Source organism: Sapajus apella, unplaced genomic scaffold (assembly GCF_009761245.1).
Source record: "Sapajus apella isolate SASKATOON/1434 unplaced genomic scaffold, GSC_monkey_1.0 scaffold2, whole genome shotgun sequence".
Lineage (NCBI taxonomy): Eukaryota > Metazoa > Chordata > Mammalia > Primates > Cebidae > Sapajus > Sapajus apella.
The window spans coordinates 49,532,051-49,676,229 of record NW_022436942.1 but is presented as its reverse complement, the minus strand read 5'-3'; the positions used below and the strand labels follow the sequence as shown (position 1 = coordinate 49,676,229).

At 35.4% G+C, this 144,179-nt stretch overlaps 3 protein-coding genes, 1 long non-coding RNA gene and 1 pseudogene across 5 annotated transcripts; 4 read left to right on the top strand and 1 right to left on the bottom strand.

The window, feature by feature from the left end:
- The first annotated feature begins 6,603 nt into the window (after window positions 1-6,603).
- On the top strand, window positions 6,604-14,179 carry KERA (keratocan). 2 transcript variants are annotated; one of them, XM_032297479.1, is made up of 4 exons: window positions 6,604-6,676; window positions 6,843-6,893; window positions 8,299-9,192; window positions 13,132-14,179. In XM_032297479.1, exons 3-4 carry the CDS (start codon window positions 8,307-8,309, stop codon window positions 13,302-13,304), a joined length of 1,059 nt encoding a protein of 352 aa, XP_032153370.1. In that variant the 5' UTR covers window positions 6,604-6,676; window positions 6,843-6,893; window positions 8,299-8,306; the 3' UTR covers window positions 13,305-14,179. The 2 variants fall into 2 exon arrangements, with proteins under 2 accessions (XP_032153370.1, XP_032153376.1); XM_032297485.1 differs by lacking the exon at window positions 6,843-6,893.
- Window positions 14,180-59,650: 45,471 nt separating this feature from the next.
- EPYC (epiphycan) lies at window positions 59,651-98,403 on the top strand. Its single transcript, XM_032297467.1, has 7 exons — window positions 59,651-59,727; window positions 62,075-62,252; window positions 83,773-83,938; window positions 89,325-89,483; window positions 90,296-90,498; window positions 92,077-92,172; window positions 97,762-98,403. Exons 2-7 carry the CDS (start codon window positions 62,088-62,090, stop codon window positions 97,930-97,932), a joined length of 960 nt encoding a protein of 319 aa, XP_032153358.1. The 5' UTR covers window positions 59,651-59,727; window positions 62,075-62,087; the 3' UTR covers window positions 97,933-98,403.
- Window positions 98,404-104,805: 6,402 nt separating this feature from the next.
- LOC116554861 lies at window positions 104,806-111,854 on the top strand (annotated as a pseudogene).
- CCER1 (coiled-coil glutamate rich protein 1) lies at window positions 111,423-113,226 on the top strand. The gene has a single exon (XM_032286534.1). It carries the CDS (start codon window positions 111,877-111,879, stop codon window positions 113,059-113,061), a length of 1,185 nt encoding a protein of 394 aa, XP_032142425.1. The 5' UTR covers window positions 111,423-111,876; the 3' UTR covers window positions 113,062-113,226.
- A 15,247-nt stretch (window positions 113,227-128,473) lies between these two features.
- LOC116564382 lies at window positions 128,474-143,023 on the bottom strand. Its single transcript, XR_004274870.1, has 3 exons — window positions 142,940-143,023; window positions 130,279-130,287; window positions 128,474-128,484 (listed from the first exon to the last, which is right to left on the bottom strand). It is a non-coding gene; the product is annotated as an uncharacterized LOC116564382 (long non-coding RNA).
- Between the last annotated feature and the right edge of the window lie 1,156 nt (window positions 143,024-144,179).

Here is a 144,179-nt window from a genome sequence, read left to right as displayed (position 1 = left end):
TGTGGAGCTCCTCCGCCCGGGAATTTCCTAGTCTGTGGGCAATAAAAATGCGGCATCCACTCACCCTCTGCGCTTTCACTGGGAGCTGCAGTCCTGAACTGTTCCTAAATGGCCATCTTGGATCCTCCTCTGTATTGACATTTGTTTGTCAATTTATACTCAGTATATGCAGACCCCCACATGCATATATGTGTGTACAATTACACAATATATGTGTGTATGTATGTATATATATAAGCATGTATATACTTTGTGTGTATGTGTGGAGAGAGAGACAGAGAATAAATGTTTTTTTCTGGAAAAATTAAATAGTCACAAATAAAAAACACATAGTTATTGAGTTGGGGAGTGGTTCACTCCAATAAAATAGCGAAGTTCATACCTAGTCATTCTAGAGTAAAGCTGATAGGTGCTATCAGTTCTCACAGATATTTTAATAAGGATTTTCTTTTTAAATATGAATCTGTGTTCAACAAAGCACTAACAGACATATGAAGAAAGACTCTAATATAAAAGCTCTCTAGAGATTAAGTAAAACCAAGAAAAATGTCAAAGAAAACAAAATTATTGTAAGAAGCAGAAAAACTACATACTGGCACCAAAACTCTTTATTTAAAATCCTAAATGAGATAATAGAGATAGTAATTACATGAAACAAAAGAATGCTTTAGTAAAAAAAAAATCCGAGAACAAGTTGATGTATACTAAGAGAAAATATATAACATATGATATAGAAAATTTAAAAATCAGAAGATAAAATCTGTCAGATATCATAAACAGTTTTAAGAAGAAAATTAGAAAAGATGAGATAGAATTGGGCAATCTAACCAGGTTTATTTTAAGCCTTAGAAAAAGAGAATAGAAAAAAAAAATTGGTCGACTATATGAACATGAACTTCCAGGTTGGAAGGATTCTTTGAATGTCCCATCAGTAAAATACAACCTCTCAAAGCACACTACTATAAAATTACAGAAAGTGAAGATTAAAAAAAAAAAAAAAAAAAAAAAAAAAAAAAAAAAAAAAAAAAAAACACTCTAAGGTTTTTCAGAGAAAGAAAGAGGTCACATTCTGAAGACTCAGGCCATAATTTTCAATCCCAACTTCAAAAGTTCCAAGACAATGGTTTCTTCAAATATCTTCAATATTTTGAAGAAACACTTTAATTTAAAATTCTATTTAGTTAAAATACCAGGTAGGAGGGTAGGCTCAATAAACACATTTCAAAATGTGAGTTCTCAAAAAAAAAAAAAAAAGAAAAGAAACAAGGCAAAACCATATCCCAGGTAAACATATCTTCTAAGTGAAGCAATTAGAGGATGTGCTCTGCCAATGTTGTGGAGTTAACCAAGAAACCACAAGATGGAGCAACAAGGGATCCAACACAGGAGACAGGTGAAGGGAAACCCAGGACCATAACCTTTCCCGACAGACCCAGAAAGTGAGTCTTATAATATCCATACATTTATTTTTTTAAAAAAACTGTGATTTATTTTTGTGTTAGTTTTAATTTATACCTTAGGGAAGCCTACTTAACATTGGAAGAATCCTTATAATGAAGACTGTTGGGGGAAGCAGCAGAGGAGAAAGGGCTAACAGAGTGCCTACACAAATTGGTTATGAGCAACATATAAACTGGGAACAACAAACCATGGAAGAAGACCTATTATATGAATTCTATTAATGCCTTCTGCAAGTAAATGTCTATTATGTGAGATACAATTGAGTTGTACTTACTTTTATCAAAACACCTCCATGTAGGTTGTAAGGGAGGATTCTTATAGCCCTTCTTAACTGTAAGGCAACTGAAATGTCACATAAAGAACCTAATAACTGTGATCTATCAAATTAGCTTAGGTGCTTTGCAACAGCAAGGTAATTACATTCAAGTAGGAAGTTATGACATCCCAGGAGAAATACTATCTCCCAGGAGAAAAAAAAAATCTGTTTTTTTTATTTTTTAATCAACACTTTTAAAATGCTCTAAGTCATTTCAAAATATTGACTCATTTAATGTTCACAACAACTCTATGAGGTAGATATTAGTATCATTTTGTTATTATTATTATTATTATTATTAATTTAACAATAAGGAGACTAAGGCAAAGAAAACTAGAAATATAATTGTCTAAGGTCTCACAGCTATTAAATTGCAGAGATGTATTCAAACCCAAGCAGATCTGACTTTAACCACCATGTCATTTGTCTCTATTCACTGAGTGGAATCAATTTTTTCAAATGATTTTACAATTCTGTTTCAGATTTTTAAAAATATGAATGAAATATTTGTACATGTATGTGTAATGTATTGTGTATAGTTAAAATTAAATATAGTTACACAATACATTACATAGATAGAAGGCAAATAAATGTGCTACAATAAAGAAACTATAGTACTTTTGGAATGTTTAATAGAAAACAATGTTTATAGTATAAAAAAGTATGCACTAGGTCGGGCACAGTGGCTCAAACCAGTAATCTCATCACTTTGGTAGACCGAGGCAGGCAGATTGCCTGAAGTCAGCAGTTCAAGACTAGTCTGGCCAACATGGTGACATCTCGTCTCTACTAAAAATACAAAAAAATTAGAGGGACGTGGTGGCATGCACCTGTAATCCCAGCTACTCCGAAGTCTGAGGCAGGGGAATTGCTTGAACCAGGGAGGTGGAGGTTTCAGTGAACTGAGATCCTACCACTGTACTCCAGCCTAGGTGAGCAAGACTCTGTCTCAAAAAAAAAGTATCCACTAAATATTTATTTAATAAAATTTGTGATATGCATATGTTAGGAGTTATTGAAGAGAATCATGGTTGTAGGTGGTATAAGGAATGGGACTGAGCAAGTGTGTTAAATGTTAATTTAATAAAAAAGGTAAAATTGATAAAAAATAAAAGCAGGAATATTAAAGCAAATACTAAAAAACATCTCTACAATAAAGTTAAAATAATGGCCTCTTGGGAGCAGGATTTACACCGAAGTAGATAGAGTTGGTAACTGTTACCTTCATTATGAGTTTTGTGGTAGTTTTGACTTTTTAAATGTATTATTACAGTATTTTAAATGTCTTATTTTGACATTTTAAGATCATTCTCAGCAAACAGACACAAGAACAAAAAGCAAACATCGCATGTTCTCACTCATAAGTGGGTGGTGAACAATGAGAACACATGGCCACAGGGAGGGGAACATCATACACCTGGGTCTGTTGCGGGCAGGGTGGGGGGCCTGGGAGAGGAAGAGCAGGGGGTGGGGCGAGAAGAAAGGCATACCATTAGGAGAAATGTAGATGACAGGGTGATGGATGCAGCAAACCACTATGGCACTCACATTCTCTTCTGAAAGAAATTTCTAGCATCATTTCCTCATATGTGAAAGGAAAGAGTTTGAAGACATGATTTGTAAGACCCTTTTGATCTTTAACTTTTTCACTGTGAAAGTTGTCTATACTTATCCAGCAAGTTCACCTTCATTATTTCATTGATCTTAAGGTGACCTCGAGCACTTGTCAGGGCAAGTACATTTTGGGGAGACTTAGGCTCACGACAGTTAAATGGCCTATGCAAGGCCAAGCGACTACTAAGTTGCAAAAGGAAAAGTCACACTCACATTTATAAAATATCATATATCTAAGGCTTTCCATTATGTTCCTACTAACATAAATATGCTGATAAAAAAACTCATGGCTGTAAAAGTGATATATGTGCCTTACATATTTATTTGCTCATTTCTTCCTTCAGTAAACATTTGTTGACTACCTACTATGTCCAAAACCCCATAGACTTTTAAAATATCAAACTGTTACTAGATAGTGCCAAAGCCACCTTATTAAATTTTAGGATTCATTTCTACCTCTTTGAAGTATCAGATAAGACTAGACAGAGTCTTTTATTAATTTTTCTATCAGTTCATCTGACAGACATTCTTACTACCTTCTGAGATTTATTCAACCAAAACATTTCCGGAGAAGAGTTAAAGTACCCATTCTTCAGGAATCAATAATCAAAGAAAAGTAGATTAGAATGTTATAGGAAAAATCAACATACAGATAGAGATTACCCTGACAGTGGAAATAATTTCATGTTTTTAGTCTGGAAACAATGATATTCAAACTCGGCAAGCATTGTAGATGATCATTTTTATTTGTATCATGTCTCCCAGAGTCCTTAAAAGGTGATTGTTATCATATGTGGACAGAATGAGAGAGGAGTTAAGAATGATTTCCAGATTGTGGTTGGGGGACTGAATATGACAAAAGTCTCAAAAGTATAAAATGACAAGAGCAGTTAGAAGTAAAGGGAGAGGCCGGGCGCGGTGGCTCACGCCTGTAATCCCAGCACTTTGGGAGGCTGAGGCAGGTGGATCACGAGGTCAAGAGATCGAGACCATCCTGGTCAACGTGGTGAAACCCCGTCTCTACTAAAACTACGAAAAATTAGCTGGGCATGGTGGCATATGCCTGTAATCCCAGCTACTCAGGAGGCTGAGGCAGGAGAATTGCCTGAACCCAGGAGGCGGAGGTTGCGGTGAGCCGAGATGGCGTCATTGCACTCTAGCCTGGGTAACAAGAGCGAAACTCTGTCTCAAAAAAAAAAAAAAAAAAAAAAAGAAGTAAAGGGAGATAGGTAATTTTATTTTACATATACGCCCTTGAGGCATACAACAGGAAGTGTCTAGAAAGCAGATATATACACACATTGGAAGGCAGGTCTTCTTCTAGAGACTGGGTTACAGAGACAGACTCAAGAATTCTCATGATGGTGGAGATGGTTAGAACCATAGAATCATACAGGAAATTTGTATAGAGCAGGAAGAGTATAAAGCAGAGGACAGAATCTCAAAGGGTTTTAAATGCTCGAAATGCTCTTAAATCATGTTAGAAAGAGGAAATAGAGCTTTGGGATATAGACAGACAGAAGTCACCAGAAAAGGGGAGAAAAAAACTAGGAAAGAGTGATGTCAGAGCAACTAAGAGAAACATTTATCAAAAGGGGTGGGTCAGTATTGTCAAAGGCCAAGTATGCTTAACACTAAAAGACTTCAGCAGATTGTTAAATACGAAGATCATTGCTGATTTTTTGTCAGAACAATTTTAGGGAAGCAAAATTAGAAGTCATATTTTGGTTGACAGATCATGAGTGGAATGGTGAACAGGAAATAGATTACACTACTCTAATTTTCCTACAATGAACATGTAGCAACATTTGTGTAAGAAAATTGCAAAATGACTAAAATGAGTTTCCCTAAAAAAATGGACAGATAAGAGAATAGCTGGAAGAGGGCTATGCAGATTTGAAGATCATCTGTTGTTTAAATCCTGAGGGTTTAGAAAAAGAAGAGAGAGGGAGAAAAAAAATGCAACAGACAGGGGAGACAATTGCTGTGAGAAAGCAAATAACTCTTGGTTGTCTTCTTAAAATGGGATGTGAGTATACCTACATGCCTGTAGGATTAGTAAAAAATCATGCCAGAGTAGGATCTTAATCTGTAAAAGCCCTTAAATATAAACGCATTTTCCAGTTGAGAGTGTAGGGCTAATTCCAAAGTAAGGCTATTATTTCTGTGATCGTTTAAAACAAACTAGACCTAACCCTGTGAGGCGATACATTACTATTCTGAAGATGACAAAAATGAACTCTAATTGACCTTCCTATGGTTAGTAGAGAGGAATGAGGTGTTTCACAAAGGTCCCCTGAATCTAATCCTCGCTCCTTCTCACGGTGCTCTTTGACAATACTCATGTGAGCTGTTAAATGAGTCATATAGCATTCACTGAAGCTAGAATAAGGGAGATTTGGAAAAACAAAAGCATAACAATCAATCCACAGAATAACGCCTAAAAATGAGATATTTTTTGTTTGTCTGTTCTTGAGAAGCATAATATTTTTTTCCCTCGAATATCAGAAGCGGAGGACACAGTAGTTGGATATATGTTAAAGAAAAAAGTAGCAGTGTAACAGAACGTCTCATAAGGGACTATATGCAAAACATGTTATATTATAATGAATAAAAAAAATGCCACCTTACTAGGTAATTGGAATATATTTTTACAAGAAATATAATAGGAAATAGAGATACAAAAGTTATTTCTCTTAAACAAAGTGTAATACCAAGGTTAGCACCCAAATCAGGTGTCCTTTTCAGATATCACTTTTACATTTTTCAAATACATGTATCTATTTCTTTTTCTCTTAATCAAATAATGTTACAGCATCTGTTTCCGATCAGAAACAGATAAAAAAAATCCATATAAACAGAAGACATTGGCTTTTATTTGTATTTAATTTTTAAAAAATGATCATCTAGGGGAAAATGTTTCAAAATCTTTTAAAATCTCTTTTTCTCGTGCTTGAAATTAAAACTGCCTTTATTTGCCTGTTGGTAAATAAGGTCTAGATATCAGTACATGACAACATGTACTAATGCATTGAACTGTGAATTAGGAATGAAAATTGCCTAGAAATTTTGTTATGGGTTCTTAGGATTAAAGTAAGAATTTCCTTTGCTGGACTGTGTAGGCGCTGAGATTCTGTGGTTGTTGGAGGGGTTAAATTTGGATCTACTAGTGCATATATATTACAGAGGATTCATAAAAACATGACAGTGAAGACTGGGTCAGTCCACTACCATGTACAAGCAGTGACCAATAGAAAAGGGAGAAGAAGATCCAAGAAGGCTGAGGTAAGCAGTCTTCTGAAGCCCTGTCAAAGAGGAAACAATACATCAAAAGTGTTCATGGTGACTGGTTCGAATAGATTTCACTGTTTCTTATAGGAGGCTTGACAGCTTAAAGGAAAAACAAATTATTTTCATAAAAGATTTTTTTTTCCTCCTAACTGATTTTTAGCAAACTTCAGACTCAGACACAGGACTCAACGGTGTATTCCTGGAAGGCAAGGTAAACTATTCTGCACTTTTAAAAACTCTTAAAGTTAAGAATGCAAAGTACTTATTCAATAGATGCAGGGTTCCAACTTCAATAACTAAACCAAAATCCTATTCTGAAAAAGAAAAAAAAATGTAGTGTCTCTCTGCTGGAACATGGCCAGAGCAGCGTTCTGCAATCCTAGAAAATTTGACAGCTTGCAGAAGCAGCTCTGCACTTGTTTTCTGCAATTTAATGGCAAAATTCAATGATCAGCATTTCATAAATGAAGCTGACTTTATCTTTTCCTAAGGAATCAGTAAAATTTATTTTGTTTTATTATCAGTCAGTTCACTAAATGTACATTGGTCAGAATGTTACTGATATATATGTATATATAAATATATGTAACATGAATGCTATAAATAAATGATTAAAATACATGTTATATATATTTCCTGTTAAAACAATTATTTGTAACAATAATCTTTGATGATCAATGGGAGGGTTTATGTGTTTTAAATGTATCAAATATTAATAAGTGCTAACTTAGTTTCTATTATACACGCTGATAATATGAATATAAAGAATTTACCTGTATCCTAAATGTTTTTTGTTTTTTATCAACCATAATAATGCCATCGTTGAATATAATACTCAGGTAATTGTGATATACATCACAATGTATTCAGTTCTATATAATAAACTATATATGTGCATATATATATATATATAGAGAGAGAGAGAGAGAGAGAGAGAATTTACAATTCAGTAGCTTGGCTGAACAACTTAATTGTATGCTTAAAATTATAGACATCTTCCCCCACACTCAAAAAACTTACCTGAGAAATTGAGCTACAGAATAACAGATTAATTACACTTTTCTTCAGCTCCTAGAACCTTCCTTCGCCATAAAGTGCTAAAATTTTCTTTGATCTCTTCATTCCTTTGGTTCAAGGGCCAAAAAACCTAGGAAATCTCATCCAGATGTTCTCCTCATTTAGGGGTAAAAGTAAAAGCATATGTCTACCTCTCAGGAACAACACAGATTCCCAATTTGAGATTTTAAAAGATCACTTTTTTGTACTCTCATATTCAACTACTGCTTTCAGTTCAGTTCTTTAAATTAAAAAGCTTGAAATGGAAAAACATTTAGAACTGCTAAAACTGCTAAAATTTTCTTTCCACTGCTCAGCTTTTATTGTGATTGGGTTAAAACCAGAAAGCTACAGGTTGGTGAATTATTCTCAATGTTTGTAAAATACTTTGCACATAGTGCCTACTAACTAATGTATATTAATTAATATCTGTATATGAAATATTGATATATTTTCACTGCTTCCATGAAGAAGCAATGTTTACAGATCATTTTGATGTATAAAATTATCTAAAGGTCAAGATGTTCAAATATTTAACAGTTGTATTCCTTTTTCTGTAGGTGCTATCATGGCAGGCACAATCTGTGTCATCATGTGGGTGTTATTCATAACAAACACTGTGTGGACTAGAAGCGTGAGGCAGGTCTATGAGGTACATGACTCAGAAGATTGGACTATTCATGACTTCGAATGTCCCATGGAATGTTTCTGCCCACCTAGTTTTCCTACTGCTTTGTATTGTGAAAATCGAGGTCTCAAAGAAATTCCAGCTATTCCTTCAAGAATTTGGTATCTTTATCTTCAAAACAACCTGATAGAAACCATTCCTGAAAAGCCATTTGAGAATGCCACCCAACTAAGATGGATAAATCTAAACAAGAACAAAATAACCAACTATGGAATTGAAAAAGGAGCCCTAAGCCAGCTGAAGAAATTGCTCTTCTTATTTCTAGAAGATAATGAGTTAGAGGAGGTTCCTTCTCCATTGCCAAGAAGTTTAGAACAATTACAATTAGCTAGAAATAAGGTGTCCAGAATTCCTCAAGGGACCTTTAGCAATCTGGAGAACCTGACCCTTCTTGACCTACAGAACAATAAATTAGTGGACAATGCCTTTCAAAGAGACACTTTTAAAGGACTCAAGAACCTCATGCAGCTAAACATGGCCAAGAATGCCCTGAAGAATATGCCTCCAAGATTACCAGCCAACACAATGCAATTGTTTTTAGACAATAATTCCATTGAAGGAATACCAGAAAATTACTTTAATGTGATTCCTAAAGTGGCCTTTTTGAGACTAAATCACAACAAATTATCAGATGCAGGTCTCCCATCAAGAGGTTTTGATGTATCATCAATTCTAGATCTTCAACTGTCACACAATCAACTAACAAAGGTTCCCCGAATCAGTGCTCATCTGCAGCACCTTCACCTTGATCATAACAAAATTAAAAGTAAGTAACCTGAAGGGTATGTCTTTGACTAAAGGGCTCATGGTCATTAAATGTATCTTTATCTTCATTAAGAAGAGCAATTGTGTTGCACCCTCCTCCACTAATGTTCCTTTAGATTTTTAGTGTATTTTCGATTTTTGAAAATATTAAATATTTTCTACAATATTAAATCTTGTCTACTCACAGACAGACTTAATGAACTAAGAAGTTCAAATCTTCAACTGAAGACTAAAAAGTGGACTTGAGTCATCTACAAAGGGCTATTATCTACTCAATAAACTAAATGTCTCTATTTTCTTTTACTCGGGGAAATTCCAATATATCTGCCTCATTGGGTACGCTTATTTAAGAAATCTTACCAGGCACAAACAACCTTATGACTAGTAATAAAGAAAATATGATTTAGGAGGCATTAGGAAGGCATCTCTGGCCTAATCACTATGACAGCTGATGCCTGAAACTCTCCTAATTGGAGTCTCTAATTAAGCTCCCCTAATAACAGTGGGAGTCTCAAACGAGTGTGTAAAGGCTGGTGAATCCACCCCCAGGATTTCTGATTCAATAGATCTGGAGCGAGACTTGAGAATTTTCATTTCTAACAGTTTTCCAGTTGATGTTCTGGAACTACACCTTAGAACCAGTACTATATTTTAAGGCTTTATCAATTAAAATCGAAACAAATTTCTCTGGTAGCTGGCAAATCCTTGGGACTTACAGGCAATCAATAGATGATAGAATACCCTCTCCTTTCCTGAAAAAAGCTTTTTATAAGGGAATGAAAGATGAATGCAAAGTTTATGGAGGCAAAGGCACCATCAAGAGAAAAAGTGATTATAGAAAGCAGATGTTGGAAATATTGAAGACGAATTTGGCTTCTTCACAATTATGCATGAGACCAGGCTGGACTTGGTATAAAAATGGGTTCAGACACAGGGGTATTATGCCTAGCCTGGTACTTATCTATGCATCTTCAACCTCAGAGTAGACCCTTTAAAAATCACCTTGGGGAGATTTATCCAGGACAACCTAAGAAAATGCATTCCAAAAGTAACTTTCAGTCAGAATAGTTTGTAAGAGAATAACAAAGATAATCTGTCAAAAGGCTATGCTGTCCGGGTATTACTCACTAAAGTTTTTTTAAGCAAATAATCACATAAACATATCATTTATAAGAACAGACTATTTTTCCACTGGGTACTTCTCATTTATTCAAGATTTCTTTTTGGTGGGGGGAGTCAAATAACAGTGTACTTGAGCCTACAATCCAGGAATTAATTGGCAGCCTGCCACCACAGTGGTTATTTTTCCATGGTGATGAAACATATTGTTTAACCCTGTAGTCAAAAACAAAAGATGCAACAGAAAAAAAATTGTAAGAGATGAATCTGTTTTGCTGAACCAAATAGAACAACAATGATATTGACCTAAATAGATGATTTTTCCTGATGAGTGTTCTGTGCTTCTACAGGTATATTACAAGTACATTCCTTAAAAGCCCCACAGAAAATTGATATAGGAAGTTAACATCAAGTGACTCCACATAGAGCCCTTGCTTATGGAATAGGCATTTCATTCTGAGCATTTCATTTGTGAATTAGGGTTTTTAGGAGAGAAGTAGAAATATTTAAAACACAGTTGAGAAGTATAAGACTCTAGATTATAATCTTAGAGTCTTAGGGGTGTAGTATAGACCCACATTTTAGTGTTTTATCAAAGTATTTCTCATAGATTTCTAATTTGTCCGTTGTTCTTAGATCTTAGTGTGCATCAGAATCACCTGGAGACCTTGTAAACCTAGGCTGCTGGGTCCCAACCCCAAAATTTCTGACTTGCTAGGTCAGAGGTTGGGCCTCACAGTTTAGTCTCCAGGTATTAATAGTACTGATATTGCTGGTTCACAATTTGAGAACTACTGTTTAATGCTTGCAAGAACCTTGTGTGATATTGTTAGGAATTTCTGAAGAAAGAGAAATGGAAAATCAGTTAGGGAAGGATATTTGCCCAAGGACAAAGGGTAAATGCAATAGCCACAAGCTGATCCTAAAGTGGTTTTTTCCACTCTTACAGTATAATAACAATACTTTCCTTCATTTTCATGAATACAAAAATTTAGAAAATATTCTATCAGTAGAACAGCAACAAAGAGAAATCTAGTGATTTACTTTTTAATGTAGATATTAAATTTTGTCATTTCTATATTTAAGAAAATAAATATAAGAGTTTCCCTGGATAGAATTATTGACATAACACAATGTGCTAAAACTGTTTAAGTACTTTGTTCTTCTTGCCACATAATCTACTCTAGTTGTTCAAAAAGTGGTTTCCAAGAAACATACCTCTTCTATGAAAAGCCATCAAAATTTATAAGACCATGAACCTGTCTCAAGCAATGTGATGGAAATATTTATTCTTCTGAAAACTTTCAGGGGCTTAAGATTAGGTAAAAATGTTATTTACTCAACTGAATTACTTTCTGGTGTTCTCTGATAAAAAAACTGTAATTAACTTATGAAAATCTAATTAAATTTAGAATACTTATTTCTTATATCCATTTATTCAGACATCCATTGATTATGGGACATGAGATCGATAAAGATAAGGGGATTGTACATTGAAAGGGACATATTCTTTTGGGCATGAGATCCAGTGTAGAAATAGAAAGAATAGGCCAGGTCTCAGCTCTGCCACTTACTTGCTGAAATATCTTGTGTACATTTCCTTACTTCCCTGAACCAGAATTCCCACAAATGCCCAGGAAGGAAGAATAATAATATTGCCTGATAAAGCCTGTGAGATGATAAGGTGATACTTGAACGTATATAAAAAAAGAAAGCTTGACTTTATAACAACTAAACTGCTATGCAAAGGAGTCATTATATTTATTAAGCTCATTTCACAAAATGACATAAATTCAAAGCAAAGCAACCTTGCTGGAAACATAAAATTATTCACTACAATATGAATCTGTATAAAACAAGAGGTCACATAGGAGGGTCATTGCCCAAATTAAGTTGGTCCAATCAGGGAAGATTTCTTGCTTGGAATAGTTTTGAAAAGGAATTAAAGGCAATATATGGATTCATGGTTAAAATCAGATATTACAGACTTCCCTAAATTTTCCTAGTTTAACTGGCCTTCTTTCCTGGGTGTTCCTAAATTTCATCATATTCATTGGTGCCAAGGGCTTTGATCCAAGGCAGGTGCACAATTACTCCCATCCTAACCATGTGAAAATGCTGCTAGTATGTTTTCTGGCTTGAGTTCTTTGTAATTCAATTCTTGGCAAAATTTCTGTTTCCAATTAAATACACTTAAAGATGAAGACTCAAGATTGTTTTCTGTATTGCTTATGTAAAGTTATGTTAATCATACTTTTAAAATCGTGTTATGCACACTACTTTGCATCTTTTAAGGTAATTTTCAAGCATTTTTTTTATATTAGACTGATTTTCTACTTACACATACATCCATTTATCCATCCATCCACCCATCCATACATACATCCACTCTTGTACTTACCCATTGTTTCACTCCCAAGTCTGAACTGTTGTCTCCACCTCTGCTGCCCTCAATCCTACCTGTCTTATCCTACAGCAATCTAAATGTGCTTTCTCTTACCTGCAAGTTTAGAAAACAAGAGATGTCTTATACACATTTGTTTCTATCATAGATCTTAACAGTATTTCCTTAGGAATGCTCTATACTAAATAGCAGAGCATGGACTGAGATGACTATAAGTGTGTTGAACATTTGTTTCAGGTTACTTTTATAAAACAGATAGGTACACTCTCTCACAGATGCAAATGTTTAGTATAACCACTATTTTCAAGTATTAGGACAGGAAGCCCTCCAAAGGACTGTGGCATTAGTTTCTTGGTCTTCTCACTGCTAGTTTCTCTTGTGTTCCAATTCATTCATTTATGCTCTTTGTCTCTATAGGTGTGAATGTCTCTGTAATATGTCCCAGTCCATCCACATTGCCAGCAGAAAGAGATTTCTTCAGTTATGGACCTCATCTTCGCTACCTCCGTCTGGATGGAAATGAAATCAAACCACCAATCCCGATGGCTTTAATGACCTGCTTCAGACTTCTTCAGGCTGTCATTATTTAAACACATTCTCACCAAATCTAAAATTAGTTTAATGAGCTAATGTTTCTGACATGAAATGTGGTTACCATTTATAGGCTTAGGACACAAGTCATATTCCCCATTGCTCTTGGCACAAATTTTCATTGATGCAATATATTTCTTCTATTCAAATATGCTTTTGCCAGTTACATGCTGCACAACCTGCATTAATTTGCATTTCTTTTAATTAATAAAACAGACACAGAGTTAAGATAGTTTATCAACTCAAAGATAGATATTTTTTTGGTCTCTTCCATAGATTATTAACACTAATGCAATTATATGGTTATGCAATAAAAAGGACATATTTGCATATGTTCAAAATTACTTATGCAGAGAGTATAATTTATGACATAAATGCAATAATAAAACAGGAGTAGAAAGATCTGAAGAAAATGAGATATTTCTTGACTGTAATCATAATGAAATAAATGCAGATTGCTAAGAAGCTGTTGGAGGTACAAGTTTGACATTTAGCTTGAGAATAGGTATGGAATGAATCAAATACTTCATTGCTAAAGAATTCTTGTTATTTAATATTAAATAATGAAACAGCAATCATTTCTACTTCATTACCATTTCTTTTAGCTGTTGTTTTTAGATATAGCACACTATATTCTTATAAGTTCTGAATTTTATGTTTATTATAATACGTCTCTCATGGAATCTTAGTGTTTTAACATTTGAAATCCACTTAAACTGCAAATTGTGCAGCCTTTATATTTGATTGTGGTTTTTTTGGATTTTTTAAATAAAAATATTGAATACTTTATAACAAAACAGAGTATTTCAAAGACATCATTAACAAGCTTCATTTAAGAATGTATTTTAATAAAAAAGTGTTATAATAAAAATTATTTTCATTTTTCTGGCATAAATATATTCAGATATGTTAATCCTACCTTCATTTTTCTTTTCTTCAAGAAAACACAAAAAATTTGTATTCTAATCACTTGACATAATATTCTGACTTTTGTGAATTAAAAAAAACACAGAATTTCATTAAATAACAAAGTACCATGTTCTTTATATTAGCCTTCTGACTTTACAGGCATATGCTGTAAGCAATCTATATTCCATAAAGATCAATGCATACTTTTATATACATTTTCCTACCAGTATTCTTAAAAATCATATAAAATAAGGCATATTTCCACAGAAAAATGATTATATTTGTTTGTAAAACAGTAGTTTAAAAATGTCCAATAGTTTACTTCAAAGCCTCTCAGAAATTTAGTATGTGAATTTCCAAGAAAACAACATAATGTGCAACTGTGTTTTTACACCAAACTTATTTGACAGTGACGAAGAGCCAGTCCTTACTATGGCCTTATACCAAACTTATTATTTTTACACCAAAACGTATTTGAGGATGAAGAAGGAGGACCAATCAACAAACTTTGAGCACAGTTTTTAAAATCCTGGCTGAAAGTAATAAATCAATTGACATTAACAAAAAGAAAAAATGTTTTAAATGACCTCAAGGCACACAAATAAAATTACAAAAATTATGTCATAAAAACAGAAGTAATCAGATATGATTAGATTGAGAAAAAATATGTGAAGGGGAACATAATATCTTTAAATATTTGAAAACATGCCATTTGAAAAGGGCACAAAACATATGCCAGGAAGCCTCAAAATGAAGAGTAGAACATATGGGTAAAATGTATAAGAAGTCATATTTTGGATCTAGCTAAGAAAGAATTTTCCAATAGTTGTTCCAAGTCACCCAGCAATGGAAGTAACTTTTCTTGAGGTAGAGAAAAGTTACATCTCCAGAATTCTTCAAACAGTGAATAAGTGATGACCCAAGAGGAAGAGCATAAAATGGAGTCCTAATGTGGAAGCAACATTGGTGTGAAATGTTTCTCTGAGAACTTTTCAACACTAAGAATTTTCTTCCTTCCTTCCTTTAAATTTAAGTATTTATTGAGTACCATATATAGGACTATACTACACACAGATGATATAATATTGCTTATTGTTTATTCTACAGTGGGTGAGACACAAATTAATTGAATAATCACAAAAATAGGTACAATTTTATATGTGATAAATGCTATTAACAGAGAGCTGCATGCTGCAAAGAAACTAACCATAGAGATTTGAGATATTTCCCTAAAGAAACAATGATTAAGGAAACATATAAAAGATTAAAAGTATTTAGCAGCACAAGGTAGAAAGGAAGACTTCCACAAGATTATAATCCTTAGGAACAATTTGAAAGTCACCGAAGAATTTTAAATCATAAGGGATTATTTTCATTGTCGAGTAGCATCACGCAATGGTAAAGAACACTAACACTGAAGCTAAAGTTGCTGAGTTCAAATCCCAGCTTTGGCACTTACTAGCGTCATTGCCCTGGGCTGAACCTTTAAATTATTTATGCCTCAGTCTTCCCTTATCTGTAAAATGGAGATAGGCAATGGCACCTATCATACAGTGAAGATTAAATGAGTTGGAATATGTAAAGTGGCTTGAACAGCACCTGACACGTGGTAAATACTAAGTAAGAGTTATTTATTATTATTATTGTGTGCACGTGTATGTGTTTCTCCTTGGTGCTGGGAGTAAAACAGTTTGTAGAGAACCAAAACTGGATGTTCAGACATCAGTTACGATTTCAGTCTTAGAGTACAAGTTAGAAAAAAAAGAAAGTTTGGAGTATCAGGTTGTGGTGGAATTGGAGAGAAGGGGACAAATGTGAGTATTAGGAGGTAAAATTGTCAAGACTTGGTGGCAGATTGTATAAAAGGGAGTGAGAGGAACAAGGGCATTAAGGTTTCTGGCTTGCATGACAGAATAGATGGCAGTATATTTTCTAATAGAGGCACATTTAGAAAAAAATCATGAGTTGGTTTTTACATATAGTTTATACTTGTTCAAACTATGATTCATCCAGAAGAAAATGTCATATAAGTTCTTGAATGAGGTCTGGATGAATACATAAACATGTAGGTACAATTTTATAGATTTTTTTTAATCTATCCGATAACTTAGCAGAATTTTGCACTTAAATATTCATACTCCCATGAGGTAAGACTGGTCAGGGGAAGGGAACAGATTAGGAGAATACAGACATCATTATTGGCAAGTGAAGTTATGAGGAATGGAATCACCTCATTCATACATTTTTTTGACATATGTATAAAGCTACTATAGGTTCCCTGAAGCTTTCAAATGATATGCTGTTCTCCTTCTTGATGTTATATACAATGTGACTATTATCTTTAAAACTCAGGAGTAATAACTAGGAGATAAGTTCAAGCCATTTTGTATATCATGGCTCTTAATACATGTTCAATCCATCATTTAACAGGCCTACTTAAAATACAAAACAAAACAAAATAATATTATCTATAATCTTTCCATGTAAATATCATGACTAATTTATAAGCAAGAAAAAAATGCACAGATCAAAGAAAAAATATAAAGGGATAGACTAAGCAATTTATTTGCAAATGATGTTTAAAAAAATTAAGATTGATTTTTGGTGGTAAAAGCCTTGTGACAGAATTCTTTTATTTAACTTCCCCAAATAGCCTTAAAAAATAAAAACCTAGATAGGACAAATGGTATGGTGGAAGAAAAATTCCAGATGACATCTTTGACAAGACAGGTGTGAAAGAATTCAGTAAATTATCAAAAGAATTGAGTTTAAAAGTGTGTGTGTGTATGTGTGTAAGAGGCAGGAAGAAATAAGTGTTTTTCCTACTCACACACACTCAACGCAACACTGTCCCTCTAGTCACCAAAACGTGAGGGAATTTCTCCCCACCAAAAGCTAATTCTCTAGCAGACAGAAGCTGGGTATTCCATAATTTAAATCAATTCTGGAACTACCTATCTGGAGACAGTGTCAGGTCTCACAGGTTAAGGGTTTAGTCCCACAAAACGGTCCCAGGCCCCAAATTCAGATGTCAAAGACAAATAGTAGATTGTCACCTACACTTCCAACCAACCAGATATAAATTGGAGTTTCCACAAGCCCCTCAAAGGGTTTGATTAATTTGCTAGTGTAGCTCACAGATTAAGGGGAAACATTTTATCTACATTTATAGGTTTATTATAAAACCATTACCAAGGATACAGATGAATAGCCAGGTGGAAGAAACTCATAGGGTAAGTATATGAGAAGAAGCATGGAGCCTCATGGCACCTCCAGGTGCTCAGCAAACTGGAAGCTCTCTGGGACCCCGTGTTTAAGGGTTTTTATGGAGGCCTCATTATGTTGACATAATTGATTGCATCACTGGCCATTAGCGGTCAATTCAATCTTAAGCCTCTCTTTCCTCCCTGGAGGTCATGGCAGGGGAAAGTTTAAACTCTTGCAGGCTAGTTGTTTCCTGGGTAACTAGCCTCCATCCAGAGGCTATCCAGGAGTTGCCCCATTAGAACAAAAGATGCTTCCATTACCCAGGATGTTTCAAAGAATTAGGAACTCTGTATCAGGTGTTCCTATCATTCAGAAAATTACAGAGGTTTTAAGAGCTGTGCCAATAACTGGGATCAAAAACTAAATATTAGAACAAAAGATTCTCCTATTGTCCCCATCTCCAAGAGTCTTAGAAGTTCTATATCTGGAAACGAGGAGCCAAGACATTAATCTCTCTCTCTTTCTCTCTTTATATACATATATAGTATATATATGTATATATGTATATACACACACACACACATACATGAGATGAATTGGAATATGTGAAGTGCCTTGAACAGCACCTGACACATGGTAAGTACTAAGTGTTATTTGTTATTACTGTGTGCATGTGTATGTATATATATATGTGTGTGTATATATACACAAACACACAAACATATACACATACATGCACATAATATTTCTTAATATAGGTATTTGATAGACTGATAGGTAAAGATACTTACAATTTAAAGTGCTCTAAGAAGGGTACATTGCCTAGGAGGCAAGTTTCAAATCCACCCTGTGCTACTACTAACTCTTTGATCTTTGGTAGTCTTAACATTTCTAAGCATTGGATCCTCATCTGTAAAGTAAGGAATAATATCATCAACCTTACACAACTGCTGTGAGAATTAAGAGAGAACACATGTAAAACATGTTATTATCTGATATATAGAAAATACCCAATAAATGGTAGGTTGGAAATTTATTATTAGGAGGGACTCTGCTGCACACAATTGAATAGATTTTCTCTACCAGAGCAAATCATTTTATGAATAAAAAAAAACTGAGCAAAATAAATGGTGAACTTGTCCAAGTCAAAGATTTCAAATTTTGGTGCAATGGATGCAAGTGAAGTTGAGGGTGACAGAATGGGGCTAGTGAACCATGAAGTTGAAGTTAGTGAAAAAATAATGAGATCAGTTGGGGACAGGCAATTGGCAGAAAAATACCAAAGGCTCTGTGGGATAAAGTACAGGTATGAGAGGAGTTAGGTCATTTATGACCCAGCAGAAAAAGAGTAACCTGAGCCTGGGAGCCTACAGTTTAAGATATCTCAAGAAGCTCATTGTTGAGAGATGAAAAGATTCTGGGCATGGTCATGGGATGGAACTGCCAAAATTAAGAGGAAGTAAGTCACCAAGTCAAAAGATCAAGAAACTTGGATTTGCTAAGAATCTATGACGCAAGTGATCATGATTTACTTTAGTACCCGGGAAGGAAGATAACACAAAATGAGGAAAATTTTGAACTATTGAGCATAAATAGTTTGAATATCTTGTTCAGTGTCACACAGCTGCTGAGGGGCAGATACAGGATTCATATCTAAGCAGTCTAGCTTCAGAGGCCCTGCTTTTGACCACTATGTTATATTAATTCTAATGATAAAATGTCATTATAACTGAAAACAAAGGATTATTATAATATGTATAAATGCATAGCAACTTATTATCAAAACACTTGTTTAGGGGCCAAGCGCGGTGGCTCGAGCCTGTAATCCCAGCACTGTGGGAGTCCGAGGCGGGTGGATCATGAGGTCAAGAGATCAAGACCATCCTGGTCAACATGGTGAAACCCCGTCTCTACTAAAAATACAAAAAATTAGCTGGGCATGGTGGCGCGTGCCTGTAATCCCAGCGACTCAGGAGGCTGGGGCAGGAGAATTGCCTGAACCCAGGAGGCGGAGGTTGCGGTGAGCTGAGATGGCGCCATTGCACTCCAGCCTGGGTAACAAGAGCGAAACTCCGTCTCAAAAAAAAAAAAAAAACAAAAACAAAAACAAAAACAAAACCACTTGTTTAAAATTATTTGTCTTATTGAATGATAGTTTGCACAACATCTGCAGCACTGCATATAATGAGGGTGATTTATGACTTAGCAAAACAGTAAAATGTCATATTTACTAAAAACTCTAAAAAAAAATTGTTATTTATGTATCTGTGACAGATCTCAGAACTTTTGCCAAGAATATTAGTATAGTGGGAAAAGAAAGCACATAATATATGAGCATTTTATAGAAAACAACTGTGAAGTAAATACAACATGATTTGGCAAATCATAGAATTATTATCTTTAAATTTGTATTTATTTTTATATCTCTCAAAAATATTACTTTCTTTGTGACATTCAGCTGAGCAAACAAAATTCAAGTGTAGTAAAAGATTCATTGTCTTGAGATCTTAACAGTTTCTTAAGACAAGTTAAAGTTATCCTGGAAAAAGATCAGAACCGTAAAATGACTGGCAGGGTTGTGTTTTGCAAAAGCCATCTAAAAAGCTACCCATTGTGTATGTTATGGTGCCAGGATTTGTTTCCAATAGGGCAAGAGTTCTGCCATATATTCAGTTCTCTGGCCTCTCACTTGCATTAAAAACGACAACAAAACTGTTGAGTAATGGGAGTATAAACCAAGCACATGATTCAAGTTCAAATGTAGAGACGCTGCTTCCAGAGAAATGGAAACAGACATGGAACAAACAAGATTTCTATAGGAGATAAGTTACTTCTGCATACTAAGATCATATACAAGGTTTTTACGTAGGAGGAAAGAGACAAAATGTTTTGAGTTACTTAGTACACCAATGTATCAAAAAGCAAGGATGGTGAGGTATATTAGGAAGAGAATAGAGACTGTTGACTCAGATACAAATGAATTTGAATTCTCTATCTGTTAAAGAAAACTGAGCAACTTACTTAAACTCTTGAAACATTGGTTCTTTAATTACAGTAGGCAAAGAATCTGCTTTGCCTGAGAGTCATCTTAGGATAATAGTGTAGTTGGCCAGGCGCGGTGGCTCAAGCCTGTAATCCCAGCACTTTCGGAGGCCGAGGCGGGTGGATCACGAGGTCAAGAGATCGAGACCATCCTGGTCAACATGGTGAAACCCCGTCTCTACTAAAAATACAAAAAATTAGCTGGGCATGGTGGTGCATGCCTGTAATCCCAGCTACTCAGGAGGCTGAGGCGGGAGAATTGCCTGAACCCAGGAGGCGGAGGTTGCGGTGAGCCGAGATCGCGCCATTGCACTCCAGCCTGCGTAACAAAAGCGAAACTCCGTCCCAAAAAAAAAAAAAAAAAAAATAGTGTAGTTAAGATGCCTAAATATACTACGTGCTCATAAATAAAATTATTATCATTAGTATTATTGGTATTATTATTATTTGAATTTCTTAAGCAAAGATGTACCAAACAGATTTTAGATGGCAACATACTTGGAACAAGATGAATTAGAGTTAGAAGAGTAAAAATGTTAATATTAGAGTCCAGGTGCTTGGTATATAGGTATTCATTGTAAAATTATTTCAAGTTTGTTGTTTCAAAAGTTGTTGTTGTTTTTCTTTTTCTTTTTTTTTTTTTGAGACAGAGTCTCGCTCTATCGCCCAGGCTGGAGTACAGTGGTGTAATCATGGCTCACTGCGGCCTCCGCCTCCCAGCTTCAATAGATTCTCCTGCCTCAGCCTCCTGAATAGCTGCACCTACAGGTAGGTGCCACCACACGTGGCTAATTTTTTGTATTTTTAGTAGAGATGGGGTTTCGTCATGTTGGCCAGGCCTTGACCTTGTGATCTGCCTGCCTTGCCCTCCCAATGTGCTGGAATTACTGTAATGAGCCACCATGCCTGGCCTGAAAAGTTTTATAATAAAAGTTTGGTAAAAAATATATAGAGGCATAAAAAGACTTGATAATGTATTGGTTATTTTTCCTTATAATATACTAGTGGTTTGTACAGGTTTCAAAATACTGATCATGATACTGTACTTACTTAAAATCCTTTAAATGCAAATTTATTTATTTTGATGAAGCTATCCAGTGTTTACTCATACCATTTTTCTCTTTCAGGACACACTGCAGAATTAACCTTTCTCATCTCCTTGAAAGAAAACAAAGAAACCATAAGAAAAGTTCTGGTCACTGTGCGGTGACTGGAAGTGACAGATACTACTTCCAGGTCAAAGAATTGCATTGTTCAGGTGCAACTCTCTTTTCCTTCCCACTGTTGTAGAGAGAGGGAAAGTCTACGTGTTTCAGATGCCAGATGGCAGAGAGTCTGCCATTCTATTAGTCTGGCCGTCTGGGAGATTACATAAGGCAGACCTGCTCTGTTGACTGATAAAAGAACATGTGCCATATGAGAGAAATTAACTTTTTTGGGGGGTGGCAGTATTAAGCCAGTGAATTTTGTAGTATTTGTCATTACATCATAACAACCTAACATGAATAATTTGTTCACATTTTTGCATATCTTTTGGTGACATGAATTGATAAATTCTGAAAACCTAATGCTATAAAATCAGAATAACATTTGCAATTCAATGTTAAATTTTTATCTAAATGATACATAAGCTTGGTAAAAGTCAAATAGCTAAGCTTCTAGTCAGAACAGTAATTTACTGCCCTCCCCCTTTAATCCCAGTCCCGCTCTCTAGAAATAAAAGTTCTTTATATTTACCTTTTTTGTGAAGTTATCTGCATATTGCTAATAATACGTTTTTATCTTTCTTGATTTGGCAACTTTAAGCAACCTGTATTGATTCTGTTATGGAAAATCAGCACACATACACTTATCTGCTTCCTTCTTTCTATATTTTGATAGCTGTGTTAATATTTGAATTTCTGAACTTAGTTAACAAACTTTAGGAGGAAAAAAACCCTTATACTTCCATTTCCAGTTGCAACAACTCTACAAGGCTATCTCAAATGTTCTCTTTGTGAGAGGGGGTAATTTTCTAACCATTCTCTCTACTTTGTCATCATGTTTTGTCAGATGTACCTTTATTTTGACGGTCAAGGTTGTTCAAATTTATGCTGTCTTAAAGCATCAACTAGGCTTGAAATGTATTTCCTATAAAGTGATTCTAAAAGGTGAAAGATTAAAAAAAGGACAGACACAGTATGAGTATCCAGATAGTGTTCTTTTGCCTGGGCTTCAATAGGAGATTGACTCCCTTTTCTGTGTTCATTCCTTAGCAGACATTGAACTGAAGCCTTGTCCTAACTAACACATTTCCCCCTTGTTTCCATTATCATCCAAAGATATGAAATCTGTCATCCACAGTTGATCTCTCCCTCAATTCTCTTTGCAGTAATGGATTTATTCCTTATAAGAATTCTGCACAATGATTTCAGTGGGATTCTGGGAGGAATATGAGGCAAATATGTTTAGGCAGCATCCTCTCTGTTTCTTATTACCTTTTTAAAGACTAAATGCCATGGAGGTGTTTAAAACCTCCAACCTGAAATATCTCCATGAGTAGTGGGATGAGGGAGGGGAAGTGTTTGTGAGTATTAAAAAGTAGGGAGTTAAAGGTGAAGGTGCATGGAATAAAGCATCAAAAGAAAGCTACAGAAAGAAGGGAAAGGAATTCTGTGTGGTACCCTGGGTCACTTGACTGAGATAACTAAATCTAAATGAACTCTGACTACATTTGGACTTGCTTATTAAAAGGTAGATATTCATTTCACTTTTAAGATGTAAGTGCCTTTCAGTGAATGTTATTTTTACGCTTTTAGAAATGTCTTATTGCTCTACTTGGTCTACACAAGAAACATTGCTCAAATGTCCCACTGATAATCCAACAACCACCCCTACACCTCCTTTCCCTATAAGTTCACTCTCTAACACCTGGTAGTAATAAGATTCCTCTTTCCTCTAATTATAAGATTTTTTTCAGTTAAATATTAAAACTACTTTGAGCTGCCTTCAATTTTCCCTTCAAATCTATGGAACTCCAACTACTTTTAAAATATGTTTAATGTGATTCTTTCAAGACACAAAAATTCATAGATTTTTTTTGATTTGGTAGATGTATTAGTTTTTGAGGGTGGCATAACAAAATATCACAGATTTGATAACTTAAATAATATAAATGTATTTTTTTACAGTTTTGGAGGTTAGAAAATTTAGGATCAAATTTGATTTCTCCTGAGTCCTCCCTCCTTGGATTGAAAATGGTTGTCTTTTCTTTGTGTCTTCACAGGGTCTTTTTTCTGTATGTGCACATCCCCAGGGTTTCTCAGCATGTTCAAATCTTCTCTGCTTATAAGGACAAGAGTCAAACTGGACCCACTCTTATGACCTAATTTTAATTTAATCATCCCTTTAAATACTTTATGTCCAAACCCAGTGAAAATTTGAGGTACTATGGGTTCCAAATTAAACATATAAATTTGAGGGGTCCACAGTTGATTTCATAACAGGAGCCATGTGCTATAGTTTGAATGTGCCCTCTCCAAGATTCAGGTGTTGAAATTTAATAATCGATGTTATAGTATTAAGAGGTGAAGCCTTTATGAGGCAATTAAGCCATGAGAACACCTCCCTTGTGATTGGTATTAAGATCCTTATAAAAGGATCATCAAGCAGTGTTTAATCTCTTGCTCTTCCGACTTTCAACATGTGAGGACAGAGCATTTCCCCCTCTGGAGAATACAGCAAAAAGGAGCCATTTTAGAAGTAGAAAGAGCAGTCCTTCAGCAGCTGTTACTTTAATCCTGGACTCCCAGTAACTGAAAGAAATGAGTTTCTGTTCTTATAAATTACCCACTCTCACATGGACACAGGGAAGGGAGCATCACACACCGGGGCCTGTTGTGGGCTACGGGGGCTAGAGGAGGAATGGCAGGGGCTGGGGGAGTTGGGGAGGGATAACATTAGGAAAAATACTTAGTGTAGATGACGGGGAGATGGCTGCAGCAAACCACCATGGCATGCATATACCTATGTAACAAGCCTGCACAATCTGCACATGTACCCCAGAACTTAAGTAAAAACTAAGTTACCCCTCTTTACTTACTAATGTAAGCATTTTGAGTAACGAATAAAGGTACACCAAGATAGATTACATGTGTGTTTTTTCCACATTTTGGCAGATCAATTATTACTACTCAGTACTATACACAAGAATTCATGCTAGAAGTTTTAGTGCTTACAGGACAATCAGACAGCAGTAAGTTGCTGTAGTTTTAAGACTGATACAATTGTTTTGCTTTGTTTGAAAAGATTAAAGGAAGATAGCCCAGAAAAAGGAAAACATACCAGTCACTTCTAGATTCAACTTCATTTATCCACCCTACAAAATATATCAAACTTTAAATATAGACATACATAATTTCTGATAGAAATAAAACTAATTAATGAATTGACTAAAACCAATCCTTTGCTTATGAAAACTGAAGTTTTTACCCTCAAAATCTAAGAAAACTAACTTTTAGAAGAATGATCAGTCTAAGTTTTCAACAACACTAATGATCAAGGTATTTCAACAATTTCTAAATTATCTGACAGATTATTTTGGCCCTAAGGAATAATTCAAATGTTTGGTGAAAGATCTCAACAGAATAAAACGAGAATTGCCACATCAAAGCTTCTGTGTTTATAAAAGAAACAGCTGTGGCTAAGGAGCCTGAAGGCAATGAATTAATATTCAATGTTTTCTTCTCAAACAGCATTATGAATTTGAAAATGTTCACAAGAAAATATAGTAAGCTCACAGTCATTTGAAATGATCTTTATAGATGCCATGTAAATATATACCAATCAGTTTTGCAATTAAATACCATATAATTAGTTCAGGGATTTCATGCCAAAAGTGTGTTGTATTTCTACTAAATTTAAGTTGTGCACAGTGGTAAATGAGAATGAATGTTCCAAAATGATAGCCCATTTTGCATATTTTACTGAACACACATGCATGCACATGCACATACGCATACACACATATACAACAAAATCAAACCAATGCAAATCTGGAAAGAATTCTACAATCTCCATTACTGGCAACTCTAAAGGAAAGTTTCACAAGAAAAGCTAGTTTTACATTTAATTTCTCATAGTTTTGTATTCTGAAAAAAAATGTTGGCAAACAAAATTTGTTTTAATTTTTTTTAATCAGAAGAATATTTAATCTACAATTATATTGTAAAAGTGTCCTAATATTCATTATTTATCTACTTTATTAAATGCAAGTATTTTGATTCCAGATGGTACATATCACACAATGTCATTTATCAAAGTTGTATTATTCCAAGCACATAAAGTTCTTTGAAAAGTAACTTATCTGAACTGTTCTTTTTTAAAATTTAAATTTGTTCCCCCACCCTCCCCCCTTTTTTTTCTGGTGATGGTGGTGATACTAATTTCTGATAGGGTGACATCTAATAGTATACTTTAAAAGAAGTAAATACTAGAAGACCAGTAGTCTTTTTCTCTAAGTGGAAAGTCAGCCTCTACACACAATTCTTTTAATAAGCATTTATTGAGCTATATACTTTGTCAAGGGGAGTGTGAAAGACTGTTATACAGTGACTAAGAAAAAACATCATCAAGATGCCAGGAATAGCAAAAGAAAACAGTTGGTCTAATGTGAGCAGAAGATAATGTGTCAAAAATATTATGCTATGCCTATATGACATTTTAAAAAATCAGAAACTAGGACTTCTACCAGAGTCTTAGGTCCTAGTAGAATCAGTTTCCTGTAACCAGTTCACCCATTGTCTAAGAGGATAATCTAGTTATTGAGTTCATAGCTGACATTAAAATGAAAAATAAATTTGAAGAAAAAAATGCTGTTTTTAATCACCAAAAGTAAACTGGAAAATGCGTAGATAACATTGTAAGTATACATGGATCTAATTCATGTTGCCCAGTAAATAGTAATAGAACTTTTAACCACATAAATAAAACAGTAAAATTATTATAAATAAGAAATCAAAGATGTTAAATCTCAGTCTTCAAATCAGGAAAAATAAATTATAGAATCAAATACGACAAAAGAAGGTTAGTCCACTTCTATTTGTAGTTTATTTTAGCTATAGGGACTGTGTTGTCACATCCTATAATTGGTGACAAATATATAACAGATTATATTTGTCAGTCACACCACTGACTCACTTCTTGTCTGATGTCAGACACCTTATAATATATCTAGATTTTAATGCTTTCATTAGTTAAGTGTGAATAATAACAGATGCTATAGTAGAAATGGTCAGTTGGCTTCAAGAAAATCCATTCCCAAATCCCGTTTTCTATTTCTCATTTCTCTACACATACTGGAAAGGATAAATTACTTACTTCCCAATTCTCCCTTTGTCCTAATTTAAAATATCCATAAATTAGATTCTGAGACAAGGATTTGGGTGTGGATGGCTAATATAAGTTATCCTTGGAATAAATTAAGGGGTAATTTAGGCAGAAAAGCAAGAAAAACTAATGAAGAATGTGGTAATGAGTATAGCATGATGGACAACTGAGGATCAAACACGGTGGGAGCTGTCTGAGAGACTATGTAGGACAACTCTGGGAAATATCCAGCGTGGGGTGGGAAAGCCGTGGTCTTTACATAATTATTCTAATTCTTACCATTTCAATTTTTCTCCCCTATACAACGGGGAACTGAACATGACTGCATCAAGGGTAATTGGAGGTGAAGACATAGTTTGAAAAATGTCTCATTAAAATATGTGATTTAATGTGTAAGTAGCATTGCAAATTTGTCCTGGTAGTAGATACAGTACAGAATTTGAATAGGAAACCTAAGTTTTATCTCATTCTGGCCTTGCCACTCGCTGATAGCAAAATAGAATAGTCTTTCTGTCTGGGCCTTAGAATTTTTCTATTAAAAGAATGGTGAGCTTGAACCACTACGAAACTAACTGCTCTTTCAGTTTTAAGCTCCAAGGGCATTTGATTAAGTACATTTTTAGGAGGTTTACAATAACTATTCTTTCTTGTCAAGGCCTAAAAATCTTTATGGCCACATTTACCTTTTTTTCATTAAATAGAAAATAGAATGCCTTTCCAGTGTCAGAAAACCATCTGTAAAGTGAATAAATTATCACTGCTAAAACAAAATCTCTCCACAGGAGAAGACAAATCATCTGTTAAAGTAATTGGACAAGCTCACAAATGTTCTTGATAGTTCATGTAGCACAAGCAATATTACCTCAAGGTTTGGAAAAAAGTCAGTCAATGTTTAATTTTGAATTTTAAAAAGAAAGAAAGACAAGGAATGATAACATGTGTAAATAATAAAAAAAAAAAAATCCCAAACAAACCCAGATCCTCAAGAAAGCCTTATGATTAAAATTGTTTCCCAAAATACCATATTATTGATGCCAGATGTTAATCATGAAAGCAGGTAATAAAGAACTTATGGAGGGAGAAAGCTGCATTTTAAACAGTAGGAAGTTAACTTATGAAAATAAAGAGCCAGAGCATGTCTGGTTAGGCAATAAGCCTTCTGTAACATATTAAAACATTTTTTCCATTGACAACCATAGTTTATATAGTCAAAATCTTTTTTACTGGATGAAATACATAAATTTTGGATAAAGTTTTAGGCTGCCAGAGGTTAGCAGCCATGTGATTAAATCCAAAGGAAAGTTATTTTTTTAAGAGATTTCTAAGAACTTTTCTTTTTTGTGCAGTTTATTTTCCTATAATGAGATTAGTCTCAATTATCACCTCTAGCTATATCTCTGTATTCTGCCCTTCTCTTATAATTGAAATCCACATTTTAGAGCTTTTGTAATATCTTGACGTGATTGCTACTTTTTTATTTATTATGCCCAAACTTAGCTTATTTTACCTTTTATTCAATAATGCATTTTTTCATTCAATCATTCCTTCCTTCAGTTAGTCATCTTTTTAGTCATTGAACATTTAATTCCTTCCAGGAGGTAGATACATTGATAAAAGCTACAGTATGTACAAAGAACGATGAAATTATAATGCCTGCTCTCAAGGAATCTAGCAGAGGATTGTCATATATGGTAGCTATAATACAATGGAACAATTATAGCATTGGTGTTAATGAAGCCCACAGCACTTGTTTACCTTGAAAATTCTCAAGAAAGTGTTTTGGGTAGAGTCACCTTGTTAACAGATTATATGGTTTGGCTGTGTCCCCACCCAAATCTCATCTTGAATTATAGCTCCCATAATCCCCACATGTTGTGGGAGGGACCCAGTAGGAGGCAATTAAATCATGGGGGCAGGTTTTTTTTGTGTGTGTTGTTCTCATGATTATGAATAAGTCTCATGAGATCTGATGGTTTTGTAAAGGGCAAGTTCCCTTGCACACGCTCTCTTTCTTGCCACCATGTAAGACGTGACTTTGCTCCTTCCTCACCTCCCACCATGATTGTGAGGCCTCCTCAGCCATGTGGAACTGTGAGTTCATTAAAGCTATTTTTCTTTATAAATTAAAAAAAAAAGTTGAGGGACTTTTTCACAGACTACAGAGAGAAGTAGTGATACAGTATAAACCAATCAGAGAGATGAAAGAAGTGAAATGTAGCATGTCTGAACTCTAGATTCCTGCTTCAAAGGGTATTGTTCTAGTTATCCTTATGTTTTGGGTTGTTATTACATCTACATATGTTATATTTCCCATAGAACAGCATTATCATTTTTGGTTTAGGGTCATATGTAATTATTTTAAATAAGTGGAATAAAATATTGTTGCATGCTTAAGCATATATTTTTCATTTATGATGTTCCACATTCCTTTCTCCATCTTCAAACTTTTCTTTCAGCCTGAAGAAAACTATTAGCACTTCTTCTAGAAGTACTAAACACTGCTGACCTAAATACTCTTTTGAAAATTTATTGAAAATGCCTTTACTTTTATTTTACATTAATATTTTAATTATCATGGGTATATGATGGTTACGTATATTTAGAAAGTAAACATTTTATGTATTGATAAAATCAGGGTAATTATAGCCTTAGGTATTTAGCTCTTATTTTTGTTAGGAACATTCTGATTTCACTCTTTTAGTTATTTTAAAATATATAATAAATTACTGTTAAATGTAGTCACTGCATTATGCTACTGAATACAGGATCTTACTCATTCTATCAAACTGTATTTTTGTACTCATTAACTATCCTCACTTTATCCCTGACTCCCTATTACTCTTCCCAGCCTCTAGTGACCATCATTCTACTCTCTATCTGTATGAGTTCAATTTTTTTTATAGCTCTCACATATGAGTGGCAACATGTGATATTTATATTTCTGTGCCTGGCTTACTTCCCTTATTTTTGGATAATTATTTTTTTCTGTATATTAACTTCAAAGTAGACATTATTTCAGCACCTAAAGGTGTTACTGCACTATCAGCTGACCCCTATTGTTTTTGATGGAAAGTCAGGATAGTCTCTTTATTTTTTAACAGTTTACCATTTAATAAAATTCTCTCTCTCTCTCTCTCTCTCTCTCTCTCTGTGTGTGTGTGTGTGTGTGTGTGTGTGTGTGTGTATTTATCTTGCTTGGGGTTTGCTGAGAATCTTCGATATGATAGTCTCAGTTTGTCACCACATTTAGAAAAAATTTCAGGCATCACTCCTCTGTTATGGACTAATTTATGTTTCCTCAAATGTATATATTAAAGCCCTAACTCACCATATAACTATATTTGAAAATAGGCACTATAGGGAGGTAATAAAGATTAAATAATATCATAGTCTAGGACCTTAATTCAATAAGACTGTGTCCTTGAAAGAAAAAATAAAGAGGCAACACAGATCCCTCTCTCTTCTCACATGCACAGAGAAGAGGCCATATGTGAGGACACAGCGAGAAGACGGCCATCTACAAGTCAGGAAGAGAAGCTTCAGAAGAAACCCAGACTCAACTGACAATACCTTGATCTTGTATTCTAGTCTTTAAAATTGTGAGAAAATAAATTTCTGTTGCTTAAACTACCCAACCTGTGGTATTGTGTCCCAAGGAAACTAATATGTCCTCTAAATATCTCCCCAACTCATTATTTCTCTCCTTTCCTTTTTGGGTTTCAGTTACATATATATTAGACCCCTTGATATCAGCTCAAAAGTCATGGAGACTCCATTTTCTTTCCAACTTCTCATCTGTCTTTCCTATTAAAATCTGATATATTTTTAAAATTCACATATTCTCATTTGGAAAATTTCCACTGGGTAATTTTCTAGAATGTCTTTTTTTTTTTTTTTTTGCTAAGATCCTTTATCTACCTATTTATTATGACCGTATTTTACTCGAGTTCCCAAAACTTTATTTATAATTATTTAAGTTTTTTAAATTTAATTTTAATATTCAAGATATTTTACCATTGGTTTCTGTTGACTGCTTTTTCTCTTAAATACAGGTTGCAACTTATTTTTTTCAATGTCTACTACCACTCCATTCCATTGTGAATATTGCGAATGACACATTTTAGAGACTGCAGTTTACCTTCTTTTTTGGAAGATTTTTTTTTTTTATTCTAGTAGAATAAATTATTAACTTGCTTGATTCAAACTCAAAATTCTGATTTTCTGGAAGTGGGCATCAGTTGAAACTATGCATTTATCTCAATCTTCTAGCTGTTGCTTTTCACTATGTTCTCTGAAGTTGCTGATGCATGTGTGCAGTTCAGTGGTTAGAAAATGATTTTGGTGGAATACACTTATAGATGTGGGGCTCTTTTCTCTGTTATTCCTTCTCTTGGAAACTCCTTTCTTACTCTTCCCAACTCAGTAAAATTCCAGCCTTGGACACATCAAATTTTCTCACTTTTTTATTTTCTTTCTCTCTTTTTTTGGTGATCTTTAGTAAGCTGTGTGTTGTAAGTACTTATTTATTTCATGTAATTTTTTGAAATGTATTTGTATATATTCTGAGTCTTTGGTTGAACTATTGAGTGATATATCATACAGAGCCTGGTGTATGCCCTCACTCTGAACTCTGAGTTGTGATTTATATAATATTACCTTAGCAATCATTAGTTTGAGTCAAATTAAAAATTTTATGATAGCATTTTGACTAAAGAATATGTAAACAAAAATGCTGATATAAATTAAGTTGCTAAGATTCAGAATTTTTACATAAAATTTATTGTTTATAGTTATCAAATAAAATATTTCAGAAAAAATGGCAATTTCTCTATTTGAAATGTTTCTATAACTGACATCAATTCATAGCATGAAAAATTTGAGTATTTTGTTAAAAATTTGAAATAATTTCTTAATTTATCCCTTGTAGATGAAAGTAAAATATAATTTCTCAAGTTATCTACAAACAGTAGGATCGGGGTAAGCTTATTATAAGGATCCAATAGGGAATATATTGTGAGGAAATATGAAACTAAGGCACGCAACCTTAGAATGAGAAAAATCATGGTTGTACATGGCATCACAAAGGCTGGAACTAAATTCTAAGAAGATCTAGATAATTCAGTACTGGTTAGCTTTTAATTTACTGCTACTTTCTCTAAACATCTCTTCTTCATTTTTTTCCCCAAAACCAATTTATTTCCTGAATTGCTTCTGCTTCTTTGTAACTTTGCTTTTCTTATGATTTCTCATGTTTCTGTGCCTTTTAAGCTTCAGATCACTTTGCCTATGAATAAAGGTTCTGTATTAATTGAGATCTGTGCAGTTACAGTTAACAGAAACCCAGAGAAAATTAGCATTATCAGAAACCACAATTTATTGTTGTACAGAACTGATATGTAAAAGTTTACTATTGAATTCTGGAATAGTTTTAACAGGGGCTTAAATAATCTCATTCTCTGTCTCAGGCAAGCTTGTTCCATGTAATGGACTAGATTGACACTACCAGTTCTGGAATTGCATTTTATATTAGTGACCTAGATGGGAGGGAATGTATATTTCAATTGGTTCAACATAGTATCCTCAAGGAGGATTCTGATGGGCTCTAATTAACATAGCATATTATGAGCCCATCTCTGAACCAATCTTTGTGTCATACCTGTGGCAGTGGGGCCAGGGCCAGTTTCAGGCCCTCCTGAACCATACTCAACAGGTTTCTCATAAGTAAGATTGTTCTATATCTAGAAAAAAATGTGGAAAGAATTGCTGGACATTAACCAAAAGAAAAAAAAGCAACCATACAGTGTAATATCTAATTCGGATTCTGACAATGATTATGTTGCTGTTAAGAGCATTTTCCACTGAGCACCCTGATAGTCTGTCATGGACATACTTTTCTTTGATGCAATGTTCAGTCATAGTCTGGTAATAAGTGCTTATGAATGGTATCACACTGTACAAAGCTAGACATAGGGGACAATCCTGTCATAAAAGCCCTGAGTGAAACTGCTTCCTTTAGAAGTGGTTCTGGGCTTGGCATATACCATTATTGTCTTATCTAGTTAATTAAATATTATTTTAGACAAAGTCAGTGGTTATATTTCTCTTATAAACTCCAAATATTTCATTTCATTTCAAATTTCTATTTAATATGTTTATACATTGGTGCCTTAATTCTTATTATAATTATAGCTATAATATTGACATTTTATAAATATGATAATATGGCATGTAGCTCTACTTGATTAGGGTTAATAATTAGGTGAACTGTAGAGGTAAGATCATTGTATCTAGCAAATTATCTCTTTAAAATGAACATTTTGGACTCCTGGGTTGACTGTGATTCATTTCATAAAATTAAAGAATTCCAGAATTATAAATTTTTATTGAGACCAAAGATAATCCTTATGCAAAAATTACCACTTAGACACAGAAAGAGATAGAATAAATTTTAAACAGAATGATTATTACTATTTTTTACTAAACTCCAATGTGCATTAAACTTCTGAATGACCTTATAACTTCATATGTTAGTGTTCAATAAAAATATATCAATATTTAGACCAAATTATCTAACATTTATTGGACTTATAAATATCTTGCATATAATGCTGAGTATCATTGCATATGAGAAGAATAATGCATAGAAAAATAAGTAGTGAGACAAAATATTTAATTATCTAGTTTTAATATGAAATAGAATATCAGCTGGGTACAATTATCCTTCATATCTTCAGGTATTTTCAGCAAAATAACTGGGGCATCATGGTTTGAAAGTCAAGCCATATGAAAAATATTACATTCAAAAAACAAAAACAAAACAGAGCAAATGTTTCTTTCTTTTCTATCTTTAAACCTAGAAAAAGCTAAACTTGGAAATCTAAGTTATAAATTAAATATTCAATCATTCTGAATTTGTCAGTAAAATTAAAAGGAAATTATTTTTCTTCAACTAAATAGTCTTCATGCGTCCCTTACAATAAAAGATATGGTTGGACTGATTTACTTAGTAACCATAAACACTTGTCTAAATACAGTCTTTTTCATAAAGTTCATAAAAAGTTCACCCTGTTTCCCAATCCTAGTCCACACGTTTGAAATGCTCCACAGCCCTTACCTTCAACAGGAAACAGCAACAGAAGACTCCACTGTCACTATCAACTTTCCCCAATTTTTAAAAATTTGCTACTTTCAATACAAATCTTTTAAAGTAGCAGCAGTGCCACATCATCATTTCAATTCTTAGGCATAATATTGACAAAATATTCATCTAGGGATCACATATGCCCTTCTAGAAATGAGAAATAAAAAGTGATTCTCCGATAGACCACGTGGTTTCAAGTCAACAAGCAGACCAGAGGCCACTGCTGTATCAATATTCTCAAAGGTAACATTGTGGTAAATTGTCTTTTGTATAAGCCATGATCTCTATTTCATTTTATAAGATACTTTCCCTAATTTTGCAATTAAAGAAATAGGAAATTTTGCAACTGAAGTCAGAAATGTCTATGCATATATATATTTATGTTCATATTAATATTCATATTTGAGAATATATAAACATATTTTGAGATTTGGGAACAAATCTTAATTCAAAACATTATAAACTTTGATAAAAGTGAAATACTGTATGTCTATGTAATTGTGTAGTGCTTAAAGCTCATCCAGTACTTCAGATTTTCTTTAGATACACTTTCCTTTAGAGTAAAATTTCTTGAAAATTTTGTCCTCCCATGCTTTTTACACTTCTTCACTTTTCTTTACTTTACCTTTGCCCCCAGTAACTCTAATTTGGCTCCTAATCCTACCATATCACTGGAACTGTTTATCATCAGGGACATCCATGTTGCTAACTTTCATCTTTAACTTGAATTGTAGCTGTTAATTCTCTCCCCAATATCTATTCACTCCTTCTATGCTAAGAGAATTGCAATTTTCTTTGGTGTAGAAATGTCCTAGCCTATACCTGCCACCCCCTACATTTCCTGGTTTTCAATGCAGTAGGGTTTACTAATGTGATGTCAGCCCAAGGAGATGTAAACTGAAGACAACATTCAGAATATGTTAAGATTTACAGACATAGGCACCATATCCATTGTTTTGTTGCTTCCATCTTCTTTCTGCTTGTAAAATGGACAGAAAGGCAGAGGTGGTGAGGCATTTTGTTACTACAGCTTCACAGAAAAACCATTTTTTACATATGTTATAATAGAATCCTTAACTGATGCAACCTCTTTGCTTAATTCACGATATCTTTTTTATGAAATCACTATCTTCTCTTGGTTGATGACACATTAATATATCTGTTTTCCTTGATCCTCTCTGTCCCTTCTTGTTATTTGCCATACATACTTGGTTTTGCTTTGTGTTTCTTTCACTTTGTCTTCATTTAGGTACTGATTTTATTTTATGTTTTCACTTTCCTTAGCTCTGCTCTTTTGTTGTCATGCTGTTTTTTCTTGATTGCTTATATTCTGCTTAGTTCAGTGACTTAGGTCAAATTAATCTCAAATTGCTTAAATGCTCTATGTCTCAGTTTCTTATTTTTAAAGTAGAAATAATTAAATTACCTACCTCATAAGGGTTTAGTGAGAATTAAATGAGATAATATGTGTCAATCAAAACTTTAGAAGAGTTTTTGGCACAAAATCAGCATTCAGTAAATGTCACTAATTATTACTTTATCAAGGTTGTTATTTTGTTCATTTTCAAACATTTTTATAGAAGTATAACCATACACAGAAAATTATTTAGCTAAATAATGATAGATGTGAACAGAATTTATTGACATAAATTTGCTAAAAAACCTCATTTCGTTTCTGAACATCTATGGAAATTAACTTTTTTCTTTTCATTCCTTATGTCTTCTTTCTCATGTTTTTTGTTGGTCAAATTGATAAGAAATTTATCAATTTGATTGTTCTTTCCGATACCAAATTTAAGTGTTATTGATTTTTTTTCTATTTTTGTTTTCTACTTTATTATTTAATTTATATTTATATTATTTTCTTTGTCATTTCTTTTAATAAACTTTTCTGCCTTGTATCCAAATGCTTGACATAAATATTGACATCCTTGATATTTATCTTTTCTTCAGGTTAAATATATGCATTTTAGGCTACTAATTTCTTCCTACCAATGGCTAGCTACATTCCATAGGCTTTGATATATAGTATTGCGTTAAAATTGAGTTCAAAATATTTTCATTTGACCTATGAGTCATTTAGAAATGTATTTCCTAATTTCTCATTGTCTTAGTTACTGTTTTGCTATTGATTTGTAGCTTACATCCTCTAGTCAGAGAATATGTTCCACATGATTTTGCTCCTTTAAAATGTCTTTAGACATACTTTATAGCTCAACAAATAATCCACTTTTGTAAATATGATGTATGAAACTTAAAATAATCTGTATCCTGCTATTTGGGGTGCAATGTTCTATGTTTTCTGTGTCTGTAGTAGACTCCACAATTAGCGCCATTTTTTCTCTCTTTATCTCAGTCTTTTCCATGGCCTCATGATGGATAGAGTGTATGTGTTTGTCAGGTGATTTTAGCCTTGATCGTATAATTTGCTTCGGTGAATGTCATGTGGGCAGAAGTAATAATCTGCCAGTTTGGAGGTGAGCCTTAAGAAATCTCATAAATTTCCAATTGTTTTGTTGTCCCTTTTCCATTCTCATGAAATAAGCATACACCATCTAACCTGTCTGTCCAAGGTAGGACAAAGCCACTATACCTAAAGAAACCTGAAGCAGTCCCAGGCAACCTGAGATCCATGAGAATAAATAACTGATATTTTAAGCTATGGAATTTTCAGTGGGTTGTTAATGTAACATTATTGTGGTTATAGCTAGTTTTTGCTATTTTTTTTTCAAATTTTCTAAATCCTTATTAATATTTGTCTCTGTTTTCTATAGCAATTTAATTCACCAAAAATGCATTTGGTCGTTGAATTCATCAATATTGTTTCAAAATGTTATCTTCCTATAGATTTTGTGTTGGCCTGCGTTATGACTTTCTTTTCAAAAATTTCCAGGTATACTAGGGATTTGAAAGAATTTTACATTGAACACTTGTATGTTCACCACCATGATTTCAGAATTAACGTTCTAACCTACTTGTTTTTATACTTATCATATGTAAATTCTTCTAGTCAGCCATCGACCACTTCATTTTTGACACTTCTCAAAATAAATCCCAGATATGGGTATACTGATATTATTATTATATCAGCATATATAACAACTATATATTGATATATGTTTATATATATAATATAGGATTATCTATCTCTTAGGGTTTTTTTTCCTTTTTAAATAAAGTCCACATAAAATAAAAATGTAAACCTTTAGTGTGTATTTGCTGAATTTTAACAAACATATTCATCTGTGCATCAAATTCTTACTAGGATATAGAATATTAACAACAGACCAGAAATTTCCTTCACTGGCCTTCCCAATCTCTTGCCCTCAATTTCCTATAAACACCCACTATTCTGATTTTTTTCGATTATATATTTATTTGTGATGTAGTCTGAATGTGTCCTCCAAAATCTGCATGTTAAAACTCAATTGTCAACGTGATACAGGCTGAGCATATTTCACATTTCTTGAAATTTGAAATCAGAAACTTTATGAGTGGTGACACATTGCCACAAGTAAAAAATTTGATACCAGAGCTCATGCGATAGATTACAGTCAAAACTGTTTCATACATAAAATTATTAAAAGTAATATATAAAATTACTGTCTTAGCCCGTTTGCATTGCTATAAATGAACAGTTGAGGCTGAATAATTTGGTCATGGTTCTGCAGGTTGCACAAGAAGCATGACACCAGTATCTGTTTCTGGTGAAGACCTCAGGAAGCTTCCCCTTATGGTGAAAGGGAAAGGGAAGCAGGCATTGCATGGTGAGGGGAGGAAGAGAGAGGAGAGGGGATGCCAGGATCTTTTCAACTGTCAGATCTGGTGGAAACTAATAGAATGAGAATGATAATTCACTCACTATCATAAGGACAGAACCAAGATGTTCCTGACGGATCAGCCCTCATGACCCAAACACCTACCACCAGGCCCCACCTCCACACTTGGGAATCGCATTTCAACATGAGATTTGGAGGGGATAAATATCCAAACGATATCAATTACCATTGGTTTATATGTATAAGGTATATATGAAACAAAAGTTTTGAGTTTAGAATTCAGTCCCATTCTCAAGATATCTTATTATGAGTATGCAAATATTCCAAAGTTCAAAAAATATCCCAAACCCAAAACACTCCTGGCCTTAACAATTTTTGACGAGCGATACTCAAATCTGTAACATTAAGAACTGAGGCTTCACAAAGTGATTAAATCATGATAGTGGAGTCCTTACGGATTGGAGGAGACCCTTACAAAAGGGCTTGAGGTGGTGAGTTTGCCCCCTTCCATTTCTTCTGCCTTGTGAGGACACAGCATTTGTCTCCTCTAGAGAATGCAGCAACAAAGCACCATCCTCAAAGCAGAGACAAGGCTCTCACTAGACACCTTAATCTTGGACTTCCAGCCTCCAGATCTATAAGAAATAAGTTTCTGTGTTTATAAATTACCCAATCTCAAGTATTTTCTTATAGTAACTCAAAAAGACTCTGACATTTTGCCTGTTCTATAATTTGATATGAATATAATCATAAAATATATATCCTTTGTATAAATAACATGGTTTAGATGTGTGTCCCTTCCAAATCTCATGTTGAAATGTGACCTCCAATGCTGGAATTGGGGGCTAGTGGGAGATGTTGGGTCATAGGGATGGATCCGTCATAGAATGGCTTGATGCCCTCCCTGCAGTAGCAAGTGGTAACGAGTTCATGTGAGATCTAATTGTTTAAGAGTGTGGCACCTCTCCCCTCTCTCTCTCTCTTTCTCCCTCTTTTGCCATGAGACACACCAATTTCCCTTCTCTTCTGCCATGACTAAAATCTTCCTGAGGCCTCACCAGAAACTAAGCAGATGCTGGTGCCATGCTTGGACAGACTGCAGAACCATGAACCAAATAAATCTCTTTTCTATATAAAATACCTAGTCTTAGGTATTTATTTAGAGCAACATAAAATAGACTAATATGATAAGGCTTCTTTCAATCAGTATAATGCTTTTTACAAAAAAATTCAACTTTAAGTTTGCCAATAGTCCATTCTTTTTTGTTATTATGTAGTATTTTCTCTTTTTCTGAAAAAAAAAAAAGAAAAAAAAAAAAAAAAAAAAAAAGCTATGTTGATTACCTTTGCCTTTGCTTTTTATTTGTTTAGTCGATTCACATTTAAAGGAATCTATGTGTTTAATTTTAGGTCTATGCTTTTTTTACTGTTTATTTTCTGCTTGTATTCCGTTTTCTTTTTTTTTTTTTTATACTCTATCCCTTATTCTTTTTTTTAATTTTTGATTATTTGTGTGTGTTTTAGAATTCTATTTTAAGGTATCTATTTACTTTTTAGTCATCTAACCTTTTCCACTGCATTATTAGGGGTTGCTCTAGGGATTGGAATATACAGCCTGGAATTTTCAGAGTTTCTATTGTTGCTGGTTCCATTTTGATAATTCATGTTTGAATAAAATATTTTTCTGCTAGCCTGATTATTTGAAGGAGGTTTTTCCAAATGATGCACCACTATTATATTCCAGGCTGGCTGGAAATGTTTTTTATTCCCTAGCCTGGTGTTTGTGAAACATTTATTAGCTTTTATTTATCCAAAAATATTGAGGTTAACAAGGAGCAGGCAGCTTACAATCACATGAAGAATCTCTCATCTCCCCTTGGACTAGCATGCCCTCTGGGTTGTCTATATGATTTCTTATTCATTATTCTGCATCTTTATTCTTAAAACTAAGCCAGGCCTGGAGAAGCACCTCCACTCCCATCAGTCCAGGCACCCTATTGTCAATTTTGCTAACAAGAAACTGTTGCTTTTGAATTTTAGGATTGTGCCACTTACTTAATAAGCCATACTTATGGCTATTAATTAAGTTCTCCACCACAAGAATGCTTTCTCTATACCCCTATTGGCATGCACTATTTGGGCAATCCTTTCTTCTCTTTAATATGTAGAGTTCTTGCTAATACATCTGTGCTTTTGTTCATTTATTTTTATAAAAGGGATTTTATGTTTCTATTTGTTATCCCCCATGTTGCCTCTGAATGATTTTCAAGAAGGGAATACTGACTTTACCCAGCCAGATTAAATATAAAAATTCACTCTCACAGTAACTTACTTTCCTCTTAACCTGTTTTATTTTTTATAGACTATATCATTATTTAAAATATTCTTGTGTGCGTGTGTGTGTGTTATAACTTGAAAAGTCAACTCGAATGAAACAGGAAATTTGACTGCCTCAGTCATTCTGCATTCACAGTGCATAGGAAAACTAATGACATTGTAATTGACAGATATTTATTGAGACAGAGTTTATGAAATATCTATTTAAAATCTAAATATATGTTTACATAAAACTAATGTTTTATTAAAAGTATCATATACTACCAATTTGTTGTATGAGATACAAATTTAGGTAGTTTACATTTATAAGTTTAAAATTAATTTTTAATGTGATACATACACTCACAATACCACCCTTGATTTCACATAAATTGTTAGACAGCATGGGGCTAGATTTTTAAAGGAATCAAATTGCAATTGATTTTATAAAAATATTAAGTGATAGAATTGATTTATATGGATATGCTGAAAATAACTAAAGTGGCCTGGAATTGGTGAATTTTGGGAAATATTGCTTTGATTCATATATTTAAACAAGGCATTACTAGGCCACACTAGCCTGCAACTATAAAATAAGATTACCTTTCTTTATGATTCAGATTGCAACTACCCCAATCTCTTGCCTGCACAGAAAGCCTTTCCCATGGTTTCTCTCTCCAAATATTCTTTAAGACCCCTATCCCTGTACCTACTATTTGCAACCAAGGAAATGGGAACTCAGGCCCTCAGCAAGGCAGCTCCACACTGCTGACTTAAAAGAGGGTCTGCAGGAGGAAAAAGGCAAGGATTCTATGCGTTAGCTTGTTTTAACTGGATTTAGGTTCTTTCAAAAGGAGTGGCAAGTTTGATAAAGGCAGTGATGAGATGGATTTTGAATACATTCTAATTTCACTTATGTTCTGCAACCCCTTTAGCCACAGGTTGTCTGTCATCTCATAAGGCTTGCTCACAGACATCTCTGCTAAAGGTATGCATCTGGCCAGGCGCGGTGGCTCACGCCTGTAATCCCAGCACTTTGGGAGGCCGAGACGGGTGGATCATGAGGTCAAGAGATTGAGAGCATCCTGGTCAACATAGTGAAACACCGTCTCTACTAAAAATACAAAAAATCAGCTGGGCATGGTGGCGCATGCCTGTAATCCCAGCTACTCAGGAGGCTGAGGCAGGAGAATTGCCTGAATCCAGGAGGCAGAGGTTGCGGTGAGCCGAGATCGCGCCATTGCACTCCAGCCTGGGCAATAAGAGCGAAACTCCGTCTCAAAAAAAAAAAAAAAAAAAAAAAAAAGGTATGCATCTGAAGCATCTCCCACACTTTCTTCCACATCTTCTTCGATTTCTCCCACCACCCCAAAGGGATAAACTATTCTTTCTGAATGGTCGCATTTTAGGATGACTGAGATTACCAAAAAAGCTTACTAAGGATATCAGAAAGTAGAAAGGCTAATAATAATGCTGCATTTAACTTCTTTCTTCTTGATATTCCTCGTATGTGGAACTCCCTGGGAAAATCTGCCTGGAAGAGGAATAGTGGTCAAGACAGAATGCAAGCATCTAGTTTGGTGTAATGGTTAATTTTATGTGCCAAAAATAACTAGGCTATAAATATTCATTAGTTTGGTCAAACACTAATCTAGATATTGTTAAGGTATTTCATAATGTGATTGACATCTATAAGCAGTTGACTTTACATTAAGTAGATTAGTCTCCATAATGTAGGTAGGGTTTATCCAATCAGTTGAAGGCCTTGAATGGGAAAACCGAGGTTTGACAGAGAAGAGGGAATTCTGCCTTAAGACTGTAATATAGAAATTTTGCTTGAGCCTCCAGCATGACATCCTGCCCTACAAACTTCAGAGCCAAAGTTACATCAGATCCTGCCTGAGCTTCCAGTTCATTGGCCTGTCCTAGAAATTTGGAAATTGCCAGCCCCCACAATTCTGTGAGCCAATTTCTTAAAATAAATCTCTATGAGATATATACATACATTCTATTGTTTCTGTTTCTTAGGAGAACCCTGACATAAGGAACATTGAAACTGTGAGTTACATCATGTACCTAGCTAACTATTACAGGAAGAGGATGTTGGTCACAAATCTGCTTAAAAAGGACTTTGCTATAACAGAACCCACAAATACCTTCTTATGTTACATACTAACTCATGCTAGCCACTGTAAACACAGAAAATTCTTTATGTACAATTTTCAGAAATCCTAGGCTGTACTATGCCTTAAAACACATGCCTTTAAGATTTCAGGCTACTTCAAGGATATCACCTTAGATTTCAAAGGATTAAAAGGGAGATTTCAAAGGTCAAGGGAGTGGGTCTCTTGACCCACTCCCACTACCCCAGGCCTCTACACATATACTCCCAAATTCTCCTTGATTAAGTTATATTCAGTTACCTTCAATGAAACTTCATTTAAATTCCCCCATGAGAGGTATTAAGTATTACACATTTAATTGTGTTGATGAACTTTATATTCCATGCCATTCTAGCAATTCCAAGATTTGCAAGCTTCTATAAGTAATTTTTGTAGTGATTTGTAATTTTTGTAGTGATGTGTGAAAAAATTCATTTTTCCTCTTTCCTGTTCAAGTCCTGAACTAAATAGAGTTGACAGCAAAAAGCAGCATGCTGAGTTAATTTGAATTTTAGGTAAGCAATGTAGAGTTTTTGTAGTATAAATACATTCCAAATATATCACAGAACATACTTATAATTAAAAAAATGGTCATTTATTTGAAATTCAAATTTCACTGGATGCACTATATTTTTAATTGCTAAGACTGGTAATACTCAGTAGTAACTGAGAAATACAATTACAGAGTAAATAAGACATGAGAATAAAATATTATATTTGCTATAAATATAAGAATCAATAGCTGGGCACAGTGGCTCATGCCTGTAATCCCAGATCTTTGGGAGGCCAAAGCAGATGGATTGATTGAGCCCAGAAGTTCAAGGCCAACCTGGGCAACATGGCAAAATCCCATCTCTACTAAAAATACAAAAATTAGCTGGGAATGGTGGTGGAGGTTTGTTGTCTCAGCTACTTGGGAGGCTGAGGCCAGAGGATCAGCTTGGCCTAGGAAGTTGAGGCTGCAGTGAGCCATAATTGCACCACTGCACTCCAGTCTGGTGACAAAGTGAGGCCCTGTTTCAAAATAATAATCATCATCTTGAATAATATAAAATAATCATCACCTTGAATAATATAAAATAATATAAAATATAAAATAAAATGATAATATAAAAATAATATAAAATAAAATAAAAATAATATAAAATATAAAATAAAATAATATAAAAATAATATAAAATAATTAATACTTTCCAGAGATTTTTGACTTTAATACTAATCTGAATACTGTAATAAATTATAACCATGAAAACTTTTCAAGAGCTTTGGATTTTCCAGGTAGCATAGATCAATAGATAATTTACTTTGATCTAGCAAGTGTTAAAGGCAGATAACAATTTTTTTTAATTTAAGAACTAAAATCTTAGAAAAGCGATAATTGTATATAAAGGAAATTTTAACATATATCATTTTAATTGTAATTTTAACACATATAGATAAACATTAACCTCTGGATGTATTTCCCTCCAGTCTTCTGTGTGTGTGTGTGTGCATGTATTTGTGTATATTGGCACAGAATTGGACATAGATATACATATACAGAGTGAAGAATTGGTATTATATTATTTATTCTGCCTTCTGCCAATCTCTCCAGCTCTGAAGCTTTTATCTTTCCTTATTCATTTAGATTTCATAATGTCGATCAGTGACTTATATGTCAACATTCAATGAACACTTCTTAGAGTAATAAAGGAAAGGTTATTATAAAATGATGAATGGGGGAAATGTTAGGAAATCTCAAATTACTCACTGAATGGCTAGAATGGTACTTCATAAAACCAAGCATTCAGTACGTGGTACCAGCTCAAGTGCTGACAAGAAGTGTACATAATAGTCACCAGTACCAAGTACTGTTTTCTATCCATAGAAGTTGTGAATGTTGAGGAAATAGTGATTTGGGTGGTCTTTACTTGGATCTGATGTACTTCTGCACTAATTCTACTCAATGAAATTGAGTTGAAATGAATCATTCTTCATTCAACGATCATTGATTGGAGTATTTCCTTCCTCTAGGGACAGAGATGGGAAAGTCAAACATGATTGTTGTCACCATAGAATTCCACTTTGGGGAAATTAAATTAGACTATAAATACAAAATATTCAACAAGTGATATGGAAAATAAAACAGGATACTACGGAAGAAAATAAAGCAGGATATTATGGAGGAAAACAACAGGAAACATATTTGAGTGTGGAGCAGCTATCAAGGCCTCTCTGAGACATAAATGATCAATGGTGGCATTTTGCAAGGTGGAAAAGCACATACAAAACAAAGGGAACAACACAGATAAGGAAACTGTAGTGAGAAATAATTTGTCTTACTGGAGGAAGTGAGAGACTAGTATGATTCAATAGATGGAAAGTGAGGCAGGTGACAGGGTAGCATGAGGCTGGAAAGGCAAAAGGCCATACTGAAAAATATATTTTGGGCTACATAAAGGATTTGTTATTTATTTCTAAGCATAAGAGTTACTGCTTTCTTATAAATGAACAACAATAACAATAGTGAACTTTTAAAAAACAACAGCAGTGTAAAATGATGCACCGTAGACAATTTAAAGAAGCTCAGACTAGACCTAATGCATTAAGCAGAAATAAAATTCTGTAGCCTTTACTGGGAAAAATTCCCTGGTTCTCACATACACACACACATACACACACACACAAAAAAAAAAAAAAAAAAAAAAAAAAACATCTAATTTTACCTTTGTAAAAGAAAAGCATTTCTGATTTTTTTGATGTGTTTATTTGGTACCTAAGTTACCTGAACCATTACATAGTCACTTTTTCAAATATTTAGGTAATTATTAACAAATCCACTAAAATCCCACTTTTAATCCTTAGGTGTGTATATTTATATTATCTAAGTATTCCATTGTTAACAATAACAATAATATTTTTTAAAAACTAAAGCTGGAGAGAGGAAAAACTTAGTAGCAACTTGTGAAAGCAGTACTGCATGCCATCTCAAGCTGCAAACGCCAGAATAAAATTCACAGTTAAGGTGTAGGAACAGTGAAAGCTGGATGATGTTTTGGAATCAGAATCAAGTTCAGAGCAAAAACCCTATTCACCTACACCAGCTGTGAAAACCAAAATGAAAAACATATCATTTTGTCAACAAGTACATGAATTAACCTATTTAATTTAGAACGAGTGATTTAACTATTTTAGACAACATAAACTTCAGCCCAAGGAAGACTAGATACTAATCGTAACAGAGCCAACAAATGTCAGAGTTAGAAAACTTGAGAGAAAAGTGTTAAGACTGCTGACATTTATATGCATGTGTAGACCTCAAAAGTTGGAAGTTGTAGAATATTCTGTAGTAACAACATCACCAGTGCACTGTGTGACAGTTTCCTGCTCTAGTAAAAGCCTCTTTTGATTTCAAATGTTTTCCTTAACAAAAAAATATTTGCTAAAGGAGACAAAATTTATTGAGTCTATGTACAATGTACATAGTGTGTGGTTACCCTTGTAGATGAATATGATAACCCATCCATAACTAGAGGTAGTAACAGTGGGAGTGATAGTACACCTATGAATAATCACCTCATGTTAAGATGTGGTCTATCTTTAATACAGTATGATATTGTATTAGTCTATATTTTCATAAGGGCTTGTGCCCCAAGTACAGTGTCTGAGATAGAGCAGGTACTTAAAAATTAAGGCAAATCACTGAGTAAGTGAATATAATTAATCTTTGTTTTGGTATTAAATACAAATAATGAAGTGTTTCAGAACAGTTTTGTATTTATAGAAAAATAGAGATGGAAGTACAGAGATTCCCAAAATACCCTGGCTCTTCCTGCACAACCTTCCCTTATTGTTAATATCTTACATTAGTTTGAGACATTGGTTACAAGTAATGAATCAGTATTAATACATTTTTATTAACGAAAGTCCATAGTTGATATTACAATTCACTACTTTTGTTGTGCAGTTATATGGGCTTTGACAATGCATAATGTCATGCGTCCACCACTGCAATATCATACACAACAGTTTCATAGCCTTAAAAATCCCCAGTGTGTCACATATTTATCCCTAGCCCCACTACCGAACCACTGGCAAACAGTGATCTCTTTCCTGTCTTTAGAGTTTTGCCTTTTTCAGAATGTCATATGGTTGAAATCATGCCACATGCTGGCTTTTCAGATTGGCTTCTTTTATTTAACAAGAGGCATTACATTTTCCTTTGTCTTTTCATGATCTGATAGCTCAGTTATCTTAACTTTCTGAAAAATACTCTATTGTATAGATATACTACTATGTGTTTATCCTTCCTCTATTGAAGAGTATCTTTATTGCTTCCAGTTTGGGACAATTATGAATAAAAGTGATATAAATAAAGTATTCCCGATTCCTCTCTACCATTCCTTATACCATTGCCATTTATTTCACTTGTCTATATATAATAATCTCCCAATACATTGTGGCTACTATTATTTCAAAAAACTATTATTAGATGAATTAAGAACAAGAGAAATAAGACATTTTATTTTATCTTAATGTATTGCTTCTTCTCTGCTCTTCCCTTTTTTATGTGGATACACGTTTCTGGCTTATATCATTCTCCTTCCATCAAAAGAACTTTTAGCATTTCTTGCAAGGCAGACCTGCTGGCGAAAAATTTCCTCCATTTATGTTTGTCTGAGTGAGTCTATAAATCTCCATTTTTGAAAGCTAATCTCAATGAATACATAATTCTAGGATTTGGGTTTCTTTTTTTCAACACTCAATATTTCACTTTGCTCTTTTCTCCTTGCGTGGTTTCTGGTGAGAAATTCATGGCAATTCTTATATTTACTCCCCTAAAGATAAGGCTCCCACACCCGGGGCTCGATTATTTCAGGCTTTTCTCTTTGTCTTTGATTTCCTGAAGTTTCCATATGATATTCTTAGGTATAGGTTTTTCGCTCTTATTCAGTTTCCTGAATATGTAGTTTGGTGTCTGTTACTACTTTTGAAAAATACTGCATTATTATTTCAAATATTTCTTCTGTTCCTTTCTAGCTTTCTTATACTTCTGATATTTCCATTATGCATATGTTACATCTTTCCTAATTGTCTTACAGTTCTTAGATACTCTGTTCCTTTTTTTTATAAAGAAAGATTCCTCTTTATATCTCACTTTTAGAAGTTTCCACTGATATATCATCAAGCTCACTGGTTCTTCCCTCGGTCATGTTCTGTTTACTGAAGAGCCCAACAAAAGCATTTTTCAATTTATACCACAGTGTCTTTGATTTCTAGGATTTCCTATTGATTCAGTCTTAGTATTTCCAATTTTCTGCTTAAATTACTCAACTGTTTTTGCATTTTGTCTGTGTTTCATTAATTACTAGTAAATTAGTCATAATTGTTTTAAATTCTCTGATAATTCCAAAATATGTGTTATATCTGAATCATGTTCTGACACTTGCTTTGTTTATTCAAACTTTTTATCTTGCCTTTTATAATGTCATGCATTTTTTTTTCCCATTTATTTATTTTATTGCATTTTAGGTTTTGGGGTATATGTGAAGAACATGCAAGATTGTTGCATAGGTACACACGTGGCAGTGTGATTTGCTGTCTTCCTCCCCATCACCTACATCTGGCATCTCTCCCCTTGCTATCTCTCCCCAGCTCCCCACCCCCCACCATCCCTCCCCTATTTCCCCCCTACTGACCCCAGTGTGTAGTGCTCCCCTCCCTGTGTCCATGTGTTCTCATTTTTTTTGTTGAAAACTTGGTATGATGTATTAGGTAATAGGCACTCAATAGGTGTTTAGTGTAAAGTTTTATGCTCATCTGGCAGCGTTGGGCTGTGTTGAATATTTGCAGTAGCTAAAGCTGCCAGGAGAGTCTGTTTCCAGTAATTTCCTTGTTGGACTTTTTCTTCCTCTTGGCTTTGGGTTTTTCTAAAAACTCTTTATTAAATAGAGTCTCTTAGTTGTGAGCCATTGTTTTTATAACAATTCTATAGTCTTATAATTAAATCTAAGATTTCAGTAGACTTGAGTTCCTGGGCTATGGCATTCAGACGCAATCTGTAGCCCTCTTTTTTTCCTTTCCTTATGTGAGAAGGTTAGAGGGGGCTGGTGTTGGCTGGTTGCCCGTAGTTCACACCAGATAGGGCTCTGTTAGGGTAGGTTTCTATGAAGGGCAGGCCTTTTTTATGCTTTCTTTGGGTATATTTCAAAATATTTGCCAAAAGCAGTAGAAGAAAGGCAGGATTCATAAAATGCTAAAACAATAAAACTGACTAAAGAGAAAAATGATGGCAATGGGAAAAAAGCAAAATAATTTTTGCCATAATTTTGTTGTGAATTTCAACACAATATAATTATTATCTCAGAAAATAGATCACAATGAATTTAGCAAAAATAAAAATTCAAAGGTAAAGTAGAAGAAATCTGTGCTTTAATTTAAAATAACAACCTGCAAATTTGAAAAGGATATTTTTCTCCAGAAAAGATTGGAAACATAAAGTCCCAGTCATCATTTGGTGATGTTACTAAGGTTCAAGATCTACTAAACATCTTGCTAGCCTCCAGAGAGAAACAGGAAGTGACCTAAACAGGGAAAAATAGTTAGGCTGGCCTCAGACTTTTCCATTGTAACTGTTAGTGCCAGAAGAAAATGAAGCAATGTCTTAGTGTCCTAAGAAAAATGTTACCCAATAGTATTCCATCAATCAGTATGTCCCTAGAATAAAAAGTTCACAGATATTTTTGAACATGCAAGGACTCAAAGGACATAGTGCATATAAAATTTCTTGCGAAAAATTGTCTGGAAATTAATATAGCTAAAAAGGAAAATTATATCAAAATTGTGCATTTCAAAAAAGAGGCAGAGAAAAAAAGAATAGATTATTAGTATTAAATAATTCATTTAAATAAACTGTTGTTTTATTCATTTAAGGTCAAACATCAGTGCATATGTATCAAAGGTCAAAAATACAATATTGTATAACTGGACAGAGGAAATAGCCTGGATCCACAATTTTGTATTATAATTTCAGCTCCAAAATGTTTTAGCTGTATAATCATGGGCAGATTAATAATAGAACTATTTCACAGGTTTTTGTGAAGAATAAATGTGCTATAATTTAAAAGTGCAGGAGATATAACTCTTCAAATTCATTGGCTGAAGTAAGAAAGTGTGCTTTGAGATATAGGAAATTTCTGTCAACCTCTACAAAGTAAAAACATTAGAAAAATTGTAGAGTGAAATTTAAATGTAAATAAGTACATTTAACTTGGAATTTTTAAAAATAATTTTACTCTCAATAGTTGATTGGATAATTTGTGAACTAATATTTCTTGTAATGAAACATCTATAACTCTTATCTATTCCTTCTGCTCCTTCAATTACAATATTTTTTCTAATATGAAATATAAGTAGAATTAAACATTTTAAATAAGATATCTTATATTTTTTAATATTATTTATATGTAACTATCTATATCACCTTCTCTTTTATCTGTAGATATGCAGAGATAATAATACTTAAGGTGGTGAATAATACTTAAGGTGGGTAATTATTTTTCCTTTTTTTCAAAATAATTATAGTTCTTGAACTTTTTTTTTACTTCAAGCATTATTTTAGGATTGAGAGGAGGTACATGTGCATAGTTGTTAAATGAGTAAGTTGTATGTTGCTTCAGGCAGTTTCTTGGTTTTATATGAATTTTAGTTTCTTGGTTTTATATGAATTTTAGAATAGTTTTTTTCTAATTTTATAAAAAAATGTTGGTAGTTTGTGGGAATAGAATTAAATATGTAAATTCCTCTGGGCACTATGGCCATTTTAACAATATTGATTCTTCCTATCCATGAGCATGGAATGTTTTTCCATTCATTTATGTTAACTCTGATTTCTTTCAGCAGCGTTTTGTAATTCTCATAGTATAGATATTTTACATCACACATCAAAAAGTTAGAAAGAACTCAAATGATCAATCTAACATCACACCTAGAGGAACTAGAAAATCAAGAGCAAGCCAACACCAAAGCTATCAGGAAAAAAAAAAAGAGCTGACTTGAATGAAAGGGAAATGTGAAAACCCATACAAAAGATCAACAAAAGCCAAAGCTGGATATTTGAAAGAATAACTATGATTGATAGACTGCTAGCTAGACTAACAAAAAAGAGAGAAGATTCAAACAACACAATCAGAAATGGCAAAGGGCACACTATAACTGACCCCATAGAAATACAAAACAATCAGAGTCACTGAGAGACAATTATACTCTCTATGCAGACAAACTAGAAAATTCAGAAGAAATTAATAAATTCCTGGAAACAAATAACTTCCCACAATAGAACCAAGAAGAAATTAAAACCATGCACAGACCAATAACAAATTCTGAAGTTGAATCAATAATAATAATAATAATAATTAAACAGAAAAAGTCCTGGACCAGACGGATTCACTGCCAAATTCCACAAGATTTACAAAGAAAAGCTAGTATCAATCCTACTGAAACTATTCCAAAAAATCAAGGAGGAGGAACTCTTTCCTAACTCATTCTATGAGGCAAGCATCATTCTGACACCAAAACCTGGCAGAGAAACAACAAAAAAGAAAACTTCAGGCCAATATTGCTGACCAACATAGATACAAATATCCTCAGCAAAATACTAGCAAACTGAATGCAGCAAAACACTAAAAGTCTAATCCACCACAATCAAGAAGGCTTTATCCTTGAGATGCAAGGTTTGTTAAATATATGTAAATCAATAAATGAGATTCACCACATAAACAAAACTGAAAGAAAAAACACATGGTCATTCCAATAGATACAGAAAAGCTTTTATTAAAATTCAACATCCCTTCATGTTAAAAACACTTAGCAAGCTAGGCATTAAAGGAACGTATCTTAAAGTAATAAGAGCCATCTATGAAAAAAACCCATAGGCAACATCACACCAAACAGGCAAAAGCTGGATGCATTCTCCTTAAGAACTAGAACAACACAAGGATGCCAATTTTTCTCACTCGATCCAACATAGTTTTGGAAGTTCTAGCCAGGGCAATCTGACAAGAGAAAGAAATATAATAAAAAGGCATCCAAATAGGAAGAGAGGACATTAAACTCTCTCTCTTCTCAGATGATATGATTCTATGCAGAAAACCCTATAGTTTCTGCACTCTGCCCAAAGCCTCCTGGCTCTGATAAGAAACTTCAGCAGATTCAGGATACAAAATCAATACATAAAAATTGGTAGCACCTCTATACACCAACAGCATCCAAGCTGAGAGCCAAATCAAAAATGCAATCCTATTCAAAATATCAACAAAAAGAATAAAATATCTAGTTCTTGTTTTTTTTTATAATGATAAAAGTTATAATGACAAAAGATGCGGTATATACCAAAACAATAAGCTTTTTTTAAAAAATGCAACATAAAAAGGCAAGTAAAAGAAAACAATCTGAAGCCCAAATTATAATGATAAAATGAGAATTAATAGTGGTTGAGTATAACTATTACTTTAATTATTATTGATATAGCATATGTATTGTGAAAAGTGATATGGGAAATATAGTGTACTACAAGCTATACATGAAACGGAAATTTAATAATATGACTATAAACATATTTTTTATCAATTGAACTATGGGTATCTCACATCCAATTCATTTGGAAGACAGGTAAGACTAAGAAATGTAGCAAAAGAGGCTTCAGCTCAGCCAAAACAAACAGGCGTCAGAAAGACCATGTGCTAAGGCTCAAAGACTACAGCTACTCATGATTAATTTGCTCTTCTTTTACTAGTCCCTGCTGAAAACCACTCCAACCCTTTTTTAGCTCTCTGAAAACAAAGGGATGAAAGCATTTGTCCTTAGGTATAAGTCAGTTCATGTATTTATTTGACAAATGTTTGTTGAATGCCTGCTGTGTGTCATAGACTGGGAATATAGCAGCAGACACAATTGGTAAACTGTGTTTTCATGGAGATAACATTGTGGTGTAGGATATAAATAAGCTAATATCCTATGTAATCATGTCATATAGTTTTAAGTGTTATAAAGAGGTTGGCTCTATTTTAAATGAAGTGGTCAGGGAAGAAGCAACTCAAGAAGTAACACTTGAGTAGAGCCTTGAATGACATGAGGATTTGGCCAGTTAGGACACTTAATTACTTAATTCCCTCAACTACTCTCCCCCGCCACCTCTTTTTTGAGTGATGAGTATGTGCTTTGCTCAGAATCGATTACACAAAGAAAATATTTTGGGGGGCTTTCTAGAATAAATAATTCCTCAACTCTGGATTTCAACCTGAAAGACATGTATCATATAGAGCAGCTGTAGCCATCTCCTCCATTTAGAAACCTATCTGAGAATGGTGCTTACCAAAGAAAGCTCTCTGGAGAAAAAGAAACTTGTACTTTTCTGTTATCTGGGCAAATCAATTACATTTTCCTAACCCAGCTTGAATTTTGGTTTTCTTAACTTTTGGCCAGAAAGTGTCTTAAATTGTTCAGAAACTCTCAGATTCTCATCAAAAGTCCATGCCATGTATCTTTGTAGATTACATAAGAAAGTCTTAGCAGAAAATAAAAGTAAAACCTCATGTCAAGAGAGGTTTGATAGCAGCTTGAAAAGTGTTACCGAACAGCTTGGTAGTTTGGATAAAAAGAACAGAAAAAACTAATTAAAAAAAAAAACAGGAAAAGAAATTAATTTAGCATGTTGATCAAGAACTAGCTATCATTACCTAAATACAAATAACCTCCTATGAATTAGAATAGCTAAGCAAATCATAATGGTTATTCAATTATTATGTATTAATTCACTATTTCATTAATTGATTAATTCATTCAAAAATACTGAGCATAAAGTTTGAGCCAAGGATTATTTCAGAACTGAGAATACAACTATAAATCTGACCAGTAAAATATATTTATGACAGTGTTTCTATTCACCTTGAACAGACATATATACGAATAGAAAAAAAAAAAAAAACAGATATGGCAAGTGCCTTGAAGAAACAAATGTGGTGGACTTGTAGAGTATAATGGGAAGGAAGAGGGTCTACCTTGATGAGAAGGGTGTCAGGGAGAGCCTCTTTTGAAGGAATATTTACGCAGAAGTTTAAAAAGTGAGGCAGCCATTCTAAAGTGTGGGAGCTAATACTAATTGTAGTATTTTGAGGATACACAGATTTGGCTTGATTCCAAAACAGAAAGGTCATCCATATGACTGAAGCAGAGTGACTGAGGGAGATGTGCTTGACCTAAGCTTGAAGAAGTAGGGAGGATCTAGCTGATGGGGAGTTTTGCAGGGCATAGTTTAAGAGTTTTGATTTTACTAAAAGAGAAATGTGAAATTATTCAATATTTGCAAAAAAAAATTGTGGGCAAAGGATATGAACAGATACTTTTCAAAAGAAGTTTTCATATGGCCAAAAAACACATAAAAATAGCTCATCATCACTGGTCATTAGAGAAATGCAAATTAAAACCACAATGAGATACCACCTCACACCAGTTAGAATGGCAATGATTAAAAAATCAGGAAACGACACATGCTGGAGAGTATGTGGAGAAATAGGAACACTTTTACACTGCTGGTGGGAGTTTAAATCAGTTCAACCATTGTGGAAGACAATGTGGTAACTCCTCAAGGATCTGGAACCAGAAATATCATTTGACCCAGCAATCCCATTACTGAGTATATACTCAAAGGATTGTAATTCATTCTACTATAAAGACACATGCATATATATGCTTATTGCAGCACTGTTCACAATAGCAGACTTGGAACCAACCCAGATGTCCATCAATGATAGACTGGATAAAGAAAATGTGGCACATATACACCATGGAATACTATGCAGCCATAAAAAGGATACATTCATGTCCTTTGCAGGGACATGGATGAAGCTAGAAACCATTATTCTTAGCAAACTAACAGGAACAGAAAAACAAGCACTGTATGTTCTCACTCATAAGTGGGAATTGAACAACGAGAACACATGGACACACGGAAGGGAACATCACACACTGGGGCCTGTCAAGGAGTGAGGGGCTAGAAGGGGGATAGCATTCAGTGAAATGCTGAATACAGATGATGGGTTGATGGGCGCAGCAAACCACCATGGCATGTGTACACCTATGTAACAAACTAGCACGTTCTGCACATATATCCCAGAACTTAAAGTACAATTATAACATCAAGCAATATAATTGAAAAATAAAATAAAGTGGATGAAACACATACAAAAAAATGTGGAATTGTGTGTTTTTTTTTTCATCATCTCTCTGCCTTGAATTTGATGAGTGAATGACACAAAAAAAGGAAGCAGGAAGATTCGGTAATATGCTTTTCTGGTAGTACAGGAGAGAGATGATTGTGAAATGAGATACATCTGTAGTAGAATTGATTTCTTTTGATAGATTGGATGTAGGGGAAACATTAGGAAATGGAAGAAATCAACAGCAATTTTAAGGCTTTGGGCTGGAGCCAATTAGGGTGATGTGATACCATCCAATCACTGCAAAGGGGAGAAGATCAAAGCTTAGAGTGGGTCTAAAAGTCATCGTATCAGGTGTAGTGTGATATTCTAATTAGACATCCAAGTGAAGATGTCAAGTTCTAAGTAGTCAATGGCATATATGAATCTTTGGCTCAGAACAAAATATGGGGGCAGAGGATGTAAAGCTGGAAGACTGACACATAAAATGGTAGCTCAGTGTTGTGGGTAAGAACTTGGGCTTTGCTGCCAGACTGCTTCAGCTTTGATTTGGCTCTGCTTCTTATTTGTTGAAGTTACTTAACCTCCCTGGGCCTTACTTTCCTCTTCTATAAATGAGGATAATAAGCAATGTCAGGCTCATAGTATATGTTCAAAACTAGCTTATTGTTAATATATTATTGTTTTTATTGTAATTATAGCATGGAAGCAAATGAGGTGACCCACAAAGAAAGGATAACAAGAGAAAAGATGAATCATATGATTAAAATCTCAGGGACTCCAAAAGTTAGAGGCTGGGTTGAGTAAAAGAAGACAAACAAAGACACTGAGAAGGCAGAGCTAAGGTGGTCAGAGAAAAACCACATCACAGCCAAGGTAGGCTGCTGGGACATTAATTAAGACAAAGCCAGAAAACTATTCATACAGAACCCAAACTGCAGTGGAATGATGAGTGAATGGGAATAGGGTAAGCAGAAACAGCCAATGCACTCTACTTATTTGGGGATTTATTTTCCTGAAAAAGAAGACATAGAAATAGGAATGTAGCAAGATGAAAATGTCGAGTTCAATGGCAATTACATACGTACTTTGTTAAAAAAAAAATAGCATAATTGTAGGAACTAAATTTGAAGTATTTGTAGACTGAACTAAATCTGCAGATACAGTTTTGAATTCTATAGTGATTTGAAATCATTTGCTATTTGAATTCCTTTAGACTTAACACGTTATCTTTAATTTGCTGCTGCAGCTACCACTTTCTATTGACTTTAACTCAGTTCATTTGGTTTATATAGAATACCACAGCCTGACCTTGTGCTCAGAGAATGTGTGCATTTACATGGAATTAACCTAGTAGAAGCAGGGAATAGTGAGAAGGAGGCGAGAACTGAATAAACACAAGCCTTGGAGAGAGAAAAGGAAATACAATCCTAGGAATGGGAACGTATTTTTAACTTCTTGCGCTGTTATAACAGGGAAGTCAAAGAAGATGCGTGGAAATGCAGGTGAATTTGATGGTGGAAATTTAACTATTTCTCTGATGACTCTATCTTTTCAGTGCAGAGAAGAGGAATATAGGATCTTTGAGGACAGAAGTTATGTTATAAAATATTCATTTTAATGTTGGAAAGGGAATCAACGTCAGAGTCACACTAGATCTGCCAGCCAAGGTTGAAACTTATCTGAAAGAATCTGAAATGAAATCAAATATCATTGTGTGTGATCTTCACTAGTAATATACAGCTTCTCGGATGCAGAATGGAAGACACTTGGGAGTTATGCTAAACCAAAATTGAGGTCTTCCCAAGTGAGTATAATAGAAGGGAAAAAAGAAAGAGCAAAAATGTTTGACAGGTAGTAATTATGATAACAGCCCATGGAATCCAAGGGTAAGGAGAAAGTGAAGATAGAAGTTTAATGGATGGTAAAAAAAAAAAGTGATGGGGTCTATGGAACAAAAGTCTCATGTGGCAAAAGGACAAATAATGACAGTATCCTACTGGTAAGCTATATAATACCTGCTGATAACAAGCTGATGGGTTCAACAATGATGGTGAGAGGCTGGGTAGGAATGTAGTAACTTCTATATGTGAGAAGACAAAGCAACCACCAGGCCACCACGATAGATGGATCATACATGGAGGTTCATGTAATTGCAAATGATGATGGGCATGTGTGGAAGGAATGAATGAACCAGGGGCAAAAGTCATCAACCATAAAAGGGCTAGACAAGGATGTCTAGCAGCTGATGACAGGGAGGATGTTGTGGGTAACTAAGCCACATGTTATGAGTTTCAGAATGAATAATGTTTTTGAAACAGTAAAGAGATCATTTGGGAGAGAAAATGTAGAGCACAAAAACCTCTCCATTCTTGAATTTTGTGAGGGAGGAAGAACAACCAACCAAACACCACTTTGAAAGGACTGCAGAGGAAAACCTTTGTCAGGAGACAGCCAGATTCTTTTAAGGTAAAGGAAGTAAAGAGACATGTTCTGAAAGAAGCTGAGACAAAAATTGCAGACAAAGCTTAAAAGATACTGGAAGGAGAAGATTGGATGAAATCAGCATGATACATGTGGGTTTATGGTGACATGAAAGCCTGGAGTTTTGGATTTCTGCTGAGTAGGGGGCCTCTGAGACAAGATGAAACTTACTTTAACAGTTCTCTTTAGGAAGGCAGGTAATCACTGCAGCAAATTTTCACTTATAGTCAGTAAGGTGGAATACTCACACCCTCTAGTAGTTAGTAATGTCACCTTTTGGGGCCAGGGGCAAGGGAAGGCAGCAGGGGGCTGCCCTCAGAATATCTGCTGCTCTCTGCTCACCCTTGCTGTAGAACAAAGAAAGCAATCATTGGGAGAAGGCTGTGTTTTCTTTAAAATTAATTCTGTTTAAACAAGCAGGATGGTGTTTAATGAATTTTGTTAAGAGCTTCAGTCAAAAGGTTTTGTAAAGTGTTTTGGGGTTTAAGGAGATAAAGCCACAAAGCCTCAGTTTCTAGATAAGGCCAGGAGTCATAATAACTGATCCCCCGAGGGTTTCTAATAACCAAGCTTGGGCACTATTAAGAAAACTATCACGAGACTAGAAGATATTTACCAAGATAACAGAGGCTGTAACTGGTCATGTATCCTTCCTCACTGTTCAGTGTTGATTAGATCCTCAAGGGATTGTAACAAATTTGAGTGCTCACACTTCAAAACAGATTTTGAAATATTGGAGAGGGTTGCAATAAGATCAAGAGAAATGATTTCAGAAATTGTTATAAGGAAATGTAAAATTTGTATTTATTTGGAGGAAGAAAAAGTTCAAAGAAGATCATTTCTGCTTTCAACGCTAAACTAAGACAAATAATTTGGCCTTCAAATTGTCATGAAAATTGAGCTTCTATTGCACAGCATTCTGAAGCCTAAGGAAGACACCATTTAAACACCAACAGTTCAACCAAGGATAGTGTCAAAAATTATTTCTGGAAATAGTCTTGTAAGTTTAATCAGAGCCCCCCACAGAAAGCAAAGAGCTAGGTAGCTCTCACCTCTCTGTCACCTAATAAAGTGCACACAGTACTAGATCAAATATTGAGGGAAAAGGAAGAAAGTAAATTATTTTCATAGATATTCTTGGAATCTGTCATTTCTTCTAAAACATTCAGCAGAACCTAAAGCTAGTGATAGGCTTTGAATTAGAAATCTTTGGAACTGAGAGCTAACACTGCCTTTTTATATACACCCACATCCCTCAGACAGGCTCAATCATGTCTAGGGACCTGACCCAGAGAAGAGCCAATTTGATTGTCTGTTTATTTGTGTCACACATAGCTCTGTATCATTTAATAGCTGACTCTCGGTTTTCCCATCTATGAATAGTGGTAACTGCTCTGCTTAAGAATGTGCTGAGGGAATTAACAATCATATATAAAATCACCTGACACCGCACGTGGACATTGATGCTAGAGAGGACCAGCCTAGAAACTCGGATGCAGGCATCTTTTCAGCACTGCTTCTAAAAGTGACCTTTATGTGATGCGGTGAGACATCGTGGATGCCAGAAAGACATCCCTGTCTCGAAGATGACCTCTCTGTTTTTGGAGAGATCTTAGTAGGCTTCATACATTATCCATCATCACTGCTTCTGTTCCAAATCAAAATGTTTCTGAGAAAAACAATGCATGTTAAAAACAAATCATTTGGAAACAGGGTTGGCTGATGGGGATGACAAATGAGAATGCCCTGAATAGATGGGCAAAGACATTTGCAGAAAGGGGAGTGAGAGAATCCTGAAGACAGACCTTCTTCTCTCCCATCACTTGGCCCAGGAGTAATCCCGCTTTCAAAATTCAACACAGCAATTGACTTTTGGTCATGAAGGAAAAGATTCCTGAAGCATAAGTGAGAATCAAATTCCTAGATTTATTTAAAGTATACCAGAATACAAGATTCAAGTTTCATCTTTCTCTAAGACTTATCCAATGTAAAATTAAGATATAGATATTTAAAGTATATATTTTTTTCTCTACATATCTGCAATAAAGTTTAGTTTTACAAACCATGAAAGTTAACAAGAGCATAAAAGAAAGCTTGTATTCTAGGGAAAAAATGTGTAATTTAATTTATTTATCTATGATAGATAAAATAGCTTTTTATAAAAAGAACCCCCTTTCTCTCCAAAATACTCTGATCATAATTGTGCATTACTTTTGGACATAATTTTTTTAAAGTTATGCAAAAGGTTCATTGTTCACTGCTTTGCTATCAAAACATTCCATGCAATTAAAATAATTTGGATAACTTTTTTTTTACTTTCCCAAAATTAAACAGGTAAGGTTTCTGTAACATTTACCAAATTTCACTTAACATTAGTGAAAAGTGAAGAAAACAATTCAAGACTTCGAGTTTTGGGAAAATTATTCCTTATTAGAACTGAAATATCCATATATAGTATCACTGTATACATGAACTTCATTTCTTAATAGGTGAATTTGTTATAGATGAGGTATATGAAATCCAACTTTTTCCATTTAAAAATCTTAAGGTGACACTTTGGCAATTATAACTCCATGAACATAATTTCAAGAACTTTATATACTATGTGATTTGGATTCTACTGCTTAGAGTGACTATAAAATAATTTGGGGTTTTTTAAAGACTGAGAAGTATTTCTCAATGTTAGGTTTTGCAAACAGAAAGTTGAGTGTTATAAATTCCACCTCCCACAGACCAGAATTCACATCCATTGGTCAGGGGCAAATACCACTAGCTCTGCATCCTCAGTCACTTTGTGCCATTTCACCAAGTCAGAGCCAAAGGTAAGTTTTTATACTTGCTTTCTTCTTGGGTCAAATACTTTTTTCCCTACTATAAAAACCTTTAAAAAATAATTCAACTTGCTTGATATCTTCTGGGGAACTTTGATTCAATGGATTTGGTTTATTTTTGTTATTGACTTTGTATTTATGTTATTCTTGGAAAATCCAAAATTTTGAAATAGCTTAGGAATTAATAACATACAGCAAATAGTTGATCTCAATAGTCAGGACAGATGCCAATAAAAGTATAGTAGTTTCCAATATATGCCTTAGGTCAAGTGCCCTGACACAGACCACATTCTTTGCCAGTATAGCCACGTACTATTGATTGATATTAATTGAAATATTATGCAAAGTGAGGAAATAGTGAAACTTCAGGAGTTTAAAAATATTGTGATGATTACATGACATTATACATTTATATATTGAAAGTTTTAAATATACAAATTTTAAAATATTAAGCAATGGTATAAAGTGAACACAAAATTAAAGTTTCAATTAAAAACTATATTAAATGCTAATATAATTATTTGAAGAAAAGAATATAAATTTAACTAACATAGATAAAAACTGTTTATATTTTTAAGATTCATACAGACTGCCTTATAGCTGATAGCTTTAGGAGCAATGCAAAATGCAAATAAATTCTGAGATGTAGCCATATGTAATCAAATATAGCATAAAGTGAAAAAAACGGTCAGCAAGTGTATAATTTCTTTGAACAATGGAAGCTGCCAGAAATATATAAAGAAAATATTTTTTTAAGTTGGTAGTGGCTTCTGTTAATGTTACCAACTTGATTATGGGAGAATGGTTCCTGGAAGATTTGCAAACCCACTGCTTTATTAAGTAGGACTTTGTTGGTAATTGCCTAGAACAGTTCCAAATCTGCAATCCTGCAAAGACTTCTGCAAAGGCAACTGAAATAGAGGCTTAGTTTATCCAGTGTGAATAAGAAATTTATTTGAAGAAAGCATAGAAGGGCTAAGAAGGAGCTCCTTGTACTGCTTCTTATTCTCAGAGGAATTTCATATCCTTCTGCCTAAACCTGCTTCATAAAGGCTTTCTTTCAAGTAACTGAAGGTCATTTTGTCTGCCAGTGCATTCAAGTTTAAAAGTAATATTTATCATGAATTCCCTTTTATATGTATGCATAAGTACCAACACCACAGGTACTGTTCTTAAAGTAAACCCAAGAAGTGTGTCTAAGATATAAAACCTTCCAAAATTAGACATGCTTGATAAAGAATTTTACAATATTTGCCTGCACAATAAAGGATCACCAGGTAACGTTTTGATAAGACTAACTTAAACGTTGAAAATTAAACATGAAGGTTTTTTTTCTAAACCAAAATGTATTCAAATGAGTATATATAGAATAAAAAAATAATTAAAATTATAGGATTTTGATTGAATCCTCAAAAAGCATAATGTTATAATGAAAAATAAGATTTGTGCTTATTAAGGAATTAAAAAACAAAGATGGCTATAATCCCATAGGCGTACAAAGGAATCTTGCCAAATAGTGCCTTTTAAACATGTATTGCTATTGGTTCTGAGTTCAAATCTTAGATAGTTATTAAGAATTAAATAAAATAGTAAGAACTAAAGAAAATTTTTTTTCTGTTCTATTTCATTAGGAACATTTTAAACAATATTGCATGAAATATTAATGTGCATATTAAATAATGTATGTATTTATATATCCAGAGGCTACAAAGAAGTAACACACAAAAAAAAGAAACAAAACTTTGTTACTTTGTTCTTAGGCCTCAATGTACAAGAAACAGTTATGAGTCCTAGGTTTTGTAAAATTATGTTTAAAACCCCACCAAGCCACACCCTGGACCACTCAAATTGGAATTATTTGTGGATGTCTTAGTTGTATTACCAGTTAACTCTGTCTCAGTTTCTTCACCTATAAAATGATATGACAGCTGCAGTCATCATCATCATCATCCTCATCTTCTTCAACTCCATATCCCAGAGCTGATAAAGGATCTTAGTATTTAATTAAATGGCAAAACTCTTAGATGTCAAAAAAGTTTTGTGAATAAGCTCTATTTTTCCCTATAAGATAAAATAAAATAAAACTAAATAAAATATTATTGTAATTAAAATATCCACTGTAAAACCAGAGACAGGTTTGTGAATGAATTTGAATATCTGACAGCAATGGTCCTAGGAAGTAAGATGATTTTGTGTGTTATGTTTATAAATTATCCATGGAAGGAAAGCTACCAGGTTGTGTTCTTTGAAATTGACACTAATTTATCATTTCTATTTAGTGCAGACTATTAATAAGTTTTCAATTAAATATTGGGGCATTTTAACATTTTATAACTAGGAAAGTTGGGAAAATGAAGACATTAGCAAGACTTGTTCTGGGACTCGTCATCTTTGATGCTGCTGTGACTGCCCCAACTCTGGAGTCCATCAACTATGACTCAGAAACCTATGATGCCACCTTAGAAGACCTGGATAATTTATACAACTATGAAAACATACCTGTTGATCGAGTTGAGGTAATCAATCTTCCTACTGTTGAGACTTTTAAAAGTATGGGATGAGGAATGGGTGGGGTTTGTTCTCTTCAAATAGATGTTTGAATTGCTTTTTTAATAAGTAGAAAGATTTTATGTTAATAATTTCATATTAACCTTTTCTCCAAAACATGTTCAATCTTTTGGAGGTTAATACTGGAACAGTCTTTTACTTTTTTAAAGTTCATGTTATTTCCTTGAAATTTTGTTGCTAAATTGAACATAAAAATGTATTTCTGTGAAGTTAGAACAGAGAAAATTAGTAAAAGTTGATCAGCAAGGAAAAGAGTTAAAATGCTATGCATGCAATGATGAGGAAAATCTGGGGTGAAGGAGAGAGATGAGAGATTGAATCAAATTAGAAGAAAATAAAAATACGGAGAAAGGACAATAGTTTGGACAATCTGAAGAGTGAATGTGCTTCCTTAAATAACTGATTGTCTCTCTGGCAGTAATGTGGAAATTGGCAAGGTTGTAATCCATTACATAAATCTGACATACATATTCCTAATTAAATGCAAGGCTTTTAATATAACTAAAGGATACTGGCTGATTTTTATGAATCAGAAAGCAAACAGACCTTGAAATGCTGGAGTGTAAGTAATGTGCAACACCGACAAAAACTAATTAACTATAAATAAACAAAAAGAGAAAGCACATCACCTTGAAAGGATTATAACATATTTTGAGCAGTCTTTAAAGTCTAAATCTTCGTAGAATAATTACTTTTGATAACGAAGGATAGGAATTATTTAGATGAAATCATATATTTAACTTGTATTAAACTTAGATACATCTTTACTAAGAAGATAGTAAAAATTTTCAATATTGTTTATGTTGCCTTATGAAATACAAGAGTCAGATTTTCACAATGTAATAGTTTTTCGAAGTCTACTGCTCTCTCCCTCTTCTCTTTCTTTCTCTCTTACTCTCACCCTTACCCTCTTTTCACCTTCATTTCATCTTTCCTCCCATTTTTACTCTCTTTAGTAAAGGTTTATGCTCAATAGCAGATCATTTTTCTTCTGCACTTTTGATTGTGGCTCTATTTTCTAAGTCTCTATTAAAATTCACTGTTTGATTTGTTTTAGTATATGGATTCTGTTTGTTAACAGGATTTTCTATTGAGAATTTATGGTCCTTAACACCAATCTTGCCCTATGTGACTTCTGCATCTGCAATGTGATGCATCAACGTAGAATATAAGATGAAATTTTTCAGTGGTTAACTCATCTGCCTTGCTCCTTTTTCCATCTTGCATAAATACATATATATATATATATATATATATATGAGACCAAGAGTCTCTCTCTGTCTCCCAGGCTGGAGTGCAGTGGCACAATCTCGGCTCACTGCATTCTCTGCCTCCTGGGTTCAAGGATTCTTCTACCTCAGCTTCCTGCATAAATACATATTTAAAAAAAAAGTGTCAGTGCATTTCTGAATTGATCTACCAAATTAAATATTTTAGTTCAAACTTATTTGTCATTTACCCCCAAACTATTCCAGAGGATCAGAGAGATTTGATGATTACCATAAGTGAATCTTCTATGTTGAGTAGGTTTTGGGAATGAATTCAAGGATGTTGTTTATTCCTTTCACATGATCAAATGCACAATAGAAAAAAAAAAAAAACAAAACGTTACTTGGGATCACGGCTTCTATAGACAAAATAGAAAAAATGACTGTATCTGCAGAACTATTTTTTTTTTTAGATGGAGTTTCGCTCTATCACCAGATGGAGTGCAGTGGCATGATCTTGGCTCACTGCAACCTTTACCTCCTGGGTTCAAGCCACTCTCCTATCACAGCCTCCTGAGTAGCTGGGACTACAGGTGCACACCACCATGCCCAGCCAGTTTTTGTATTTTTAGTAGAGACAGGGTTTCGCCATGTTGGCCAGGATGGTCTTGATCTCCTGACCTTGTGATCTGCCTACATCAACCTCCCAAAGTGCTGGGATTACAGGCATGAGCCACCAAGCCTGGCCTGTTTGCACAACTCTTTTAACCCATTCCTTACTGTCAGAATCATTTTCACTGCTCACAAAGCCCTAGAGAGTCTTATGAGGTTCTGACATTTTTCATGACATTAAGAAATTTAAGCTAACAAACAACTATATAAAGATTATTTAATATACAATCTTAGTATCTGTGTTTTCTGAAATAAAAACTTCTCATGAAATACCAAATATAAAGCATTGCATCTTTACATACTTCAGCATTTACCACATACAAACATCTCTACTTTTACACAGAGTACTTTCTGAGCAATTTTACTTCTAACCAAACTTAGAATCCTCAGTGACTGAGGAATCCAGAGAGCCACTAACAATTATTTGTGGTTGATTGAAATATATCACTTATCCCTTACTTAACATTCCTTGGTGATGAACTCATCATCAAAAAAACCAGTTTGTAGATAGATGGTGTAGATATAGATATAAATAGGCATATACATATGCTATAATGAAACTAATGCATTTAAAATAAAAACTGTAAATACATTTTTTAAAATATTTATAGTGTTGATCTAGTAACGAGAAATCGACCAATTCACTCGTCCATTACCCATGAAAAAAAGAAATACAAAAGTAAAAAAGTATGATAAAGTAAATAAGATGACATGAGGAACAAAATTTAGAAGAACTTTAGCTGAGATATTAACAAATTAATATGAATTGCTTTTCAAACAAGCAAAGAAAAATAGTGCACAATTTCTTATGGGGTGATGTGAAGCAAAGATCATAGATCCAGTCATGTGAACAGATTAATTAATATAGTTACTCAGGACCTGAATTTCTTCATGCAGTCTTGGAGGTCCAGATTTCAGTGACTTCTGGTAAGCTTATTTATCTCATTTTTATATATTAAGGTGAGTTGTTTCAAATGTTCCTGATTTCATATGAAACTTTCTGACTAAATACTACGAACATAACCAATACAGGGTACCATTGATGAAAAAACTCCATGGTAAGTAAAGCACATGGAGAATGGTAGAATGAGATTCTTCAGATTTTTTTTTTTTTAAATCTCCAGTGGCAAGGGTATGTTTCTGCCTGTTTTAACAGATAATTTATTTCAACTGTAGAGCAGAAAACCTTGATTCTAAAATTATAAATTTATAGGATAACTGAACAATGCCTTTGACATATATGCCAGTTTCTTATAAATTATAAGACTTGGCATCTTCGACCAGTGTAATAGACTTGATTTAGGCTTTGGGAGATTAATTCTTAAGCATTTGATGTTTGTTGTAGGCAGAATCCTAAGATGTTACCTAACGGGCGCATCCCCTAGTATGCATATATCATCTATAACTCTTAACATCATGGGTATTTGGGGATATCACTCCTGTAATTGGGCTATGCTATATGGCGCAGTTGAACTTAAGAAAGGGAGATTATCTAAAAAGGCCTGACCTAACTCATGAGCTCTTTAAATCAGCATCTTGATGTCAGAGTCAAAATTTGAAGCATGACAGAGATTCAAAGCAAAGTGAACTATCTGTTGATGACTTTAAAGACAGAAGGGCCCACTTGGCAAGGAATGTAGAAGGCCTCTAAATGGTGAGAGAAATTGATGGCCAGTAAGCATATGTGGTCCTCAGGCCTATAGACACAAAGAACTCTGAGCTCTGCGTGAGACCACAGCCTTGGTCATCATCTTGACTTTGGCCTGTGAGACCAAAAGAGAAGCCAGTCAGGTCAGGCCTCAACTTTTGACCCACAAAAACTGTGTGCTACAAAAATGTGTATAGGTTTACTAAGTTTATGGCAATTTGTTATGCAGCAGTAAAAAAATAAAATGACATGGAAAAATTGAAAAGTTTTTTTTAATCTGAAAATCAAATTTGAATTATTCCACTGCAAGTGTTGCATTTGTGAGTCTAGTGATTTAGGTGGCCAATAAGCTAAACCATGCCCAAACCCAGAGGAATAATTTCAATTGAACTTTGTTGATTTCTTCTGATGGTGGTATATTTATTGCCTCCTTAGTGGTTGGGAAAGGGTCATTAAATTATTTGCGTTTGAAAATTATATGCAGTAATATAATTCCAAAATGATGACTTATGTGATTTCTCATGTTCTAGACTATCTATGATCCACTGTTTTCTATATTAGAAGCAAGTTTTAGGGCCAACAATGTCATCAGAGTGCTATATATTACCCAGTAGGTAAATTGATTGGTGTGACGTAAAATGGTTTCAGTTTTTACTGTACTTTTATTCTACCCTAATGCTGTGTATAGGAATTGGTTATAGGCTATATAATAAAACTGTAGACTTTTTGCTTTCTGATAAACAACAGCTAACCTTGAGTGAGCATCTCTTATGTGCTAGGTACTGTTCTAGTCATATTACATATATTATCTCATGTATTTCTCACAACAAAACTGTACATTGCTATTGTTATTCCTATTGAATATATGAGGATTTTGAGACAAAGAGCAGTTAGGTAAGTAGGTAGACTAAGATTAAACAGAATTACATATCATAATAGTGATGTTGTCTTCTCATATCAGAAAATAATTTATTAGGTTGCAGGGGTATTCAATTTGTTTTCAAAGAACAACATTAGCCATACCGAGTAATGCATTTTTCCAGCAAAGTGCTTGGTAGCAATATTAAGATTTATGGAGGCTCTACAGAAGGATGCCAACATCCATTCCTCTAGTAAAATTTTCCTGGTTTCATCCAGATAAGTAAACTCCTCCTCACCTGTACAGCAATAATTAGTTTAGCCTTATATAATTACTTTCACTTTGCCTGTACTATCCCTGTGTATTCAATAAACACCAAGAAATGCTATACTACAAAGTGCTATAGAGCTGTTCACTTTATTTGCTAAAGGATGAGATGGAGGGTATTTACAATGACACTATGCAATGCTCTTTGTGGAGACATGTAAGAAAAATTTCTCTCAGGTCTCAGTGTCAGAATGGATTGCTGCTTCTAAAAACCATTGCTTACTTTCTGGGTTCTATATTGGTAACTGTCTGTGCTTATCATTTTGGCTGGCCTGCTCAGCAACCTGGAGCCCAATATTTGTTTCTGTCTTCTCTGGTTTCATATAACTTCACCTACCTTTATTTTCTTGTCACCTCAATGACTTAGGTAGATATTTTTAAAGTATTACCATATGTTGTTTTGAAATTGTCTCATATCCTTTTTGGAATGAGATGGCGTATGTATTCATCAGTAAATAAAGTAGCAATGAATTAAGGAATACCAGTAAAAACTGGTCAAAATATTCTTGCATGAGAGATGCTTTCCCTGCAATTTCTCTCCAATGGTCTTAAAATTGAGGTCAGTTCTCCCCCATGAAGAGATAAAGTAGCTGGAATGTTTAAAATCATCCTTATAAATAAAAGTACCATAACAGATGATGAATTTTTTATAAACTTTAGAAGATTTTTTCAAAGGAATGAAAATTAAATTTAGCAAAACTTTAGTAATGGTAGAGAAGTCAATAAAGACAGTTGTATCAATTAAAATTTGAGGATTGGTTTCTTTTTATTTGTCATTATTATAATATGGTATAATGCAAAATAACCAAACCTTAGCACCAAGCGATATACCTTTTTATTAAATCTGCACATGTACCCCTGAACTTGTTAAAAATAAAATTTAAAAAAATAGAAAATAATTTTAGAATATATGTTGATGCTCTGTAACACCAGAAATTGCTTAAGGAGAATCAAGCTAATTCTGGACAACTTCTATAAATCAAAGTCCATTTTAGATAATGATATATAAAATGTATCTTAGCATTAGTTTTTCTAAATATAATACATCAGCATAGGACTGCATTAAGGTTAGAGAATAATTAGCCTAGGAAATTGTCTCTGTATTTCGTGAACACAAAGTACTTATATTAGCAATATTTACACTATTCTGGTGACAAAAGATATGTAATACTTATCTTTATATTTAAAAATATATCCTACTTTGGACAATTTATACAGTATATTTTAAAGCTTCATACATATGGTTTGCATACTCAACACGTTATGTTGGAAGAAGACACTTCAACACTATCAGCCTGAATTAAATATCCTTTTTCAGAGTATGTGAAAAGTAAAGCTAATCTCTCTCTCTACTGAAGATGATCTGCAGAAAGAGAGGAAAGAATTTTGCTGATGAGCTTTTAATATGGTTGTCTGATCGACTTCCCATATGATTCTTTTAAAAAACATGGTTAAACTAGTTAATTCTCATCCTAAGCTACAGTATTTTAGAATCTTAAAAACTTAAGCAACAACAACAAAAAAAATACAATTACGGAAACTCTTTGGGAAAACAAACACTGATAGTCTTTGCCAGTGACTTCTTTATATTTGTATTCTATATTATTTATGAGACCACAAGCATAACTCAAATAACTAACCCTGGAAATAAGATATTATTGTAACCATTTAATTCAATAACAATAACTGAGGATCGGAATTTTGCCCAGAGTTTTCCATCTAGTAAGTTTCTGAGTAAAATTTAAATCAGAGTATTTTAATGCCAAAGGAGAAAGACTTTGGCCCTAAAATACCCCATTTGTTTTCTGCGTTTTCTGTTTAATCTTTACTTCTTTGAGCTGTGTCCAGTGCTGAGGTTTCCTTTCTCTGAAATTAAGTCATTTGATTATTAAGAATCAGAAAAACAACCATTTTCAAGTGATTACAATTAACAACATCTCTTTGAATGTCAAAGTGTTTAAAGTGGCAAGAGGTAATAGGATCCTTCTGAACTAGGAGCTGCTTTGTCAGGAATATGAGGTTTGAGCAGTCTTTGCCAAATGCATTTCTTCCTCATCTCTTTTCAAGATAAAATAGAAAATAAGATACAGCTTCATTGCCAGGTATTCATGGTTACAGTCTTTTAGATAATTAATTTAGATCACAGAAACAAATGTGAGCACCAGGCTCTTGTTTAAAGCAGAATTCCACTGTGCTTAACATATCTACACGTCAGTATGTTAAACCCATAAAAATACATCTTTAGTAACTCAGGCCAAAGAGTGCAGAGCCTTTTAACACCTTTGGAAGTCAATTGTTGCCATAGTGGTAATAAAGAGAAGTAGCTTCATGATTAATTTATTCAACTGTGAAGAACAACTTGAGAGAGAGAGAAACTCCAAATTTCCTTCTTTTAAATGAAAACCTTAATTCTGTGCTTGAGTAAAAGTCCAAATATTCTGGATTTCAAATGCTTTTTTAAAAGAACAAAACAAGAAAGGTCAATAATTTAAATATTGTCTGCTGAATATTATCTGCTGTTGGTCTGGGCTTGCTCATTAGCAATTGATTGGTGCAATGAGTATCCTAAATCAAGTGAATAAATAGTTACAGCTATTTTATTTCCAATCTGGCTCTACTTGAGCACATAACCATTAACACATACACTATAAAGAAGAATGAGAGACACCATTGGCTTTGGGTGTTACTCATTTCTACACCCATTTCCTCACTGGGAGATGATCTTGTCGTAATGCTGAATAACACAGGAACTAGAGTCAGACTTCTCAATATAAGTGTCAGGTCTGTCACCCAAACTGCATAAACTTGGGCAAGTCATACAACCTCTCTGGGCCTGTTTTCTATTTAGAAGACACCTTTTGAGGATTAAGTAAGATAAACATGTTAACTGTTTAATATAGAGCCTGGTACATAGCAAATGTTTAATAGATGCGAGTAACTTTACCATCAAATCACTCACTCAGTTAACAGGAACTGACGCTTATGTGCTGATGATGACATATGCCCTAAAGAAAGGGATGGTATTTGGCCTATGATGACGGCTAACCCCCATTGTGCTTGGGTTCATATTAGATCCACTTACTGATCTTTTGCTGAGAGCCAAGAATTAGGGAAGGCAAATTAGACCAAGTCTCTTCTTGTGCCTTAGCATTCTAGGCCTAGTAGTCTTACAAATAGTTTCAACACAGTAGAGGAACTTAAAAAAGACAGACACAAGATATAAGTATACAGGATCTGTAGCTATCTGTTGGAATGTAAGTTTCTATGAGTTCACTCACAAAATGCATATGCTGAGAAATTATGTTCTTGACTCTGTCATTAGTTTTAGACCTGGCAGCTAATCTGAGATACAAAGTATTTATTTGTTTATCCATTACATTTTCTTAACAGTATTTAAGGTTACCTACATGAATAAATGCTATAATGTGCACACAAATTAGCATACAAAGTTAAAATATAAATCTTAGCACAATAATTTTATCTCAAAACATTATATAAAATATATGTAATATGTATTATTTTCTATTATCTGCAATATCATATCTTGTATTATATATATTATTGATCATGTGTTATGAGGTGACAAATACAAATTAAGAAAGTGAGACAAATAAAAAAATAATCGTTGGGAACATAATACAAAGCCAGGAGTCAGGTAGATATATCAAAATTTACACCATTTTGTATTGTAACTCATAGAGATACACAAAAATAGTAAAAATTTTCTGGGCAGTAATGCTAGGTTTTAGGGGACCTCTATACTTACTCCCACTATGTCTTATCTAAATTCAGGATCAGCTGAGAAGAAGAAATGGGATTCACCCAAAAATAGAGCTCAAAAATGTTCTATTTTATATTGATAAAGGCAGGGTTTACCCCTTGAATTTAATATATGACTTCAGTGTGAAGCAAGTAAGAGCTTCCTAATACAAAACTCCAGAAATAAACTATGCCATCAGTCACAGGTAATGCTGGCCAGCTACAAGCCTCAGGACAGAGCCTACCCCGTAAATCTTTGTTTATAGAGGGGCAAAATGAAATGTATGCTGTTGATAAACAGTCAATTTTCCCCAAAAGGGAAGGTGAACCACCTGGGGCCAGCTCCTTCTCTCGATCATTAATTAGCTTAGATATGAGAAAAGGGATCAACAGAGGATCTAAGAAGAGATTTGATTGTTCTTGAGGAAAGTCCTAAGATGGAAAACATCTTGGTTTAGCCTCATCCAGATGCTGGTCAGTTAACATCCCTTGACTCTGGTCTGTAACCTGTGTACTCAAACATGCTTTGGAGAAATGCCCCACCAAGAGTTAAATTATGACACCATATTTGAGGAATATTAGAGCTGTTCTTCCCTAAGTGTGGTCCCCGAACTGGCAGCATCAGCATCACCTGGGAGCTAGTCACGAATGCAAATACTCAGGTCCCACTCCAGACCTAAGGAATCAGAGAGTCTGTGGAAGGAGCTCAGTGAACAAGCTAGATCATTCTCATGTGCCTATTAGTTAAGAAGAATTGAACTAGGAAAATTCTCCCTAATATAATGTCACTTCTCTCAGAGTAACATTTGAGATCCTTCTGTTTTCTGGCAGAGTTTATAGATATGCAACGGTGGCAGAATCAGTCATCAAGTCTTACCTGAAGTTTCTCTTTCTTTCTGCATACTTGAAGGCTTCGAATTCCCCTTTCTGGGCTAAGGCCTGTCTTTCTACCATCTGATGCTGCATTGCACATGTTCTGTCATATGACAGACTCTCTAGTGAGCAAGCATTTTCAGCCAGGGGGTTCTCCAGTCTGGATGTTGTATGGCCAGTGGCTTCTACTCTTTCCTCCTGCTATGGATTTCAAGAAGTCTACCTCTCAGAGAGTTTTCTCCATTCCCCATCCTTTTGTCAGCTGAAGCAGGAATTTCTAATCCCCTGGGTACACAGTTTCTAGCAAGCTGTGAAGCCTTTTAGGAACCAGGCCACACAGCAGGAGGTGCGCATCCGCCCAGCCAGCATTACTGCCTGAGCTCTGCCTCCTGTTAGATCAGCAGTGGCATTAGGTTCTCATAGGGATGCAAACACTATTGTGAACTCCCACATTCTGAGGATCTGGGTTGTGTGCTTCTTATGAGAATCTAATGCTTGATGATCTCAGGCGGAACAGTTTCATCCTGAAACCATCCCCTGTGGAAAACTTGTCTTCCACAAAACCAGTCCCTGGCACCAAAAAGGTTGGGGACTGCTGATCTGAAGAATCAACCTCAGCAGATTTTTTAACTGAAATTACTATTGATATTTTTGAAGTCTGTGCCCCTGGGAGCCTAGTAAAAAACAATCCCTTTGCCACATTCTCCTCAAGGCTTTGTTCAACAGTTGAAAGTTCCAGAACTTGATTAGCATTTCTGTCTCCTACATCCTAGTCTGCATCATAAATCACTTCTCTGGTGCAGTGATTCTCAACCTTGGTCACATATTTGCATCAGCTCTAGAGCTTTTAAAAATCCCAATGCCCAAGCCATACCCTGACCACTGAAGGTGGAATTATTTGTGGATGAAATCCGGGTTTGGTGTTTGACTTTCCTCATCTATACTCTCAGTCTCACATCCGGTTGCCTTAAAAAAATCAATACGCTTCTTAATTTTATCTCTTTATTTATCTGGTACTGTGTTCTCTAGAAAAAGAGCCTTCTTCTTTAGTTATTTTTTTTTTAATTTTCTTTCTGTTCCACGCCTTCCTGGAACAGTCCTCTAGATTTTGTAAATCAGTAACAGATGAATCTGCTAAAAGCACCGTCCGAAACATTTTGGAAATCTTCACATTTCTCAATTGGATAATTTTAATTGGATATGTTGTCCTATTGGACTAATTTCTAAGCCAGAATTGAACTTGACTTGCTATCATCCTGCCTAACCCTCCATTAATACGCCTAATTTTCACTGGATGTTTCCTAATTCCACATTTCTCATTCTCACTCCTAGGCCAAATTCTAGTACACCCTGTCTTGAGTTTTCCAGGGACAGAGACTTACCCTGTGTTGGTTAACATGCACACACATAGGCATGCCAATCTCCTTGCTAATATTCAGTGTGGGCTTTAAAAGGTTAAATGACATGTATGCTAATTTATATTATATGCTCAATTCCTTGACACATTTGAGAAGAAGAGCAAAGAAATACATCTAAAAAGATATTGAAACTGGATCATCTTTTTGTCAGTGTGTTCTATCTGGAGTTATATATCAAAACTCTGATTAAAGACATAAAACTAAAAGAAATTAAATCTAGGTCATTTAAGATCAAATAATTTATTCCACTACAACTACAGTGAATTTGTATCAAATAAAAGGAAAGAATGGACATTGAAGAGAATCAGTAAATTTTGGAAGTAGAGAGAAAAAAAGAAGATCCCAGAGGCTAATGTTGTCAAGGCCAATAAATCACTATTCAGCAGTCCTCTTTTGACAGGATGTTTTTTTTTTTGTTTGTTTGTTTTTTTAATCATGCTAATGACCACAAAAACTTATGAGAATGAACACATTTAAAGATTTCAGTCTCTGGGAAAAGAGTCCTTCTTTTGCTTTGTGCTGTTATGGAGCTGTTTTATCCAGAGTTCTTTGTACTGGTTCTATGGTCATCAACAATCTTTTCACTACAATTGGCTTCCCAAGTGGGACTACCTACAGAGAATGTGTTGGTGGCACTAAGAGTATTCAGGTTAGCCTTTAGGTTTAATGTGATCTTTTGAACTTGCTTAAGGTAATTTTGCCCTAAGAGATAAAGTCAGATTTCTAAGTTTGTAAAATTTGCAAGAATTTGCCAGTGATGCTGGATAATAATAAAAAAAATACGTAATTATTATCCCTTTCCAAGGGCAATTGTGTGCTGGTCCTCTCTGGAATATCCTCTGCAAATACACATTTTCTTCTTATACAAATGTCTATAGCTACCCTGTCATAATATATTAATCATCACTATCGTCATTGTCATTATGTACAAGTAGTAGTTTTCTGCAAAGAAATTCTACAAATTAAAAGGTATGGCTTTATGCCTCAATAAAGGCTACGTTAGAAGAAACACTTTTCTTTGTGTTACAATGAGAAAGACTGAAACTGAATTAAAAATACTAAATTACTCCATTAGAAATAAAGAGCTAGAGTTCTGAAGGTTCCAAATATCTTGGTTTTCAGTCCAACTTCTTTGTTTTCAATTACTGTGACTGACTCCTCCCCTCCTCCCTTCCTCATGAGATTACTGATTCCAGCCTATATTAAATTGTCTAAATTGTCTTTCTGGCATCCTTACATGGGGAACAAGGGCAATATGGGTGAAAGGAATATGAACTGACTTTGCTATTAGATAATGTGTCTAAAGCATTTGCCAAAGTTCCCTACCAATATTATTTGGAGGCATTTAATTAGAACTAGATGACACATTTTAAGAAAGCTATTAAGTTTCTGGAGCCTAAGGAGATGACGGTGAATGGAGTCTTGAATAAACTGGGATAAAGCTGAAGTAGAAACTCTTTCTGGCAACTAAAAATGGAATATTGCTATTTTTTGACAATAAGAAAAGGAAATAAGAGAAATATGTGAGCAAAGAAAAAATACTGAAGTCCCCAAAGAGACAAAACTAGAGGGTATGATTAAATGAAACTTGAAATCAGCTCTCATTTCTTTTGCATTGAATTTTTCACTTGAACATTGCATTGAATATGAATAAGCATTATATTTTAGAGTTATGTTTCTATAAAGAATAACTATACATTGGGATAGATTTTTAAAAAAGCATCTCCATGTTCTAAACTTTATATCCTAGCAAGTCAATACCAAATATAATGATTTTATGCAATTCTGATGTGATTGAAGGCCATTAACTATTTCGATATTTGACTTGCAAGTATTCATTCAATACATAACTTTATTAATATTGATTTCAGTTAGTAAAATACTGAGATTTAACAATAAATAAATTGAAATAATGGTGAATTTACACAAATTTGGTGATACTATAATTCAGTGAATACTACAACAAAAAGATCTAAGAACAGTTGTTTATAAAAAAGAAATCAGAAAGGATGGAGACAAAAATATGCTTTTATTTTTTCTAATGTCAGTGGTATGTACTACATAAATCAACCTATCATTAGTCACCCCTTAAAATTGACAAGTATGAAAACTTTTATTTAACATTGATATAGGAGGATTGTAAACTGCAATAAGCACTTTTATAATTTTTCTTACTTTTGTGAGAAATAAGTATTGTGTCAGAATGAAACTTTAACTTACATCTACATGATGGGTGAGACAATTTCATGCATTCACCTGTTTCATTTTCCTTCTGGGCATTCAGCTAAAACACATTGTTTACTTTTTAATCTAAGTTGGGTCATGCGGCTAGTTCTCTTCTCTTAATCGATCAGTGGACAATGTTAGTGGACCTTGAAGTGTCATGTTGAAGATGGTGAAGTTCTAGCATGAAAGAAGTTTGGATCTCTCAGTAATTACATAGGGGAAAGTAATAAACCTGTGACTTGCATTAGATAGTCATGTCAGCAAGATAGAAACTTTTATTGTATTAAACCACTGAGATTTTGTACTTGTTTGTTACAGCTACTAATGTAACTTGCCATAATATAGACATTTTAAAATTTCACTTTATTATCCATTTCCCAGTTGTACAAAGGGAGCAATTTTTAAAGGTTGATTTAAGCAGAAATATACTTGGCTAAGGTTAGAATTCATACCAGTTATTTTCATAATTGGGAAATATTTCATCTAACCCATGATGAGATCCAATAAAACCTTTCTTCTCCATGTCAGACATAATCTCTTTAGTGGACTGAATTATTCGTTGTCAACAAATTTAATACTTCCTTCCCCCAAACAGTGCTGATCATAATAGCAAACTATTCTTCTCTGAACCCAGTTTTTCTAGGCTGCCTCCTTAGCTTACTTTCTTTTCTTTAGCTATATCATCATCACTAATGAGTTAGAGTCAGGAGTAAAGAAGCTGTTCCTAATGGCTTCAGAATAATCATTTCCTCTCATTGGGCATTTTAAAGATCACTTTTCTATGATGAGAACAACTGAAAGTAACTTCAATTGCTTGGCGTGGGGACTTTAATGTGACTAACTCTGGCCTTAGGTGTATCTACACTAAAATATCCCTTGCTTTTCCTTTTCTAATAGGAACAATGGTATCCTCATAAATATCAAGGAATCAATAAGGATCTCTGTGTATACATGTTTTTACTTTCTCTTTCTTTGGAGATTTCCTGGGCTATCCTTATTTCCCATTTGTACATACAGGCAAAGGAAAGATTAATAAAAAATTTTCCTTCTCTGCCTAAATTGGGGTTTTAAGAAAAAATGTAAGGAGTGTGGAAGAGGCTGTAGAGAAAGAAAAGGGAAACCTAGTGGTTAACTGACCACTTAAGAGTTAGTATGTACTCAGGTAAGACTATTACATTGTACAAATCTAGGAAGCACCATTCACATAGCATACAACATAGAGAGTGCCTCTCAGAGTTGTGCAATGGAGTGGTTTTACCTCTAGGTGTATAATTTTTCCATCTTTCCCTCAAATATAAAGCATATCTAACTGAAATTCTTGGCTCAGCAATAGATTCAAAACTAGTTTCATCTAATGAAGTTGAAGCACATCTCCTTTAGTTCCCTTTCATAATGTGTTAGCACATACAATGAAGGTCCATAGGCGGACGGGGAGATGTCTAAGTTGTAGCTAAATATATTTTCATACCTTCTCTCTATATGCGTTAAAGAGGAAAGAAATACAAAAATGTAATGTAACAATCAAAGAGAGGGGCTCCTGGCCAATTTTGGTCAGGAGCATTCTCCCTTACAGGCTAAGAGTATATATTGGTTTTAGGGTGAGGATGGCCATCACAAGCTTGGACTGTTTCTGTAGGGAGGTAACTTTTACAGTGGGGTTGGAATGTTTATGGGTGGAAGGGTGGTTATCTTGGGGTTGACATCTTTCTGAATGGAGGGGAGGTTATCTCTGGGCTGGCATGTTGCTGGTCGGGGAGGGTTCTGGAACGTTTCTGATCAGAGATGTTATTTGTGGTTTATAGTTATGCTGACCTTAGCTATTAGGTTGATATTCCTTTGTATTTAGGTGGTTTTTGATTAAGGCGAATTTTAAAATGACAGTGCTTGTCCAAGATGGCAATACTCCTGCTCTGTCACTCTCATGCAACTTTAACCATGTTATAATATTTTCTTACTCTTATACACGAAACAATCTTTTAATGTATCAAAATTATCATTATTTACCTATACTGATTCAAATGTATTTTTCAGGAGGACTAATAATTGCTAGGCATACTGGAGTAGCAGCTGGGTGTATAATGGGGAAAAAATAAACATGTAGTAGTATTTTATCCTCGTGGGGAGAGATTAATCAAATACAGGTACAATATAAAAATCTGTATCCATTCGTTTTTGCTGTGTAACAAGCAATCCCCAAATTGTGGTTACTTAAAACAACCATTTATTTAGCTCACAATTCTGTAGTTCAGGTATATGGGATCTGCTGTGCTACTGGTTTGCACTGGGTTGACTCAGATATATGCTAGGTTGGTACAGTGGTAGCTGAACTAGTTTGGCCTCAGCTGAGGTGGCTTTTCTCTCCACCACGTGCTCTCTCAATTTCCAACAGGCTGGCCCCAGCTTGTTTATATGATTATTAAACAGGGTTCATAGAAGACAATGAAAGTTTGCAATGTTTCTTGACAACTACTCTCAAAATTAACATGAAATCAGCATATTCTGTTGACTAAAGCAAATTAGCAGGCCAGTCTAAATTAAGAACTCAAGGATAAGGAATCAGGCCCTAACTCGTGATTATAGGAACTGGAAAGTAATATCACAAAAGGGGACGGATCCAAGGAAGGAAGTAACTGCAACAATTTAAAGAATTAGACACAAATGCAATGGTTGATTTGCCAACAGAAGTACACAATGCTCCTGGAACCACCAAACATATTTATCTAAGTCAAGTGTATCACAAGGAATTTCCCTGAGGAAGTGACTCTTGAACTGGATATTATAAATGAGTTGGACATTTAAAGATGATTAAAGTGGCAAATTTTACACTACATGTATTTTATAAAAATTTCAAAATTAATAATGTAATAAACCGAAAACTGTTGAATTGAATGGTTTAATAGATGAATTTTATGGTATGTGAATTATATCTCAATAAAGCTGCTTTTTAAAAAAAAAAAAAAAAAAAAAAAAAAAAAGAAAAGAAAAGAAAAGATGGGGAGAGAAGGGATTTCCAGGCAGAAGGCCTAGTGCACACAAATGTTCTATAGGAGAAGGGACATTGAGAGCATAAGAAAGTAAAGATGGCCAACACAGCTTAATCAGACAGCAAAAGAGCTCAGTTGATATGAGACAGAAGATGGGAACACTTAGAAGGTTGAACCTGTCTTATAAGTCATGAAGTTTTGAATTTATTATAATAATGATAACAACCACTTCTTTGTCACTCACTATGTACCTGTCATTATTCTAAATGTTGTATATGTTTTAAATTTTAATCCTAAAATCATTTATACTATTTATACTAGGATTTTACAAATAAATAAACTGAGGGTCAAGGAGGTAAAGCAACTAGTCCAAGGTCTCACAATGAGGCTAGGCTCAAACTCACCTAGCTTGAATCCTTCCTTTTCACCAATATGTAACAGTGCTTCTGCAAGATCGTTATTCTTGTGGTTATTACAAAGAATAAAAGACAAATGAAGAATTTTAAACAGGGCTGTCATGATCGGTTTCATCTTTTTAAGAGTTCAGTCTCCACTAACCATCAAGAAAATGCAAATCAAAATTACAATGTGATATCACTTCGTACCTGTTAGAATAGCTAGGTACTAAAAGATAAAATATAAGTGTTGGTGAGTTTGTGGAGAAAAGGGAACCCTTACATACTGTTGTTGGAAATGTAAATCAGTACAACCACTATGAAAAACAGTGAGAAGTTTCCTTAAAAAACTAAAAATAGATCTACCATATGGTCCAGCAAGTCCACTGTTGGGTATATATTCAAAAGAAATGAATCAGTATGTTAAAGATATATCTGTACTCCCATGTTTATTGCAGCACTATTCAAAGGCCAAGACAAGGAAGGAACCAACCGAGGTGTCTGTCAATGGGTGGACTGATAAATAAAATGTGGTATATACACACAATGGAATGCTATTCAGACATAAAAAAGAATGAACTCCTGCCATTTGAGGCAACATGGATGAACTTGGATAATATTATGTTAGGGGAAATAAGTCAGGCATAGAAAGATGAATACCACATGATCTCAGTAAATGTGGAATTTAAAATAGTTAATTCCATAGGATAGAGTGGAATGGTGGTTACCAGAAGCTGAGATAGTTAGGGAGAAGAGGGGAATGGGGAAATGTTGGTCGAAAGATACATAATTACACTTAAAGAGGAGGGAAAAGAGAAGTTCAGAATAGGCAAATATAGAAACAGGTTATGCCAAAGTACAACCACAGAAAGTTGGTAAATGATTGGCTGGGACCAGGAGGTTGGAGGGCGGGAGGAAAGAGGATGAGAGGAGGGAAGTTAGAAATGACTGCTAATGGTTGTAGAGTTTTTTCTTGAGTTATGAAAATGCTATACAATTGATTGGGTGATAGTTGCACAAAAACCATTGGACTGTACTTAAAAACCATTGGACTGTGTACTTTAAATGGATGAACTGTGTAATATATGAATTCTATCCCAACAAAGCTGTTTGTAAAAGAGTTCATTCTTACTACATCTACATTAGAAGACATCCTAACTTTATATAAGTAGTCTATTGCTGTATTGCAGGTAAGACAGGATAGTAATTTAGATAATGGTGATGACGACGGATAGGGAGCAAAAGTAATGATATTGATAGACGTTTAGAAAACAATATTGACAAATAAAATGAACAGTTGATCATAACTTCAGCATAATGCTTATAGACATTTCAAATAACTATAAAGACTGGAAAACCTTCCATCATTTACAAATTCACATATTCACCTGTGATCCTTTTATTCATTTGTAAAGGTAGGAATCAAATCCGGTTTACCTGAATTCCTTAACAGTATTTTTTTCATAACACATATATTACATTATCATTGATTTCCTTATTAGATACTTAGTTGTAGATTAACCACTAAGATTTAAAAAATCAAAATATAAAAAAATGAGTTTTATTAATTCAAACACAATGCTGAATGGCAGCAATTGGTTTATGATCCTCATAAACAGGTATAATTAACATGCTCAACAAGAAATCTGTACTAAAAGGGCTCAATGGATAATGAAGCAATCAGGAAGATGTATGATTGCTGCTTCTGAACACACCAGTTTTTCATATTTTGACTCTGAAATTAAGACAAATAAGTAGGCTTAGTGGCAGCAATATAATTATAAAGTTAACTTAGATGCAGTTTTTGCTAAGAGGCAAATGTATTTGATCAAAATTATTGTTAACCACATCTTACTGTCACTTAAAATGGTTCTGAGTAATTTTATAGAGAGATTCTTCTGTAGACAACAATGATGATTATTAGAAAATGAAAGTTTTAAATATTTGGTCATAATTTTAATAATAACACAAATATTGCTAGTAAAAGTCTCAGTTCAATCTGATACAATAAATGTAATTGAATTATTTTCTACTGAAAGTCTTTATTTCTCCAGGGAGCAGAAACTTAGTCTGAGACACCTTTATGCTAAGATTGGGCTGAGGTGATACGTTCCTTACCTGGGGTCAGGGTGTGCAGGGTGCAGAAACTGGGACAGGCCAAAGGACTTCTCATGGTAGTTATCTCTCCATGCTGACATCTGCTGATATCTCAGTCAGCCTAGGTCACAGTGAGCTATGCATGTGTCGTCTCTGGAATAGATATACTGTTTTGTGGACACAGAATGTATTCCCTAAGCAAAGGCTACCATGATATTAGTTATTTACAGTTCTAAGACTAGGTGCACGAGAGAATAAAAACAGATAACTTACTGCAAACCAGTCAACTCAAAGATGTACCCTGCTGGTACAATGTTAAGAACATACATAAGCACAGTGACTTTGACTGAAATCAAAGTCATATGTAGTAATGGCCATTTGTATTATATTTTTAAACTTTAAGGAAATATAATGAACAGATTAAAAAGTCAATTCAGGAAGAAGCAAGTCAGAGTAAAACAAGGAGCTAAACAAAAAATAATAGAGGAAAATGCTAAAAGAATTTATGAATATTTGTAGAAAAGGCTCAATTATGCTTGCATTCAAGTGTTACCAATTATAGCTTGAGAAAAAGGGCAGGGATGTTTTCTAGTCATTTGTGTTTACGTTCAAATTTAGTTTTCTGCAACATAACCACACAAGTCTGCAACATGGAAGGACAAGTGGTCTTGTTTCCCTGGCCTCATTTTTTTTTTGGTATGCATTGCCTCACAACTTCATATCACAGTATGAAGATTGTTGAAGGGGGAAAAAGAGATGCTTAAATCACTTCTACTTAACAGTGAAAATAAATGTGTCTACGAAAGTCTCTCCAGGCATAATAGTTTGAGGTTATAGTTCTGCAATTTTGCTGATGTGAAAGGCATTGCTTTTCCTGGATTTGCAAAGTTGTATTTCATTTATATTTTATTTGCAAGGAAGCATGAGCAAAACAATTTTTGATAAACACAAAAAGCTGTGTGCCTCATTATATTGGATGACAAGTGAGATCTTACAGCTTTGCATCAAATCAGTGGAAAAATAATTATCTGCAAAAAGTATGTGCAAACATTTTTCTTACAAAGCTAAGATTCAAGGCAATGTGTCTGGAATTTGTTTCTCCCTTTAGGCTACCTCCATTCATTCCATGAAACATCTGTCTCAATTTCCGCTCTTCCTGGAGCCTCCTTTTGGTCTCTCTACAAATCCATTCCTTCAGAATCTGCCTCATTCTGACCTACAGATGGAAACCATATGTCTTTCTGTTTAAGAAAATGTGCCCAATCTACTCAGCTGAAGTTTTCTGGCCGCGCTTTATAGTATCTTCATGTATGGCTCCTAATGTATCAAATACAGTATAATCTGCTTTTGTTTTGATTTCATGCTTTAAATAATTTAAAGTATGTATTAGAACATTCACTGATTCTTCTCGGATAATCTCTAAACATAGAGCTGTGAATTAGATATATTTTGGACAAGTAATGCTTGAAAAAATTATACTTCAATAAGTACTTGCTGATTGCCTATTATGCTTACAGCCTGGAGGTACACAGATAAAAGACATGACATGCTTTACCATCCAGTAGGTTTGGAAATACAGAAAACAAATAGAACCAATGTAATACAGAGCAGAAAAAGCTGAAATAGAGAGACTCTATGGAGACACAATTCAGAAATATAAGCTAATAAAAGAAGTTTTAGTGTATCTTAAAAAAAATTCATTTGTGCTTTGCAATGCATTTAAATCTATTAAAAGTGATATTTAATAATAAGTGTATCTTTAAAATTTGGGGGCTATTCAAACATCTAGAAAATATCTGGTCTGAAAATATACCTGTGTTAGAGATGAAAGGCATAGTTTGCACATCATTTGGTATTAAGTAAAGCAGAAAATAATTTAGATGTTTCTTTACTTTTTTAATGAAAACAAATAAAGAAGAAAGGTGAGAAGCAAAAGGCCACATTGGCGTGGTCAAAGGACAATCTGGGATTTCTGGGGATACACAAGGACATTGGACCACAAAGGGTGGGTCCTGGATGTTGCCACCCTAATTACCTGGATCAAATTTTCAGCCCAAGCTTACAAGGCCATCAGAGAAGTAGACATTTACTAAGTAACACAAGAAATAGACATTCAGACAAGGGGAGGAATCTGAAAGAGAAGGTTTCTTAAAAATCCAAACAGTATCCTTAAAAGCAATGAATCCATTACTTAAAATACACAACTTAGATAAGCGCAAAGAGGGTATAATCTAAAATATAATATCTATAAAGTACTATTTGAATAATTTCATAATTTTATAACTGCCTCCTAGTGTCAAATCTCTCAAAAAAGTCTATTTTAACATTCCTAGATATTGTAATATATGTTATTTTAATAATATTGAAGACACATGAGAAATGGCATATCATAATCAAATCACAGTTTTTATGTCACTATATATTTTAGTTTAGTTTAAAGAATACTTTTCAGTAAAATATTATTAGAGAAACTGTAAGTCATTGGTCAGGAACAGAATATTTGAACCTAGGAAATCAAGGATTGAATGGACAGGCACATACATGTAAATTTCTGCTCAGTTTTTACCTTCAAGGGGAGCAGAATGAGGGCTGGATGGTGAAGGGGACTTTTGGACTTTACTCTACACTTCTGAATTATTGTGACGCTTTCACAACAATGATGCGTTCTTGTAATGCTACTTGTTATTAGATAACAATAAATGAGCTTTTTTAAAACCTATGAAATGAACAAACATATAAGATAAAAGAACGAGAAGTCAAAAAAAGGCATTGGAAACAACTTCTAAGATTTGAGAAACAAAACTAATTAAAAACAATAACAGTTGCTAGAACCATGTGTGTTCCTCTAAGCAAGCAGGATGGTCACACTGTTGAACTTTAGAACATGAGTGTCCTCTTGTGGCAAAGATGGGTACATTTTAAATTTGTGTCACTGCCACATAGAGTGACTGAGAAGTTTGCCTGATGAAATTCTTTCCTTTTTTTTTTTTTTTTTTTTTCAGTTTGAAATAGCCACAGTGATGCCTTCGGGGAACAGAGAGCTCCTCACTCCAGCCCCACGGCCTGAGGAGGAGGAAGAGGAGGAGGAATCCACTCCCAGGCTGATTGATGGCTCTTCCCTCCAGGAGCCGGAATTCACAGGGGTTCTGGGCCCACACACCAATGAAGGTCAGGTACATCAAAGCAGAATGACAATTGATTCCACTTTATCATCCTCAAAACTTCAAAGCTTCAACTCTGCAGGGAACTCACATGACATGACTCAAGAAGAAAGTTTTGGAATAGGCTAGGTTTGAAGTAGATTTATACATATATTTTATATTTAAATATAAGGCAGTTTTAATAATTCAGTTTTGGTCTGATTGAAATGATCGAACAACCAAAGATTTGGGATGAAAATATTGGGCATCATTACTAACTGTGTGGTAGAATGTATCTGTAGAACAGAGAGTATTTAGGCCACAGCAGTTCAAGGATATAAAGGATGATGAGGATGAAGTTGATGGTAATAGCAATAATATTTTGCACTAATTGAGCATATACTATCTGTGGATCATATGTTCAGTACTTCACATTATCTCATTGGATTATTAAAACCTCCCTGAGAGTGTTAACATTACCCTTTTTATTACCATGGAGAAAACTATAATTCAAAGGGGATAGTAACTTGCCAGGCATCACAAAGCTGTTATATAGTGGGTTTGAAGTCAGCCTGTTCAGATTATTCGTTCTTTATTTATTTAACAACAGGCTTCTTCTCACTCAATCCTAAGAAGCAGCAGAGAGAGGAAAATGTTGCACAACATCAGACACCATGTTGCAGGGCTTGCAGATGATTGAAACCAGAGCTGTTTAGTTAATGAGAAGGAATTCTTGGTGCTGAATGTGATTCTATAATATGTTTCTATTTCTTGTTTGAATGTATCACTGTCAACCTTGGAAGACCCAAGAGGACTCACACTGGAATAGTTTTTTTTTTTTTTTTTTTTTTTTTTTTTTGAGACGGAGTTTCGCTCTTGTTACCCAGGCTGGAGCGCAATGGCGCGATCTCGGCTCACCGCAACCTCCGCCTCCTGGGTCCAGGCAATTCTCCTGCCTCAGCCTCCTGAGTAGCTGGGATTACAGGCATGCGCCACCATGCCCAGCTAATTTTTTTGTATTTTTAGTAGAGGCGGGGTTTCACCATGTTGACGAGGATGGTCTCAATCTCTTGACCTCGTGATCCACCCGCCTCGGCCTCCCAAAGTGCTGGGATTACAGGCGTGAGCCACCGTGCCCGGCCTTGGAATAGTTTTATATACACAGAGAATGGCATAGTTAGGGAGTGTAGAAAAAAATAAGGAGTGTTCCCACTGTAAAGTTTGAGTGAGTATAGAGTGTCTCTATTCCAAGTTCTCCAGACACAAAACTTAGTTTTTAAGTAGACACTGTTCTCATGGACATTTCTGCCTAGCACAGGAAGATAGGCAAAATAAATTTAGAGACAATACTGTATGTATTAATCCATTTTCATGCTGCTGATAAAGAGATATCCAAGGTTGGGTAATTTATACAGAAAAAGAGTTTTAATGGACTCACAGTTCCACGTGACTGCAGAGGCCTCATAATCATGGTGAAAGATGAAAAGCACATTTTACATGGCAGCAGGCAAGAGAGAATGAGATTTAAGTGAAAGGGGAAACCCCTTATAAAACCATCAGATCTCATGAGGCTTATTCACTACGATGAGAACAGTATGGGGGAAACCACCTCCATGATTCAGTTATCTCCCACCAGATCCCTCCCACAACATGTGGGAATTATGGGAACTACACTTGAAGATGAGATTTGGTTGGGGACACAGCCAAACCATATAACTGTATTACAGGTCTTATGAGAAAAGTCTGTACAGAGCACACTGGAGACAAAAAGAGAGTGGGGAGCAATATTACATAAGGCAAGACTAAGAGCAAAGTACAGGAATCAAAACTGAGAGTTTCTTGGAGAGACAGAGGAGCCAAAACATGTATATTCAAATCCTGGCACTGTGACTTGTTGTGTTTGTATAGTCTTGAGCAAGGAATTCAATATTTTTGTGCCTTAGTTTTCTCATCTAAAATAAATGGGATAATAAATAATCGAACTTATCTTATAGAGGTGTTGTCAGGATTAAATGAATACATGTAGTTACTGGCCCGTAGTAAATACAATAAATGTTAGTTATGAAAATCTTATTAATCACAAAGGATTTTATGCATTTTTTTCTCTCTTAAATTTTTAGTGTACAAAACAGTATTGTTAACTGTGGATACTGTGTTCATAGCAGGCCTCTAGAACTTATTCATCTCGTATAACTGAAATTTTATACGCTTTGAACAATTCCCCACTTCCCTAGCCTCTGATACCATCATTTTACTCTTTGCTTTTTTGAGTTTTTAACTGTTCTTCAATAAGTAATATAAAAAGTTGCTCTTTCACCCAATGTTTTCTATATGCCAGAGACTTGAAGTGTTTTATCTACATTAACTTTTTGAAGAGTCATGACACTAGGTACTAGGCACTGATTACCCCTTTTTAAAAATAAGAACACTAAAACTCCAACATACTATAAAGTTGGTCTAGTATCACAGAGGTGTTACATAGAATGCAACATAGACAAGTAAATCCTGTCAGTGTCATTAATGAATCTATCATATTCTTTCCATGTAGCTAAATTTCTGTGTATTAGAAAACTCTACAAGCGAACAAGGAAGGTGCACAATGAGAAGGAAATACAAATATCCAGCAGAAAGCAACCAAACTAGGAAAATTAAATATCTCTAGAACATTACTTATGTTTAAGAGATTTCAGATCCTTTAAAAGTTGACCAACCTGGTATCAATACCTGGACTTTGGATCTCTCAGCTGAGCCAGAAACAATAGAGAAGCAGAATGCCTAATCCTTTCAAAAGCTTGAGTCGAGTAATGGTTTAATAATGTCAATTTAGAAACATAACAAAAACTAAGTTTTTTTTTAACTTGTCTCTAACTTACTCTGAGGATCAATAATGAAGTTAAAAACTCAAATTCACATTTTAATTTAAGAAGAAGCACACATTCATCAAAATTAAATAGTTTGGAAATATTTAGAATATTAAAAATGAAAACATCGTATTTTTACTACTAAAATTTCTAAAAATAATAATCTAAAGCCATATAATGAAGCCTTGAGTTATGAGCAGAAAAACTTAGAATTAAATTATAACTACTGTGAATATATAAAAATTACCCTAAGCAATTATTGCTAAATTATCAAGGTGATAAATATGCAGTAAAATCAAATGCCTTACCTCTAAAGAGTTTTATGATGAGTAGAACATATTACTTTGTAATGATTGGATAAATTAACACATATTAAATATTTTACAGCTCCCGCTTAAACTTTTTTCCTGGCTTTCCATTCTTAAAATTGAAATAATTTTTGTATTGAATGATGGTAATAAAACCTTAATAGGCACATTATTAGTTCTTGATTACCAACCACAAATGGCTCTTTCAATTAGGATGATCAAATCTCCTGTTTTATCTGGGTGTGAGGAGTTCCCCAGATAAGTATCTTTCAATGTTAAAAACAGGTAAGTCTCAGGTAAACTAAGACAAATTGATCACTCAGCAATTCTGGGACATTTCTTCCACCACTTTTCTAGTTTATGTCATAGAGATTTCACTTTCTCCATTCATTTCACATCTTACAACCCTTATTTACCTCATACCTAGACCGCTCATGCCTGTCAGATAACTTAATTTCCTACTTCATAAAGAAAAAGCCATTTATCAGTCAGCAGCTCCTTGGTCTTTCTGTTTCCAGACAAAAAATCTGCCTACAACTATACTGATGTGCTCCATCTCTCTCTCCTTCCAGCAAAACAAAGACACTCTGTCCTTCCACACGTGGGTTGAAAATCCTTCCATGTTCTTTGAGTTCTATTTCCTACTGTCCTTCCATGATCCTTTTTATATTCAACTTCACATCCTCTGTATCTTTTCCTCCAAATCGCTTCCATGTTAATCACCTCCTTCATCATACAAACCAGAAGTATATTTTCTTATAGTTATCACTATGCCTCATTCCTTGCTCTTCACAAACATTTCAGCATTTTCTGTATTTGTGGCAGCTTTTGCCTTACTTCTAACTTTTCCCTTAATGGACTGTAATCTGGCTTTCAGATCCATCACTTTGCAGATCTTGTAAATGCTCTGATACCCACTGCAATAACTAATCCAAGAACATTTTTCAGTCTTTAACTTACCTGACGTCCCAGGAGGCTTAGGTTGTTGATTATTTCCTTTCCCTTAAAACTCTCTTTCTCCATGTGGCCTCCATAACATCGTCCTATCGTGATTCTTCTCCTTTCCTCTGGTCATTGTTTCTACATCTCCTTTAGAAACCTACTGTCCTCTCCATGATCACTCAACAGAAAGTGAAAAAGGGGTGGAGGTAGGGGTGTGTGTGTGTGTGTGTGTGTGTGTGTGTGTGTGTGTAAGACAGAAAAAAAAATCAGTATCAAGATATAACCCAGCTTCAGAAGCATTTTTGGCTCCATTGCCTCCTTTATCACCATTACCCCAACCAAGCTACCACCTTTTGTCTATGCTATGATTCACTTCCATTTTTTCCAGTTGCCTTGCATCAGCCTTCCATTACACCTTCCAGCAGACTTAACTCTTAACATGCAAACTGCATCATATGGTATCTCTGCCCAACATTATGGGAAGAAATAAAGCTGTAGCCTACAAGGCCCCTGCATGTTATGTCCCATACATTCCAAAGCTCTCTGAGTTTTAGCCATATGAACTATCTTTCAGTCCCTCCAAAGTGAAGGCACATGCTGCTTCCTCTGCCTGGTATACTCGTCCCTTCCTACCTACATAGTCAATTACTCCTCTTCTGCAAATCTCATCTCAGTTTTCACTCCAGAGATGCCTACCATGACTCTCAGACCAGGTAAAATCCCTGTATGTTATGTATGATGCTTCATGACATTTATCACATTCATAATTTCATTTGTGTGGTTAACAATGATCTCACATAGCAGATCGTAAAATAGAACTGTGTCTCTTTGTGCTCACCACTGTTTCACCAGCTAGCATGGCACATTTACATAGAAAGGAGTCAATAATACGTATTGAGCAACTGAATATTAATAATTATTATCTTTTATTTTTCTTGAAGCAGGTGTTGTTTCAGTGAGATGTTAAACTATGAAACCAAAGACTTAATGAAACTATTACATGTGATATTTTAACTTTATGAAAAGTACAATATTAATATTTACATTTTGAATATAGAATTTCTACTAAATAAAAAGTACTCAGTAATTTTATTTTAAAAATGTTACATTGAATATACTAATTGTTGAGACAATTTTAGTTGGCATATTTGACTTGAATATTCTATTTACAGAAAACTTTTTGAGAAAATATGTAATGTAATTGGTTAGTGGGAGACTCTAATCTTGTTTATCAAACATTGAAATTCTTTCTTAGAAGTTGATTTGTTACTTACATGTAATTTTATTTTCCTTTATCTTTTAGACTTTCCAACCTGTCTTCTTTGTACTTGCATAAGTACCACTGTGTACTGTGATGACCATGAACTTGATGCTATTCCTCCGCTGCCCAAGAACACCGCTTACTTCTATTCCCGCTTTAACAGAATTAAAAAGATCAACAAAAATGACTTTGCAAGCCTAAGTATGGATGACAGTATTAATGGCCTTCACTTCTTTACACACGTCCCTAAAATTTTTACACTGTCAAATGTTAGCACTGAGAAAGAAACTTGAATGCCAAAACATGGTTCACGAATCAATCATTTTTTTGTTGTTTAAAAATTTAACAGTTTGTTTTAATAATTATAAGAAAAAACAAATAAGCAATGGTCATTTCAAAACCACATAGTCGATATTTTCAAATGAGCTATTCAAACTAAATATGCATAATAAATATTTATATTTTATGTGCTGGAATGTTTTATCTTGTTATGACATTATGAGTAAAATATTATGGTCATGTGTATGAGGAGTTGGCTTTTTAAAAATAAACTTCCACTAAAGCATCGTTTTATGACAGACGAATACAAGCCTAAATTCTGACTTTATAGTTGTTGCCAACTTAGAAGAATTTTGGTATGTGTCTTCATGAAGTGCTTTAATTATTTGAAGATTTCTTTCTAATGTCTGTATCTTTGACTATTAGAAAATACAACACTCATCACTGAGGTAAATATTTTAAATAACAAAATCCAGACAATTATTTATAAAGAATATAGAGAGAAGATGAGTTATTTTAAATGTAATATACCAATTTATTTGCTAAAGTTATACTCATAAGTATGTAAATACAAATAGTATTTGGAGGAAATAATTTTTATAAAAAGAAAGATAATCATTTCATTAACCATTCATTGCTAAATTTAGTTTTATATTTGCAAAATATAGGAAAATTTATATTTTGATGTGAACAAAGCAAGAATATTTAAATACTTCTTTTCTTTTTCCTTCTAGGTGACTTAAGAAGGATTGATCTGACATCAAATTTAATATCTGAGATTGATGAAGATGCGTTCAGAAAACTGCCGCAACTTCGAGAGCTTGTCCTGCGTGACAATAAAATAAGGCAGCTCCCAGAATTGCCAACCACTTTGACATTTATTGATATTAGCAACAATAGACTTGGAAGGAAAGGGATAAAGCAAGAAGCATTTAAAGTAAGTTTTAAGTTTGATAAGGTTTGCGGACTTTTATCTTCCAATTTTATTTGTCATTAGCCTTTTTCTTCCTACAGGGAAATTTTATTGATTGACTGATTGATTGATTGATTGATTGAGATAGGATCTCACTCTGTCACCTAGGCTTTAGTACGGCAGCGTTATCATGGCCCACTGCAGCTTTGACCTCCCTGGGCTGAGATGATCCTCCTGCCTCAGCCTCTCAAGTGCCTGGGACTACAAGGGGCATGTCACCATGCCTGGCTAAATTTTGTATATATTTGTAGAGACGGTTTTGCCATATTTCCCAGGCTGGTCTTGAACTCCTGGGCTCCAGTGATCCTCCTGTTTTGGCCTCCCAAAGTACTGGGATTACAGATGTGAGCCACTATGCTCAACATAAGGGGATTTAATTTAGTGAGACTTTTAACTTTCAAAATAAACTTCCCAACTACATCTGTCATGCTTTTGAGAAATACCATGTTCTGGTATATTCTGAGGGTGATTGAGAATCAAGAACAGAAAGCAGGTCTGGAATAAGAATTTGTTGGTTACCTGGAGCACCACCTACAGGAGTACCTGGAAGTGGTGCAAGCTAGAGAATCTATATTGATCAGACCCTCCACTCAGAAAGGCTATCTGACTAAAAGGACACCTACTTGGCAGGGTATGGGCAGTGTCTTGAAGGCAGAAGGCTACTAAATGACCTTGTAAAGAGAGGATGGATTCAGTTAATCTTACTAAGTGAAGCAAGCAGGTTTGGGGCTAGAGGAGTTGCTTAGAAAAACAGCATAGACTCTGAGAACAGTAACCAACTGGCTTTCTTGCCCACTCTTACAACATTCAAGCAGCCCCTTTCAGTGTGCCTTGAACACATAATTTTAAAACACTCTTTAGAGAGAAACCACATTATTCTCAGGGATGGCATAGGGGATAGTGTGGCCTCATTACCCCTGGGTGGTGGTGAATGTCCTGTCTCTTGGCTAGGCCTCTTGTGATTCCATTAATGGTAGCTACAGGGGTTAGGGCAACTTGCTATAGCCAGACAAGGGTCATAGTCTAGGCTGCCCACCCTGCCTCTATTGCCATAGCTGGCGATGAGGCACAGTTTATTCTGGGGTGTTTGGCTAGAGCACAACAGCTACTGTCTAAATGTTTTCTGTCTTGCTAGGCTGCCCCTTTCCTGGTACTTGTGCTACCAGGCCATTGCTGGGGAGGAACTCTTTTTTTCCGTGCCTATAAAATAAAGGAAATTCTTGCTGTGCCTCATCAAAATACTTGAAATCCCACTGCAGAATGTCTTCCATGAGAAGAAGCAGGCTTAGACTGAACAAAACAAGGTTTTCCTAGAGACTAAGGAACATTGTATTTTCATGAAGAAATATTTGCTTGTAGTCAGTTTTTCCAAAACTCATCTGAATTGTCTAGTAACTCAGAAAACTAAGCTGCCTCAAATTTACAAAACAAGACCTGAACTGGAACATGTCATTTTACAAATATTTGCATGGAAAGGGAATGGAAAATACAATTGTGGCACCAGTAATTTTTATTGAGTCCCTACATTTGGAATGTTTACAGGACATGTATGACCTCCATCATCTGTACCTCACTGATAACAACTTGGACCACATCCCTCTGCCACTCCCGGAAAATCTACGAGCCCTTCATCTCCAGGTATGAATCTACCAGTAAGGTGTCCCCAAAAGCTTTGGAGAAAGCAAAGCTAAGAAGGCGGACGTCAGGACACAAGAATTTGTCTGTAATGACATGTTGACACACTGTGAAAACTTTTCTTCTTTTTCTCTTTTCTCATTTATTCTCTCTCTTTATCTTAGTAGAAAGATATCTTTATACATTCATAGTTCAAGCTATCCTAACTCAATTCTGGTAACTTTACTCTTTTCCTTATATTCCAAGGCAAAATGCAACCTTTTGGTACACAAAGCTTCTTTTGAAAAAAAATGGAAAGTTTCACCTGATCAAGAAAATGTAAACAGTAGAAGTGGAAAAGAAAGGGGAGAATAAAAAATCTAACTTGACGTTTAGCTGTCGGGGGAAAAAAATCAATTTCAACCTGTGATTTTAGGTTTTATGTGTTGAATTAAATTCAATCCTAGGGCATTTCTATGTGCTTAGAGATGACAAGCGTCATCACTCTGGATAAAGAAAGTGCAGGGTTTTTTTCTAAACAACATATTTGAAAGTTTTGTTTATTTTAAATCCCATTAAACTACATTTATCTTTGAAGCATTCAGTTTGCTTGATTTAATGAATTAATAATACTTTACCCATTTGATTAAAAAATAGTTCAATCAAAACAAATATTTTTGGTTGTTAAAACAAATATAAATTATTTCTTATTTCAGTCTGTAGCTATAATCAACATTCTCTTATAAATTCATCTGTGGAAAAAATAGAGAAAACACCCATTTCATGCTCAAAGAAACAATGTTATAGTTTAATATGTTTTTTGGCAGAAAATGTACAAAAAGTGATTTTGCTATGTAAAAGTAGGACATGAATTCCTGTGTTTCCCTTTGTGGATTTCGTGAATATTTTAACTTTGTGCCTTTTATTTTATTCCTATTAATATACATCTTTCATGTTTTTGGAATATCTATCTATCTATCTATGTCTGCTTCTTGAATATCTGTCTCTTTTGTGAGTTTTTCCAATTTGCTTACTTGCCTATTGCATATGTCTTTTCTAGCCATCATTTGGTTTTTGGATGGTTCTCTGTTTCTTTGTTTCTGGGAGTGAATTTCTATGCACATAAAGATTTCTTTCCTTGTTTATGACGGAAGGAAAGATTTCCAAGGGAGTACTCAAAGAAATTTTGGACTGTGTTTTCTAATTATGAATTAAATTATATTACTGTTATCTGGGATGATATTGATTCTATGAAGAAATGAAGTCTTTGATGTTATATTTAAATATAATTTGTTTGCATATGTAGTATGAGGGAATTTATTTAAAGTAACTGGTTTTACATTCTCATTCTAAGGTTTGAAAGGCAATAAGTGCACCACTTTAAAAACTTTTTCTCTGTCACTATCACCTCACAACGTCCAGTATATATCTGTTTTTAACTTACATTGTCTTACATTTCTATATTTTTAATACATAAATCAATCCCCTTTTTTATTGTTTGAAAAATGTTTGCCAACATATAGTATGGCAATTAAAACTGAAGCCTCTGATAAAAGCATATGCCCTGGAGTCAAATTCTAGACCCAAAACTGTCTGAAACTCCCTGCGTTTCTGTTTCCTTATCTGGATAAAAAGGTGATCTATACAGGATGGCTGGGAGGATTAATAAAACAATGTTTATAAGGTGTTTAATATAGTTACTGATATATGATAAATACTTAAATGTAAGTCACAGTTATTAACAACATATATCTATCACATATCAAAGGAAATAGCAGAGTTAACAGGCACCAAATATGTGTTATTCCTCCCTTTATAATGACGAGGGTTAATACATTAGGGTCAATACATACACGATTATAAACATATATGCATCTAACAACAGAGGCCCAGAATACATGAGGCAAAACCTATCAGAAATGAAAGGAATAATAGTCAATTCAATAGTAATGGCTGAAGTATTCCATTTTCTTATTTTTATTTTTTAATTTAACTTATTTTACAGAGAGTGTCTTGCTCTGTCACCCAGGCTAGAGTGTGGTAGTATGATCACAGCTTACCACAGCCTCCAACACTGGGGCTCAAGCAATTGTCCTACCTCAGTCTCTCAAGTAGCTAGAAGTATAGGTGTGAACCACCATGCCTGGCTACTTTTTAAATTTTTTATACAGACTGGGTCTCACTATGTTGCCCAGGCTGGTCTTGAACTTCTGGGCTCAAGTGATCCTTCTGCATCAGCCTTCCAAAGTGCTGGGATTACTGGCATGAGCCACCGCACCTGGCCCCCATTCAGTAATGGATAGAACAACTATTTATAAGATCAATTAGTAAACAGAAGACTTATACAACACTGAAAACCAATTTGGTCTAACAGTCATTGACAGAACACTCCACCCATCAACTACAAAATACACATTTCGCTCAAGTGTACAAGGAACATTTCCCAGGATAGACCACATACTAGGCCACAAAACAAGTATTAACAAATTGAAAATAATTACAATTATACAAAGTATGTTTTCCGATTCCAATGAAATTACATTAGTAATCAAGAAAAAATAAAATTTAAGAAATTTACAAATATGTGGATTTGAAACAAAATTTGTCTTCATCACTAATGGGTCAAAATATAAATCTTGAGAAAGTTCGAAAACAATCAGATAAATGAAAACAAAAATACAACATTGAAATTTATGGGATGGAGCTAAAGCAGCACTTAAAGGGAAATTTTCAGCTGTAAATACATATATTCAAAAAGAAGATCTCAAATCTATAACTTAGCCTTCCACCTTAAGATAAGAAAAAGTAGAGGAAACTAACCCAAAGTGAGCCAGACAGAAATAATAAAAATGAAAGCAGAAGTAAATGAAATATATAGCAGAAGAATAATAGAGAAAATAAACAAAACTAAAAGCTGGTTCTTTAAAAGATCAACAAATTGACATATTTTTAGTTTAAGTGACCTAGGAAAAAAGTCACACATTACTAAAATCAAGAATAAGCAAGGGCCCCTTACTACCAGCCTTACAGAAATAAGGAGGATAATAAGGGATTACTATGAGCAACTGTAAACCAACAAAAAATTACATTTTTAAATGAACAAATAGCATTTTAAATGGACACATTTCTAGAAAAATGCAAGCTATTGAAATTGACTAAAGAATAATCTGAATAGACCTATAATAATCAAATATATAAACTTTGCAATTTAATGTCTTCCAAAAAAGACAACCCACTCCCACATGGATTTACTGGTTAATTTTATCAAACATTTAAAAAAGAACAATCTTTCACAAAGTATTTCAAATAACAACAACAACAAAAAGAGAACATTTCCTTCCTAACCCATTCTGTGAAGTCAATATTACCCAATAACAATACTCAACAAATATGTCACCAGAAAAGGAAACTACAGGTCAATATCCTTTATAAATATTGATGCAAACATCCTCAACAAAACACAACAAACTGAATTCACAAACTTATAGAAATGATTACTTATCATAACCAAGTGGGATTGCAGAAATATGACTAATTTAATATTTAAAAATCAACCAATGTAATATATTAATAGAATAAAGGGTAAAAACTATGTGATTATTTCAATAGATGTCAAAAAACATTTGACAAAAATCCAACACCGTTTTATTATAATATTACTAAAACAATAAAACTAGGAATAGAAGTAACTTCTTCAATAAAGAATGTCTATAAATAACTCAGGTTAACATCATCTTCAATGTAGAAAAACTGAATGTTTTCTTCATAAGAACAGAAACAAGACTAAAATTGTTTGTCTCACCACTTCTATTCAGTATTGAGCCTGGCAGTTAGAGCTAGGAATATTAGGAAAAAATAAATACACAAAATACAACAAATAAATAAACGGTTTCCAAATTGGAAATGAAGTCATTTTTCTATTTTCAGATTACATGATCTTGCATATAAAAAATCTTAAGGGATCCCACTAAAAACTAGTTGAACTAATAAATGAGCTCAGCAATGTGTCAGGTTACAAAATCAATATACATATATCAGTTGTATACATAATATCTATGCACTAGCAATGAACAATCTGAAAACAATAAGAAAACAATCCTGTTTATAATAGTCACAAAGTTTAAAAATTACCTAAAATAAATTTAATGAAGGCAGTACAAGCTTTGTATACTTAAAACTACAACACATGGTTGAAATTAAGATCTAAATTTAAAAATGATAATTTCATATTTATCAATCAGAAGACTTATGATTAGGGTGAAAATGGTCCCCAAATTAATTTACAAATCTTTGATATAGAAAATCCTAAGGAATCCACTAAAGTATTTGAACTAATAAATAAGTTCAGCAATGATATCAACATAAAGTATCAATTACGTTTCAATACACTACCAATGAACAAAAACACAGTGAGATACCAACTCATACTCACTTAGTTGGCTAAAATTAAAAAAAAAAAAAAAAACAATTAGAAGTATTGGTTAAGATGCAGCGAAAATTGGAATCCTCATACATTATAGCTGTAAGTGTAAAATGGTGCCCCTACCTTGGAAAACAGTCTGACAGTTCCTCAAAATGTTCAATGTCTAAGAATATACCTAAGAGAACTGAAAGCATATGTCCATACAAAACTTGTACATAAATGTAAACAGAAGCAGACTCATAGGAGCCAAAATATGGATTTGGAAATAATTCAAATTTCCATTAACTGATTAATAGATAAACAAAAATGTGGTATATCAGCACAATGAAATACTATTGGACAATAAAAAAATGAAGTACCAATACATGCTACAACATGTATGAACTTTGAAAACACAATATTAAGTGAAAGAACTCAGTATAAAAAAATAATATATGATTCCACTTAGGTGAAATGTCCAAATAGGAAAATCTTAGAAACAGAAAATAGATTAGCAGTTGCTGGGGTGAGAGATGGGGAACGTGTGGTTTTCTTTTGCGGGTGTTGAAAATGCTTTAAAATTAGACAGATGGTTGCAAAGCTCTGTGAATATACTACAAAACACTGAGCTATACCATTTAAGTGTGTGAATTTTATGGTATGTGAGATACAGTACCAGTCCTGCGCCCTGCTTACCTTCAGGATATTTGCTCCCTCCTTCCTTCCCCTCACTTCAGCCACATTGAGTTGAAGGTTGAATGTTGAGGGAGGAGCATTCCATGCTAATTTCTCAGAACTCTAAACCTGATGTTCTCTGTGCCTAGAATATTTTCCCTTTTCTATTTTTTTATGCTTTTTTCTTCTTGTTATTCCATTCTCAGTTCAATTGTTATCTCTAAAAATAACTTTTAATCGTTATCCTATTTTCTTCACAATACTCCTCACCTTTGGAAATAACTTTTTTTCTTTCAGTTGCTTTTTCACCTCGAATTTTCTTTCTCTTACTAAAGTATAAGCTTCTTAAAGGTAGCAGCATATCTATTTCCTAATTCATCCCATTGTTTAGTAAGTGCTTGGCATATACATTAAATAATTTTGATTAAGGAAAAGAACAAAAGAATAAAAATAAGGGTGAAGCACAGTGGACTGCACTATCGATCACTACTAAGGATGTGTTATATCTCGTCATAATTTATTTTCATCTTTTTTAGAATAACAACATTCTGGAGATGCACGAAGATACATTCTGCAATGTTAAAAATGTGACTTATATTCGTAAGGCACTGGAGGACATTCGACTGGATGGAAACCCTATTAATCTCAGCAAAACTCCTCAAGCATACATGTGTCTACCTCGTCTGCCTATTGGAAGCCTCGTCTAATTTCAAATAATGGTTAGCATTACGATGCCTACTATACCTAAACCATTCTTACTGCTCTCTTCGAAAACAAAACTCAGCATGATACTTCGAGGTTGTGTTCTGAGATATTATATGATTACATAAAATATAATTAAAATTGTTATAATATAATGAAAATGTAACTTAAGGAAACACCCGATGAGTTAGGAATAAACCTAAAATGTTTACAAAAAGAGCAAAATTAAGTGATAGAAAATATTTCACACATTTTCTTATCCATCATGTGTCACTTGCAAGTTTTAGGAGCTCATATCCTGAATAATTTCAAATTAAATGCATAATAAAGTCAAATTTAAAAATGAACACTTTAGGTATATTTGCCAAGATGTAGATGGTTTTAATTAAACCTTTCTCTTCCTTTTCTTCCACTAAAGCATTTTTATTCCCATAATCCATTAAAGAGCATGAAGAAAATAATAAATGTGTTTGAAATTACAATGGCCTTGTGAAATATTCATCATTATAATCACACCATGCAAATAACCATAGCCAACAATAATACACATAACTTACAGTTTTTGAATGATAACCTTTTATCATCTTAAAGATTTGACAACTCATTTTAGATCTTTGATAAACTGATTACTTATATAGTATATTTCTGTGCCTGGAAGAAAAATAAAATATAGAAAATGAAAAATACAGAAGATGATATAATCATATGAGGGAAGAAGTAACACTTTCTAAAGAGAGTTCATCTTTCTAAAATATATCATCATAATACAGGCACATACATGCTTCATAACTGAAAGACGACAGAAGAATAGCCAATGAAAGGTAAGTTTCCTTCCAGCTGTAACACCTCCAGGTCTACTCCCCAGAAATAATGTTTTCTTGCATACCTTCATAAAGATTTTCGCAAGAAACAAAAACTTGCATGTAAGTGATTTTTTCTTTTTTATACAAATATGTATGTGCACATGTTACATGTACATTTCACCAGTATATGTTTATTTATACATAAAATATGCATTTTTAATACCGAAGATACACACTATTCTGAACTTTGCTTGTTTAATTTAAAATTGTTGCTGGATAATCAATCCATATCAGCACATCCAGCACTACTGATTTTGAAAACCAAATATCAGTCCATCACATGGATGTAGATTTTTTGCATTTACACTAAACTGCAAATACCCTTGCTTGAACATGCATAAGTTTGTATACATGTGAGAGTACATGTATTGATAAATTCATGGAAGTAGAATTCTGGGTCAAAGATTATTTTAAATTTTAATAAACATTACTAAATTGCCCTTCAAAGACAGTATAACCACTTACACTTTAACCAACAGTGTGAGAAAGTACATGATCCTGTAGAACTTCACTTAGATGGTTTAGTATCAAACGTTTTCATCACTTCATAGTCTATTTCTGAATTAATATATTAAAAAAGAGACAATTAATTGACAATGTATTTCCTCCAGCATTGAAAAATACTATATATATTTTTCAACTGTATCTTTCAATTAAATATATTTTTGTCTAAATTATTTAAATTTTTCCCCATTGCTCCATACGATTCCTTATAAGCCACTACATGTAACTACAGTTAAATCAAAAATTTTCAAAATGTAACAGCTAGAGAGCATTGCTCTAATGTATTCCACTTTAGGTGCATAAAGATTTTCCTATTTCAATTTCAAAGTATAACGCTAATATGTCTTTAATAACAAAAAGGATATGTTAATTTGCTTGAGATCTGTGGAGAAAAATTAATCATGCATTCAATCAAAACTGTATATCCCAAAAGTCAAAAACCTTAAAATAGAATGACCATCTAATCATCAAATGCCACAAACCAGTGACAATTAAAAACTGATTTAGAAGCCTTTGTTTTTACTTTTTAGATATACTTTGCAATAACTATATGACCATGCACAGGACTAAAAGTAGAATTGTATCCTTATGTTGTACACATATATTAGATTTCTACTGTGGCCTGACAAAAAATTCCATAAAATTAGCAGCTCAAACAACAACTATTTATGTCATAGTTGTTCTAGATTAGAAGTTCCACAAGACTCATCTAGGTTTTCTGCTTAAGAGTTCAAAAGACCAAAATCCAGTTGTTCCTTGCTAGCCTCTTATATGAAAGACATCAAAAATAATTTACTTCCAGGCTTATCTGGCTTTTTGGAAGCATTTTTTCCTTGTGGTTGTAAGACTGAAGTCCCCAGTACCTAGCTGTCAGCCAGAGGCTCCCACATCTTTGGAACGGCACCCACACTCCGCATTACAAGGCCCCCTTCATTTTCAAACACAGCAATGGCAGGTCAAATCCTACTTCTACTTTCAATCTCTGATTTCCTCACCTTCTGTTATCTAGAAAAAGTTCTCCTCTTTTAAAGTATTCTTTTGGTAGGGGCAGACCCACCCAGGAAACCTTCATATGACCTTAAAAAGGCCAACTGGTTGGGGGCTTTAATTACATCTGCTTTTTTTTTTTTTTTGAAACGGAGTCTCACTCTGTCATCAGGATAGAGTGGTGCAGTGGCGTGATCTCCGCTCACTGCAACCTCCTCCTGCCGGGTTCAAGCAATTCTCCTGCCTCAGCCTCCCGAGTAGCTGGGACTACAGGTGCATGTGTGGGACTACACCACGCCCAGCTAATTTCTGTATTTTTAGTAGAGATGGGGTTTTACCATGTTGGCCAGGATGGTCTCCATCTCCTGACGTTGTGATCCATCTGCCTCCACTTCCCAAAGTGCTGAAATTACAGGTGAGCTATTGCGCCCAGCACTATAATTTTTGTTTTTAACAGTACCTAGAAGAATGTTTGAATAACAAGAAGGCAGGAATCTCAGAGACCTATCTAAAATTCTAACTAACACAATCTCCAAATCCTAGTAGTATAAGCAAATGGTGATTCACCATCGATAATGACCTTCTTTCTCTACTCTTAAATACTGCCAGAAACACATAAAAAATAGTGACGATAGCAGTGGGAATAATAAGGAAATATTAGTAACATTTAATGAAAGCTTTTTACTATTATATCTCTGGGATGGAATAGTTATCCTTTGATCATGTCTCTACGTGAACAAAGAAATACACAAGTCACTGACATTTCAAGTTCTGCTATGCCAATGAGGTAGCCAAGTGGATGATTTGGTTTTTATTCACTTGTTATAGTTTAAGAAAAAGAATTTCAATGATTCTTCGAAAAATTCAGTTACTTTAAACATGTAGACATATTTTTAGCCAAAATTATCTTCTAATGTCACCTTTGCTTTCATTTGTGGGTAATATAAATAAAAGTAATATAGGAGAAAGAAAAGTCATTTGCTACGTCTTATCGTTTATGCATTTTAATGAGGTTAAATGATTTACACTGTCAGTGGACAAACTTATAGCTCCTAGAATGTCCATACAGCCACAGGACAACTTTGCATAGCTCTTATTAAAATAGAAATGAGAGCTACACAACATCACTGCTATAAAATAGAAGAAGCCATAAGAGAGCATACTTCAGAGGACAGTGTCAGAAAATCATTTTTAGGCCTAGCGTTTAACTTTGAAGCATAATAAATGTTATTTAAAAGTTAATTCATGAATACACACATTGTTATAATAGCAACCTATTACTGGATACAAACTTTATGTGCCAGGCATCTACTAAAGTGTTCGGCATGTATTAATTCACAATATCCTAGGAGCTGGAGATAATCACAGTTCTAAGTAACAAATCAGAGAAGAGAGCTTAAATAACTTGGCCTGGATCAACAACCAACTTCTAAATCCTGTGCCATTCCACTCCATTGTTGCACCTAAAGTACCACCAACTGGACAGAGGTGCAAAGATCAGCATCATCTTTTTGTATGCAACACTGACTTCCCACTGATCAAGTGCCTTATTTCAAGCACCATGGAGGGAACATTTCTGAGGCCAGAGTAGTCCTCCAGGTATCTGGCCTCTGGAAAATCAGCAAAAAGACAGACTGAGATCCTTAGTGCCTTCAGGGTGAGAGAAGACTCCCAGTGGACAGTACTGACTTATTCATTAGGTACAGTAGGCACAGTGCCCACAGCTTGCAAGAGCTTAAGAACCTATAAAAATATTTAGTTTCTTTTAAAATAAAGAGAACATGGTAATAGCAATATATGTACAATAATCAGTCAAACCTGGATTATATTCTTTTCTGTAGCAACAAGCCATAAAATATAATTTAATTAATGTTTTATGAAGAAAGGGGTCCATGGAAGTCTTAATGAGGTCCTGCCTACAAGAACATTATTGACGACAACAGACTCCCCCCCACCCCCACATAAATGGCATAAAATAACTTTCTGTTCTCACAGCCTACTCAGCATACAATTATTACAGAATCTTGGGGAAGAAGAGACTGTAGCAAGAAATAAACTGAAATAAATAAAATAAAATACTGGGATAAAAAGGGCATTATTATACAAATGTTATGGTGCTAGCCAACATTCTCACAGGCATTATGACTGCCTACTCACAAATTTTCTCTGTAATTTCTCATGTAATTTGACATTAACTCTAGAAGGATGAAGTGCCTACTATAACTCTTAAAATGTGATAATATTTTAGCGATCCTGCTAACTGTATCATATTTAAGTGGCCATTTCAAATGCCTCAAATTCTCATTTGAAAACTCTAAATTTAAAACTGACTTCTGATTAAAACACAATATATATTTTTAAGCATCAAATTATTTTTCATATTCAATTGCTATATATGTTTATTTTTCTCTAAATATTACAGGTTATTTGCCAAGAAAAAAATGAGCACTGCATCCTATTGCCCCATCATACATTATACTTTAAAACTACTTATAAGCAAACATGACCAGACTAACAATTCCTATGTAAACATTTATGAGTACCCATGTTTTTCAGATGCCATAACCACAATATGTTGTGTTAATGCTCTGAAAATCTTGAATTGCTATAGGATCAATAATAATTTCAAAAGGTGGAAACAAATACCTACACATGGTACTATTATTTATAAAACTGGCATTTCTCATTTCTCTAAATCTATAGAAACATTGTCATCACAACGTTAACTTCCTCTTCAAAATTTGCTTAAAATGACTCGAGGATTCATAAATTGATAAAAAACCACGGTCGTATCCCCTGATGCACAACACACCTCAAAAAATCTGCCAACTAACCCCACAACTTCCCAAATTATTAAGAGAAAGCAATACATTACTTTGAATCTCTTTATCACACCTTTGAAAAGCTAGCAAGGCTTAATACTTTGTACTTAGCCTCTGTGACCACAAGATGGCGATGACCCTTTGGTTTTAAAACGTTGGGTGAACGTCTGCAGTGGGAAAAGGCAAGTCTGACAATATAATATGCGTTCTATTTATTTTTGTATCACATAGCACTGTATTAGTGACATAGATAAATATTAAAAATATTTGATTAATTTATTTGAGCAGATCGGGCATATCCAACTTCTCTCTGAAGAATTTTATTTACCAGTTTAATAGGCAGAGGTTTGCTTTTTCGAAGCCAAAATGAAAAATGCTAAAGTATGAAAAAAACAACCAATTTTACGCACAAGAATAAAAGGTAATTAATACTGCAACCTGGAATCGTTTAAAACTTCATGATAAAACAAAAACGAGATGTTTACTTCTCAGTTTCTTTTGTACAGGAACAATTGCTTACTGTATTTTGAATGAGCTACTACTGCCATCAAGTGTTAGAACTCTAAGATTCAAGTCACACAAATGCACAAAAAACAACACCAAAATTGCAATATGTTTTCAACTTAAAAACATAATGCTCTGCATAACATAAAACATAGCAGAGCCTGCGCCATCCTACGGCACTTAACGACAATTTCAAAAAGGCCAACAGTGTCATTAAAGTCTTCCAAACAAAGCAGTAACAAGCGAGTATGAATGACATATGGGACTCAATTTACTTCATATATGTGGGAAACAGATGGTAAGATTGTCTGCCTCCTGGTCTCCTGGTCTTCACACCTTTGTGTCATATCCACTCCCCCAGCCCTTCCACACTGTGTGTCCACGGGACCTGGGCCTTGCTTCTAACCCACAGACTATGGCAAAGGTGATGGAAAGTCCAGAATTATGTCAAGGCCAGAATGTCAAGGCCAGAATTATGATAAACAGACACACACTTTCACACGCACATACAGGTATATGTCTGTATTTATATTTGTAACTTTCCATCTTGATAGGATAAACTACAGAGAGATTCTCTTTGCCAGTTTGATGATGTGAGCAGCCCCACTGAGGAAGCCCACAGCAAGAACTGTGGACAGTGTTTAGGAACCGCCCTTGGCCCCTAGGACTAGTAGGTGGCCTCAAGTCCTAAAGGTGGCCTCCGGGCAACAGACATCTAAAGGGCAGAGCCCTCAGTCTTAGAGCCACAAGGAAATGAATTCTGCCAACGATACAAATGATCTTAGGAGTGAATTTTTCTGAATTGAGCCCATCAATGAGAACCCAAATCATTCAACACCTTAATTACACCCTGTATCAGTCTGTTCTCATGCTGCTAATAAAGACATACCCAAAACTGCATAATTTATAAAGAAAAAGAGATGTAATGGACTCACAGTTCCACTTGGCTGGGGAGGCCTCACACTCATGGCAGAAGGTAAAGGAGAAGCAAAGTCATGTCTTACATGGCAACAGGCAAGAGTGAGTGTGAACCAAAAGTGAAAGGTTTCATCCTTGGGGCAGATCCTGCACTCCAGCGTACAATGGCCAGTGCATCACGTCACTCACGAAGTGGATTTTACCCCAGCAAATAACAGGGCTCGGAAATGCACAGCTGACAAGGGCAGCAGGGACACAAACCAAGCAAGTAGTTCAAGGGCAAGAGCAAGGCCAGGTGTGAGATGGAGAAGGAGGATGCCTTTGAAGACGAGATACCCCCAAAGAAGAGCCTTCTCTCCAAAGTTTCACAAGGAAAGAGGAAGAGAGGCTACAGTGATCCTGGGGGTTCAGCAGATGGTCCAGCAAAAACGAAAGTGGCCAAGGCGACTGTTAAATCTGAAAACCTCAAGGTTATAAAGAATGAAGTCCTCAGCGATGCAGATGACTTCAGGGACTTTCCAAGTGACCTCAAGAAGGCACACCATCCGAAGAGAGGGGCTACCATGAATGAAGACAGCAATGAAGAAGAGGAAGAAAGTGAAGGTGAGTGGGAAGAGGTTGAAGAACTTAGTGAGCCTGTGCTGGGTGACATGAGAGAAAGCACAGCCCTCTCTCAATCTCTCCTTCCTGTGAAGCCAATGGAGATAAAGACTGAAATGCCAGAGCAGGCAAAGGCAAGAGAAAGAAGTGAAAAGATAAAAATGGAGTTTGAGACACACCTTCAGAGGACGATGAGATGTTTCAATAAAGAGGTCCATGAGGACACACACAAGTTATGTCCTGCCTGCTAGCAAATGGCTTCTATTGAAATAACATCTGCAGGCAGCCAGATCTGCATACTATAGGCCTCTCCATCATTCCAGCCTGCTTTATCAGAGTGCCTCCTCGAGATGTGGACACCTACTACCTCTCTAATCTGGTGAAGTGGTTCACTGGAACATTTACAGTTAATGCAGAGCTTTCATTCAGACAGTGAACAAGATAACCTGTAGACTACGTTGGAAAGAAAATTTCCTATTTACTCTGCTGGAGATGATGAGGAATCAGTCCATATATTCTTACTGATTCTCCAGGCTCTGTGCTTCTGACCTGGATGGTAATGTCTCTACAGTCAATTCCTCTGAAGTCAGCAGCAGCAAAAGGAAAGAAACCTTCCAAGGAGAGATTGACTGTGGATCCTGGAGGCTCCTCAGAAACTTCCAGCTAAGTTCTAGAAAATCACACCAAGCCAAAGACCAGCAAATAAACCAAACAAGAGGAAACCTTTGCTAAGGGCACCTGCAAACCAAGTGCCAAAGGGAAGAGGAACAGGGAGGCAGAAGGAAACAGAGCAAGCCCTCCTCCAGCGAGGAAGATGAGGGCATGAGGGACAAGCAAGAGGAAGCAACCATGTGACATCCACATGGCCAAGAGTGGCAAGTGGCCTCCAGGGTGTTTTATAAAGAGGATAGTGGGAGTGATGAGGCTGGCAATGGCTCTGATTTTGAGCTCTTCACTGTAGAAAACTTTGCTCCCTCTGATGAAGATTCTAAGCCCAGCCCTCCAAAGCAGAGGAAGGCCCCTGCTCTTCAGAGGACAAAGGCTGGAACCAAGAGTGCCTCCAGCACCCAGCATGGGAGCCATCATAAGGAACCAAGCTTTCCAGCGGCATCCTCAAGCTCTTAGAGCAGTAAAAGAGGAAAGAAAATGTCCAGCGATGGTGAGAAGGCAGAAAGAAGGATCCCGGCTGGTGTAGATCAGAAGGCAGAAAGAAGGATCCCGGCTGGTGTAGATCAGCGGCTAGAGGCCGTGAACAGGAGGAAAGGTGGATACGTGTGGACTGTGTGCACAACGCGGTGGTCCAGCCTCTGACCTGTTACAGGTATGCCACCAAGCCTATGACCTATGTGGTAGGCATGGACAGTGACTGCTAGGTCAGAGATGTCACACAGAGGTACATCCCAGCCTGGATGACAGTGACCTGCAAGTATTGGGCTGTTGCTGAGTGATGCGGCAAGACCTTAAGACCATATCAGAGCCTATTTATAGACAGGGGAAGAAAGACTTGGAATTTCAGGCAAAATACATGGACCAGTCTTTACCCACTGCCATTGGCTTATATAAGAACCACTCACTGTATGCCTTGAAGCAGCATCCCCTAAAATATGAGGCCATCTCTCCAGAGACAGCTGCCATCCTTGGGTATTGTCGTGAAAAAGTGGGTATTGTCATGAAAAATCCCACTCCAGGGATTGTGTGCACACTCTTCACTCCAGGGACACATGGCTGAAGAAAGCAAGAGTGGTGAGGCATGGAGAAGTGTCCTACAAAATGTTGAAAGGCTATTCCAACTATGCCTGGAAAGCCCGACTTGCTGAGCACCAGCTGGAGGAACAAAATGACCTGGGCCTGTTTGGCTACTGGCAGACAGAGGAGTATCAGCCTCTCGTGGCCGTGGGCTCCCGCCCACTTGTTCAGGTGCCCAGAACAAGTCAGGGAATGTGTACCTCTTCCTGCCCACCATGATGACTGTTGGCTGTGTCCAGCTGGAGGACCTGCCCCATCTACAACATGTGGCCCGCAAGCTGGACATCAGCTGTGCCCAGGTCATCACTGGCTTTGATTTCCATGGTGGCCACTCCCATCCCATGACTGGCAGATACATCGTCTGCGCGGAATTGAAGGATGTGCTCCTGTCCGCCTGGGAAAATGAGCAGATGATCATTGAAAAGAAGCAAAAGGAGAAAAGAGAGAAGTGGGCTCTAGGGAACTGGAAGCTGCTGGCCAAAGGTCTGCTCATCAGGGAGAGGCTGAAGCGTTGCTGCGGACTCAAGAGTGAGGCACCAGCTCCCCACGCAGATGCAGGAGGTGGGCTCTCTTCTAATGAAGAGGAGGGGACTAGCTCTCAAGAAGAAGTGGCCAGGATACTGGCTCCCTCCTGGCCTCAAAACAGGGAAGATAAAGAAAAGCAGAAGCTGAAGGGTGGCCCCAAGAAGACCAAAAGGGAAAAGAAGGCAGCAGCTTCCCACGTGTTCTCATTTGAGAAGCTGTGTGCTGAGCCTCCACTACAGGGACACCCACCACTTGTTGCCACCCCGCTACAGGCCCCACACCTGCCCTGGGCATGCCCAGCCCCGGTAATGGGGGCTTCTCTGCTGAGATGGCAAACTGAGGCAGCATGCACTGAGGCGGGGCCAGGAAAGAGGAGGTGGAACTGAGGAGGTGCTGCAGGTCCAGCCTGGCCCCAGCCCGGTCCCAGCCCTTGTCAGATTCACCCAGGATGAAGCCTTCAAAGCTTTTGCTACCAAAGCCCACTCACTCTTTGGGCTATAGAAGACTTTGCTGGAAGACACTTTTCTGCCTCCTAGACCTGTTCTTCCCATCTTTGGAAATGTCAGTTTTTGTATGGAAGCCACTGGGAGATTTCTGGATGGTGGTACATCCATGAATGCACTGATCCTTTCTTCTAGTTAGAGGCTTCATCTGTCTGACAAGTTCACTTGCCTTGGTTGTGGACCTGGGACCCTTTCTCTGAAGGTCTGTTACCTTCCCCTGAACCAGGCTTACTAATGCTGCCCTCACTGACTCTGCATTAGGGGAGAAAGCAGAGGCGAAGTACAGGTCATCTTAGATTATGGAATTGCTGGGATCTAGTTTTACAAGTAACATTTTGTGGTGGCAGAAGCCTAGAAAAAGAGCTAAGGTCGTGGAATAAAAGGATAAACACCAATTGAAAATTAAGGAACTGTTAGTAAAAATAGATCAGTGTTAAACTAGATTCTATTCATTACTAGATAAATGTATAAAGCTCTCTGTACTATAGATACTCAGGAGAAATAACATTTATAACATTTTGAGAAAAAAAATAAAGTTTTTTTTTTTTTTAAAAAAGGCAAGGTACTCTTATAAAACCATCAGATTAAAGACTTACTCACTACCACAAGAACAGTATGGGAAAACTGCCCACATGATTTAATTCTCTCTCACCGAGTCCCTCCCACAACATGTTGGAATTATGGGCGCAACAATTCAAGATGAGATTTGGGTGGGGACACAGCCAAACCATATCATAGCCAGCTGAGCTCCTAGACAGAGACCGCTAAGCAATTCCTGGACCCCTGACTCCTGAAAAACTTGAGATAATAAAAGCTTATTGTTTTAAGTAATCAAGGTTGTGATCATTTGTTATGTAGCAACAGAAAGCTAATACAATATTCAACAAGAGGATGAATTGTTATATTTCAATATTGAATCAGAATATTTCATTTCATGGTATTGAAAGAATATGGGTAAATTAAAAATGTGTCCTTACATTTGTCAACAGGTACAAAGTTACAAGTAGAGAGAAGGAATAAGTTTTGGTGTTCTACTGCACATCAAGGTGACTACAATGAACACTAATGTATTGTGCATTTCAAAATAGCTATGAGAGGATTTTAATTCTCACCACAATTAAATAACAAATATTTGAAGTAATATACTAATTAGCCTAATTTGATAATTCCACAAAGTATACATGTATGAAAAGATCACGTTACCACATATGTATATATGCAATCATTTGTCACTAAAAAAAAAGAAAAACTATAAAAATGTGTCATTAAAAATTAATTCAATGTCTGACTTTTTATTTAACATGCTTTGGTGGTAAATTTTCTTAGACAATTTACCAGTACATTCAAAACTTGTATTATATTTCTAATCTCAGTAAAACTAAAATCATAATCAAAATAATAAATTGCTGCTTCTCTTAAGAAAATTTGGGCAAGTCAATAATGTGTCAATGTTTTTCTAACATGGAGAGTAAACATTCTCACCATGTAAAAAGTATATAATGCCAAGAATAGTCGTATAGAGGTCACATCAACTGATCAAAAACTGATGTCCTTAATCACCTGTAAAATGAGTTAACCACTTCTTTTAAAACAAAAAGAAACTGACTGGAATTCCACTACAGCAACATGGTCCATCTATAATTCTCTCAATTTAAACCCATTTTTGCATGACACACATGTCCTTAGAAAAGTAAATCTGGGCTCTCACCATTCCATTTTGATGAAGTAAAGCAGGGTCAGAATAACTGCCACAGGTGAGTCCATATCTAGAAAGGGATACTGTAGGCTAAACATGTCAGCATTCTGTACTTTGAGTCAAGCAGGCTTGTCCTCAGCAAACCACAGAGCAAATGAAATTAAATGAAGCCTGTGGATTCTACAGGTCCCAGGGCAAACGTTGGAGTCCTGATCCAAGACCCCCTATAAAGTTCTCAATTTTCAGCCAGGAATGCATAAATGACCTTTGCTAGCTTCAGGACTTTCATACATTTTGCTTTTCTGGCATTTAATGGAGTCTTATAGAGACTGAAGTTCCCAGCGGGCAGTGTTCCATTTTGTGTAATTCCACTCAGCACAGAAAATAATAAAGGGATATACCCTGAGACGGTTTTCTCTAGGTTCAAGTACGGTAGCACTTTCCTTGACGTTTCACACAGGACAAGGAAACAAGCCAGGGGAGGGGAGGGGGATACCTATTTTTGCATTAAGCACAAGTGTCTTTACATGTACTATATCACCTCCTTTATAAGTCACAAAGTATTTAAATATAAAGGTGATAGTTAACAGTTACTGAGTACCTACAGGGTACCTGCACTAAGTGCTTTAAGGAATTATAGTAAGTCCTCACTTAGCATCACAGGTTCCTGGAAACTGCTACTTTTAAGTGGAAAGACATATTAAAAAATGTGGTTTTGTTGTTGTTTTGCCTCAGCAACGTTATAAGGAAATGACTTTGGGTAAAACATTATTAGAGGAACCTGCTATATGCATTTAATTCTTTACACAACAGTATGAAAAAATGTTCCTGTATAACTGTGGTATGGGTAAGGAAACCAGGGCTTAAGGAGATTAGTAATTGGTGAGTTGAAGTTGAATCACATTTATTTAAATTAAAATCCACATGCTTAACCACAATGCTTTAAAGGCTTCCCTTGTATATGCTGTATGGTCAGTGAAGGGACAAAAGGAAAGACAATGGGAATATTCTATTCCCAAGGACAAACCTGTGGTATTCATCCTGGTAATAATATTTGTTTAATTGAAGTGCATATGTATGGTATATTACAAATAGCAAAGTACCTTCCAGAACGTATGCCATTTAGTTATCACAAGAGTCCTACTGGTGGTTTGGTAGAGCATATAGTAATGTCATTAAGAACCTAACTTTGGGGTCAAACAGGTTTAGGCTTAAATAGTAGCCCAGAAATTTATTAGCCCCACAACCACGAGGAAAGTAATGCCTCAGTTCCCTCATCTGTGACAGGTGCTAAGATACGCCTATCTCTCAGGGTAGATGACAGGATTATTTGTCAGTGAGCACATGTAATAAAAATGTTTGTGGTCTTGTTTTACGTATTATGAATCCTGATTCCCAGGAGTAAGAAGAGTTGGCACCCGCCAGAAGGTAAGAGGTTGGGCCAAGTTTTCTTTCTTCAGTAATTTTCCTTTATCCCTTAGGCCATCCAAAGATGTAGAATGTGGGGTTTCCAATACTCAAGTTCTCCCGTCCCCACCCGGCTCAGCTGAAGGCCCATCTTCTAAACTCCTGACTGAAGGCGATACACGAGTTCCGCTAAACTCTCTCCAGCCTTGCTTGATTGAGCAGCCCAAACTCAGCCTGGACCCCCCTTCGCCTCCCTCAAACACTGCGTCACAAGCCCCCTGCGAATGTTCACCTGGAGCCTGGTTCTGGCCAGAACCCGGTCTTGCGCACGGGGAGGACGATTTCGACCCCAATTGGCTGTTGCCCTGGGTGACCAAGAACGCGGTAGGGACGCGGGAGGCCACAGCGGGTATTTAAAGGCTGCCGCGGCCTGCGCCACACCAGTCCCGCCAGGACGGCGACAGTGAAGCACCTGGGTTGAGAGGGAGCAGCAAGGTAACCGCGCAAACCCTGCCTCCCCGGCCCCCGCCCGCGCCTCAGCCGAGCCGGGTGTGGGGGGACCCAGGAGTGTGTCTTACTGCGTGTCACCTGCCAACACCTTCCTCCCCCACCATCCTTACCCAGCCCCAGTCTCACCCAGCATACCTGGGCGAGACAACCCGGGTGCGAAGGACAAGAGATTACGACCGAAGAGCGAGCAAACCAGGAAGACAGCGGCCTCCTGGAGAGGAAAACGTGATCCCAGGGGCAGACACGTGGCGCTGCGTGAAGAGACAGGGTGACCAGACGACGCTCTTCCGACCGTCCTGTTTGGCCAAACTTGACGACAGCTTCTGGGTCGCTACCATCTAGACCTCTCAGAGCTCCCTGAACCATGACGGAGACCCTCAACATGAGAGAAGACCCTCTGAACCTGGGCGGTGGCGGGGCACCCTCGGCCTCCCTGCGCTCCTGGTCGTCCTGCCACCGAAGGCGCCGGGGCGCTCCCGTGTACAATAGATGGCACCACTATAGCCCCAAGACCGAGTATGGGCCCCCAAGGAAACAGCCAAAGCAACAGCACGGCCCGGGGTTTTGGTTCCAACCACCCGTGTGCTCTAACTGGGGGTGCTGGGGAGGGCCCTGGCGCCCACCCCCTCCGGGATTCCCGAGACCCCCCGGCCGGGTGCAAGTGATTCCTGTGTACGGCCTGCACCCGCTCTGCTTTTGCTGCTGCTCCTGCTGGAGCGGATCCTGGAACCCTGGCTGGGCGAGGCCCCCAGGCAGGAAGAAGCGCTGGGGCCGCAGGGGCCGCAGAGGCCGCGGCCCGCGCCACCACCCTCGCCGCTCCTCCTCGCGGAGCCCGCCTGCGGATCTGAGCCCGCTGCTGCGGCCGGCCAGCCCGTACGAGTGGCGAGTGCCTGGCATGCGAGCGCCGCGCAACACCACCCAGTTCATCATGGACCAGATCTACGAGGACATGAGGCAGCAGGAGGAGCTGGAGCGCCAGCAGAAGGCCATGAGGGCGCCGCAGGCGCTGGTGGGAGGCGAGGCCTCGCCGGCCGGATCCTCCGGAAACGGCGCGCCCCCTGGCGGCAGCGAGGAAAGCTGGGCGCTGCAGGAAACTTTGTATGACCTTGTGCAGAATCCCCTATCATTCAGTCCTACCCCAGAGGAAAACCAGTCTCCTGCCCCTATGCTGGTGAAGGAAGAGGAGGAGGAGGAGAAAAATGATGATGAGTATGACCAGGAGATGTGTGATGCAAAGGAGGAGAGCGAGGAGGAGGAAGGAGAGGTCGAAGATGAGGAAGAAGAGGTCGAAGATGAGGAGGAGGAAGAGGTCGAAGAGGCTGAATATGTGGAGGAGGGGGAGGAGGAGGAAGAGGAGGAGCTGGAAGAGGAAGAGGAGGGCCTGGAGGAGAACAAGCAGGGAGGGGAAGAATTTCACTTGCCTCTGGAAATGCCTTTATCAATCTTCATAGGGGCTGAAGAAACGAGAGAGAACTTTATAAACTGTACTTTTTTAAACCCAGAGCAGATAATTCCCAACGTACCACAGGAATCCCTGTTCCTGGCATAGGACTTTAACTGTTAGACATCAGAAAAGGGATTGAGGAAAAGGATGGAACTGATTTGAGGCTAAACTGGATTAGCAATTTATTAAAAACTGATTAAAAAGTGAGTTCCATTAATAAACAGATCTATGTAAACACCTTCTTTGGCCATTATAAAATGTTTAAAATTTGACGTGGTTGTGTATGACTATGGGTGGTGGTGGGGGAGCTTTCAAATATAATTTTACTGAAACTGATTAAAGGTCAAATATTTTATTACATACATTTGAATATTTTCATTTGATGCCTTCCCCTCTAGAAAATTGAGTTGTTTTTTAAATCTGGTAATGCTGAAAAAAATGCTTTGTTTTTGCAACAAATTTATACAACTTAGCCACTTACTGATCTTGGAATCAAGAGATAGTTTGTTACATGCTTAAGAAGGACATTCTAAGGCTCTTAACCAGTGCTCTTAACAAAACTGAAGCCATTTTAAATCCCTGCCTTTTTTCAACAATGTTTTTCCTAATAGATTTTTCCACCTTCAGAGTTCATTTTTGAGGGTCATATTTTCTTAATCCCATTTGCAGTCTCTTGTGGCATCGCTCATTTATATTCCTTGTTCCACAGTGCTATGGATCTTCCTCAGAAGAACAAGAAGTTGCTTCTGTGGAACTGGTTATCTGCCATGGCCTCAACAATCCATAATCCATTCATGGAGAGGATTCCCCATGGTCAGAAGTCAACTTGCACATCTAGTTAAAATCCAAGGTAACTGCAAACAATGGAACATAGCTTAGGTTTTGAAGCCTGGTTATTGGATATAGTCTTTGTCATAAGTTCTGAGCAGCCATAAAGATAGTTTTGCAGAATGGATTTTTTAAAAGAAAAACATTATTGACTTTTTGGGGATGGATTATCTTATTTTGTTTTTCAACTTGTCTTCCTTATAAAGGAGTAAAACAAAGACGTGTAAGTGTGAGTCTGTGTGAGCTGGTTTCTGATATCTAAATAGCAATTACCTATGGAGAATACATCATTCAAAGTAACGGCTTTTGTTCAAACATTTTTAGGAAGTAATAATATGTTTCTTCCTGGACAGTTAATAAAAGTTCCATCCATAGCATATTTCCAGGATATCCTTAAATGATGAATTTGAATCTGCTATCTCAGAAATTACATCATTTGACTTTGAACCACAACTTAGCATTTATTTGTTGAAGAGAAGAATGTGTGGTGATGTCTTACCTGAGTGTTGATTGTTACTGATATATTGCAGTTTTCAAGGTGATAAGCTTAAGCTATTAAATAATTTTAAAAAGTATTGAATGAAAGTAACTTGCCTCTCATTTCTCATTATTTAAATATCACAAATCTATGCAGCAATGCTTCAGTGGCCAAAAGGATGAATAGAAGAGAGGTGGAAAAAATGTAATAATTTTAAAATTACACCAAACATTCCAAATTGCAGTGGTGAATAACCAAAACTCTAAGAAATAATTACTTTCTACAAGATGGAATTTCTTAATGACCTCTAAAACTAAAATTAGCCATCTCTGTGTTTTACTGTTCTAATAGGTGTATGTAGAGGGAAATCAAGAATCCACCTCCTAAAGCTAAATAGTAAATCCTTGCAAGTCACAGCCCATAAATACGAAAAGTCAAACTTAAGTGTGTTCTTACTGGAGAAGCCTTTTTTCATTTTAGATTAGATGTCTTCACAATCCCATCCAGATATTTCTCTATTTCTTCCTCCAAAATATTTTACTTTTAAGGATTCACTACATATTAATTGTCTCCATATGCACAAGGTGTTATTCACTCATTACTTCAAGAGATGTAAACATGGGCAATGCCTCAGTAGTCTACATTCTTGCTCATGAACCATTGTTCAACAAATATTGAACTACTGGAGGCCAAGCACTGTGAACGGTGATAAGAATACTATAGTGAATAAGCAAAAACACTCTCTGACATTGTTATTGTTTAGCAGAAAAGTCAGACATTAAATGAGTTAGATGGATGGCTCATTGCAAGTGTTCTGAGGGAAAGGTACCACTAAAGAAACATAGAGCACTGGAATGCCCATGAGTAAGGCTGAGGATGTTTATTGTGGGCAGAGAGACCCGTAAGTCTAAAGGCCAAAAGCTGGGAGGAGCTTGGTGCCTTTGAGGAACTGAGTGTCTGGACAGACCAGAGAGACTGGAAGCAACAGCCAATGAAAGTGAGAGAAGTGTGCAGAACCCATATCACCTATTCACTTTTATGCCATCCATATCTTCTGAAATAGATACCAGCAAAAATTAATGTGAGGAGAAAACTATTAGTCATCAATTATTCCCTATCTGAACTTTTTTTTTAATTAGCCAGATATTTTGATGCTTGCTTTAATAATCCTGATGGCTAATGTGGAATAATTAAGCCATGTTAGGGGTTGAAGGGATTGCTCATCCCAGAACACCCACCATCCTAACTACCCACTATCATGTAACGCGGGGGATCCTAGGGTTTCCTGCTCAGCATGATTGGAGCACCATAGTTCTCAACTCCCAGGGAGAGCCTCTTGCACCATGTATTCAGTAAAACTTGATGATCCCATAGCCTTTACAGTGTTAGTATGGCTCTCAATAACCCAGTCTTTACTTTTAGAGGTACGTGTACACTTGAAAAGAAAAGACAATTTTCCAAAATAAGCTCGTTATTATTAAAATCATTTCACCACAATCCCAGCACTTCGTGAGGCCGAGGCGGGTGGATCACGAGGTTATATGGAGACCAGCCTGGCCAACATGGTGAAACCCTGTCTCTACCAAAAATACAAGAATTAGCTGGGCATGGCGGTGTATACCTGTAATCCCCGCTACTCAGGAGGCTGAGGCAGGAGAATAGCTTGAACCGGGGAGTCGGAGGTTGCAGTGAGCTGAGATCGCGCCACTGTACTCCAGCCTGGCAACAGAGCGAGACTCTGTCTCAAAAAAAAAATCATTTCAAACTTTATTGGTTGAACATAGTGAGGATGAGGAAAGAGCTGCACTCTTTCCCAAGATAATATTCCCTGTCCTTTATCACCCCTCTGCCCCTGCCCTTGCCCCAGGTCCATGATGTGTCCTTTTATGGTTGACATAACCAATAAAGTCATTTCTTTGAAGAATGGAGCTATTTTGTCAATTGTCAGAAAAATAACATTATAAATCATAAACATGATTAGAGGTCCTAAACTTGATAAGTATCTTTGCTGTCTATTTTGAGGTTTTTGTTTTGTTTTTTTGTTTTGTTTTCTCAAGTAGAGATTCTGGCATTTTCATCTTCTAGAGACTGACAGCATTTCTTGATTTGTCTTCATTACTTTGTCTACACAGTAACTTAGAGGAATTTTATTTTATGTGAAAAGATTAGCCCTCTACAGATGATAAATACACTTGACATCTAGAGATCAACTTTGAACTCTGAGCATAATTTTATAAAATTTTAGCACATCCATATATGAGGAAGATAGTATTTCTAACATCTTTAATTCCAGTAAAATAAATGGAAAAGGCGAAATGACCAATCTCCTGCCAGTTAACACCGAACCTACAGATCTAGAAAATAACTGATACTTCTCCTATAAGTGACCATGGGTTTTAAGGGAATCGATAAGACTAAAAAAATTTTTTTTTAATTTTATTTTGTTTTTAGCAGGATAACAGAATGATACATGCAGCCATGTTTTGTATTCAATCAGGTTTATGTTAATGTAAAACAATGGAAAATTACTCAATGCTGTCAAATCACTTTGGCCTTTGATATTAAAATCAAAACCAGAATGTGGCTGTCTTGGCTGTTTCAGTACTAGTGTTTTTCTTTATTTAGTTTTAGTAAATTAGTGGAATAGAGTCCAATATCAAGGTCGGCTGATGGAAGAGAAGGAAAGGGTTAGGATGTGGTGTGGGGAGGCCTGGATGTGTGTTGTTCTGCTGCCTAAGTGCCCTGTGCTGGTAGCCATTTGACTTGGGTTTCTGTTTCCTCAATGTTAGTGATTATACTTGATTACTTCAGCATATTGTGAAGATAAAATACCCAATATCTAAGCAGAATTGTATTTTAACTGCAAAACACTGTTGACCCTTACCCATTAAACTACATTTTATAAAGTTATCTCACATAAATTCTGAACATTAGATCAGTCTAAATTTATTAGCAAGTCCCAGAAAATCTCATAGCAATTCTATTGGGCTGACATATCAGATATTTCAGTTGTTATTAATACCACAGGACTAAGTATGAACCAACTTGTCCTTGAAATGTAGTTTTGGCTTCTGGCAAAACAGTATGTAAATGGACGCTTCACACCGTCTACTGCCTTGACATTTGAAGTATGGCCCATGAACCAGCAGCACTGACACCACCTGAGAGCTTATTAGAAATGTTGAAGAAAGCCCAGGCTTCCCCAGACTTGCTAAATTAGAATATGCTTTCTAACAAAGTCTCTAAGTGATAGGCGTGTATGTTAAAGACACAGAGCCTCTGTGGTTTAGGTGTTAGACCCACCGCAGAAGGCTCATGGGAATCTAATGATTAAATATATGGTTTATGCATTAAAAACTATCATATTCTGCTTGTATGACCTCAGGATTGTTACTGAAATTTTGACATCTCATCTATAGTACCTACCTCACGAATGAAATGAGATTATAAAGACTAAGTGAGATAATAGTTACCAAGCACTCTGAACAATGGCAATCAATACTTTTTAGTTATAATAAGTATTCAGTAAATACACAAATGAGGCAATAGACATATTACGTGGTGTCTAGAAATTTCTTGTTAGTGATGGAGCAACTATAAAAGTAAAATCTCTCAAAATAACAAAATGATTCATTAAGTCTGTCCTATTTCCGCTAGTATAACTATAATCAGATACTTTACCTTTGAGCTGCAGACACCATTATGCAGCCTAGCTAAGAACCAGTTAAATCTCTAGAGCTGCACTCTTTCCCAAGATAATATTCTCTGTCCTTTATCGCCCCTCTGCCCCTGCCCTTGCCCCAGGTCCATGATGTATCCTTTTATGGTTGAATTAATGCTGTAATGGTTGGTGTTAAGAATTACTCATCCTTTTCCATAGAAGCAATGGATAGCTGAATGTATCTTTTCAAAATCAAAATGAAAGCAACTGTAATACTTGAAAAAAAAATCTGTTTGTAGTGGCTTAATAGTTTATGTAAGTGATATCATGACAATCTAACACATGAATATTTTATGCATAATGTATACAGATATACACATTTGGTGGGAAAAAAGTTGCCTGAGTGGGATAAATTGTTATAAATGTTGTTTTGTTGCTTCTCATATATAATTAAAGTAAAATCCAAATTTTACTTTAGAAAAATATTCATAAGAATGTATAGGTAATTTTATACCTGTGTAAGATAACTGGATATCATTCCTCATGTTACCTCTTTATCGAAGGTTCTGTTTTATGCTACACTTAAAGTTAAGCTTATTGTAGATCAAGATACAGATACAGATATATGAAAACACCAAACAATGTTTAATGCCTGTTGTAAGTCACTTATACAGAACATTTAAACTATCACAATGTAAACCTCAGATTTCAAAACACATTTGAGTACATACAAGGCGGTTAACATACATTATCACATTTAAACATATAACTACTCTATGAACTAATGCTTTTTTTTCCCCATTTTATGGATAAAATAACTGAAACTGAAAGGAAATTATTTCAGGACCCAAGTTCCCTATTTTACTTAAAAGCTGTAGACACACTGTGTTACTTCAACATACTGTCGTTTTATTTCAAACAACTTGTCTAGAAACAAAACTTCCTTTAATAAATTTGACCTGACTCCAAGGAGGGTAGGCATCTAGAGAAGAGATGCTAAAATCCTTATTTCAATTATAATTCTTATGCTAGCACACACGAATGTCAAGGGTGTGTTATGCAAGGTTGATTCACCCTTGCTGGACCACTGGGCTGGAATCAGTCATCCTAGAGTATAAGTGTTGTTTTTTTTTTTTTTTTAATTATTAATAGCCAGGAGGAATTAAAAGAGAGTTATTTGGAGGATCAAGACACAGAAGAATATACTGCTCTACCTATCTATTGCTGCATGGTAATATGAATAGTAGTTCTACTACAAGGGGCGGGGTGGGAGGCAGGGAGGGAGTGTTTGAGACAAATGTATTCCTGGAACAAACTACATTTAAATACTTCTCTGGCATTGCCTCAAATCAAGCACACATTCATTTCAAAATAAATTCAGTCAAGATGGGTATAACAAGTACAGAATTTAACTTTTAGATGCCAACCATTTTAGAAAATCCGGTTACATACAAATACTTGTATAAATAGAGGTACATAGCATAGTTTCTCTAAGAGAAAAATCCTATATTAAGAAGGATTCCCAAGAGGAGTGACTGACAATTGCCCTCCTTGAATGATGGGCAGTTATTGGATACTACAAAATAGAGCTAAAATATTCTCTGTGACCATGAACTCTAGGGCCTAATGCCTTGAAACTGTGAGCTGCTAGTGACTTTTGACAAGTTGGTAGGGTCATTTCTCTGCTGCAGATGTTACAGTGCCCTAGTGGGTCTACCTTATTATGATAAACTGATTTCTAGCACACAGACCATGCATGTATTTCTAACTCTGGTTTCCAACTACTAGAGTATCTAGATTATCTAAATTATTGTAAAATTATTGTAAAATTTAACATACAAACAATAGTCTTAAATAAAAAGCTCGTAGAGTTTGTATGTTGAAAGGTCATCTGCTCAAATCATTTATCCCTCCTATCTTTTTATACAGAAAATATCTGAATGTTTTCTATATGACGATCACATGCAGAACTGTTTGTTTTTTTTTGTTGTTGTTGTTTTTTTTTTTTGCTATATAAAATACGTGGTCCTATTTCCAGCAATAAGAAGGATGGCTTGAGCCCAGAAGATGGAGGTTGAGGTGAGCAGAGATGAAGAGCAAAATGCTTACCTAGTAAAAAAAAAAAAAAAAAGGAAGGCTTTTGCTTTTGACCATAATTTCACCAATTGGTCCTAGTTTTGCACTATAGGAAAATAAACAAAGATATTATATTTCAAACACAAAAAGGACTTGGCCGTATTTGGATTTGGACTATCTTTTGGAGATGCTCCCCTACTTCTTTATACCATTGTTTGTGTTACATAAATTTTGACTTATCATCTTCCTAGGCTGCTTGCTTCATTCTAAATATTTTTCTTTTTCTTTTTTGGGTGTTGTTTTTAGAATGGTCATTCTAAACTTAAGACACCAATCACATACTTTCATTCACTCTTCATTCACTCTTCTCATGAGCTGGACACTATATTTCTAGTCTGCTATTAAGACTGTGCTGCCTAAATTCAATACTGTGATTTCAATAAATAAATGCAATGTAATATTTAGTGAAGCATAGTAGACAGTACCAAGAGTTGTAATAAAATTTTAATGGTTACTGCATGTTCATTTACTTTTTGATTTCTTTCAAATTCTATTGGTGATATTTTATTATTCTGGGAAGGTTATTTTGAGTAAATTTTTAACACCTAAGACTAGAAATCCATATTTCTCTTTAAAAATTTAGATTTGACATTAACTGGCATTTTTAGCTGTTATTTTAGCTATTAATATTACCATCTTCTGATGGATTCATATGGCATCTGAAATTTTTATAATGATTGATAGTTCTGTTATCATGCATTATTTGCGTATCCTCTCCTATGAATATATTTAGATTATTAGCATGTCACTTTTAGTCCTAGTAATTTAAGACTCTTAATTGGTGTTCATTTACCATTTCTCACAAAAATTTCTATTAGACTAGACATTTTATATGACATTGATCATTAAATAGTACTACAAAAAACAGACTTGTAATGCTGCCATATATAATTACAGTTTTTATTTTTTATTAATTTTTATGGATTGCAGAATTTCCTTGAGCTGGGAGATTATGATATAGGATGGCAAGCTGAGATCAAGACTAAGTGGCTCTACATGTTCCCCTGGTAACACCCCGTGGATTTTTCCAAAATCAATGTTCATCTTTTTTGAAAAAAGAATAATACGTATTTAATGTTTTCCCTTAATCTTAAAAAAGGTTTGTGAATTCTACATTATTTCCTTCACAAATATTTAATACAAAATAAATTTAATAAAATAGCTTACTTTTCTCTCCTTCACTGCCTGTTTTGCCTTAAGTGGAACTGATGCTCTACAACTATTTACGTATAGGCGCCACCTAGTGACAAAGACAAAACATTTACACGTAAGTTAATGATACTTTAGCTGTTGTATTACATTCACAGATGCATCTTTTGGAACACATAATACATTAATACATATGCAGAAAGAGTGTTTTAATGGTGCTGTGACAAAGAACTGTATTAAGATATTTAAACTATTTATTTGAATATGCTGCTATATGGTTTGGTGTTTAAAAGCATCTTTTTGAACTACAAGACTAACTACCAAAGTGTGTGAAGGAAAGGGGGAAAACATTGGCCCACAAGAGTCCTTGTATTTCTGTGGATTATTATTTTAATACAGTTATAATAATTTTATGCCATGAATCATATTTTATCTGAAGGCATTTCTACAGTACTTCTATTTGAATTCCTTTTGACAATGTCACCACTAATTAACAATCTGCACTTACAGTGTATCTGTTTTGCTTTTAATACTGACAATAAACAAGACAATTATTAAATTTAAAATTGCTAAACTAAATAATGCTTAACACTTTAATCCCGAGGAATAAAAATGAGCGTACGTATCCATTGGCCTAGTAGTAAGAGCAGGACTTGAGATAGTCACCTCCTGGGACTCAAACGCGGTATAATCTGTTAATGATCATAGCCACTAATTAGAGTATATCTTGTTAGGGAAAGAAATAAACTTGCTTGTTTGCTGGTCTGGCACCAAGAGGATAATTAATATTTTTATTGCGGCCTGATTCCCAACACTTTCCAGCTGCATACCTGCATCTAATGGGAGCACAAATCAATGCTAAGAATGGGTTCTGCCTTAGCCTGAAAAGTAGTTTCTGCATTTACAACTGCCTTAGTGATGCATTCATCAGTTACTCCAAAGTACTTCTAGAAAGAGGTGCTTTGTACTTCCTTAACACTTCACTTTATTGATACTTCCAGTATCCTTTAAAAAGTATCTTTAATTACCTGTGGTTCTCTTCTGTCTAGAAAAGGATACAGGCCAAGGAATTGATCATCTTTCTATTTCCAGCGCACAGTCTTGCATGTAAGAAGCCCATAATACATAATTTCAATATTTAAAAAAGAATAAAATAAAAATGTATCTACAAAATGATCTATGATTCTTAGGTAGTTCTAACGGAGAAGCGTAGTTACTTATCTGTGTATGTACTAAAACCTATTTCATTGGGAAAGCAGAAGAAAGAGTAAGTAGAGACTCAACCACATTTCTTTTACTCTGAACTGTGTGGTATAATAGCCCGGTCCTCATACACAGATTTGCATAGGAACTGAACACAATTTTTTGGCTCTTGGTTCCAACTTGCTGGGCCACAGAATCACCATGAGTGTGAACAACCTGGAAAATACTCGTAGCAATGTTCCTGTTTCTAAAAGGCACATGAAAATACATTTTTAGATTATTATAATTTTACAACTTAAATCACCTGGTGAAGTTTACCATAGCCAACACTTATTTTATTCTGTTTCACTTTTGCTGAGTGCTTACCGTGTGTAGGACCTGTGCTTAGAACATATACTTAGTTTAGCAGTGAGAAAGCCAATACTAAGAGCTCTTGACCAACTTACCCAAGGTCCCACAGCTAATAGGTCACAGAGTTTGGAAGCCACACAGTCTGTTTTTTTATATCATGAAGTCCACCCTGAAATGGTGGGAAGTGTGATAAAGTCTTAGATTCAGTTCAGATTATTCAAGGACATAACTTTGCATCAATATCCAAAGCCAAACTTTTGCAGTCATTCTGCATATCGTAATGCTGTCCTGGCAAAAGTGCTGAGTCTCAGTGATTGATGTCCAAAAGTTCTGTGATAAATTATTTATGTGATTAGATGTTTTAAAGAAAGTAAAGAAGCAGAGTGCAAAATTGTGCTAAAATATTCACATTATTAAAGCAGTTCCCTGGCCCCTTTTCCCTTTCTTCTAAGGTGAAAGTATAAAGCTACTCTGATTGCAGAATTCTTCATTCTCTAAGTTAGGAATCAGCCTTTACTAATGGAAGTGGGTGCAAATGGAAAACTGCTAGCTACTGGCAGGAGAAGAGCCCTTGAGCTGTTGTATGGGAGTCACAATTAGAAAAATAAAATAAAATACAGTATATAAACAAAGTAATAGCCACTATCCGGAAGTCAGTTGAAAGAAAATGGCTATAATGAAAAATGGAAGTTAAAAGTTGAAAAGATTTGCCATGAATACATCAGGCATTTCAGAGTAGGCAAAAATCTAAATAGACAATATGGATTACATTTAGTAAGAAAGAAGAACTTGTCTAAGAATACTATTATAGGTAAGATATTATAACTCCTATTTCACTGAAAGTACCATCAGATTCAGCCAGAAGTATAAGAAAAGACAGGGAGTTTAAATGTCGGTACACTTAAAACATATCCAGCTGGCAAACCGAAGATAATCAGTGGCTCTTGAATTTAGCATAGCTAAGCAATGTTACAAGTGGATTGTCAAGTAATTTAAATGATTTTAATAAGCAGGGATAAAATATCAAGTTAACTTATCCAGGTACATATTTTCATCTTAGTTAATCAAAGAATCTTTTCTATTCCATGATCAAATATACTACTGATTTTTAAAATTATATATACATACACATACACACACAGAATGTATGTATGTATCTATTTATCTATATGTAGTGTGTGTGTATATATACACACACAAAATAAATAATTACATACTTATAATTTCATATGACAAAACAGTTACCTTTGGTGTACCACTTGCTTATCTACGGAGATGATTAGGGTAGGTATAATATCAAAAGGGATAGAATAATTTATATTTATCTTTACCTTACAAAGGTTAACTATGCCTTCTACAGCAGACTTATCCCTTTTTTTTTGGAGAGGATAATAGATTCCATAAACATAAGCTTCAGAGGGCAGGCCTAATTTGAGGGGCTATTTATTCATCCATTCAGCCATTGTGTCTCATGTCCCTTCTAAATGTCAAGCATTCTTCTAAATGCTAAAGATACATCTAGGAGTTGTATTCAAATTGTTTAACCACTGGTTCTATGAGCACCAAATAAGCAGAACAGACACTGCCCAAATGGCACCTCAGAAATAATTGCATATAAAAATATTCACTGTCACCAAGGGATTTTCCACTTTATTCAGAAGATTGAGTTAAAAGGCAATCACTAGACAATTTGACAACTATTGTTCTAGTAATTGTAAACACAGCATAGATAAAACTTTTTCAAAGAATCCCCTCCGTTTTTTCTTCCATATTAGACTCTTGCCGGTTTTATAACCTTAATGCATTAAAATTTATGATCCAAACTATCAAATTAACCAAAAATTATCTTCAGAGCACAAAATTTAAAATCATATTTAGGACTTTTTAGAAAGTTGACTTTTGAAAATAGTAGCTTGTTTTTGTAAAACAAAACATAAATTTTTTATGGCTGCTAAATCATTTCAACTTAAAGATATGTTGCTCTCTTTAAAGTTCCCATATCTGCAACATAGCATGTAAAGAAAACACGGATCATATTTTATGTTAAATGTGCTTTTAGAAAACACGGTGATTTTCTAAGACATTTATTAAAAATATCAGAAATTGGGCCATGCAGTGGCTCACTCCTGCAATCCCAGCAATTTGGGAGGCCAAGGCGGGCAGATCACGAGGTCAAGAGATCAAGACCAACTTGGCCAACATGATGAAACCCCATCTCTACTAAAATATTGGGCATGGTGGAGCACACCTGTAGTCCCAGCTACTCGGGAGGCTGAGGCAGGAGAATTGTTTGAACCAGGGAGGCGGAGGTTGCAGTGAGACAAGATCACGCCATTCACTTCATCCTGGCTCCTGGTGACAGAGTGAGACTCTGTCTCAAAAAAAAAATAAATAATATATATATATAATATATATAATATATATATAATATATATTATATATGTGTGTATTATATTTTATATATGTGTGTGTATACATATGTACATATATGTATTTATATGTATATATCAGAAAGTGAAGTAAAGAAAAATAATCCATTTTTACTTGAATTAACCAAGTAAATTATTTCCCACTTTAATTGCCTCTCATTTGGAGATATAGTTATAAATTCTCAGAAACAAACAAATAAGTTGAAGAAGAAATGTCTTTGTTAATTTTTGAGACTGAATTCACATAGAAATTCGTTTACATGTTAGAATCTTAAACACTTCCAGGGTACTGATTAAAACTATTATTTTTAATTGCAAAAGTTGCCAAAAATGTAAGTTCTATACTCATAATTAAATGGATATCTATTTTCTAAAAATATATATATATATATTATAAACTCTCTCTAGATATGGAGGGAGACATTAAAATCAAGCCCTTATGAATGAAGAAAAGCTACATGCAGTTCTATGTTCATTAGAAATAATAAAATTTTACACAAGCACACTTTCTAGGCCTATAAGGTAGTCTATTTTCCCTAGGTGGCCTACCACATTTGCTGAAATATAACACCATTTTGCACATTTCTTTTTCTTAAATACATATGCCATTAAATATTATGCAGCATGTGTGGTGCATTGCAGATGTTGTATTGACTTGTTAATTTCCCCTAGGTGGCGATCTTTTCAAAGAAGCTGTACAGGCACTTCCATCTAAGAAAATTGAGCTAATACGTGTGTATATGTATATAAAGATATATATACACCCGCTCTGGCTATTAATAATCTCTAGCTATTAATAATACTATCTTCATCTACACAGAAGAGAAAATACAATTTTTGGGGGGTGACACAATATGAATTTAAAACCTGTTCTCAAAAGTCTTACAAAACTGGATATGTGGATATTAGCTACTTTAAGAACTTAAATATATATTAGAGAAAATATATTTCAGAAACATTAGTTCTGGGATTGTGGTTAGTTATGGATGCAGCATGAAAAATCATGCTCAAATTTTAGTCTGGGCTCATTGCTTACAGCTTTTTTCCTAAAGCTCCGACGACATCTGTTATTTAATAAATAACAATAGGTTTCATCTATCTCTTTAGAGTTATAATTGTTGTCACTGTTTTTCAGGCTGCCCATAGCTGCTCTTTTGTGACAGCTCCTTTAGGTGGGGTATCCCACTGGTGAATGAAACAGGTGACCAGGCATGGCGAAGCCACTTATACCTTAGCCCATTCCATAATATACTGAAAGACAGGAGAAGACATTAAAACAGAAAAACAGCCTTCCTAAATGTAGATAAATGATATGGAGCAGAAAATATTCTAAAATTCAGAAAAATAAAAGCTTTTTTCCTATTCAGTCTTCTTATTTCTATATTTATATAGAACATATAAACCTTCTGAGACACCCGTACACACTTGACATTTGTACATATAAAATTAGTCTTCCTCTGCTTTGGAATGTCACCTCTTGCTTTTGCTTTGTTTGTTATTTTAAAATTTCTCTTGCTCCACCCTAAGGCTTTAACCATATCAAGAGATGTGAGGCTGGCAGTGATGACACATGACTACAGCTTCCCTCTCCTAAATGCAATCACAGAGTAATCAAAGCATCCCATAAGACTTCAAAAAAAAAAAATATTACAGTAGTTATTTGCAAAGAAACTTTATATGAATTATGTACTTTGACATTTGCAATAGCCTGAGCAGTCAAAAAGCAGAAATCATCACCCTTCCCATTTTACAGATAAACCTCAAAGAAATTAAGGGCTTTCATTAGAGTTAAAATGTTGGCCACTAGAAACTTAAGACTCAAAGCTTTTTCTTATCCCTTTGTATGCTCACTAATGTTTTGGCTGTAACCAGCTCTTCATAATGGGACTCATACTGCGTCTCCACTGCCTTCCCTTGGCTTCTTCCTGCTCACAAATACCATAAGGTTGCTCCTGTATTCACTATGAGGAGTAGTTTCAAATTTAAGATGAAGTTTCTAAATAGCCTCTGGATAAGGATTTATTGAAACCACTTAGACAAACCTCTTAACTTTATGTTTGGTACCCTGAGCAGAGGCCATGGGCAATAAAATTAAGCACTGGAGTTCGATGTCCTTACTAAAACTTTGGCCAGAATGCCATTTGGATCTTTGACAGACTAACTTTGTCTTTCAAACTTACCCTTAGCGACTTATCAAAATGTTAAGTCCATCACCTCTGTTATCTCAGTGTATCAATCCATTTTCCCATAAAGTCTCATTGATGCTTCTTTTTCCCAACTCTTCACCATTGCCTTCCTTCTATACTCTTTCCACTGTAACCTTTGGAAACCTCCAATCAGAACCAGCTACAAATGTGTGGGGCCCAGCGCAAAATGTCAATGCAGGGCTCTTTGTACAAAAAGCAGGCAAAAAAAAAAAAAATCTTTTTCTTTCTGTGTTTTCTGTCTAAACCAGTTATGGGGCTTTTTTTGTTGTTTTGTTGTTTAATCTCATGCTCTTTGGGGTGTGGATTACATAATATGCCAGGCAAGTGCAAACTCTCACAGATACCTGGGTCCTGCCCACAACTCCATCTGTGGGGCTCATATGCCTGACCTTGTCCCTTCTCAAGCCCATGCCTAGGCCCCCACTAGGAGTAGCAGTTGTCATTGGGCAGGGGAGGAGAGAAGATAGCTGTGATTCTGTCCTACGAAGGTGAGGAGGTGGGAAATCAGTGGAAAGGCAGTTTCACAGGTGAGCCAAGATTCCAAGCTCTGGCACATCTACTAAGATTCCATCGGATTCCACTTACAGAACACAAATTCCAAGATAGCCTTGTTAAAAATTTCAAGATGATATCCACAGAGCATTAAGCCCCAGTAAAAGGGTCCCTTTTTGAGAGTGAGGATCTATTTGAGGGCACTGAGAGAAGTCAGGAGATTGGGCCTGCCCCCCTCCACAATAAATGGCTTTCCCAACATTCTTGACCTTTTTACAGGTCAGATCTCTGTCTTACTGAAATCTGGTGCTCCTCAGAGGTACTCGGTTCCTTGGAACCTGCGTGAGCATGCATTGCTTATTCTCTCATGCTCATGGGAACTGGAGGAAAGAGGAGCAGAAAGAAATTTCAGCTTCACAATGCTGACTCACTCATAAAGCATTACTGTTTTGACCTAATGTCAGTGAGGTGCATATCCTGACTATGGTTCCTTTACACTCTGCTATTTTCCATCAGTCAGCTCCTGTATTCTATCCCTCTTCCACTGATTATTTCATTGCCTCTAGAGTACAGCTTTTTTTCTCACCCTCAAACCTTGCCATCCCCCAGCTATATTTACAATCCATGCAACAATCTCTGTCACAGGCCTTTGACGTCAGCCCCGTTGCTCTTCAACTCCGTTTTAATAACTTAATTTTGAGGTTATATTTTGCACTTTGACATAGCCAGGAGGCACCAGAACAAGGAAATCTTACATTTTAACTTCCTGCTTTTTGGCAATTTTCCTCTGTTTTGTTCTATAACCCTTTACTCTCATAAAGACTGATACAACTTTTTTAGGGGAGAGAAAAGATTATTTGGATGCAATAGAAATAGAATTTTGTTTTCTCTCAAGGGTTTTAAGTTATGACATATCAAATTGTCCAATGTCTTATGTTTTGTGTCTTTGTAATTGATTTCATGCACTTTTGATAATATTATCACATTTCCAACAATTTTATATGGATACTACTGACACACACACATGCACACACACTTCCATTCTGGAAATTCAAGGTGAAGGAACACATGCTTTTTTTCCACTCTTCATCCTGCTAACTCTCCAGATAAGTTCACTACAAATCTTCTTTGACATTGTTGAGAGTCTCAGACCCTCCAGAACTCATTTTTATTTCATTCTGCCAAATTTTTCTGACTTCACTGTAATCAGTAATGTATACATTTTATAATCTTACTTGAATTACTTTCTTAAAAATATTTTATCTTTTATCTTTTGAAATATCTTCTTATCTCTTGTATTTCCATTGAACCAGCCCAGGAAACATAAACTCAAAATCAATAATAATGACAAAAATTTCTACTAAATATTGCATGTTTGATATGTTTCATCCTGGTTTTATCTGATTGAATCTTCACAGTGATCTTATGAGGTGAATACAATTATCCCCAATTTACATCTAAGAAAATTGTGCATTAACAAAGTTCAGTGGCTTGTTTGTGTTATTTTTGAAGTTAGAATTTGTGGCTCTGAAACTTTAGTTTATAAAAATACTATCTAAGAAATTAAAAGTGACACAGATGCAATCATGGCAGACAGGTGGAAGACTAGATTACAGCTCAGGGCAGAACAGCTTGTGGAAGCTCATATTATGAATTTTAGCTTCAGATAACCTATGAGAACAAACCAGCAATCACAAGAGGACCCACAGACCCTCTGAAGGAAGTGGACTACTCCTGCATAACCCAGGAGACACTCCAAATACTGTGAGTACCCCATCTGTGGAAGTGAGAAAGGGAGACCCTCCTTTCCCGAACACACACTGCCACTGGAGAAGCTGAAGGTCTGTTTGCAAGATACGTTTCTGACTTTACCTGCAGCTGAGTCAATTTAGAGACCTGAGTGAAATACACGGGTAGAGGCAGCAGCAGAAAGGCTCTGGGAGCTCATTGCATCCCCTAGCAGGCTATTCCTGCCTGGCACAACAGGGATCCATCAGGAGGATGACCACAGGAAGAGGAGGTAAAACTCCACAGGGAGAAGAAATTCTTTAGGTAAACTTTGTAACAATTTGAACAGGGTGAGAAACCTCCTGGCCAGAACTTGAGGGAGGGCAGAAACCTGGTGTGCAGGCTCCACAGGCATGGGAAGAACCAAGCCCTTTTCTTTCATAGCTGGGAGATGGGAAACCTGGGGCAAGTTTTCAAGCCCATCCTGCCCTCTGCTTGGAAATAGACTTGGGGTTGTTGTGCAGGGGCAAAGTGGGAGTGAGACTAGCTCTTTGATTTGTTTGGGAGCTGGGTGAGGCCTACAACTGCAGGCTTTTTCCCACTTCCCTGACAACCTGCATGACTCAGCAGAGGAAGCCATAATCCTCCTAGGTACACAACTTCAGTCACCTGGGAATGTCACTGCCATCCCCCACAGCAGCTGCGGCAAGACCCGCCCAAGGAGAGTCTGAGCTCAGACACACCTCAACCTGCCCCCATCTGATGGTCCTTCCCTATCCACCTTAGTAGCAGAAGACAAAGGGCATATAACCTCAGGAGTTCTACAGCCCCACCCTCTGCAGATCTGACTCCACATTACTGCAGCTGATGCTTTTTGAAAAGCACCACCTCCTGGAAGGAATCCAATCAGCACAAAAATAGAGAAACCACCAAAGCTAAGAATACTTAAGGAATCCATTGCACACCACTGGAACAGGCACTGATATCCACAGTTGAGAGACCCATAAATGGTTCATATCACAGAACTCTGTGCAGACAACCCCCAGTACCAGCCCAGAGCCGGGACTCTCTGGGTGGCTCAACCTAGAAGAGACATAACAATCACTGCAGTTTGGCTCACAGGAAGCCACATCGACAGGGAAAGGGGGAGAATACTACATCAAGGGAACACCCTGTGGAACAAAAGAATCTGAACAACAGCCTTCAGCTCTAGACCTTCCCTTCAACAGAGGCTACCCAAATGAAAAGGAACCAGAAAACCAACCCTGGTAATATAACAAAACGAGGTTCTTTAACAGCCCCTAAAATCACAATAGTTCACTGCAATGGATCCAAACCAAGAAGAAATCCCTGATTTACCTGAAAAAGAATTCAAGAGGTTAGTTATTAAGCTAATCAGTGAGGGACTAAAGAAAGGTAAAGCCTAATGCAAGGAAATTAAAAAAAAAAATACAAGAAGTGAAGGGAGAGATATTCAAGAAAATAGATAGCTTAAAGAAAAAACAAAAATTTTGGAAATTTTGGACACACTTTTAGAAATGTGAAATGGAAAAGTCTCAGCAATAGAATTGAACACGTTGAAGGAAGAAAGTCAGAGCTTGAAGACAAAGTCTTCAAATTAAACCAATCCAACAAAGATGAAGAAAAAAGAGTAAGAAAATATGAATAAAGTCCATAAGAGGTCTAGGATTATGTTAAACGACCAAACTTAAGAATAATCAGTGATCCTGAAGAAGATGAGAATTCTAAAAGCTTGGAAAACATATTCAGGGGAATAATCTAGGAAAACTTCTCTGGCCTTTCTGGAGACCTGGACAGCCAAATACAAGAAGCACAAAGAACACTTGGAAAATTCATTGCAAAAAGATCTTTGCCTAGGCACATTGTCATCAGATTATCCAAAGTTAAAACAGAGGAAAGAATCTTAAGAGCTGTCAGGCAGAAGCACCAGATAACCTATGAAGAAAAACCTATCAGACTAACAGCAGACTTCTCAGGACAAACTCCACAAACTAGAAGGGATTTGGGGCCCTATCTTCAGTCTCCAAACAATTAGCCAAGAATTTTGTATCCAGCAAAACGAAACATCACATTGGAAGAAAAGATACAATTGTTTTCAGACAAACACATGTTGAGAGAAATCGCCATTGCCAAGCCACCACTATAAGAACTGCTAAAAGGAGGTCTAAATAATAAAACACATCCTGGAAACACGTCAAAGCAGAACCTCTTTAAAGCTAAATCACACAGGACCTATAAAACAAAAATACATGTTAAAAAGCAAAAACAAAAAACAATAATACCAAAGTACACAGGCAACAAAAAGCACAATGAATACAACGGCACCTTACATTGAAATACACTGAATGTAAATGGCCTACATGTTTCACTTAAAAGATACAGAACCACAGAATGGATAAGGATTCACCAACCATCTGTTGCCTTCAGGAGACTCACCTAACACATAAGGACTCATATAAAGTAAAGGGGTGGGAAAGGCATTTCATGCAAATGGACACCAAAAGTGAGCAGGGGTAGCTATTGCTATATCAGACAAAACAAATTTTAAAGTAATAGCAGCTAAAAGAAACAGAGGAACATTATATAATTTTAAAAGGCCTTGTCCAACAGAAAAATGTCACAATCCTAAACATATACACACCTAACACTGATGTTCCCAAATTTATAAAACAATTACTAAGAAATGAGATAGATAGCAACACAATAATAGTTGGGGACTTCAATACTCCACTGACAGCACTAGACAGATCATCAAGACAGAAAGTCAACAAAGAAACAATAGATAACCTACGCCGTGGAACAAATGAATTTAACAGATACACATACAAAACATTTCATCCAACAACTGCAGAATACACATTCTATTAAACAGTGCATGGCACTTTCTCCAACATAGACCATATGATAGGCCATAAAACAATCCTCAGTAAATTTAAGAACACTGAAATCATATCAAGCACTTTCTCAGACCACAGTGGAATAAAACTGGAAATCAACTTCAAAAGTAACCTTCAAAACCATGCAAGTACATGGAACTTAAATAACCTGCTCCTGAATGAACATTGGGCCAAAAAGTCAAGATGGAAATTTAAAAATTATTCGAACTGAATGACAATAATGACACAATCTATCAAAACCTCTGAGATACAGCAAAGGCAGTGCTAAAAGGAAAGTTTCATATCCTGAAGAACCTAGATCAAAAAGACTTAAAGGGCACAAACTGACATTCTAATGTCACACCTCAAGGAATTAGAGAAACAAGAACAAACCTAACTCAAACCCAGCAGAAGAAAGGAAACCACCGAGATTACAGCAGAACTCAATGAAATTGAAACAACAATAAAAAAATACAAAAGATAAACGAAACAAATAGCCAGTTCTTTGCAAAGATAAATAAAATTGATAGGCTACTGTAAGATTAACCAAGAAAAGAAGAAAGTAAATCCAAATAACATCATTAAGAAATGAAACATGAGATATTATAACTGACATCACTGAAATAGAAAAGATCATTCAAAGTTACTATAAACACCGTTCTGCACATAAACTAGAAAATGTAGAAGAAATGGATAGATTCCTGGAAAAATATAACTCTCCTAGCTTAAATGAGGAAGAATTAGATACCCTGAACAGATCAATAACAAGCAGCAAGATTGAAATGGTAATTTTAAAATTACCAACAAGAAAAGTCTAGAACCAGATGGATTCACAGCAGAATTCTGCTAGACATTCAAAGAAGAATTGGTACCAATTATTTTGACACTATTCCACAAGACAGAGAAAGGCGAAGCCCACCCTAATTCATTTCATGAAGCCAGCATCACCCTAATACCAAAACCAGGAAAGGACAACCAAAAAACAAAACTACAGAACAATATCCTTGATGAACATTGATGCTAAAATCCTTAACAAAATACTGGCTAACCGAATCCAACAATATGTCAAAAATATAATCCACCATAATCACGTGGGTTTCATACCAGGGATGCAGTGGTTTAACATATGCAAGTTCATAAATGTAATACACCACATAAAGAGAATTAAAAATAAAAATCACATGATCATCTCAATAGATGCAGAAAAGGCATTCCTGAAGGCCAGCATCCCTTTATGATTAAAACTGTCAGCAAAATAGACATACAAGGGACATACCTTAATGTAATAAAAGCCATCTATGACAAATCCAGAGTCAACATAATACTGAATGGAGAAAAAACAAAAGCATTCCTCTGAGAAATGGAACAAGACATGGTTGGCCACTTTCACTACTCCTCTTCAACATACTACTGGAAGTTCTAGCCAGAGCAATCAGACAAGAGAAAGAAATAAAGGGCATCAAAATCAGCAAAGAGGAAGTCAAACTATCACTGTGTGTTGATGATATAATTGTATACCTTGAAAGCTCTAAGGACTTCTCCAAAAAGCTCCTAGAAATGATAAAAGAATTCGTCAAAGTTTCTTGATAAGAGATTAATGTACACAAATCAATAGCTCTTCTATGTACCAACAGTGATGAAATGGAGAATCAAATCAATTCTACTTTTCCAATAGCTGCAAATAAATAAATAAATAAATAAATAAAATATTTAGGAATATGCCTAACCAAGGAGTCAAAAGACCTCTATAAAGAAAACTGCAAAACACTGCTGAAAGAAATCCTAGATAACATAAACAAATGGAAACACATCCCATGCTCACGGACAGATAGAATCAATATTGTGAAAATGACCATACTGCCAAAAGCAATCTACAAATTCAACATAATCTCCATCAAAATACCACCATTATTCTTCATAAAACTAGAAAAAGAAAGAATTTTAAAATTCATATAGAACCAAAAAAGAACCCACATAGCCAAAACAAGACTAAGCAAAAAGAATAAATCTGGAGGTATCACTCTACGTGATTTAAAAATATACTATAAGGCAATTGTAACCAAAACAGCATGGTAATCATATAAAAATAGGCATATAGACCAATGAAACAGAATAGAGAACCCAGAAATAAACCTTCATACTTACAGCCAACTGATCTTTGCTAAAGCAAATAAAAACATAAAGAGGGAAAAGGACACCCTTTTCAACAAATGGTGATGGGATTGTTGGTTAGCCACATGTAGAAGAATGAAACTGGATCCTCATCTCTCACCTTATATAGAAATCAACTCAAGATGGACTAAGGTGTTAAACCTAAATTCTGACACTAAAAATTCTAGAAGATAACATTGGAAAAATCCTTCTAGACATTGACTTAGGTAACTAATTCATGACCAAGAACCCAAAAGCAAATGCAATAAAATCAAAGATAAATAGCTGGGACCTAATTAAATTAAAGAGCTTTTGCACAGCCAAAGAAACAGTCAGCAGAGTAAACAGACAACCCAGAGAGTGGGAGAAGATATTCACACTATTCACACTGTGTACATTTGACAAAGGACTCATATCCAGAAGCTACAGTGAACTCAAACAAATCAGTAAGAAAAAAGCAAACAATCCCATCAAAAGTGGTCTAAGGACATGAACAGACAGTTCTCAAAAGAAAATATACTAATGGCCAACAAACATGGAAAAATGCTCAACATCACTAATGATCAGGGAAATGCAAATCAAAATCATAATGAGATAGTACCTTACCCCTGCAAGAATGACCATAATCAAAAAATCAGAAAACAAGAGATGTTGATATGGATGTGGTAAACAGGGAACACTTCTACACTGCTCGTGGGAATGTAAACTAGTACAGCCACTGTGGAAAACAGTGTGGAGACTCCTTAAAGAACTAAAAGTAGAACTACCATTTGATCCAGCAATCCCACCACTGGGTATCTACTCAGAAGAAAATAAATCATTATTCAAAAAAGATACTGGCAGGCACACACATGTTTATAGGGGCACAATTCAGGGTTAAAAGACTACAAATAGGGTGCACTGTATACTGCTCAGGTAATGAGTGCAACAAAATATCACAAATGAACACTAAAGAAACTACTCACGTAACTAAATACCATACATACCCCAATAACTTATGGAAAAATATAAATAAATAAATAGATAAATAAATAAATAAAAATATCATATGAAAAATACCATCTTAAATTTTTTTTAGTACTTTAAGTTCTGGGATACATGTGCAGAACGTGCAGGTCTGTTACATAGGTATGTATGTACCGTGGTGGTTTGCTGCACCCTTCAATTCATCATCTACATTAGGTATTTTTTCTAATGTTATCCCTCCCCATGCCCCCCAACCTTGACAGGCCCCAGTGTGTGATATGCCCTCCTTGTGTTCATGTGTTCTCATTGTTCAACTCTCACTTATGAGTGAAAACATGTGGTGTTTGGTTTTCTGTTCCTGTGTTAGTTTGCTGAAAATGATGGTTTCCAGCTTCATTCATGTCCCTGAAAAGGATATGAACTCATTCTTTTTGATGGCTGCATAATATTCCATGGTGTATATCTACCACATTTTCTTCATCCATTCTATCATTGATGGGCATTTGCATTGGTTCCAAGTCTTTGACATTGTTAATAATGCTGCAATAAACATATGCGTGCATGTGTCTTTATAGTAGAATGATTTATAATTCTTTGGATATATTTGCAGTAATGGGATTGCTGGGTCAAATGGTATTTCTGGTTCTAGATCCCTGAGGAACGTCACACTGTCTTCCACAATATCAGAATTAATTTACACTCCCACCAACAGTGTAAAAGCTGTTTCTATTTCTCCATATAATCTCCAGCATCTGTTGTTTCTTGACTTTTTAATGATCTCTACTCCAACTGGCATGAGATGGTATCTCACTGTGGTTTTGATTTGTATTTCTCTAATGACTAGTGATGATGAGCTTTTTTTCATATGTTTGTTAGCTGCAAAAGTGCCTTCTTTTGAGGAGTGTCTGTTTATATCTTTCACCTGCTTTTGATGTTTTTTTTTTCTTTTTTCCTTGTAAATTTGTTTAAGTTCTTTGTAGATTCTGGATATTAGTCCTTTGTCAAATGGATACAATGCAAAATTTTTCTCCCATTCTGTAGGTTGCCTATTCATTCTGATGATAGTCTCTTTTGCTGTGCAGAAGCTGTTTAGCTTAATAAGATACTATTTGTCAATGTTGGCTTTTGTTGCCATTATTTTTGGTGTTTTAGTAATGAAGTCTTTGTCCATGCCTATGTTCTGAATGGTATTGCCTAGGTTTTCTTATGGGGCTTTTAAGGTTTTAGGTCTTACATTTAAGTCTTCAATCCATCTTGAGTTAATTTTTGTATAAGGTGTAAGGAAGGGGTCCAGTTTCAGCTTTCTGCATATGGCTAGCCAGTTTTCCCAACATCATTTATTAAATGTGGAATCCTTTCTCCATTGCTTGTTTTTGTCAGTTTTGTTAAAGATTAGATGGTTGTAGATGTATGGAGTTATTACTGAGGCATCTGCTCTGTTCCATTGGTCTATATCTCTGTTTGGTATCAGTACCATGCTGTTTAGATTACTGTAGTCTTGTAGTATAGTTTGAAGTTGGGTAGCATGATGTGTCCAGCTTTGTTTTTATTTATTTATTTATTTTTTGGTATAAATTTGTCTTGGCTATATGGGCTTTTTTTTGTTCCCATATGAAATTTAAAGTAGTTTTTTATAATTCTTTGAAGAAAATCAATGGTAGCACTGAATTGCTAAACTGGACAGTATGGCCATTTTTACAATATTGATTCTTCCTATCCATGAGCATGAAGTATTTTTCTATATGTTAGCGTCCTTTCTTATTTCCTTGAGCAGTGATTTGTAGTTCTTGAAGAAGCCCTTCACAGCCCTTGTAAGTTGTATTCCTTGGTGTTTTATTTTCTTTGTAGCAATCATGAATGGAAGTTCACTCATGATTTGGCTCTCTGTCTATTATTTGTGTATAGGAATGCTTGTGATTTTTGCATAACAATTTTGTATACTGAGACTTTGCAGAAGTTGCTTATCAGCTTAAGGAGATTTGGTTGAGATGATGGGGTTTTCTAAATATACAATCATGTCAGCTGCAAAGAGAGAAAATTTAACTTCATCTCTTCCTATTTGAATACCCTTTATTTCTTTCTCTTGCCTGATTGCCCTGGCCAGAACTTCCAATACTACGTTGAATAGGAGTGGTGAGAGAGGGTATCCTTGTCTTGTGCCAGTTTTCAAAAGGAATGCTTCCAGTTTTTCCCATTCAGTATGTTATTGGCTGTGGGTTTGTCATAAATAGCTCTTATTATTTTGGGATACATTCCATCAATATCCAATTTATTGAGAGTTTTTAGGATGAAGGGATGTTGAATTTTATCGAAGGCATTTTCAACATCTATTGAGATAGTCATGTGGTTTTTGTCATTGGTTCTGTTTATGTGATGGATTACATTTATTGATTTGCATATGTTTAACCAGCCTTGCATTCAAGGGATGAAGCTGATTTGATAGTGGTGGATAAGCTGTTTGATGTGCTGCTGGATTTGGTTTGCCAGTATTTTATTGAGGATTTTTGCATTGACGTTCGTCAGAGACATTGGCCTGAAATTTTCTTTCTTTGTTGTGTCTCTGTCAGGTTTTGTTATCAGGAAGATGCTGGCCTCATAAAATGAGTTAGGGACAAGTACCTATTTTTCTATTGTTTGGAATACTTTCAGAAGGAATGGTACCAGCTCCAATTTGTACCTCTGGTAAAATTTGGTTGTGAATCTGTCTGGTCCTGGGCTTTTTTTGGTTGCTAGGCTATTAATTACTGCCTCAATTTCAGAATTAGCTAAAAACTCTCAATGAACTAGGTATTGATGGAAAGTATCTCAAGGTAAATCAATAACTAGGATTCAACTTCTTACTGGTTTAGTCCTGGGAGATTGTATGTGTTCAGGTATTTATCAATTTCTTCTAGATTTTCTAGTTTATTTGCATCAAGGTGTTTACAGTATTCTCTGGTGGTAGTTTGTATTTCTGTGGGATCAGTGATTATCACTTTTTATTGTGTCTATTTGATTCTTCTCACTTCTCTTCTTTAATAGTCTGGCTAGGGGTCTATCTATTTTGTTAATGTTTTCAAAAAACTGGATCCTGGAATCACTGATTTTTTGAAGGGTTTTTTGTTTCTCTATCTCCTTCAGTTCTACTGTGATCTTAATTATTTTTTGTCTTCTGCTAGCTTTTGAGTTCGTTTGCTCTTGCTTCTCTAGTTCTTTTAATTGTGATGTTAGGATGTCAATTTTAGATCTTTTTTGCTTTCTCCTGTGGGCTTTTTAGTGCTATAAATTTCCCTCTAAACACTGCTTTAACTTTTTCCCAGAGATTCTGGTATGTTGTACCTTTGTTTTCACTGGTTTCAAAGAGCGTATTATTTCTGCCTTAATTTTGTTATTTACCCAGTAGTCATTCAGGAGCAGGCTGTTCAGTTTCCACGTAGTTGTGTCATTTTGAGTGAGTTTTTAAATCCTGAGTTCTAATTTGATTGTACTGTTGTCTAAGAGACTGCTTGTTATGATTTCCATTCTTTTGCATTAGCTGAGGAGTGTTTTACTTCCAATTATCTGGTCAGTTTTAGAATATGTGCAATGTGGTACTGAGAAGAATGCTTATTCTGTTGACTTGGGGTGGAGAGCCATCTAAAATTTTAAGTTAGATTTCTATGTTTTACCCTACAGATTCTGATTTTGGAGGGGTGAATACGATATAGGAATTTGTAGTTTAATAAACCTCCAGATAATTCTGATAGTGAGACTCATTTGGGGCTTTCATAACTCTCCTTTTATTAGGTCTTTATTTCGACTTCCCCAGTAGAAGAAAGACTATCAAGAGACAGTAGACAACTTGAAGAGCCCTTGTTCTTTCTTTTCAGCTCTGGCTCACTAATTTTGCCTTTTTGTGAGCAAATTAAGGTTAGAATTATTTATACCTTAAACTAAGTTAACTTTGAAAACTAAGTCATACAATGAATAACAGAAAATATTAGCTCTCATGATCAATCAATTATATAAAAATTATTTTATGTTATTGACTCAACTTGAAAGCATACCATTAGTTATTAGCAAGTCTAATAATACTGTTCCTTTTTTAAACTGATTTTTACCGTTGTGATCTTTGATAAAATTTTCTTTTGGTAAGCAATATTACCAACAGACTGCTGCAATACTTCTAATTCTAACCAGTAGCAATTATAACACACGGAGATATACACTGGCTCTCTGCATAATTATTCACGTAGTTAATAAAAGTTAGATAAACAAGATTATAAATCTTGTTATAATAAAATCAGACATAAGAATCTTTTTTAAAACACATTATTTTAAATGTGTCAATAACTAAAACAACTGAGATTTTGTTTTTGTTTTATAACCTGTGATATTTCTAGTTCATAAATAATGTATGCATTGTAGACAGTATTGCCTTTGAAAGTCTTAGATACTACATGCCTTGGAGAGACTTTCACTCTTCCATAATTTCTATACTTACATTTTAACTTGATTTAATGGCACTCATATTATTCAAAAGTCCCCAGTGTATCTGAAAAACCTCTAAAATGTTATATTCCATTTTTCTTCCCCTTATGTCAGTGGTTGCTTTATTAGATGTAGACAGCTGGGATAGCATATGTTTCTTTAAAAGAAACCTTTAAAATTTAAAATTTGGAGAGCACTCTTTTAAAATCCACCAGGGTGAATTTTATTTCTTCTGAGATATCTGAAAGGATTCAAATATCAACATGTAAGAAATCTCACTCTGCAGTTGAATATACACTGTATGGGGAGTTATGTCCAGAGATGTTTTCATTAACTTTTGATGCAATTTTACATAAATCATTTAAATTAATGCTATTTATTACTTATTGATAAATCAAGGTTGCTATTGATTACTCTGGTACCTTACAGTATTTTTTTAAGACAGCATGTAGTGATAAAAGAAAAAGCACAGTGAAAAATATGGGAGCCAGAAGATAGGAAAGAAAGTAGTGTTTATTGGACATCTGCTGTGTTTCAGGCATGATGCCAGTCACATCACATATATTTTCCATTTAATCCTCACAATATGCTCTGTAGAATGGACATATTATCCCTATTTTAAGGAAAAGATATTAAGGCTCTAAGAAATTAACTAGTTTGCTTAAGGCTAAACAGTAAATTGTAGAGCTGTGATTAGCAAATTCTGTTGATTCCATCTTCTAAATGTGTCCAGAATCTAACTACTTCTCACCATCTTGACAATTCCCACTTTGGCATAAGCTACCACCAATTCTTGCCTGAACTATTGCAATAATTCAACTCATACTTTATTTTACCATCTCCCTGGAGTCCGTTCTTAACACATAAGAGGGAGACTTGTAAAATTTATCAGAACATTTACACCCCTCCTCAAAACTCTCAAAGGACTTCCTTCATTCAGAATAACTAAGAAAGTCCAATGTGTCATAGAGTCCCTCATTATTTAGGTTTCTATCTCTCATTATTTCTTTGAATTTTATCATTCTATTCTTTACAGGCTGTGATCCAGCCACACTGGCCAGCTGACCCTCCTTGCAGTGCTTCAACCATTCCAGGCATGCTCCCTCTTGCAGTGTGTATGGACCTGTTCTCCCCACCAGCAATGATCTTCCCCAATATGTACTCCTGTATCTCTTCCTCATCTCTTTCAAATCTGTTCAAATGTTACCTTCTCAATGAAACTTTATTTAAATAGTATCATACTCAGTCCTCACCCTTTCAACTTCCTCTTCCCTGCTTTTTCTCTTTACAACGTATCACTATCTGCCATAGGAAAAATACAAAACAAAACACTTATTATTTGATAGTTTCTTCCATTTCCCTGCCAGTAAATAAGCATCATGAGGGTAGGTGCTCTTCTGTTATGGTGCATGTGGTATGCACTGGGGAGTGGGCCCACAGTTGAATCTTTTTCCTGTAATTGACTTGGCCAAATAGGATATACCTGACCAAGGTAAGCACCTTCCCTGGGAGAAGCCACCACTCCATTACTGGTAGATGAGAGTACGAAGGCCCAGACCCCTTGTCACATTTAAGAACAAATTTCAAGGTGCATGGAGCTCGAGCTCATGAGCTCATCTCAAAGGTGGAGGTCTTTGTTGCAGCTGTGCTATGATTCAACTCTCCCTCTTTCCCTCTGCCAACATCTGCTCTTTTCACTTCCCTCTACATGTTCTTCTTGAGAGAATTACTCAATAAACTTCCTGCAAGCAAACCATCTCAGACTTTGTTTCCTGGGAAACCCAATCTATATCCTTGCACCTGTAAAAAGCATGATGTGCAGTTAATGATACAATAAATACTATTTGAATGAATGGGTGAATAGAGAATAAATTAGACAGTGGCTCACGCCTGTAATCCTAGCACTTTGAGAGGATGTGGCGGGCAGATCACGAGGTCAAGAGATGGAGACCATCCTGGCCAACATGGTGAAACCCCGTCTCTACTAAAAAGTACAAAAGTCAACTGGGTGTGGCGGCATGCCTGTAGTCCCAGCTACTCGGGAGGCTGAGGCAGGAGAATTACTTGAACCCAGGAGGCGGTGATTGCAGTGAGCTGAGATTGCACCACTGCTGTACTCCAGCCTGGAGCCTGGTGACAGAGTGAAACTCTGTCTCCAAAAGTAAAAATAATAAATTAGAATGGAAAAGAATGGACTAGAATAGAAATAGTTATGTATTTTCATTCTGGAATAAAAATAATCTGTATTGCAATCTTCACTCTTCCTCTTAATTCCTGTGACTTAGAATAATTTACTTAAAATTATACATGGAAGAGATTATAATAGTACCATTCTCAGATTATTTTAGAATTAAAGGAGATAAAGCATACAAAGCCAGAATCATAGGGTCTGGAATTTACGTTCTTAATAGATACTGTAAAAATAATTATTTTTTCTATTTATGCTAGAGATATAGTCTACTTTCCCAATCAAAATTTATTTTTTTCCCACAGCTTTGTTCGAATCTTTTATAAGGTGAGGATAAGGAGAAAAAAGTAAATGAAGACGCTTTTTTTCATCACACTTAGGAAAATATATATCAGTGTGTGTATTAGTCCATTTTCACACTGCTGATAAAGACATATCCCTGACTGGGCAATTTACAATACAAAGAGGTTTAATGAACGTACAGTTCCACGTGGTTGAGAAGACCTCACAGTCATGGTGGAAGATGAAAGGCACATCTCACATGGCAACAGACAAGAGAAGAGAGCTTGTGCAGGGAAACTAGCATTTTTTTAAAACCATCAGATCACATGAGACTTACTCACTATTGTGAGAACAGCACCGAAAAGGCCTGCGCCCATGATTCAACCACCCCCCACCAGGTTCCTTCCATGACACATTGGAATTGTGGGAGTTACAACTCAAGATGAGATTTGAGTGGGGACACAAAAAAACCACATCAGAGTGCAAATGAGAAATGTGAAAATTGTCATGGTACACACAAGTTAAATAGATTAAATAAAACTATAGTAATATACTTTTAGATACAATATACCAATCAGCATTATCATTCTGAGAGGGTGGTTAAAAGGGCAACTAGCCCAGCTCTCTATTTCTAGGCTGAACTTAAGCCATTCAAAGCAGTTTGTCATCTAAATGACTCTAATTGATATGGATGCAGAAATATTCCATGATTTCCCACTGAAGTTTTTGTTCCAGTGTTTAATTACTTGGTACCATCAGGAGATTCTCCTTCAAATAACTTCTAATCTATTTCTAGAATTTTAATATATTTCATACAGTTTTGGCCACTATACTAATGTAGGACTACTGATCTTTGTCCTTTGAGTTTCAATTTAAGTACTTTAATTAATCAAAAAGTTTTTTATTGAGCTTGGTGCCAAGTATTGGGCTGGGCTTGATGGCAAGTTTTAATTCATGATCTTTCTTGCTGTTCTATGCCCTGGTTGGAGTCCTGGAGTCCCTTTCATCTTTTCTAATAGTCTTATTTTCATTTTTGTTGATCTTCTTTGAATGTGCTCCAATTTCTTTACAACTTTCATAAATACTTCAGGAAAGGCTTGATTATTGCCAAATATGGAATAAAGATTACTACTCACTCATGATAAGCTAGTCATACTGCTATTAATATATTCTAGCATAATGTTTCCTTTATAAATAATTGCTTTATGCAGCTGACTCATCTGATTTGTATTATATGATGAGTGTAAGTCATTTTTTTTCTCAGTACTTGAGTACACAAAAATCTTTCCTTTCTTAAATCAATCAAAATTATACTTTGTTCCTCACTGTAATCTTTCATTTAAATTTATTTAATTCAGTCCTAGGTTTTTTTTTTTTTCTTTTTTTTGCATATTTAAGTTGAATCCTCATCCTTTTTTAAATTAGCAGTTTTTGTCCTATGCATTTCCTCATTCAGCTCAGTTGAATTCAACTCAATATTTGTCACCTATTGTGGGCCAGTCATTGAGCTATGTATGAAGGCTACCAAATGGTAAATATAGGCCTTATTAAGAAATTCTCAATATAGAGGTGACAGAAAATGTGTTAAATTCCAAGTGCGAAGACAGAGGAATGCAAAAATTCAGAGT

What these genes read in the sequence shown, in the direction of transcription:
- KERA (XM_032297485.1), top strand. Translation starts at nt 8,307, where the DNA reads ATGGCAGGCACAATCTGTGTCATCATGTGGGTGTTATTCATAACAAAC. An exon ending in TGATCATAACAAAATTAAAA is followed by an intron (nt 9,193 to 13,131) that starts GTAAGTAACCTG and finishes TTGTCTCTATAG; the next exon opens with GTGTGAATGTCTCTGTAATA.
- CCER1 (XM_032286534.1), top strand. Translation starts at nt 111,877, where the DNA reads ATGACGGAGACCCTCAACATGAGAGAAGACCCTCTGAACCTGGGCGGT.
- EPYC (XM_032297467.1), top strand. Translation starts at nt 62,088, where the DNA reads ATGAAGACATTAGCAAGACTTGTTCTGGGACTCGTCATCTTTGATGCT. An exon ending in GGGCCCACACACCAATGAAG is followed by an intron (nt 83,939 to 89,324) that starts GTCAGGTACATC and finishes TTTATCTTTTAG; the next exon opens with ACTTTCCAACCTGTCTTCTT. An exon ending in TACGAGCCCTTCATCTCCAG is followed by an intron (nt 92,173 to 97,761) that starts GTATGAATCTAC and finishes CATCTTTTTTAG; the next exon opens with AATAACAACATTCTGGAGAT.